Here is a 128,242-nt window from a genome sequence, read left to right as displayed (position 1 = left end):
GGATGAGTATGTCTTGCTAAAGAGGGGAAACATTCACACTTAAAGCAGTGACCTAATTCAGTATACACTCGCTTCATGCCAGACTGTACGGACATTCCTCATTTTAGCATGTTCTACTTTAGACATGTCCTTTTCGTTCAGCATGCCCTAGATGGTCATAGTTTAGCTGCTTATGAAATTCCAGCTGTTTTTCATAGTTATTTTATTGTTCGTAATTTCACCCAGATGCTCCAGATATTCACTGTCTTAAACCCTCTCCACACACATACAATGAAAACATAACGTCCAATATCATCCCTCGATTATTCCATCTTACTCTGAAGAAGAGTGACACTGAAAACAGAATTGCTCATGAATGTTAGAGAAACATTGCATGCACAGTTATTTTCTCACTTGCTGAAACCAACACAAAGCAAGTTGGCCATCTTTGCTGTCATGGACAATCTTTGCTGTCATGGACAATCTTTGCTGTCATGGACAATCTTTGCATAAACCCTGGAGTGAGAAACCTCAAACCATACCTTAAGTACACAAAAACACATCATCTCTACTTAGTGTGCTGAGGTATAGCTTCAGAAAAGATAAATACATTTGTTCAGGGTTTTATTACACAATTCTAGTCAAATGAGTATCAAAGTCAGACTTTTCTGCTGTTGGGAAGGTTAACAGAAAGGAAAAAGCAAAGAGAAAAAATATCCAAGGGTAGAGTTAGAAGCCATAGTTCTCACTTTCCACCAAAAACTAATCTTTAGTCTAGTACCTCACCCTCACTGGACTGACTGTAGATAACACGTTTTTATCACAATTCCACCATCTGCTTTGCTTTTAGCTACAGCTCTCCCTCCCAAGCATGCACGCACTCACTCATGTGCTGCTGGACGGGACAGAAGTTGAAAACCACTATCAATTTATGGAAATAATACCTACATCGAAGAAAACCAGCAGGAAACTGAAACTAATCACAAAATATTTTTAGACCTTACTAGTTTAATAACAAATCCTGAAAAATTTGCAAGTTGTGCTTATACACATCATAACCACAGCCCAGGGTAAATCAATCACATCAGGCACAAGCAGCAACTTCCTTTCAGCTTTTTGAAAGTTTAGAGCATAATACACTGTTCCAATTCATCACCACATGCAAGTTTAGTTTGTAAGCACAGAACTGCAGCTTTGCTACTCACATTATCTGACACTAAAGTGAGTTTTTCTTCCAGCTACCTCTTAAGATTTTCAAAGTTTCCTCGTGTCCTCCTCTGTAGGTTTCCAGCATTCCCATCACATGACATACTACCTTGGCATACTGACATGGACAAACCTGTATAGGGCAAAACACGTAAGAGTACACATCACCACTCCTCAAACAGGAAAGAGCAGTTTCTACAAAAAGTTATTTTTCCAGACGTTGCAGATCTAAATCAGAAGTCCAAGAGTTCTAAAAAAAAAAAAAAAAGAACAAACCCAACCCAAGGCATCTGCCTTGGGAGATTAGGTGACAGAATCAGCTCTTCATGAGATCTAACTCAACTCCACAAAATCTGTGATCCTTAATTCATATAAACTTATCAGCTCAAGCTGATTGATAAATATGAAAAACAGTTGCATTCCGCTCGTGTCCATCTGTCACGCAGCAGACTCCAAGCAGTATCAGATACACAGTCCTCTGTGTTACTGCAACCAGCCTCACCTGGCTGCTCAGCAATTAACAGCCCAGGAAAATGCTGAGCTATCAGTTTAGCACTGCTCCTGTTCACTCACAGGTTTGGTTTTTTTCGTCTCCCTCTGCTTTCTTTGTTATAAACTCCCACTGGTAAACACTGCCAAAGCCGGAGTCGCACAGGCAGGGGCAGAGGGACAACCACAACTGCACACTGATCACCAAGCATCTTCCCTCAGTTTTAAAGACACAGGAAAAAAAAAACCCCACCATACAGTCAACACAAGAACTACTGCATACATTATATGCTTTCTACAACTACCTGAAAGAAGGTTGTAGCGAGGTGGAGGTCAGTCTCTTCTCCCAAGTAAGAAGCGATAGGACAAGAGGAAACAGCCTCAAATTGCACCAAGGAGTTTTAGACTGGATATTGGGAAAAATTTCAGCACTGAAAGGGTTGTCAAGCAATGGAACAGGCTGCCCAGGGAATTGGTGGAGTCACCGTCCCTGGAGGTATTTAAAAGACAGGTAGACATGGTGCTGAGGGGACATGGTTTAGTGGTGGACTTGGCATTGTTAGGTTAATGGTTGGACTCAATGATCTTAAAGGTCTTTTCCAACTTAAATGATTCTATGATTATGAACAGCCTGTTATGAATTATCAAGTGCTCGAGCATATCTGCAATAGGTAACTTCACATATTTGTTTAGTTCCTAAATGGGAACAAAAGAAACTCATGCCTTTGGCACAAGGATCACAGTAGCACTCGTAGTACATAAGGGACTAGTAGTTCAGGCATGGGAACCTGCAGGAAAATGCTACTTCAGTGACGGGTGACAACAAACACAGAATTTATTACTCAAAAAATAATATTCCCTATGCAAATGGATTATTTTAGAAAAGCAACTTCACGGTTTTGCCAGCAGAAATGCTGTGCTCCAAAATAAAATTAAGACTACCCCTCCGCAAGTTTCCAATGTCATGTTAGAGACTCCAGTATACGGGGAAGGTATATACGATTTCTTATCTCCCTTGTTTCATGCAACAGATCAACTCACCCTCAACATTGGAGAGAGGCTTTACTGGTAAGGAAGTTCTGCCTTTTTCCAGGCTCTGATCCTGTTTACTAATTGCATCTTTTCTGGAGATGCAACTGAAGCACCACGCTTTACGCTAACCTTCCTTAAGAAGAAAAGATAGAAAAGAGTAGGGTTTCATTTTAACAGTGGAGTTCAATCATGGTAAGATTGAGTCTACCTACATTCAGCCTATGAAGGTCAATCAAGCAGGTCTTGCTCTTTAAGCCTTCCCAAACCCTCTCTTGGAATTTCAGCCTCAGTTTCAACAAGTTCACTGGCACGTGTTTCTGCAACAGCAACGCAGACCACCGGGGCACTGCGAAGGACCTGTCCCGCCCTTGCACTGCATACGCTTTCCCCAGCCTGCCTACACGACCAAAAGATAAATCAGCGTGCCAGGCCGACAGAACAGGAAGTAGTATGGGGTTTGTCATCTCCGTTCTCAGTGCTACAGCCAACATAGCAGAGGAAGCCGGCAGAAGGTGATACCCAACAGCCTAGAAGCAGTGATGCTTTTGCCACAACAGTCCCTGGAAAAAGCAATCACGCTGTCACCCCCAAAGGAATGAAACGTTAACCATACTGAAATGGCTTAAATGCAATCTGTACATGATCTACTGTGAAATGACAAGGAAAAAAAATGGCCTTTTGCTGAAGTGGTTTTATCTCCCTTAAGTTAGAGAAGCAAGCAAATTATTGTCTGTCCTGACATTTGTTGTTCCTACACAAAACCAAATCCACTACATAGTTAAGTGGACAAATGAAAGAATGACGTTATTCACAATATTTACTTTATACCTAATCCAAAATAAGCAAACAGCTTATGAATAGGAGCCCTGCTTTGGCTTCAGTAAAGCCAGGGCAAGCCCATTTGCCTGGAAACTGCTGAATTGAAATTGGAACTTGAAACCCAACCAGCTACAACTTAACTACACTGGTCAGTATTATCCTATTTCAGATAAGGCCAGGAAATAAAAGACAACTCATAGTCACTTTACTGCTTTTATGAAGAGACATCTGCTTGGCAAGAAAGACGCTAGGTAAAATGTCCTAGGTAAGGGTAGCTGAAGGAGCTTTGTTTACTTGCTTGTTTTGAAACTATTATTATTGAATAGCTATCCTGAAAGACACTACCTTCAGTTTCCACAAGATAAATAACTGCTATTTTACACAACTTTTCCTATAGTTCACACTATTTAGCTTGCTGTAGGCACTAACCCCCTTTTTAAATTTGGCAAAAACACCAAAAACTCCAAACTAAGAGAAACAAGTCATCTTCCCCTTATAAGGGAATTAAAAGGAACAGCAATATTTTATGACTACATTTATTTTGCCTACCCTATAGGTTGGTAAAGTTCAACCTAGCAATGGGAGCAAAAGCACAAATAGCTACCTTAGTACAGTTATCAGGGAAGCACTTTCTATTGGTATTCCTAATGCCTCATAAACAGTAAGTCATTTTTTACATGAGCACTAGGCAAGAATCTGACCTACTGTTATCGCGTGCTTTGCAATAGCCTTATTAACAACATACTGTCCACGAGGGACAGCATAAATTTTACAGGCAACTGTCACATGGCAGCAAGGAGGGTCCCTGGTCCATGCCACACCACCGGAGCAACCTTCCCCAGCGGATGGCAGTGTGAGCGGCGGGCTCACAGCAGGCTGGCAGAACCCCAAAACACAGCACCTAACACTGCATGCTCCAGCCAGGGCAGAAGTACAGCTGTGTTACTGGGGAGCACAGCTTAAGCAAAACTAAATCACAGTTCTTAGGGCAAATTTGGCTTATCTTCAAAGATGCATAGTAGTCTCTGTTAAGAGTACATAGAGCGAAAACTTTATCTTCCTTTCAGTATGATAGAGCAGCAGCTGCAGCAAGAAGCAGAAATAAAACTTGGGCTGCCCAGGAGCCTTCAGACAGGTAATGCCATAACAAGGGGATTTTGCACAGGAAAACAGTCTGTTTCAGAAGGACAGAAAAGCCAGTTACACTTAAAGTGCATCATCTTTCAGCTTGTGGAAAGGTAAAATACTCTTTAGACACCTGAAGTGTCTAAACATCTTAAAAAGTCCCAGCTAAATATTTTCCCTAGATGAACATGCTCCAGCAAATGCAACAGAGCAGTGAAAGGTAAGTAGTGATCCTCACGCAGGTGCACAGCATTCGCACAGCAAACCTGCATTTTCACTGCTGTCATTTTCTATTCATTAAAAAACCCAAACATGGAAAACGACTGAAATTGTCCATTATGGGAATGGTAGCAGGCAAAAACAAAGAGCTGAGAATGATGTGGCTTTCTTGGGATTGCTTCACCTAAGTGCTACATCTAACTACGTTCTCAGAATCAAGTCGTCTTCTGCCTTCTCGGTTCTCTCTAATTATCATCTAGTTCTCTACACATGGAGATCAAGACAGCATAGTTACTGTACCCTGAGCATAGTGAAAAAATATATATGCCTATATACGTAAAATCTTGTGCTGTTTTTAAAGGATAGTTGTCATCCAAATTCATTTGCAGAACTAGTGGAAGATTTCCCGCTGTGGGAGGTAAGGAGAGAGGTCATGCATCCAGCTTCCTTACACTTGTGAAGCAAATCTGGAAATGGTGCAGAGCAAACCAGAGTCCCTTTGAGGCTCTCAAAGGTACCTAACAGGTGGTTATCACATACAGACTTCTTATTTTACCCTATAAAAAGAAGAGATGGGAAAGCACAGTTCTTAGCCAGGATGTTCTTTCTAATGGTTTTAAAAAAGAGTTAGAGACTTAATTCTGTGGAGGAGTTATTTTTTGGGTTTGGGTTTTGTTTTTTTTTTTTTTTTTTTTTTTTTTTTTCATTTTCTGTAATTTTCCATGGTAAGAGCTATACTGTTTCAAGGAGGTAAAAGTCCAGGTTCTGATGAAGCTGTAGCAGTTGAAGTGAAAATAGCGAGGAGTTAAATTCTTGAGTGCACCTGACTTTCTTAAAAAGACTTTCAGAATTTTATTAATATCTGCCTTAAAAGCAGAAATGCATAAAGGCAATTGATTTAAGTTTCATAAAAAAGTTTCACCGGACAACTGTGCACCAAGTACTACCACAGCAATGTTTTCATTATAGTTATGATTTATTGCCAAATTTTGTGGGGGGCACCCTGGATCAAGCAATATTTCCATAGAAATCTCTTCATTGCAAGTTTGAAGTGCAATAAAACTCCCAAAGTGACCACTGGAAGACATTTCTGTCCATTTTGTCCAACTGGTAGTTTGGCTTGAGAGTTTTAAAATATCTAAAATCAGTTTAAAATACAACTCAATACAGAAATCCTGAGCAAAACACTGCCTTGGAAAAATCAATCACCTTAAAGTTTTTCTCAAATAAACTGAACCAGCTAGCTTAAGTTCACATGTGGAATTCAAAACTGGGCTCACTTTGCTATTCCTCAGTCCGTGAATCTAAGATGGAAGGAGGAACAGAACCTACAAATATTTCTAGAATGGCTAAAAATCAGCGTAGTACTTTAGGTTCTGCTTTCAGCACAACAAATCAGCCATGAATGTCACCAGAAGTGAAAGCTGGATGCCAAACGATTGAGAAACATCTGGTGCATTCCAGAAGCACAGCTAGATGCACTTATGTCATCTGTAATTTTTCAATTTGACATTATAACTAAGCATTAACTTACTCTTAAAGGACTAGCAATACCAGGCTGCACTGAAAGCAGAGAATCTAGCGGCTTGTCAGAACTATCTATCTTGATATTTGTTTTTTTGGGTTTGTGGTTTTTTTGGTTTTGTGGGTTTTTTTTCTTTGTTTGTTTGTTTTTTAAAGTTGCCTTGGATTGAAAAAGATACCAAACACTCAACCCTTTGCACTACCCTGCTCCATCTCTCTGTTTTGTTTTTCAAGTCCCTGAAGTCAGTCTTTGGACGGCCTGGGCCATCTTTACACCTCTTCTATTCAGGAAGAGACGATCATGATTTGGAGGGGACCGAAGCCAGGAGTTTCTGTAAACCTCTATTGAGTTTTTGTAGGTTTCTTGTGCCATTCTTCCGTTGTGCTCATATTGCACAATTTTACTTTTTTTTTTTTTCCTAGTTTTGCTTCACAGCAGGGACATACAGGTTGTTACCACAGACGCTTGTTGCAAACTATTTAGAAGTGCCACGTTTGACATACGGTCCTACTGGCAGCAACTTCTATTATGCTATTTGAACACTGGTTTGGTTTTGTTACCTTCTCTTGTCCCTTCAGACAGTCAACTTAAATCCCCCAAAACATTTCCACTTCTCCATCTAGCTAGGTAAAATTCTAACAGAAGCTCAGGACCTTACACAACTAAGGAGCAACTGCCAAGGCTTAAATGCAAAAAATTCAGTCACTGTATTATGTCTGAAATTGGAAAAAAAACCAAACCAAACCAAACAATTTAAAGAAAACATGCTTAGTAGCACTTAATAGCAGAATCTAATACAGCATTTTAGATGTTAAAACTCAGTTCTATTCCAAACACTGGGAGCGCTGGGGCAGAGTTTGCCCTGCACATCTTACTGGAGCACCTCTTCAACAGTGCTGGGAGAGGCAGGCACGGCAGGCACACCAGCCTCTGTCCAGCCGGCACCAACCACAACCCGCACGCATCCTCCTACCTTGCAAATTGTACATTTCTTCAGAAGACTTCGATCCATATCAGAAGCTCCCAGATCACAGGAAAGAGGGACTAAACTACTATCACTCAGCAGTCTTAATTTCCACTCTGCCAGAGCACCAGGAAGACATGCAAGCCATCTGCTGCCCCGGGGCTGTGAGCAGTATCAACAGCACTGACAAGTGTCTTATAATTTTTGACACCACTGCTTGGGGAAACTCTTAAGAGACAGCAGAAGTGCTACCACAAGTCATCTGAAAGCTATCACCCAAAATGCTCTTCCAGGACAGATTTTATTTCATAGAAACTGATGACTTAGCCCTCCATATAACTCCAGAGACTCTCAACTGTGCTCAAGACTAGCAGTTTGTATTTTCAGAGTGTGCTTCAACACGCATGCCCGTTTACCTCATTTCCTCCGCTTTAATGCATTTCCACTGCTTTAATGCAGCAGTGTTACCAACGAACTTCAGTTGCTGCTTCTGCATCGCTGCTCAAGCCCTGCCCTGGCAGCAGCAACACAAACTCAACCCAGAAGAATTGTTTAAGTATTACTTCTACTGCTTCTGCAGAGAAGATACACACGTGCAAACACCAGATGCAGACTGGAGTAGCAGAAAGCCTGCCTGGTTAGCTACCTTGCTACAATTAACTATTACATGTGAAATGTCATAGGATATACCCACAACACCTGCAAACACAATCGTTTGCGGCACCTCTGCAGCGTAGCGCTCTCACAGCTTTGTGCAATACACACCTGCAAACCAGAAACTGTCCTTCCATGTCTTTCTCTTGCAACTGGCATCTGAAGAATTATTTGGGCCCTTTTTCCTTACAAGATTAGCTGGGACTAGTCACGCTGATTTCCAAATCCTAATACATTAATACAAAACTAGCCTAGCTTTGCATACAACTTTTTGGAGAACGCCGGTGTCCTACAATTTTGATCTTTTATGAAAGCACTGATCTACTGTCTTGACAAAAAGCATGATTAACAGTGCAGACATATTAACCTCCTTCTGTGGTTGCTGTTCATTTGTCAAAGTTAAATACGACAAGCACATATCTATGTAGGGTTAAAAAAAAAAAAACAACTATGCTGTTTAGCAATTTTACATGGAAATATTTAATACATGCAAGTATTCCATTTCTAAGTCTACCTTTAACTCCTAGCTATTCTGCATTGTATTGCTTTACATTTGAACATACAAGAAATAGTCTTGATTTACATTCAGCCCAATGAGAGGACTGTTGTCTGTGACAGACACTAAGTACATGGCAGGACCCATCTCCAGAGGATTCATTAAGCATGAAAAAATTTTACTTCTGTTCTATAACAGAAATATCAGTTTCCTTTAACAGAAATTCCCTGCAGTACACTAGAGAAGAGTAAAATTAGTTCCCTTAGTTTTTGGGAGAACAAGTGCTAGATGTGTCTGCCCGCCCAACCCTCTCGCAGCGCCAGTCCAGCCATCCCTCTGCTGCCAAGACAGCTGCACTACTTCAGTTCTGCACATTTTTTCTTTGGTCGCCTGTTGCACACTTGCACTCAGACTCCCATGGGTAAATGTTCCTACCCCTCCACCTATTGAAGTAATGTATTAGTTGACGACTTAGGTCGTTTCTGGCCATAGTAGGGAAGCTGGTGGGAACACTCGGTTCTGACATCAGAAGGACATATATGTTGGCTGTCAAGGTGCTGATCCGGGCTCTCCGGACAGTTGCCCTAAGTGACATCCCTACCAGAAAGCCCAGTACCATAACAGAGAAGGATCCTCTTCCAGAAGCTGCTTCACCTGTGAAACACCACCGCTGAGTATGGGGGATGAAGAAAGGTCAAGAAAAACAATGTGACAGACCTGCCCTTTATCACCCACCCACTCCACCAGTGAAAGACTTGTTTAATACGAAGGAGGAAGAAGGTGAAAGAAAAACACAGGCAGACCTGCCCTTTCTGTCACCCACCAACACAGCTGCCAACAACAAGATCCTCAAATGCACCTATTGAGAAGACATGCCCATCCACCACTGCGGGGGGTGGGGGGGGTGGGATGCATATGGGGTCCACACCAAGAACACCCCAGGACCACCGTGGGGGCAAAAGGAGGCGATTAGACCTGAGAGGAGCATGGTGCTGGAAGGCACATGTACTGCAGGCAGACACTAATGAGTAAACAGGCTAATCACTACAGTTATTTTTGATTACAGTTGGAGATGATTACGAATGGCAGGAAATGGTTAGATTGAAAAAAAACTATGTGCAAGATTTCCTCACATGATAGCTTCCTCGCCTCCAGTCACATTTGGATGCTCTGAATTTCGCTTTCAAACACTGATTCTTCATTCATGCTCTGTCCAACGCTCACATTTGCACTCCCAGCACCTGCAGTGGCTTGCCAGCCACAAACCAAATGCTCTTTAAAAAAAAAGGTAAGGTAAAGCAGAGATCATTCCAAGATATTCTTCCCACCATACTCCACTCCAAAATAACTGTGGAGCAAGCACTTCCTGCCAGCCTTACCATACTCAGAAGAGAAGCAGCATGGACAGCCTTGTGCCAGCATAGAAAGACTACAAGCTTCTCACACATATTCTAGTGTCCCATATTTTCACATGCAGCAAAATCTTCCAGGATTAGGAAAAAAGCTCATTTTCCTTTCCCCTTGAACCTCTGATCTTTAGTAACTACACAGAGCTACTTACTCTTACTTTAAAAAAAAAATTTTCTCAGCTAGCAGTGACCATCAGAACCACCAATTTAGATGAGACACACAACAAGGTGTAAGATAACCAAGAACTATTACGCTGTCTAACCCGCCAGTCAACATTTTTAGGCATATGCAAGATACCTGCAGCCTAACTATAAAAATTTTTAAACAGGTTCAGATGAAAGCAGCAGCTAGATGCACCTCAGAAAGGCCTCTGACAGTATCCTGTCCCACTCTTCTTGCACCAGAAGACGCTCATCACAAGGAGGGCTGCAACTTGAAGTACTGTTCCTGCCTTCAGAAATGTTTTCTCCCCCTCCCCCCCAAAAGACCTTCATAAAAAAGAGATGAAGAGTATTAACGTCACTGTACATTTTCAGATTTTTCTAATAAACAGTAATATTAATGGCAGTGCTGGGCTTTTCTACTCATCATTCAAAATGAAACTGTTCTGGCATACAGTGAGGAGTGCCCTTCTGCAAATTCTTCTTACAAGCTGTGACTATAAGTCAGAAGTAAAACTATATTCCCATTCCCTCACAAAAGCATTACATTTCTGAACATCTTACGAGTTACAATTTCATTTTCCCATTTCCAGCACTAAGCTTGCAAGAACATAATTAGCTGCAAGGACAAAGCAGTGGGTTTTTTTTGTTTTGTTTTGGTTTTTTTTGTTGTTGTTTTTTTTTTTTATAAAAGTTATTATGCTCCTGAAACACTTTCTTTCCATCATGCCTTTTGAGAACTCTTTTTAAAAAAAAAAAAAAAAAAAAAGCAGCCTTGTGCTTGAAATCCCTCTGTTTGGTATTTTATTTTTCCTGAAGCAAGGCTATTACGGTCTCTTCCCATACTTTTATTCTGACGGGCTGGTCCTCCAAGAGGGCAGAAGACAGATGAGCTAACTGAAAGCCAAGGACATTATCAGTTCCAGTGCCACCCAAATCCTTATCCAAAGCCTGAGTTTCATCCCACCTCCATAATCCTGCTTCAGCATTATTTAAAGAGAAAATACTGCAAGTCATGAAGCTTGCTTCATAACGACAGACTGTTTCAGAGCTAAGAAAAATATTGTGCAATTTGTTTTCTGCAGTAAAAAAACCTGGCCTCGTATTTCACATACCGTCCCTCCCCCCCAAGTTTAGGTTTATCTCCTTAGAAGTTCAGGCCATTTTGGTGATCCCTTTTACAAAAGGGTCCACAGAACACTTCTGGCAAGACCGAAAGTAGCAGATTGTGGTGCAGGGGTAGAAATTGTTGTGCCAGATATGCTTGTGGGTTTTCTTGGCAACAGACCACAGCTTCTTTATTTAACTATGCCCTCAGATGATGTTTCACACTGACTTAGGAAGACCCATATCCCGAGGCTGGAACTTAAAAGCAAAGAATTTAAATTCGAGAATAACTTGGTGCAACTCCAACCTTGATGTAGCAGCCTTAATGATAGGTTTGGAGTTTTCTGTTTCTTTTTGTTTGTTTGTTTTCTTCCCCCTTTAAGCCTGAGGAAGACACTGAAACAAAGTCATGGGACCAAGAAGGGAAAGAACTATTCATGATCAACTGATCTTAATCACACTGAAGTTTTCATGGGTTTCCTTCAGGAACAGACAAGCTAAACAATTTCTATCTGTGCCGTACAGTCCTGTACTTCAAAATCATTGTTCTTCCTTCCATTCTCAGCTTACCCATGGTTTAGGATAGTGGTGCTGTAGCAACACTCAGTGTGGGTCTCCTGATCCTTACGATAAGGACTTACTGGCAAGAGTCTCCCATAAAAGCCTCAGGGTATAATTGAGGCCCACAACTAACACCCCGTCCGCAAAATGCATCTACCTCTACTGACAGCTACTGGGAATACTTCCAAGCTGCTGTCTTTGACAGTGTTTGGGGACTCACTATCTAGCTAATAAATAAAGGAAAGCCAGAAGTTTCCTTCAAACACACTGAAGCAGGATAGAAACTTTCAGCTCGTGCATGCTGGAAAGAAGAAACTGCCTTACTTGCAGGCCCTAGCATTCACAAGGGAAAAAAAAAAAAAAAAAAAAAAAAAAAAAGAGTTTTTACAATTTTTACTGTATGACCTTAGCTTGTGGGATATTCTCTCTGTGTTAAAATAACCTCACTCTTTTTTTTGCAGCTCTTCCAAGTTACGCATCAGAGCAATAAAAGACACTTAGTCCTTAACCATCATCTACAAACTCAGCAGAAGAGATCAGTGTCTCCATTTCCGCCTGATAGAGGGACACCAAGAGAAATAAACACAAACAAACAAACTACAAAACCACAGAATAAAGTAAATGTTAATTAAGTAGATCTGCACTGAAGACATGTAGCATCAAGTTTAAGTTTTTGTATACTCTGATTTAAAAGCTGCCTCGCAAATTGCAATCCCCCTGTTTCTGCTTTAGTATCCCTCCTATAAATGAGTTAGTTTCAGAATTGATGAGTTCGTTTCCAGAACTGATAACAACGACACGATTTTATTTTTGGTGTTCGATATCAAATAGTTCCCACTTTCCCAGTTCGCAAGAGCACAGAATTTGCTGAGCAAGACCCCGGCCGACAAAAAGCGGGAGGTGTAAAAACCGTAGTTAAACGAGCCTAAACATCCCACTAAAAGTAATTAAGTGCTCTCTTAGCACCATTTCCCCTATTTGTGAGGGGGGGAAGGAGGGGAGTTGGTGGAAGGAATTGGGGTTACCAGCGCTAAGGAATCGCGGTCCGTAGTGGGGATGCCGTGCCCGTGCCCCGACCGCCCGCAGGCGGGGCGGATGCCTCCCGCCGGCAGAGCCGGCCTCGCCGCGGGCGCCCGCGGCTCCCGACCCGCACGTTCACGGCTACTGAACACAATGGAAACGCAACCGCGAGCAGGAAGAGAGATGAATTTTATTGTTCGAGATAGCGCCAAGATAAAAACCGAATTCGGTCTGTCAGGCCCCCGCCACGAGGACGATTAGGGGCAGCCCAGATTAGCGATCCCATCTGCTTATCCCCCCGCCACCCCCGGGCGCACGCCCCCGCCGCGGGCCACCCTCGGGCCCCGCCGCACTCTGCCAGCGCGGCCCGACCCGCCGCCGGCCGGCAGACCGGGATCGACCCGCCGCGATGATGCCGCTCCCCGGCCGGGCGGCTCCCGGGGCGCTGCTCGGCACCTTCCCCCGGCGGCAGGGAGGCGGCCGCGGGCCCGGCGAGCAGGTGAGGGAGCGAGGAGGGCGGGTGAGGAGCGGAGCGGAGCGGACCGGGGAGAGGGGGCGGGAGGGCCGGAGGGGCGCGGGGCGGCCGTACTCACCGGGCGGGCCCCGCCGCGGAGCCGCGGCCCCACTTCCTGTGCGCTCGGAAACGAGCGGGCGGGCCGCCGCCGCCGCCGCCGCCCTTAAAGGGGACGGCGCCGGCCGCCCCCGACCGCCTCCGGGGCGGGATCGCCGCCTTCCCTCCCCACACGTGTCTGCTCCCCCCGGGCTGCCCGCTGAGGGGGAGCGTAGGGGGAGCGGATGAGCGGCCGTTAACGGCGACAGGGCGGGGCCCCGCGGCCTCCCGCCCCGCACCCCGTCCTCGCGCCACACGTCCTGAGGCGATGAGGCGCGCTGGGCTGTGGCGCGGCCTGGAAAGGCGAGAGGGAGGCGGTGGAGAGCTGGTGTTGGGGGCGTGAGAGATACACAGGTGATGAACAGCACCCAGGTCTGCCGGGGCGCGCTCCTCTGGGCAGGCTCGTTCGCGGCTGCGGCGCCCTGGGCCACAGGGAGTGGGCCCGGGGGCCGGCTCATCGCTAGAGGAGTGGGGGAGGTGGGTGGCACCGGGCCCCAGGCCCGCAGGCCGGCGCGGCCTGGCTCGCACGGGGCCTCTCCGCCGGCGCTGGCCGCGGCGTGCCCGGCCCCCGCGGGTGGGAGCTGCCGCGGTGCCGAGGGCCGTGCTCGTTCTGGGCGGCTTTGGGGTTTGCGCCGTCCGCCCTGTGCAAGAGTGCAGGCCGGACAGGTGACTGGTACCCTACGGCACGGCGTGGTTGCGCTCCTCGTGTGCGGGGTCCTGCACCTGAGTCAGGGCAACTGCCGGTACCGATACAGGCTGGGGGTGAAAGGATTGAGGGCAGCCCTGCCGGGAAGGACGTGGAGGCACTGGTGGATGAACAGCTGGACATGAGCCGGCAATGTGTGCTCGCAGCCCAGAAAGCCAACCGCGTCCTGGGATGCATCAGAATTCTGGCCAGCAGGGCGAGGGAGGGGATTCTGCCCCTCTGCTCTGGTGAGACCCCACCTGGAGTACTGCGTCCAGCTCTGGAGCCCTCAGCACAGGAAGGACATGAACCTGTTGGAGCGGGTCCAGAGGAGGGCCACGAAGCTGATCAGAGGGCTGGAGCACTTCTCCTATGAGGAGAGGCTGAAAGAGTTGGGGTTGTTCAGCCTGGAGAAGAGAAGGCTCCGGGGAGATCATATTGTGGCCTCCCAGTACTTAAAGAGTGTTTATAAGAAAGATGGGGACAGACTTTTTAGCAGGGCGTGCTGTGATAGGACATGCGGTAATGGTTTTAAACTAAAAGAGGGTAGATTCAGCCTAGTTATGATGAGGGTGGTGAAACATTGGCACAGGTTGTCCAGAGTGGCGGTAGATGCCCTATCCCTGGAAACATCCAAGGTCAGGTTGGACGGGGCTTGGAGTAACCTGATCTAGTTGAAGATGTCGATGCTCATTGCAGGGGGGTGGGACTAGATGACCTGCAAAGTTCCCTTCCCACCCAAACTATTCTATGAGTCTATGATTCTCTGGGTACAACCACGGCACTATGTTAAGTACAGACGGCAGATGCTGCTGTGCCAGCCGTGGAGATCAATGGCTAGCAGAGGTCCAGCAGCAGTGCTGATTTTTTGAATGTTGACAAAACCATAGAATTGTGATGTAGCCTTTATGCTGGAGACACAGGGTCTAAACCAAGCAGAATTTAGTGATAATTATGTTCTACTTGCCATTTACAGTTCTTTATTTCCAGAGGAACATTTCATTGTATTAGTTTTTATTTTATTTTTCTGCAGGGCTTGACTTGAAAGGAAGCCAGGTGTAGGATCTCCTGCACTTTTTAGCCATCTGCATGAAGGGGGCCTTTAACAGCTTAAAAGGGTAAGGCCAAGAACAGTTCAGGAAGTGGGTGGGGTATTAGTGTTCTTTCATAACTATACATCAAATGTTTCTGGCCCCGCTCATCAAAAATGGAGTCATAAGCACTCAAAAGCAAGTAAAGGCTTATTGTGTAAAGACCTGTGCCCCGCACTTGACATCACTCTGCTGGTTTGCCTGTGTCTGCTCACCTGCCTGAAAGGTAGGCACTAAGTGCTTTCCAGAGCAGAACCCCCAGTGGTTTTGGCAGCAGAGGCTGTCTCCTCTGTCACATTATTGCTCTTTCGAGGTCTGCACCCCGTTTAGCACAGAGCAGCCCTTTGTCTGCAGGCAGACGGAAATCCATTCATTCATAACTACACCACACAGCCTGGGAGGGGGCTGGGTGTCCAAGGCCCTGGTCTATTCAGTCTAGATTTCAAGCCCTCAGAGAACAAAGGTCTTTCCAGGGAATACCTTAAAAGAGCAGTAATTTTAAATAGACAAGGTTTTTCCATATGGACTGGGAATCCCTTTGCTACTCTGCTGTCAGGCTCCACTTAGCTGCTCTGGCCTGTTAACAGAAAAAGCACACTTGGCTGGTGTGACCAGTCGTCCATGTGGGCACTTTCCTATCCTTTGAAGCTTCTCATGAGACTGGATCATAAGAGCTAGGTATCCATCAAAAATATATTTGAAGCGGCTTATGGAGAAGAGTATTATGGGAAGGTTTTAGATTTTCACGTATGCACTCCTGAAACTAGGTAAATGTGGGTTCATTCTTTTTTTTAAACTGTATGTAAATATACTGCTATTTTAAACCTGACCTCATGTGAAGTTTCAGTGTCACGTATTACAGATGACTGTTGAGTACCCCTCAGCTCCTGCTTGCCTTCTGTGTTGTGGTAAATGAGTAGGAGGTTACTAGACACCCGTGTTATTTTACTGATACTGGAGACTGCAGTGTTCTGCAGGCATAATATTATTTGGAAGTACAAAGAAGATAACAGAATGGAAATAACTGAAATTACTGATTTCATTAACGAAGGCTATAATGTAGATCTCAAACAAACTGACAACCCTGCATCACCCACTGGTTGGTCTACGGAGAGCATCCAGTCTCTGAGTATTGTCTTTCAGGCTTCCCAGATACCACTTTTCTGCACAAGAGCTTGTTGCCACTATGTGGAGAGATCTCTGCAGTGCCTTATGGGACATGATTGTACACAGCATACTTTTTCTTCTTCTTTGAGTGCCAATTTCCTCTATTTACAAGAGTTCCTTCACTTCCAGAAAGATTATTTGATTTTTTTTCAGACTGGGAGAAGAATAGGTTTCTTAAACAATTTGGGTATTCATAGTCATCTCTGCACAAGAGGTCTACCAAGACAGGAAAAATGATGTTTTTGCAGTGATGTTGTGTATAACTTCCTGACTGTCAGAACGAGCTATTCCCAGATTAGACGTTCCTTTGTAACTCAGACTTATATTTATGCTGACAGATGTTGTAGCTGCTATTTGCTGTTAGTCTTACAGGCTTACAGAGGAATTCCTGGGTTGTTAGTGAATAAGGCAAGCAATAAAACATTTAGCAAATGTCTGTGTTTAAGACAATTCGTTTCAGCCTGGGGATTCTCCTCGGAGAGGTATTTGCAGATCTCATAGCATCCAAAAGCAATAAGCATATATATATAGGTGACAGTTTTGAATTTTATTAAAATATTATGATAGGATGATGACATAGAGACAGACTTTAAAAATGCTAAACTTCAGTAAATGCAGTTCTTAAATTGGTACAGCTAGGGGAAAGGAAGTGGCTGGCAATAGCTGATTCGAAAAAGAAGAGTTTTCCAGAACAGCATTAGCTCCAGCCTCTAGTGGTTTTGGGTTTTCTTCTTTTCTTTTTTCTTGCCTTTTTTTTTTTTTTTTTCCCTAAGCATATGTGTGGGCTGGAGGAGAAGAAACAATAGAAAAAAGAGAGAAGAGCTGATCTGAGAACATGAAGCTAAATTGAAGGAGTAATGTAAATGAGACCAAAGCAGAAAAGAAAAAAAAGCAATCCTTCAACAGTGGGTATTTTTGTTCTCTTATCCTCTCGAGCTGAAATGAAATGTGTATGTGGAATAAGAAAAATGGTCTGTTATTTTGCCTGAAAATTCAGAGCTTTAATTGCCAGACAATAGTCATTAGTTTGCCTTGACACTGACACAGGGCTTTTTGTCAAATACCACAGCTCAGCCTTACTGATGGCACAATTCCAACACGGTCCCATGTGAAGCTGCTTTCTTTATCCTTGTTTTAATTGTTGCAAGTTATTTATAACAGATACTGAACAATGCAACCAAAAGTGTAAAGAATTTTTAATAGCCTGAAATAAACCATCCTAGAGTATTTTAATCATCTTGATTTATATTTTCTTCCCTTAAAATCCTCATTTTGAACTTCTATTCTAAATTATATTCCATAACGCTTTGTCAGTGGTCCTGTCCAAATGCATCTTGTTGTTATGGGCTGTGAAATAATGGGTCATAGAAGCGGTGGTACGCTACAGTAGAATTAACTTACATGTGGCTTGGGAAATGCTAACCTTGACCTCAGCCTCTGTGTGTGATGCTGGAGCGTGAGCATCAGCCAGGTCACCGAAAGACTAACCTAGGGCTCGCTTTGTGTGTACCTCCTAAAGCACAAAGGACACCATTACTGTCTTATTGTTATCGTGGAGCATCTATGATGAGTATTAAAGGTGCTTGGACGGTCTGGATATTTTGCTTCACTGCTTTAGAGGCTGAAACAATCTCTTGATTTATGATAGGTTTAGGAGAAACCGCGTATATAAACTTACTTTGTACCTACACACTAGAGCAACTCTACTGTGCAGTGATCTTCCTATATTTATTGTTGCTGCTTCCTTTATTTCGCATTGTAGAGACATTTTGATTTTGGCAATGCTTAGGCCTTTGGCCTCTGCATCTTTTGAATGTTGAAGGACTGCATTTATTTATTTAGCGGTTTGGTATCAAATAAATACTAATTCTTTGGTATTATAAAATACTAAGTTTTGGACCCAGTAGCATATAATTTATAAAATGTTTGGAAAATGAACAGCTATAGATCGTTTTTTCCTGCTGTTTTGAGATCACAGTTGCTAAATTACTTCCTTTCAGAAATTCCTGTTAGAAAACAGTCTGTACAGACTGTATCAATCACAGTATCAGCCGATTTTAGATTTATATAAAGTCTTTTCGTATATTAAAGCAGACTCAGTAATTTTTATACTCATTCATGAAAGTAGAAGACATTCCTTATTGGAAAAGATAATCAATACAATCACAGCTGTAAGTGAATGAAATAAGATTTAATTTTATCTACTGTCTGAAAAAGCTTTCTTCTGGTAACAAAATTGTTTATTACAGTCCACTTGTTTTTTCTTTGAATACCGGTAATTTAGCTTAACTTTATCAATGCTATTGGCATCTGGAAAAATGTATGGAAGGATATATCGGAATTGTTGCATTGCAGTCTCTTAAAATAACTTTTCCTTTTTGAAGTCAATATAGAGTTGCTGTTAGCAACAAGTGTTTGCTGAGCTCTTTGATGGTAGCAAATGGATCCCAGAAACATTACTGCACAAGAAGTACGGGCGTCGCTTTGGCTTGTGCCGCTGAGGAATGGGAAGGCAGATGGGGAGTTGCAGGGAGCTGCGCTGAGTGCTTGGGTTCTGCTGCCTGCTCCAGCTGAGAGCAGCAGGCAATATTCTGCAGCAGTAGCTGATCATTTTTCCTGGCCACATGGCCTTATTTTTTCTGGCAGGCACAATGGGTTGTTTGCCCAGGGCTCCACCACTCACTTGCAGCTGTACCAGGGTATCACACCAGACTAACCAGTAACAACACGTATGGAAAGTAATCCACGTATATACTGCTGGAATTCTATATTTGTTTATTTCTGACTATTTCAAGACACCTTTACTGTATAGCTTCTGTCTAATGGCACCAAGAAATGCCTTAGGCATTCTTCTAAAAAGAGAAGACAATTTTGTCACAAATATATTGACTATAAAGCAGCACTGAAACAAAGTCCAAGCAGCCGTATTCTGTACCTGGAATGGAAAACAAATTAGGAGGACTTTGACTAGAGTACTCAATAATATGCAAAATATACCAAAAATTACACATTACTCTTTTTTTCCCTTCTCCAGTATTGCAGAACAGTAACCTGTTAAAACTATAAAGTAATAAAATCAATCCTATTAAATTACTTTTTAAACTGTAGATTCTGCTGTCTAGGATGCAGAAAGAGAAACAAGTCAGATCATTCCTTACATGAGATTTAAGCCAGACAATCTTTACTGAGCGCTTCTTGTCTGAGAAGGTAACAGTATAAATTGTCAAGGTCTTTTGGTTGGTTAACTGTTTGGGTTCCTTTTTGTGCTTGAAAACCTCATGCACCAAAACTCAAGTTATTTGGATAAATATCTACATTATATACAATATAGAGGGAAATATTTGGGCTTCTATAATCTGAGATGCTTCATGTTTTAAACAAAATACTTGGTTTATCAGTATTTAATATGCCTTAGTGCATAATCTGTTGTACCCAGGGGCCTGTCCAGCAGTCCAAAAACCACCACCATGACACAAAACAAAGACAAAGCTAGGGAGAGGTACCATATAGAGATGATGAGCAAACAGTTAATACAAAACTGTTGTTCATTTCTTTGTACAACAGACAGGGCCAGAGACAAAGAAGCTTCTTAGGTGTTCATTGTCTGTACCATATTGGCCTATTTTTGACAATATCTGTCTACTCTACTCCAGTTTTGAGGTTTCTTTGCTACTGTTAGCTACAGGCTTGTCTGTAATGGCCCAAAAAAGTCTCCCTTCCTTCAAGTCCCAACTCCAGTCAGTTAGTTTATAAAAATGTTTGTTTCTCTTGTTTCTGGTATCACTTTGTTGCAAGTACATCATTAAAATGTTTTAAAGTGCAGCATTTTCCATATTTGTAAACTATTCCTCCCATAAAATCACATGGAAATAATAATAAAATCACATTACAAGTTTGATTTTATTAGTAGTACTTTACTGTCAAGGACTGAAAAACTCTCATGGCGTTGAAACAGTGTAAGACAGGGCTAAAGGAAGGTAGGATGTGCACTGTTCACTTGTCAAGAGGGAACAATCCTGTCTACCGTAGAATACCAACAGACAACCAGAAAAAAATATCATGCCTCAGCTGAGCAGTTGAAAATACTGTGTTTAGATTTCCATGGAAATTGGCATCTGTTCCTGTGGTGTGTAAAAACAGTGGCTGATTTTGAGAAAAGTGTTAAAGCATGCTGTTGAGACTTCGCTATTATCATTATAAAACCAATTAGTAAAGATTAAATGATCTGCAAAGTTGGGATCAAGCGTCACTGCACTACCTATCTAATGGTCATACAAGCTCCATTTATAATTTTTGACTTGTAACAATTGCTTTATCTTTATCTTTGTTAAAAAAAGCTTTGCTAATAAGAATCTTGCAATGGCTCACATCTGTCTGGAAAATGGAGCTCCAAATCAAATTAATTCAAAGCAAGTTTTTACATTAGAAATGCAATCATAGGACAGCTGAATAGCAAGATGCTTTGAAATTCACTTGAATTTGTTCCCACTTCTCCTCAAGAGCAAGGAAAATTTGTTCCTGCTTCTCATTCCCAGCTCCTGTTTTTAGAACTAGAATGACAAAGACCTGATTTGGCAGCCCATGCCCCATTTAAATTAAGAAATATGAAGTTCAGAAGTATTTATTAGATGGAATTGAATGGTTATAAATGACATTTTAATTATCTTTTTAATTTAAATTTTAAGAATGTCAGTTACCAGTTCTTTGACTGTGCTAGACAAGCAACGATTCGTACTATTGTAAAAAATCAAATCATATCTATGACAGGATAAGCACAGAGGTAGAGAGTTTTTAAAATTGACTGTTTCTGCAACTCAGGCATCTTAGAAACTGTGCGCAGGCCGTGTTAAAGTTACTGACATACACTCAAAACATGAGGAAGTTCATTATGAATGCAGACAAATGCAAATTATAAAATTTGGCCACATGTAGTAGGTGAAAAAAATAACCTGTGAATGTTAATAGGCTGCTGATAGTTTTGTATATGTTTGTGTGGGGTGAATGGCTAAAACTTTGATCTCAGTCACATACCTTCTGCTGGATAGCTGCGACGGGTACAGGCTGGCTGGTAGGTTTGGTAAGACCCAGGCTAAACACAAGCAGCATGTCATGAGTACTCCAGTTAATGAGACGTGAGGCAGAACCGGCAATTAGGACGGCGCTCGCTTGTGCTTCTGCACATAGGCTATTTACGTGGGGAAAACATGGGTTTTGGAAGAACGAGGTGATGCCAAAAAGAAGGGTATCCCTTGCCTGAGATGGGTAACTGCCAGCAGCAGCCCGGCATGAACTGGCACAACTTTCTGCCCCAGCTTCCCAGGCCAGCAGCAACCTCCCCGCTGCGGTGGGAGGTCAGGACACAGGGAAGCTTAGCGCTGGGGACAGGGAGCCACCAAGGGACTGCGCAGAAAACAAGCGGGTTAAAAACTCTAATCTCCATTTTTAACTTAACTCCAGTATCCAGATTAACTAGGGACTCTTGTTTACCTGTGACAGATGAGGAGGTGCTGCTTAATTGCTGAAAGGGATGCGATATTTTTGTGTGTTTTCTGTTGTAATGTGAATTATAGGTTCAATAAGCAGGGTGCAGCACTGTATCTTCTCCCTCTGCTCCCCTGAGCTAGGTTCCAATCTTGGATGGCAAGGTCTTTACCATGTTTTTGATGTCTTTTATAGTGATAGCTATTATATGCTATTCATATTACTGCATTTCAAGGTCTAATACTATGAATAGTGTTCTATTATGTGTTGCCTGATAAATATATGATTATTTATAATAGTTACCATTTCAAATTATAATCTCTAGTTTAATGCTTAGCTTTTCAAAACTTTCAATTGACATTTTGTAACATTAGTAAACCATAATGGAGACTCAGTTAAGCAAGTCAAAATGATTCCATAAACGTTATTTCTGTTTGGTTAAAAAGTTGTCTCTGATGACAACTTGTTGCAATCTAATTTGATTGCTTAATTTGTCTTTGTGCATGTAAAAATGGTGATAAATGTCTTGCAGTATAAATTAAAATATTCTCAGGAGTGTTTTTACGAAAACCCACATCATCTGTTTCTGCTCAGTATTTAACAAATTGTCACAGTTCATTTTAACAAGTGATCCTAGAAGAGCAACATTGGGTGAGATTTGCAACTGTAACATTTTAAAATAAAAATCATTATAATCAGCATAAACTTAACACCTATTTGCTCTGTCTGGACCAGGCCACTGTTCAGGAAACTTCTCTGCACAGGAAACCCAGTGAGCATTTGAATGATTTCCTCACGCAAGGCTAAAATCTCTCTCAATCATTTATGCCCTGTAGCAGAAAGAATAATTTTTGTCTTCTGCTGTCAAATCAATCACTGACAGTCCTGACCAGACAAAAACTACCTTGGAGAACACTGAACTCTGCTTGCTTCTTGCTGGCTGATTCTTGAAGCTGCATACAAATTTAAAAAACAAACAAACAAACAAAAAAAACCAAAAAACACACAACAGACTATAACTCTGGTATTTATCTCCCGGATATTTCCATGGGCTTTTTCCACATCTCAGTCTTTACAATGCTCTTCCAAACTTTTCAGTCACCTTAAAAAGATAAACCCACTACCAATTTCCTCAAGGAAGATGAGCAGCCCTTTTGAGCAGCCTCCTCGTCTGTCATATCAGCCACTGCTTACTTGGGATTCCATCCTTCCGACATTTTCCTCCCCAACAGAGGTAAGGTTCTAATGAAGTTACTCCAAATCTTCCTCATTCTTTTAGAATTTTTGTGAAATACTCTTGAATAAATGGATACTATTCTTGTTATTGGCAGCAATTTGGTAAACAAGGACAATCAGTGTATCATACCAGTTTACTGATTTGCATTGGGCTATAGCTTGCTTCTTCAAACAATCTGAAAGAAGAGGAAGTGGAATTGTTATTTTTTCCCAAAAATAACTTCAGAATTTCCCTAAATGTAGGCAAGGAATATTCTTAGCAAACCAAGTGCTTATAAATACAGATTCATTTGATTTAGTTTTATCAAAAAATTTAAAATACTTCCATCCTTAAGCATAGTAAATTGAGACAGGAAATTGCATTGGCAGGGAGCTAAGAAAATGGCACATGTGGCAAATGAAAATCAGTGCTCACATCAAACTCTTTCAACTACAATTACGTCAGGAGCGAAAGCCCTGAACAGGTGAAAAATTCTAGAAGGGCTTTAACAACTACTTATGTGACCTGCAGAATGCAGAAAAATCAGACTAGACACTGCAATGTTTGATTGATATCCAGATCTAGGCTGAGTTTCTACAGGAATTAAAATTTAATTTTGATAGTCCGAAGTTTCTTGAGTTGTTCTAAATGAGAAGTCTACCAGCATAAGGCAGAAACTTAGGGAAACGCATATGTGCTCCAACCAAACTTGCTTCGTTTGCCATCTGAACACGGACCGGATCTGTGTCACATCTCTCAAGTCCCTAAAGATGCAGAAGGGTGATTTTGGCATTTCTAAACTTTCCTTTTGTTGCTGGAAATTTGTTGAAATTAAAAATCCAAATGTTTTTGGCTAGTGATAATTGCATGTTTAGAGAGAATCGTATAAGCATATTGGTTAACAGTGAGAACCCAGCCAAGAAGCACCAAGGGGTTTTAACAGCTACAGCTTTCTGTGGGAGGAGATGTGTTAGCTACAACCCACAGGTTGATCACAGGTTATTTCTAACCTAAATGATTCTGTGATTCTACGTAAGAATAACTTTCTCTTTTCATAACAACCTCAGAGCTCTGGGCATATGCAATCACAAACCATGCTATATTTATTAGGTACCAACCCTCTCTAAACGTCAGAGGGTGCAGGTACATTAACTTCTCCGTTCAGATCAGGACTATACTTTTAAAGTGAACCTCTGTTCTTTAAATTCAGATTGCTTTTTTGACGTTGCAGGGTTTATGAACATGAGCTTGAGACTACATCTGTGTTTCTCGGTGAGCCTCCCTGCGAGCCCTCACATGATACCTTTTCTGTGGCCTGTGCCTGGCAGTCAAGATGTTTGTCCTCTGCCGATTCTGTCCGCTCAGTACCTTGTCCATTCAGAAGCTTCAAGAGTGAGAACATCGGGAACCCCATCCTGCAGAATATAAATAGGAGAAGGGGCCCCATCTCCTCACCATCTCAAATCCTTATGTCCCTACAGACTTCATATGGAAAAAGTCTCCTGTGAGCAAATCTCTGTTCCTGCCCAGATCAGATCAAATGGGGAGTAAGGGAAGAGCGGGGTGATAGCAGAGACGAGAGAGACCACACATCTGCTCTTTGCAGTTACCTGTTGACTCCTCGTCCAACAGATGTAGTGCTAGTGTGATATGGAATAACTCCACAACCACTTTTGGCACTACTGTTGTGAAAGATTAAAATCTTATGTCCCTGCAGTATTCAATAATAAATTATTTTGCAAACATAATTCTAAAACTAAGGCCCTAGATAAGTTGGCTTACATTCTTTTCTGTCCACCACTTAGAGGAGATTATGAAATACATAAAAACCTAGTTGTGCTACAATGGCCATGCTTTCTGGAAGGGACCTCTATTTCTCTTTTGGGACATGCCAACACATCTCTGAAGTTAAGAAATAATCGTAATACCTGGTTCTGTTCATAACAATCTCTTGCAGAGAGTGTGAGTAAATGAAGCTTTTTCCCCACAAGTCTCTTAACTTTATGCTTTTATCTATATGTCATCTTGTACATACAAGAGGAATTTTACACAAAATGATGGGCTAACCTAACTTCCATAGGGACTTCTGCTGATACTGGGCTGATTGGACCTACCCCTTAGCTACAGACCAGGCAGGAACAGTGACTGCTTTTACCTTCGTACCCTGCTCACATTTTAAAACACTGTATGTGCAGACATATTCAGTAGTTCTGATCATGCAACTACTGGTTCTTTCCACTTCATCAATATTGTGATACAATAAGCAATCTTTTTATGTTGATATTTTGAGTGAAGATTTGCCTGTTGGCTATGCTTTCTCTCCATTAAAACCAGCAGAGGTTTATCAGGGGTGTAATGAGAGGTGACCTAGGTCAAAGCTGAGTGCTTTGTGGAAACCCAATCCATTTTGATATTTGAGTGCCAATAAAAAAAACCCAAAACAACAGAAACACCTACCGTAAACATCACTATTTATTCAAAATATGCACATTACTTGCTATCACTGTAATGGGTTTGAGCCACTACAAACTTCTGTGCTTAGCTGATTAAATGGAAAGCTTTTCTCATGGCAAGGTAAAAATGCACCTAAACCCAGTTATCTTATATGTTAGTACGAATTTGCTTTCATCAGCAAGGATAGAATCAAACTCTCGGTCTGATAGCTAATTACATTGTCATTGATTTCAAAAGTTACTTTTTTTTTTTTTTAACTACCTTGAACACACTTTTCTTTCACTCTCTTTCCTAATAGAGAAACATGGAAAGTTATTTCTTGACACATGAAGTACAACTACAGTGCTTTTGAAGTATTCATACCGTTGGCCTGTAATCCATATGAAACAGCTTCCAGAAAAGATGAATTTGGCTTTTTATGAAATGTATCTTATTAGCCCAAAGTAAGGAGCTAATTATTTCAGATGAGCTTAAGGGGAGGTGTACGTGTCTGTACTCAGGTAGGCACAACCTTTTTTCTTAATTTCAGAACGTTATCAGCAAAATGAACTTCCATAGCAGCTCAAAGAAATACATTTTTAGCAAGAAATTTGTTGTGTTGAGATACCTGGTTTTAAAAAAGATTGCATGATAAAACCAAAAAACACATCATGAAAAAAGCGCAACTATTCATCATCTCAAACTGCATTAAGAGCATATATCTCTGTCATAACTGGAAGACACAAGTTGCTGACCCAAAGAATTAGAGCTGAGAAATAAATATGAAATGCAGTTTACATGAGCAACTAATCTTTAGCGAAGAACTTGATAAATATTGAAAAATACTTAATTCACTGTCTCTTCTAGATATACATTAGAGATATATTTGTGCTTACTTGTCTTCTAGTGTCTAGTACCTGCTTCTAAATAATACTGCTTCTAGACAGACAAGTTACAATACTGTGCTAGGGATAAGCAGACCTGGGCTATTGCTACTTTGACCATATTTTGATAATATCTTTTGTACTTTTGCTAGCAGACTATTGGGATATTTGATTTTAGACCAGCAAATGTTTATTAAACATTTATTCACAAATGATCCCGCTAACTTCAGAGGGGCTACTTAAACGATATGAAGTTAGATGCAGTGGACCTGAACAGCTTAGGTTTTCTTATTAAGATTCTACATACTTTTGTACATCTTTAGGGAATCACAGAGTTGTTTTTCAGAAAGATAGCTTAGGCTAAACAAGTCAAACTGTTCATCTCACTATGGGCAATCTGCACCTTGTTTATGGGGAACGTTGCCTGGTGCTACTAAACGTCATCTCTGGTATTTTGTTATAAATTTACCATTGTAGCTGCAGTGAGAGACACAGCTTTTAGTTGGGCTGAGTTTTGAAACAAAGCACTTCAAAATTATATGTAATTTTTTTTGAACTTTCAAAAGTTACAGTAGAAAGATCTTTTTTAGATATAGTTTGAGGCTTGTATTATTCATATAAGATTGATTACAAAACATCAAGGAATAGAAACTTGCTTTTACTGTAAGTTTTGCAGAATTACTTAGGTCCAGTTGTGTGTAACATAGAGATTCATGCACATTTTGCATGACAAATTGTAGATAAACCCACATTATTTAAATATTATGTACCTCGTATTCATGGGACAAGATTTTTTCAAAGTTCTATTATATGAAACAGGCTAACGTCTGCAGATTAAAATCTGCAACCTCACAGTAGATTTGCTGAGCATTGTACCTCTGGAAAAGTTTGTAGAAATGAGTATTACAGTAACTTCCTTGTGCTGCTGTAATGACTGGAAGAATATACGAGATTCACCCTCTCCCCCACCTGTCACAACTCAAAGCCCAGACCAGCTAAACCATGTCATCTCTGCGGATATTTAGAAAAGGCTAGTAGAAATTTTTAGAAAGTTATTCCCTCCAACCTGTACATTTAGGTGAGTCATTTGTTCCCTTCGAATTCACTTTCCTCAGGGCAGTCAAGTGCGTAAGTAGTCCTGGCACCGATGGAAATAATCATCTGCAGTATCACTTTTTTCCCACATGGGAAGTACGTTTATTCTCTTTTGGGGCACTGAAACAAGGCTGTCACCATTCTGGGGAATTGGCAACACAGAACAAACAGGAAATACTTCATGGGAAATATTTACAAAAATAGCGTACGCAGAAGACATAAGAAGGGAGTCAGAATTAGCTGGATTAGGAAATGCTTGTTAAGAATTTTTCATTAAGCTGCACTTAATGCAGGCAATTGTGGATGGCAACTATAATTATGAACTGTGTCCAGTCTCATAGGTTAACAATAACTATTAGTGAGTTTTTTCACAGGAATTAATGGCTGAAACTACACTGACTCATACTGGCAGTCTAAAATACACAATATTTTCTGCATCCACTGGTTATTTCAGCATCGCTTACTATCTCACTCACCTACTGTACAGCAATGTTGTCGCATGGCTTTTCAGGTTAGAAACTGGGTACTTCACATGTCCCAGTTGAATATTGTAGCTGAAGATAGCCAATAAAGAGAAATTCCTAATTTAAGGAAGAATTAAAAAAATAAACAAAGTCTTGATGCCTTGATTGCTCATGGCAAATAAAGAATTCCCATTTACAGACATAAATATGGGGAAATGCAAAAAGTTATATATGTATCTCAATAGAAAAAAAAAAGCGCCCAAATAATGGGCTTAATTATCAGTGCCATTTATTTTAAAAGTATGCATTTTGACAGTTGTGTCGTGACAGTGAAGATCACTATTATATCACAACTGAACCCCTTCTGTATACATAGCTGCATCTGTTTACTGCCCATAAGCATTAGACAACACAGCAAATGTTTGTACCAAGAAAAAGTCGCTCTCTTGAGTGCTTGTCTAAAACCAGGACAGGATCAAGTATGATATCCAACAGTGAAGGTGCTTAAAATCCAACACAGGACTCGTAAAATGAAAATCTGTGTTCAGGTTTTGGCAGTCTGACTCTCTTGTTTCTGAAATCACAGACTTTAATGGAAACAAAGTCGATACACAAAACAACATCTGAAAACAGCTAAACTGGATTGTAAGTGACAGGAGCAAGCTTTGGTAGAATTGGATTATTTAGAATAACCGTCACAACGCTAACAATGAATCACTCGGGATTTATGTCCCAACATTTGTAGCAAACAAAAAGTTATCTTTAACCATATTAGATAATAAATAAAGACAAAAGTAGTGCTGATCATTTACTTTTCCACATAGAACACGACCCACAGCCTGATCGTTCTCCCAAATATCAGGTCAGTGTTGTAAGCACAACATTTTTATATTTCACCTTAACAAATTCCGATGACATTTGCCTTGTATAGTTTCATTAACAGTAGAGTTTTAGACCAATTTTGCTGTGCAAGTGGTGTTTACTCATGTCTTTCAAGGTAATAGGTTTACTTGGAGTTATGTCATGGCAGTGTCCTGTGCATGGCAGTGTTTTCAATTTGGAGCTGAGAGGAAGGACTCCAACCCACTGAACGTGACTGCAAACAAAGTCTCTTGAATTCAGTCTAAAAATCCTGTACCGTCTATTTTGAACTCATAAGAGGAATTATGGTTGTACAAGATTGTATGTTTTAAACATTAGTAAGATGTAGGTGATGGAAAGTAAATTGTGTCAGATGAACACTCTTGATTGCCATACAGCTTATCTTGTATCAAATTTATCTCCATTGTGCTAAAGGTAAGAGAAGTTAAGACTAATAAAACAAACTCTCTTCTCATTAAGACAAGACAATACATTTTACAAGACTTCAAATGTTGAATCTCAAGTCCTCTATTGAGTTACTTAATGTTTGCTTCCAAACCAAGATACAGGCTTCGTTAGTGCCAACATCATTGTAACACTTCTCATTTGATAGTGAGCTCAGTAATTTGGGAGCCTGTCTCCCCCCTCCCTTCCGTATATTGTTTGTGCTTCCTGCTTAGATCAAGTGGCCGTACGCTCACAGCCACTATAAAAGTAGCAGTTCAAGTACATTTTCCCCATCCGAGAAAGCTGTAACACAGGATGGTTAGTCTGAAAAACAGCGAGAATGAAGCGTGAGGCCATTTGCAGTAAGAAGTTGCCAAATGGAACCACATTCAAAATGGCAATCTAGAAAGACGTACTGGAACTACAACTCTTATCCAGCTTGATATGTTTTTCTGAAAGGGGAAATTACCAATCATAGTCTACAGCATGAATAACACACTTTAGAAACTACCAATGAAAGGGTTTGCCAATTTAAAAGTTAGTTGTTGATTGTACAAAGAACGGGCCAATGGACTTTCCATTCTTTGCATCTTTGTTCCCCTCAGGAATCCATTACCTTTCACAAAGAAAATTTTAGCTATCAAACTTGTCCATAAATTTTGCCGCTGAGTGTGAAACCATCCAGTTAGCATAAACACTATCATTTGCATATCTTGAAAACACAGAGTTAGTGCCATCGAATCTTGTGAGTGGAACGGGGCTCTCCTCAGGCCAGTTCGGGTATGACATGCCTAAAAATGAAAACAGATAATTTTTTCTGCACTGAAGAACCATAACTTCATGTGCAGACAGTAAGGCCCTTGGCAAAACTCCCTTCAGTATTTTAAGCCAGTCCACTGGATTTTGTCCCAAATCAATTCATATAAATGATGTTTCAAAATCCCTGAAGCACAAATTCAGATGTAGGCAAAAACCCTGAAAAAATAAAGTGCTTGCTCGATAAAAAACTGTGCGCGTGCACGCACACGTGCATAATAAAAAACTAATAATTTTTCTTCTGATGAGCCTCCAACTTTCCATAATTTTATTTTTTAACAATCATGTGGCAATATATTGCTTTGCAAGAGGAAGTTCTTGCTGTACAGGAAGTGCTCCAAGAATTAATAGACCTATTTGGGACAGGATCCAAAGTCCATTCCAATGACTGAGAGTATTTCCATTTACTTAAACGGGCGCCTTTCCTTTGGCTTCAGCGAGGTTTTGGGCACACTCTCACACCCTCACCAGGGTTCCCTGCTTAATTTTAGGAAATCCCAGGAGCACAACTGAGTGAAGTCCAACAAAGTCCTGAGCACTCTTGTCTCGATTCAGCATTTAAACGTGTATTTCAAGCATTTGCATTGAGTCCAGTAACTGCTGGTCAGTTTAGGCACAAGTGATCACCAAAACAGAAGCAGAGTGCTTAGCACCATGTTGATCCAGCTGTACAGGCAGAGAACCATACTGGAGTTGAGATTTTCAAAAACAGAAATCTGATTTTGTTACTTATTAAGCGTTCAGCATCTGCCATCAACCTCAGTGCCAACTTTGTCTGTTACTGCATTCTTTTAACAATCTGGCCACTAAGTGCCCCAAAGTGAACATGAGTTGGGGGAACCTATTAAAGAAAATTATAGCTAGGGTATAGATAAAAAAATAGACCCAAAGCCATGTATTAATGGCAACTTTTAAGCTAAAAGATCCAACTTTTCAAAAGTCGTACTGCTTGAAGAATGAAAAAAATATCTGTGATGTTAGTAAATATCTAAAAACATGGAGAATATTTAATCAGGAGACAAAATGTAGGAGTTTTGGCAAGAACCATTTTTACTGTCCATCTCACCATCACAATATGAAAGCATATGTTCTTTTTAAAAACACTTGCTACATCATTCAATCAAGGTTTAGTACTGACATTTTCATAATAAATCAAAGGACGTGAAAACAGCTGAGTATTTTCAAAATGCCCATTGTTAATTAAATTTTCAAAGGACTTTACATGTTGATTTAGTCTGTATATAACACTTATATACAGTATTTCTACCCTCTGTATATAATACTCTGGTTTCATTCTATGATACACTAAATAGATATTTCAGCTTATGGATCCAGAATGCATTAACAGCAGCTGAAATTTAGAAATCCATCTTGATAAATGAAGTGTTGCAGATGGAGCCTATCACTGAGCTATGACAAAAACCAGTATTTTAAAAAAAAAAAAAAGTCTATTGCTTAAATTAGAGGTGCAGAATCTAACATACTTTAAATGTTTCTAGCCTCCCCCAACAGTATAGTTGAATTAGACACTCATTAGCATTTTATATTTCCCCTGAGAATACTTCCCTGATCTTTTTTTCTTTTACTGTGTGATATTTAGTCATTTTACTTATTTTCACATCCTTTAAAAACGTTTATTTCAAACACAGCTGCAAAATGACTAAAGGATGATCCTGATGCAAACTTTGACATTTACCAAAAGAAAAAAACAAACAAAGAAAAAAACCCAAAAGAAGCTTCCAAGCAAATTTTGATTGGCTTCATTCAGACAAGAAACACTGTAATGGGGTTACAGAGTCTGAGAACAGTGCAGAAGAAAAATCATTTTTTTTGTGTTGCTAGAATCTAGTAAATGCATGTGAAATTCTACCATAGAGTTTGTTTTCAATCCATGTGGAAGGGAGGGTTCGAGGGAGGGGAGCATTATTACAGTCCACGAGTGGTGTCTCCTCTTCTGAGAGCCCATCATCATAAAGTAAGGAATCGGAAGGTGTGGAAGCTGCAAGGTCTAGGTAGTCCTAAGAAGCAAACGAGGAAAGAGCTGTGTTAACATATGTGGCAGTGTTGCTGTTTAGGTGTAAAAGCTAAGCGTGCATCTGGTTCCTTGAAAACAAGTAACTACAGACCCCACTGCATTTGTCTTTCGACAGCACCTCCGGCACCTGAGTAGGCTCTCCCTTTCTGCAGCCATAGCATCTTTGGAAGTATTGGATTTGCCAGAGCACTAGACATGCTAGAGACCTCGTAATACTTCCCTTAATTCTGTACCTCAGTACAGTAACTGAGAAGTTAAAGGGCTGTGCTCACTGATTTGTTTGACCTTCCATTTCTGTTATGCCCGATACATATGTATGCCTGAAATATATATAGATACATATGCATGCTTAAAGGAGAAGGTACTCAGATCTTCTCATCATTTTACAAAAACTATTACATAATCATGTATAAAATTAGCTATGTAAATATTGCCAAATAAAGCTTTTGCTGCTTTTGTTCTAAAACTAAATATTTAGGTCAACCATAAGAATTCATAGGGTTGGGGTTTTTGCTGAATTGCTTTGATGCAAAAAAACCCAAATATGAAGCATTTTCAACTAATCTAAAATATACTTTTTACTTTAAAAATGGCTTTTCCTTTGGGAATTTACTGAAATTAAAGAGGTAAAGTTACCCAATTTTATAAACTGAAAAAATCTTCAGAATTTTTCATTCAGAAAGGCAGGAAGAAAAATGACTAATTTCTCGAGCTTTATTTTGGATTTACTTTGGTTTTAATTATGATGAAAATGTCAGAAAACCTCCCGGCCTCTGTACTACAACTCTATCACCTGCATACTGATTCTCAGCAGCTCTAAGTTTAGTGGTTGACAAGTCAGAGTGATTTAATGTACAGCACAGACATTTCGCTTTGCCATTTATAATTTAGAACTTTTTTTTACTTTCGCGTTCTGAACAAAATTCTTCCCATTTGTTTATTAGTCCTCTTTGCACCCAATGCAAATGCCATCACATTCTCAAACATGATAATGGTCGCTGTATTCCCTCTGTTTTTTATTTGTAACTGCCCCCCTTCCCTTAACTAGTAGATTAAAAAAAAAAAAAAAGTGTTTATGTGCAAATAGGTATGTATACATTTTATAAATATATGCAACTTGGACTTATTTTTAGACCATTCATTCAAAGAAAGTCTATATAGAATTATATACAGGCTGCCCAGGGAGGTTGTGGAGTCCCCTTCTCTGGAGATTTTCAAGACCCGCCTGGATGCGGTCCTGAGTAATGTGCTCTGGGCAATCCTGCTTTAGCAGGGGAGTTGGACTAGATGATCTCTAGAGGTCCCTTCCAACTCCGAAAATTCTGTGATTCTGTGATATAATAGTTTTAAAGTAACTCAGAATGTTGGAATTGTACAGCTTTTGTATCTCTGCTGCTATCATCATATAACTAGATCAGATGCAAAAAAATACTGCATTCTTCTAGTTCTGAGCTTCCTAGGGTTATTTATTTAGGAGTGCAATAACTTTTCACAGTATTTTTTTTTAATTTCTTTTTTTCTATTTAAGGAAGCTAGACAGATTAAGCATAACTTATCTGCATTTAGGGTTGAAGTCACCAAAGACACTACATGAAGTAGTATTGCTTTCAAAAAGCTGGATGCATTTGGAAGAATTCAAAATTTGATTAAAAGTAAATTACTTATCTTAAAAAAAAAAATCATTATTTTTGTATATTCAAACTCAGATGATCACAAAAAGTTTCAAAAACTCATGCTTTCCCCACACTTACCCTACTCTTCACCATCATCTTCTCTAGTTCCTTGCTGATCTCAGCAAATGTTGGTCTTTTATCGGGTTCTTGCTTCCAACAGCGCAACATCAGGTTGTACCTGTGACCCGCCACAAGGTGAAAAAATAAATAAATAGTTAGAAGTGGGTTATGCTTCTGCTCAAATAATTTATAGCACTGAAGGTGAACTGTGGCATGAAGGCCATTCACAAGTACATCAATCTCTGTTGTGTGTTCTGTTCAACATTGCCTTGAATCAACTACTTGACATTCACAAGAATGGGCTTTGATTTTCATGAATCTTTATGAGTTTAAAAGATGATGCATTTGGCTGTCCTTGAAGGACTTTAGTCTTAGATTTCTTTCATGATTTTCACTTTCTCAAAGGACCACCTCATGTATAGGCAGCATGCCAGTTTTCTAATTGATTTTGTTTGCATATGACTGTGAAGAAATTTGTATGTCATTACTGATGTGCATCTCCCAACCTGAAAAGTTCTGTTGTTATATCAGAAAGTAGAATTTTGTCCTTCATTTGTTTTAATTCTGAAAAGTTTCTGTAAACTTTTCTTCAAAGTGAAGCCTAACCTAAGACTACTTGCACAAACTAACATTCTTCTGATTACTTCTATTATTGCTCTTTGATTATATCTATTCTTATTCTGTCTTTAACTGTCTTCTATAGCACACAGCGTGGAAACGAAAAGGAGCGGAATTAAAGCTTTACAGTTGAGTGACTATCAGAAAGACATTGGCCAAATCGTGGATGTGTAACTCTCCAACCTGTGCCGTTCATGTTAGTTTGCCAGCTCAAGTGTTTTCAGGATTAAGTGATCTAGTCACAAAAGTGCTCTAATTATGGAAATAGTTGGCTACAAGAACTACAGCAAGCTATTGAAAAGCACTGCTTTTTGCCCTCACCTACAATCTCTCTCTCTTACTTGAGTGGAGAATGCAATTTAAGAAAAATGGTCCTTAAAGCAGGCTCTCAAAGGCTGTCAGAAAAAATTCTGAGTAAAACAGAAAAAATCTAAACCAGTCAGAAAACCATGATGTGGCTTGAATAAGAAAAGCAACTTGGACATGGTCAGCTTGTCTAACCTAATAATTATGAATGATATAACATATGTTTGAGGAATGAAGCCTCTTTCCTGTTGGAATGAAACAAACAAAAAAAACCATTAAACATTAAGTCTTTGCTAGAGGGTATTTGCCGGTGACTCTTGTAAACTTCTACCCTACTCTAAATTCAGAAACCCTTAATGATTTTTCTCTGTACGTGGTATTTAAAAAAAATAAAATTATATTATTTATACTGTATTTTCTCAGCCCAGATATGGCCAAAGCGTCCTTCATGTTGAAAATCAGTCAAAAGAGACGTCATAGTGATTATAGCCTAGTAACTACCTAAAAATAGCTGACCATGACTAGATTTGCATGCTGAACATAAAATCATGCCTCGTTTCCAAATGCCATAGAAGAACAATGGAGAGAAGATATTTCACATTGAGAGTGTTTTAATAAATCAGCCAATAAAATATGAACTGTCTGCAAATAGAAAAAATTGCCATGGGCCTATCAAGTCACAGAAAATTTGTGTTTTCTGGGGTATAGATTTCTGGGTCAAGGTATCCTTTCTCCTATGTAATGCCAGGACAACTAATAGACAATGACTGTGGATGAAACATCCATCTAATTTGTAGAGAACTGAAACATTTTCTTGAATATTTCAGCTACCACTGTGTTTTATGAAATTCTCCTTCTTCCCCCACCCTCACAAGTTTTGAATATTCAAACTGTTAATTGTTTGGCAAGTGTGTTATTCAATATCCTACAAATATTTTGGATGTAGCTGCAAGCATTCTATTGGAAATTCTTTTCCTGCAATTTACTGTTCACTAATTTCATTACATTTTTCTAGGCATTACATATTTTGATTATACCTCTGAAATATACAGGGTAATATTTATGTGATATTTATTTAAGCTTTTGTTTTAAAATGTATTTATTCAAGAGATGTTTTTTGAATCTAATGAGATCAAGAGCTACTTACATTTCTTCACTGCAGTTTTCTGGTCTCTCCATTCTATAGCCTGTTTTTAGGAGGTTAAAGAGTCTTTCAGGAGCAATACCTGGGTAGGGATTGCCTCCCAAAGTTACAATCTCCCATAGCAGAACTCCAAATGACCACCTGAAAAAGAAAATGAGCTTTCATTTAGAGTGATAGGTTTCAAGAGCTTAGCGGGTCTTTCACCCAACGAATCTCTTTCTAGTGTGTTTTGAGAACCCAACCAAATTCAAGACATTGCTGAGCCAGAGGGGCTGTACAGGTGCATATAGAACCATCCTTGTTCCCAAATACCATTCATTAAAAAGATTAGCAACCAAGACAGTAGAGGTCAGGGATAAGTCTCTTTTATCCATTGACAAAAGCTAACTGTATCCTGGGAAGGCCCAACTTCTCCGGAAAGCAGAAAGTCCTTCCCATGGTGGGCCAGCCCACAGGCTTGTTCCTCTTCTGTACAGTGCTCCTGGAGGTGCCTCTCTTTTTCCTTTGGCTACAGAGGGAGTCTAACCTCCCTAATTAGCCCTTATAGTACTATTCAGAGAGAATTGTCTGAATTTACACAGGCTGGCTCAACCAGTTACCAAGGGACTGGTTTGCTGTCTTGACTATGAGGTTGTGTTCCTTTATATGAACAATGTGTTTATTTTGATCATAAGAACACCTTTGATTTCAGCTTGTCTGTTAGGCTATTTCAGCAATTCAGGACTTAATTTTCATCTTAGAGTTGATGAAAGAAGAGGAAAGAATTTACTCTGGAAATGCCAAATGCCTAAAACAATTTAACATAGAACGGAAGGCAGAAGAAACTGTTTTCTGAAATGAACAGAAGAAACGGTAACTTTTTTAACCTATTTTCTTGACGACCTCAAACAAAAAGACCTTGCTCAATGGGTTGGAAATATTTAGATGGATTAAATTAGTCCATTTTTGGAGCACAGGTCAGGGGGAAGAGAGGCAAAAGTGTTTTTCTTTCCTTAGTGGAAGGCTTTTTTGAGACACAAAGAAGCTACAAATTACTCTGAATCTGCTCAACTGACAGAACTGCCAAAATTTGGATGTTCAAAATGAAGGAAAGCAGCCAACACTGTTTCACTCAAAGGGAATACTCAATGGGATGCATCTGGAAGAAAAATTACATACAATTTATGATAAATGTTAGCTTTTGTGTTCTCATCATTAAGCAATTTCAGTGAAAACTCCACTTCTAAGAAGATTTTAGGAAGTATTACACATCTAACACCAAACCAAAACAGCAGTGTCTAATTCCCTTTGAAAATTCCATCTCAAAATGTTAGCCACAAACCTCACCTCCTGTCTGACTACATTCTACCTGTGCTTCTCGCATTTTAAAGAACAGCAGCAACACCAAAAATCCAGCAATAAAACTTCCAAAATGGGCAGAGACGCCAAAGTGAGTCTCACGCAGTCTTAAGTGATATGGTGCCATTTTGCTGTCTGATGCCATTCATTGAATTAATTTTTAATCACTCTGCATATTCTTGAAAGCTAATGAATATTTATAGCATTTTCATATACTTTATTAATGTACCTCCTCATACCCTTTCTGAAGCCAATTATGCTCTGCCATCAGGTTATAATTCTGTCCATGATTAATTCAAATAAACTTTGTAGCATGGCGAGTTTTATTTTTAAAGTCCACCTCTTCTGCTTAAGAGGAATTTTACAGAATACGGAAGGAGGGATCAGATAATTTCTTAATTAAAGTTATTTATGTAAATGGGCGTATTAGAATAGAATGCTGTACAATGCTGCAATGCTTTCGAATCATTCTACAAATTAAGGACTATGGGAGGAGAAATGGGAGATGAAAAATTTCTCATTGTGCTATATTTATTGCTGAATAAAAATGCGAACAGAAAAAGCCAGGAAAGAAAAATACGTGAAGAGGAAGACAGTAGGCTAGCTTTCCACTGATGTCATTGACCTCTGAAGCAAACAGGGATTTTGTAAATGCTGGCAAGTGGTACTGCTATTAAGCGCTGCTAACCACAAACTATATAGAAAGGCTTTAGAAGGAAGAGGCTGGAAAATAGAAACACAGAGTATCAGGAAAAAAAGAGCACATTGAAAGGGTTGTTGAGTATGCTAATATTATGGTCACCTAAAATATCATTGTATCACCACAAATGACAAAGAATATTCCTAAAATAATATTTTCAGTGAGTGTAATTATCTAAAATAACAATAAATGCTGCAGAAAAGTACTTCATTTATCAGCTTGCTGCTGTTGGAATGGGATTTGCAGAACCTAGTCCTGGAAAGGTTTGCTTTGCAACTTGCTATGTGTCTCAGTACTGTTCTGTAGGGACTTGGCTACATTAGGAGCTGCTATATAACACTCTCAGATTACTACATGTATAATGACATGAATAGTGAAGGTGACCTCACCAGTGAGTCAAAGGCACCGTGTAAGTGTGGCAGATATTGAGACCTTTTATGGCATTGTACTGCAGCAGACCTACAAAGCACAATGCCGTGCTGTTAAGAATACCTGATGCATGTCCAAGAAAGCTGGTAAATCAGCGTGGCTTTACACGGAGATACTAATCCAGATCTGGGAAGCAGTAAAGCTACACAACACCAGCGTGCTGTCCAGTGCTCTGAGCTAGCTTGCTTGATGCCAGCTGGGCAATCTCTGCATGGCATGGCATCGCATGTACAAGAGAGGGGCTCCTGGGCTTGACAGCAGCCCATCAGGAAAACAAACAGGGAGGAATGGTGTTGGATCCAGAAGATCAATCAACAGTCAAATAAGAGGCAGTTACATGACAACACAATCTGTTCTGGCCCCAAACCATAGTGGCAAATCTGTTTTGCAGAAAATGAAGAAATTAAAAATATGCTAAGAAGTTTTTAAAAGAATTTTAACAATTCTCTGGGAAAAGTCATTGTAGAGAAGGAGGTCAGCACAATGGATACTCTGAGGAGGATAAAAAGAGACACAGAAAAACTTGTAAGCAGACCTAAGTAAAAGTGATGTTCTCCTGAGAATTACCCCCATCTTTTTTCTTGTCTAACTCCAAGTGCAACAAAGTAAATGAAAATATTTTGGAAATTCATTTTGTAAGGAATTTCCAAGGCAAGCAAAATATTTTATTTCACTAAAACTGCTCTGACCTGCAGAGAGAAGAGTAAAAAGTGAACGTAAATAATTTTAGAAGTGCAAATCAAAAGGTTCCTATTTGCACATACTGCTATTGCCAAAGTGAAATGTCATTGAGATTGGTATGTTTTACTCCATTTGAGTTTAATGAAAACATTACTTTAGTCAGAGCCTCTTTCAAGGACACCTTTAAAAGTATCAAAATGCTGCCTAGCAGAAAATCAGGCATAAATACTGCTGCTTTTGCAGTCCCTTAGAGGTTTTTCTCCCAAATAAATAGTACGTAGTTTTACAGTGTCTGCCTGGTGATGAGTCACAAGCATCATTCATCCCAGAGAGAAAGAAATGAAAGTATCTGATCCTGAGTTAAATGTATGCAAACACTCCTCTGCCTGGCTTTTTGCCTATCGGATACGAAAACAGCTTAGCTGTGGTAGCTTTGCCACCTAATCATCACAGGTGGGGAAAGAGCATATCTGCCTTCAAGATCTCTGTTTCCCTAATCACGCAAATGAACTTGCATCTTGGCACTGGAACGGGACTATTCCCCTGAGGTCTGAGCTGGCTGTCGTTAAAATTAATTGGAGTTTTGTCATTGATTTCAATAGGAGTGAAGGCCAGGCGTTAAATTCTTCTTCCCTTCATCCCACCCATCCCTCATCTGCCAGCAAGCGTTACAGACAAGTGATGAGCAGGAACTGGGAAGTTTGGGTACGACCATTATCTTTAGCAAAGACCAATAATTTGTGTCTATATATTCAAAAGCAACCATGTCAGAAGAACAGATCCAACCCTTGTTGATTTCAACAGGAATTACGTACCTAAATACTTCTGATAGCATTTTCTCCAGATTTAATTCAATAGCAAAAATCTTACGTATCGTTGCCAGCTGATGGCGTCATCCAGGCTGTGTTCTTCATGTCTCTTTGTAAGAGTAACAGCTTTGGCTACTGCATACCTTGTTGTGCTTCCTCTCTCATCTCCTTAAACAAGTACATAAACCATAAAGAATGCAAGAAGTTACACTTACACATCACTTTGTGTTGTATAGATATGATCAAATAGGGACTCTATGGCCATCCACTTAACAGGTATCCGACCCTAGGAGGAAAACAACACAATGCAATTAATGGTCAGAAAATTGTTTCCAAGTGGAGAACCAAGGTATTTCTCTTCAAAACCGTAACAGATACTCTATCCACACTCTAATATTTTACAAGGGACTGAATGACAAGCATTGTCATTTCATAAGAAAAACACAGAGCACTTGTAAGAGTTTTTAAAATCCCTGATTCATTTCATTCCACACACTTCCATAATCTACTTCCGTACAATAAAGTGTTGTGTTTTTTTTCCAGATGGTCACTAGTTTAAGTCAGATAAACTCTACTCTCCTCTTAAAGAGCTTCACCTAAAGAATTAGATTCTTCAAACATGAATATCTGTCTGCTAACAGGATCCACCCCACTGCTTTTGGGAAACATGCAAATGCAAAAATTATGGGGAATGATGATTAAAGAGGAAGAGCTATCCATTTATATTGGGGATGATGCATAAACAGAAGCACCTAGATGTTAAGATACCTTTGGTTTCAGAACTGTACTTGGATAGTCATATTCGGTTACTAAATTGAATCTGCAAGCTGCTACTTTCCACTGGCAGAAATTCACTGATACAATCCGAGAAATCTGCCCCAGATATTCGTGAAAATCTTGCTTTGCTAAATTTCCAAGATGTTTCATAACTTTCACAGTATCACTAGCATTCATATGCCTTACTGCTTGTTCTCATGAAATTCATATATATATGCAATAACTTTTTAGTAGGATTTGAAACTTATCCTTCTCTTCATTCCTCTCAATTTTTTTTCTTTTCCTTGTTTGCCTATGCAAGCAGACAGATGCTTGTTAGGCTCTGAAGAATACTACAGCGATGAGTGTCTCAGAAGAGAAAATATCCATTCAGCACATCTCCATCCCGCCAAATAAAATGAAACTGCCTTTATGCAAATGCATCATTCTTAAAATGCAGAGCAACTGGTATAGATCAATGTAAAACACATACATCAGAAGATAGCTAAATGAACGTGGCAAAGCCCTTTTACATATGATCATGTCTTCCAAAAGGTTTTTTTCTTTGCAACTTATTTTGACTTACGAAACATTCACACAAACTGTCCTGAAAAAACAAGGGAAAGCTAAACTGAAAATGCACAGTATTTAAGGAAATATTTTCATACAAATCTAAAATTTTCACACGCAAAAACTTCTGTTGGCAACTCTTCCACATTAAGTCATAGAGGGAACTGAACCAACACTACTCATCTTAGAAAGAATCAATAGAAAATAGTGTCAGTGAATGCCACAGTCTGGCCTGGGATTGACTTGTTAAAGTTCCACTGATGTCAGTGACAGGTGGAGGCAAACAGGCAGAAAGCAGGATTTGGCTTGCTGTATCTGACAGTATTTTTTTACAAGAGTAAGTAAATGACAAGCCTTAACTTATCTTCTTAGTCTCAAAGTTATTATGCTCAAGCGTTTCTTTTCGGTGGAGTAGTGATGTGACTCAACAACTCATCTTTCCATCAAGTTTCCTTTGCACAGTCCCACAGGTGAAACGTTACTGTATGCTGAATCCTGCCATGAGCACTGCTAGCAGACAGAACTCCATGTGGGCACCTGACAATAATTTACTGTGGCAGGCCAAATAGAATTGCTTTAAATAACCTCTGGCAGGTAGTATTACCTCCTAATCTACCTTGACCTGTGATGTACCATTTTGATTAAGATTTGGTATCTTTCATACGTTTGGAAGTACTTGTAGGACAGCTTTGCTTCAAGTCTTCTACATAGATGTGCTAATTCCTGAAATTAGGATCTTTATAGAAATTGGCTGCATTTTTTCCAACTCCTTGGGATTTTTTTGTTTATATTTTTAATTATAAATAAGAAAAGAGACAGAAAAATTATGGAGTTTTTTTCTTTGTGTTTTCAAGCAGTGTGATGAAGAACTGGATAAATGAGGGTGCCCACCTCCTTTAAAAATGGGCTGCACTCTACCTGTAAAAAGGTTAATAACTAAAAACTCCTGCAATGAACAAAGGTGTCATTCTTCTGTATTTACGTTAACAAAACACATGCTATTTTTAAGCATCCTGTGTGAACTCTCCAGCCTTAAGAAAAAATAAATAATTTATTACAGACTATTTGGCACATTGCTTTTAAAAAACAGCAGATCTCATCATACGCTTTACATATCGTCTTGCAACTTTTCACAGGATCATGGACCTGCTGAGGTGGGCAGGGACCTCACCCCTCTGCTCAGAACAGGGTCAGCCATGGCAGGTTTCTTGAGACCATTTCCAGCCAGGTTTTGAATATCTCCAGAGACGGAGATTCTCTGGGCAGTCTGTTCCAGTGTTCGATCACTGGTACGGTAAAGAAGTTTTCTTTTCTTCAAATGGAATTTCTCATATTTAAAATAGCACCCAGTTGCCTCTTGTCCTGTCACTGGGCCACACTAAGAAGAGCCTGGATCTGTTGGCTTTATTCCCTCCCATCAGGTATTTATACACATCAGTAAAATCCCCCTGAGCCCTCTTTTCTCCAGACTAAACAGACCCAGCTCTATCAGCCTCTCTTTGCATGTCAAATGCTCCAAGGCCTTAATCATCATAGCGACCCTTCTTCTACTTTTATTAACTTTTACATATTAGAAATAAATAGGTTTTGTTGGCGAGTTAACAAAAAGAGGTGGAGGAGGTAATGGTGACTTAAATATGATACTTTTTTACACATCTATGTATTACTGTCCCACTGATTAAGCTCGTAATTTTGCTTTACCTTCATTTCTTGAAAATAGAGAATTGTACTAAGTTAATAAAAAAATAGCTATTCTCTTTTTCTTGTGTGCCCAAGTCCTGCAGTATAAATTCACTCTCTCGATTATGTAATAATTCCCAGTACTGTTTTTAACATGCACCGTACCTTACTCCTCTTGACATATGAATCTTCTTCGTATACATCACGGGAGAGGCCAAAATCAGAAATCTTCATTTTGCGCCCTTCTGCCACCAATACATTTCTGGCTGCTAAATCACGATGGACAAGCTTTTGGAAGAAACCAATAATAGTGTTTATGCTTCTTGTAGAGGAACCAACTGCTGACGTATCCGTCTATCACAAGGACATGCTCACATCACTATTACACTGCCCTACCTTCATTTCTGCCAGGTACTGCATTCCGCGTGATATCTGCCATGCAAATGAGATCAGATCTCCCATTGTTAAGGCTCTCTCATCAGGGTTATCCAAATAGCTTGAATTTCTGTTGCCATCACTACCCACGTAGCTGGGTCCTACTTTTCGACTTTCTCTGAGAAAACTGCGCAAGGAGCCGTATTTAGCATATTCCACAATTAAATACAGCGGGCCTGAAATAAACAAACACCCTGATAAGTAAACGATTAATAGATAATAACCACTTTATTTTATTTTTTCAAGGAAGTCTGTTCTAATCAACACATTGTTTTGAACAGTCAGAGGCTCCAAACACCTCTGGCCTTTACGTAAAAGGCACTGAATCAGCCGTGGAATCATGGAGTATTTTTAGCTTACATCCTCTATGCAAAATAAGTGAGTTTCAGCCTAAATCAAAGCAGAATTCAGGCTCTTGTTATATTCCCTCACCTAGATAATTTGAGACTAAAAAAAAGACAACCATCTTACATACCAGATCTGTGAAACAGGACAACTTAGAGAAACTTTAAAAAAAAATTAAAATCAAAACACTTTTCTGGAGTGTGTGATACTGAGCTCACAAATCATCTGCTAATTCCAGTGTTGCATTTAAGGTGCCTTTTCAGAGCACTTAGAAACATTCTGACATTTCAATCCATTAGTTTCTCCTCCCCATTACCCACATGAATAATATCCACTCAGTGCTTTAATGCTAAATACATTTGTCTGCTGTATCAAAGTCCTCCCACCCCATACAGCAATGAATTAACTTGATATTTATTAAAAGCCTGTGACTCAGAAACAATTCACTTCCTTTGGGATGAAAAAAATACATTGTACTGAAAAGAAAAAAAAAGTCCCCCCCCCAGCTGGTTCATTACCTTACTAAAACTCAGAGATGACTCAGTCCTGAATTATATTCTGTCTACAACTAAAAGTGCCACTTGCCACAGAACTGGGTGGGCAAAGGCGGCAGGCCCAAGGCTACAACATGCATATGGTGATTTTAGGCTGCATAATTACAGATGCAAAAAGAAGAGGATGTTGCGATGCAACTTAACACAAACAGAAATTCTTCAGATCAATTCCTATGCACAACAATGAAAATTCGCTTCATTGGCAGTTTATAATGCACGTGTCTGAAAATTTCCCCCCTTGAAATATAGCTTTTCATGAGTGTGGCTTTTAGCAAATATTTCACAAGAGGGAGAGAATAGCTTTGTGACAGAGGAGAAGAGCTGAGTATCAATCTAACTATCCAACTCCATTTTAACAAAAGGATCTGTAGTTGTCTTTTTTGGTTTGTCTGTTTGGGCTTTTTTTCCCCCCAAAGGGAGATCTTAGTCCCTGGCTCAAGCCTCAAAGCATTGTTTTAGTATGAATAATAACAACAATAATGAAAGCCCCATTAAACTTTAAACATAACCCATACTTGAAGAGATTTACTAAGCATCGACATAATATAAAAATATTTATTGATGGAAGAGAACTGGCAGTAGATTTGTTAAATATAAATAGCTTCATAATCAAAATGTGTGTTGAAGAAAACCACAGGAAGAATGCTTAGTTACACTGAATTATGATTTCCCCTCGCCTTCAAACATTGCTTTTCTTATAGGTCCCTTGCTTTTTAGCTAGCGGCAAATTTAAAAAGTGCTCAGCAATTATTAAGCAGTGGTCCAAACCCATCAATGAACCGCTCTTTATTTCCTTGCTTGACATTTTCATTTCAATAACGAGTTTCTAATATTTACCATCTTGACTGCAGGCTCCATAAAGTTTGATGACATGAGGATGGTTCACCTGTTTCAAAAGGTTAAACTCTGAAAGTAGATCTCGCAGCTCACTCTGGGAAGCATTTTCTGCAGAAAGTGTCCAAACACACAGTTGTGGTTAGGAAAGCATTACTCAAGAGTTCTCTACGTATGTCTGAAGTATAACATCAGCCGTTTCTCCTGGAATTAGCAAGAGGCTGGAAAACTCCATAATTCCCCACAGGACATTTCCTCACTCCACATTCATAAAAGAACCAAGTGAACGGGACTGCTGCTGTTGTGGCTTGGTAACCTGCTATAATCATCACTCTGCCCTGATACAGATGACTACAGAAAGAGCGGGTCAGCCAAGAACCAGGACCAGAGTCTGTCATGTCTTGAAGATGCCATGAAATTATTACAGACCTTTTCTAGTGTTCTAAAGCAACTTTTTAGGGTGAATCATTGCAATCAAAGCTTCAGAAACGTATGAAACCAAGATTTGACGTTGCTCAAACAAAAAAGACTTGCTCAGTTAACTCCCATGATATAGCCCTCCTCCTCCTCAACACGTTTTCTGACAGAATAAAAATCTACTACTCTACTGCCTTACACTTGTAGCGCACATCCAGGTTTAGACTTCAGAAGCTAAATGTACAGTTCAGACTGACTTTACAGGGAGACATATATGCAGACTTCACTGACGTCAGCCTCTAGAGGCTTTCTTAAGCTTTCAAGCATTTTGTTTTTGCAGAATTCTTCTAACAAACTTCCTCTTTGAACGCACTGAGGCTTGAAGGAGATCTTTAGTCATAAAGATACCACAGGTCAGAGATAACCCTTTTTCTACCTCATGCTTTATCTCTCTGACACACGGAACCTCCCTGGATAGTTCCTACAGAGTGTTATTACTGGGCAGTTGACAAGTATGTGGTCACTTTTATTTAAGGCTAATAAAAAACAAGCTCAGCTTCTGATCTTTGGTACTGTATTGTATGTTTTTCCATAAAGGCTGTAAGCCCCAAAGGATTTATTTACATATCCATTTAAAATACATGTGCTAATAGTTTGCCCTGGTCATGGTAATTTTTTATTCTGTTCTACTATATGTTTGTATCTGCCATATATTATCTTATAGTCTGAACCTCCACTCAGATTTCAGTCTTCTACCCCAGTGAGTGCAAAATCGGATGGTCTCTCACTACTGATAGGGATATGCATTTATGTAAACCAAAAATGAATAACATCACCTTAATGCCTCTGAGAGTCTTATTTTTCTAGCTCTGGAATTGAGTAGCATGTGCAAGAACAGAACAAAGTTCCCCATGCCTGTTTGTCTGCTGGAAAAACAAACTTTGATCGTGCACAAATGGAGACAATTAGCTCTGAAGCTTTATGGCCTTTTTTTTTTTTTACAAATTGTGAATAATGTCTATTTACGTATTGGTTGGTGTTTTCCCCTTTAATTTTACTGTAATGACGGCATTCATATCATGCAAGAGGTCAGATTTAATTAATACGAGAAAAGCAGTAATAATGGGCTGAAAAAAATTATCCCTCTGTTCCTTTAAACTTCCATCCATAGCTCCAAGACTATTTTGGCTCAGCTAATTACTTACTGTTCCTTGTTCCCTCCCCAGTAACACCAAATTGAAAAGTAGGGAGAGTCCTACCCTGGTTGTTCTTAGCCACAGATTGTGCCCACCTACACAGCTCAGGCAGGAGATACGGTTTATGCAATAAGCTGGAGGCTTTCTCCATTAACATACTGGTATACATACTGTGCCCTTTTAAAGATCAGGCTGTGTAGAGTCCCTAATATTTGGACAAATTACCCCCTTTGCATCTGTTACAGGGAAAGAATGGGTGAAGTTGGCCTGACAGCAAAATAACTGTCCTTTATAATTTCTGACAGCGTTATAAAGACCACTGTGGATTAATGCAATGTTTCTTATACATGAGTTGTCATGTGTTAACAGTAAAGTTAAACCGATAACAACAGATAAATATTTGCAGAATGACAAATGTTCTCCACAGTCAAGTTGGAAAATGGAATTTCAGGTGACTATCTGCAATGTAATTTACATTACAAAGGGACTCATTAGAACCTGAAGTATTACTGTAAATGTCAGATCAATTTATTAAAATAAGGTGCTTAAAATAAAGGGTTACTCCTTCGCATGATCAATTCTGTCAATTCTTTCCTTCATAATAGCTAGGGAAAGCTGAATGTTAAATTATCTGCAAGTAAAAGCAACATTTTTACCACTGTGTCTTGGAATCTTAACACTTAACTTGCATGCTGTTGATGAAAATGTGCTAGAAAATCAGTGACACTAAGTGCACAAATAAATACGTACTGATTACTAGGACTATTCTATTGATAATGATATACTGGCCGTTACTTGAACATTACAAGTAATGGTTAACCAGTCTTCACTTCTGAAAAGACTTAGTTCCTAGATTTCCTCTGTATCACCTATTCTGCACTGAATCTCTTGCAACGCAGGCATGCACTTCGTAATGCATTTATTTCTTTGGTAAAACAATGGCATATGCAGCATCTTTGCTCTCAAGCAGCAGATGGAGATGATGTGTTGATTATTTATTTTTTTTAAAAAAAACAACCTTGCATATAACGGAAGTGGTAATTAGTAGTATAACTTTTCCCTATAATTACATGTTTTTACTTATAAGCAGCAGTGAACGGTTGAGGTCACTCAGCTAAAGCCAGCAGCCCAGCTAAAGCCTTTCTGAAGGTTGTTTGCCCTCTGTCTCAAATATTTGTACGTGCTTGGTATGTGGGGACTACATGCACGTATGAATTAGTACACAAGACAGTAGAGAAGAACACGATTTTCATATCTATTTCATCTTTCAGGCTATGGGGAATAAATGGCCTTCTGAAGGGACTGGTTTGAGCATTTCCACTGACCTCCTTCACTATCATTGCGTGTCTAGTGAAGTCTTTAGTGGAAATCAGCCTCAGACATTAGATATGTAAAACCTATACTCATATACATAACTGTAAAGGTGGCAAAAGCCATGCATTACACCACCTTCCACCTGAAATGTACAGTAATACTGGAGACTTTCTACTTCAGAGACCAAGCAAAACCATTAATTTTTTTCATGTTTTTCTTTCAGTACAGTTTCGTTTTCTAGATGGGAAAGAAGCAGGTATATTTGGGGCTAAAAACTACTGAAAAGAGATGGGGACAAGAGCTCAAGGTCTCACATCATCATCTCAACATTATCTAGGCACACTTTTTTTTTCCTCCAGCTTTAAAGTCTTAGGGAAAGCTGAAGACACCAGGAGACAGCACTGGGCTAGTCAAGCCAGTTTGGCAGAGCTCCTAGTAATTGAAAAGCAGATCAGAAAGTATACAAGTAGATGGAATTCTCAATCAGAAAAGTAACTTAACTCTATTATGTCTCTTGACACAATTATAACATGTTTTATTTAAAAAGCTTTGTCAAAGAAAACTGGGTAGAGAGGGGAAAAAGTCAGTTTTAACAAGCCCTTGCAATATTTCGCTAAACAAAATTAAATACATTTGCTATGGTACAATGGCTGTGACAATAGTTGGTTTTAGCTGACCTTTCACTTTCACACTAGCCCCTCTTAAAATCCATTCAGAAGTTAAAACAAATAATTTTCAAATAATTTCAGACCCAGATGTGAATGTACCTTTTAGCATTTTCACTGCCACAGTGGTATAGCCAGCTCTTCCCTTCAGTCGGAATGCTGTTGCCTTAACGACCTTTCCAAATTCTCCTTCTCCAAGAGTCTTGCCCAGAACCAAGTTCTTCCGAGGGAATTCCCACTTTGGATCTTCCTGCAGGAGAGAAAAGGAACCCTATAAGATGAAGCAAGAACGGGAGTGGCTAGCTGCACCCGAAGCATTAATGTTCGGTAGGAGAACATTCTTCAGGAATACGTACACTTGTTTGTACAATGTTTGCTTGCTTGCTTGGTGTACAGTGTTTGCTCAATCTTTTTATCAATATGAGTGTATTCCTATAAAAGCTTCTGAATTTCTAGGTATTTTGAAAGCGTTTTTCCATTACCTTGGAATCACCTAATTCAAACCAGGCTGTATATGTAGTCTAAGGATAATGGATATTTACAGCTCTGGGAAATTGGATACAAACGAAACATGAAATGATATAGGATTCATTATGAATATGTGACCTTGGACTTCACAGAGAAATAAATCAGTTTTCCTCATGGAATAAGACCTTCCCTGAAGAGTTCATCAGAGACAACAAACCTCCTCTTATGAAATTAGTGTTATTAAGCCTTATGGTTGCAAAATGATGACAGATGTACAAACCAGACAAGAAATTAAAGCACATGGAGCACAAGGTCCGTGAAGACCTCAATATCCAACATCCAAATAGATTTGATGTTGCCACATATGTCATATAAAAGCGGCAGTGTTTCTCTACTGTGTCAGTCCATGAAAACGCAGCAGCTGGCAGGCATCCTGGATAGTATGCGATTCAACACAGAAAAAATTATAGGTATGATAGCGTGACTGGGAAAAACATCCTTAAAATGTGGGTAAAACTCAGACTCCAACTGACACCTACAGTCTGTTTTGTTTTAAACTTACCCTTATCGTAATACTATGGCTTATCACAGAAACTACAAACCTACTGATTATTAGTATTTAATTGGACAAAGTAAAACCACGCTACTGTCAAATGTAGAGTTACATTTAGAAAAAAACATTGGCTCCAATTAGGCCTAAGATGCTACATTATATTAAAACATAAAAAAATAGAAGAATTTATCCAATTACTCCTTAAGTATCTTCAGTTCCCTGCCTTTACGTGATTTCTGGTTTAGTTATTTGTGTTAGATATTTCTATGAATAGATTGCATTTCTGTAACATTTTCTGCACGCAAACCCAACATTCTCTAGGAACAAGACAGACATAGAAAAAGAGCATGCAAAATTACGACAGGCTTACTGGTATTTTAAAGGTGTCTACAGACACCTGGTTCTCCATGGAATCTAAAGAAGGCCGGCGGACGTTAGTGGAAGAATAACTGATGGGGTAGGACTGGGCTGGGCGCCGGAATGTCATTTCTGCAGAGGCAATAGGTGGCTTTGGAGAATTCTTGTGGTAACGATGGATGAAATAGGAAGAAAGCAGCACGGAGATGATGAAGGACAGCAGCACTGCCCCTGCTATCACAGTCTTGCACACCTCATCACATAGTTGCTCTGTGAACCAAGAAGAGCTTCTTAGAGCTTTGCTTTTTGTCTCCTACTTCCAATTTGGCAGTGCACGACACACACAGGTGTCACAGAAACAGAACTCAAAATCATATGAAAAACCTAATAGCTAATTCTCAATGAAATTTGAGAATTTGCAAATATGCCCACTGCACCTACCAATTCTTTTTTTTTTATTTTGGACACCAGCACCTAATTTTTTTGCCTAACTGCCTGTGTAACTGTAAGGATAGGTAGCTTGACCCCACATTCCTTATCTTTAGACATAGGCTAACTGTGACACTCTTTGAGACCCAGCCTAACATATATTGATCTTCTGATACCACTTATGTCTCTGGAGACACATGACTGAATTTTGTTTGTAGACAACAGTTTATGTAAGAGCCGTTCAAGCCATCAAATAAAATCATCTTCAAGTGTGAATTTAATTCATTATGTCAATTGTCAGTCATTAAAGATACTTCCCTTCAACTTTTTAGATTATAAGGAGACTTAGAATATTTCTGGCTTTGTGTTTAACAAAATATTTTCTGAAAACGTTGCCTAATGCTGCAACTGCTTCTGAAGCGATAAGCATTTTTACCTCCCCATTTACTACTTCCCCTTTTGCAGAAGCACTTTTAGCATCTTTCTTTGGAAACAAAGTTTCTTTAAGCCTATGTGCCCCTAGAGAGCATTCCCAGAGAGCTGCTTCTGGAAGAAATTGAGAGATCCAAAATACAGTCCTTGCACCGTTGTTCATCCGAAAATCCTGACTTCAGATATATAGTTAACTTAGCTACATCTGCAACCTGTAGCCCAGAAATAAGTGGAAACAGCACAATATCTTTCTAGAATTTTTTAAAAAAAGGCAAACGCAAGCAGCTTTACGCTTCCTCTTTTTCTTCTTATGCCTACAGAAAATTTACTCAAAAGAGTAAATTGAGATATATTCCAAACAATTCAGTTTTAAAATGCAAAATATTTCATGTTATATTTATTATTAGCAATATAAAAAAAAAAAAAAAAAACAAAAAACAAAAACCCAAACAGTTTTTAATCCTCAATCTTTTTCAAACTGTGTAGAGCTTTTCTGTTTAAGCAAAGGTTAATGAAGAAAGCAATCCGTTCCTCCTCCTAAGACAATAGGTGCCGGCTGTCTCTGACATTCTGAAACTGAGATTTTCAGAAATGATTAGGAGGCTGACTTACTTGAAAGTAATAGAAGTTGTTATTGTAATTCTCCTAGCTGTCTTTGCAAATATCAGGTGAGTCTCACTGAAATGCAAATGCTGCTGGAAATCAAAGGAAGACCAACCTGTTTGTCATGTAGTAATGGATAAAAAAAGAACCTTTAGCCAAGGATGGAAATAACCCTGGAGCCCCTCTGGAGATTTTCAGGCTCCATAAGTAGAAAGTCAAGGTGCCAGTTCTTAGATTAATTTTATGTTAGCAGTCTCTAACCAAAGGTACAGCTTATTAACATGCCCACAAGTTTAGATCACGGTATATATACAGACAGTAGATATAAACAGAGGAAAAGATTAATGTAAGAACAGCAGATAACGTTTAGGCTTACCCTTGATATCATCTTTCTCACAATAGCAGTTCTGTCTTGGGAAGCAGTAACAAATTCCATGTCCTGACTTAATTCCAAGATTTCCAGTGCCTTTCCCATGACCACCAATAATGTTTCCACCTAATCAAATACAGACACAAGCTAAGATTCTCACATATAGTTAAAGGGAAAGTAAAAAAAATAAGGCTCCATGTTTTCCATGGGTTTATCCTAGTATGCATCTGAAATTTGACAGGGCAGCACAGTGCCGTGATAAAGACAGGGATTCCTGAGAATTTGGACAGAGTCTAAACTCTGAAATTTCTGAGATTATGAAATGAGAGGACCTTGGACTGCTTGAACATTAGCCCTTGTTAGCAGTTATTTCCATTATGGAAGACTCTGGATTAAAATTTATCTATAATAAAAATATATTCTCTTTGCATTGCATAGTTGGGATACTTCTCTAGTTTCATGTACCCCTTAAAACCTTATATAGAATCCCATTATTTAATGCCAAACATCTACCTCAAATGATCATCTCATGGCTGTCCTGACTCAGTTTCCTCAGAAAGCATTATAGTTCTGTATCAGCGAGGTCATCTTACATTTTCAAATTCTACCTAAAATACCTTCTATAGTCTACTTACTTTAGTTTCTTTCCACCATTGTCTCATTTTTTTTTACGCGTGAGATGATGTACAGTCCAGCGGTATAGACCAGCTGTCTATAGACTTGAGTTCTGTTCCTCGTTCTAATGCCAATTTCCTCTTGCCTTGGAAAAGCCAACATACTGGTCTAGAGATCATTTGTTCCATTGTCATACGGAGATAACAATACTTAATCACATCTTTTAAATGCCATGGCATAGTCTAGTGAAAGCACTAAGAGTGAGTGCCAAGTGTAAGTGATAAAAAAATGAATCATTATTTAAAAATGCATTGTTTAATATTAGGAAAAAAGTGCAGCAACTCATAGAACTACTCTTGATTTCAAGGAGGAGCTCTTCATGCAGAGCAATTGCAACTCTATTTTCAAGTAAATAACTTTTTCCCTGCATATATTATAAAAATGACCATTAGTTGTGACATTTTTCATCTATAAACTGCCTTTAATCCCAAACAGCATTGTATAGACAGAAACCCATCAAGTTCTGCATGTTTAGCTGCCTTTCAGAAAAATCACCTAAACCATAAAGGGATTCAAAACATGAAAAAGTTTTTCTCAATATAGTCTTCTTTTTATTTCGACTAATTTTCCTCCGTCCCATCGAAGTCAATAGTAGAGTAAATGACCCTTTCTTTTTCATTTCCCTGGATATGTAACGTGAATTGAGGAAGAGGGTATTTTTTGGCCATAGAAAGGCAAACATCCTTTTTTAGAAGTGAAATGGGGCCTTGAGTATTTAAACAAAGCCGACAGATTTTGACCGTCTTTCTAGAGAGGCCACACCTAAATTATATACAGCTCAGCTGGTGCATTTTGGAAGAGACTGTGCTGAGTCATTGCTCTCTGAGCTGACACTTGCTGTTTGAAGAAGCATGGGTGCTCCCAAAAATTCTTCATCAGCCAGCCAACTAATTGGCTGATTGACCAGCCAAATCTTGATTGACCAGCCAACTTTCTCTATTGTGAAGAGGTGATGAAAAAGTTTCCCTTAGCCTCAGAAAAATCGATATCTGCCTTTGTTTGAGGACCTGGTAGAAGGGGGAAGCAGGGGATGAGCAGGTCCTATCTAACCAGTTCTTGAGCGAGGGATTTGAAGTCAAAGCGTATTTATGCAGCAGGGAAGGTTTTTACACAGCAAGGAGTACATTTCCACTGCACGTGTGTACACTGGAAACATGTAGTGTTCCAGAGACACAAAAATATATTTTTCACCAATGCATTGCTGGCAGGGAAATTCCAAGAATCATCAATATTGCTTTGAATTGTGGGGTGATTCACATGCTCACGTTTTAAATCATCAGCCATTTCCATTGCCCTGTGCTAGGAAAGAGCTTTCCCTGCTTCAAGATCATTTGGAAAAAGGAAAAACCGTGGCCCTATCCCACATACCACATATAAACTCCAGAAATCTAGAAAGTAAAAACACTGGTTGTTGGATAAACCAAAGACAACGTCCAACTACCACTGAAAACAAAGACATGCAAAGCAAGGTAGAAGCCTAAGCACTTTTTTTTTTTTTTTTTTGTTATCAGAAAGCCAAATGGTTAGCCAGATTCACACACTACAACCAGCTCTGAAGCAGTTGCTTACTACAAGAAAATCTCTTGCTTAGAATGCAGTTCGGTTGCCTCTATTTGGATAGGCACAGCCACAACACCGGTTGTTCAGCTGAGTGCCCCTGAATGTAATATTCATAGTGTTAGCGTGAGAAAGCAATTTTGGCACTCAAGTACATAGTCATAATAATGATAGATGAATTATAAAAATAAGTATTTTAGCAACTGTCTGTACTTAAAGAATATCCTTAATCTCAACGCATCTCAGGCTTTTTATTTATTGCTTGCCATTCCCAAAGAAACGTCCCTGCCAGTAAAAGCTGGTATAATGGTATTCCTGCACCTCTGAGTTCCCAAAACACACTCATTTCTTTGCCTGTAAATACACTGGTTTTGGGCATGAGCCCAGGTTCTAAATTGCATCAAACCATGTATAAAATTATCCAACTCAGGCATTAAAAAGGCATACATAACATCTTGAAAGCTTGTCTTACTTGCCTGCTTCTATTATCTAATAAGACAGTATTTCTTTCAGGCTTCTGTTCAGCAAAACATCTGATGCTACATATGTTGCACATTACATGTTTTAGCATTGCAGCCTCTGGCACAAATATTTCCACTTTTAGAATGACAACTGATTGCGGTTATTACCAGTAAAGAATTCTTTTCAGATGATCAGAGAAGTTACTTGCATTCACTTCAAGCATCTCTGCTATTTTAAGGATTGTTTTTATGCCCTCGAATTAAATAACTATCTCTGATAAAATTAATTTACAATACACAATGACATTCTCGTATGCAAGAAATACAAAGATGCCTCTTGATTCATTCATTTCACAGAAGAATGTAAATCCCAGCCTGTAAGAAAACGCTAGGTCCTCTAAGACTCCATTTTAAAATGTAAACTTGGAGCATACAATGTCAGAGCCAGAAGAACTATTCAAGAAACATTTAAGTCTTTATTCCTGAATTAGATACTGACAGATAAAAAGATCCACTTAAAAATTATCACCTCAATTGCTCAAGTGCAATACACTGGTTTTCTAAGCTTTATATCTTCAGGGTGATTGTGAACTTGCAGGTATAGAAGTAGAACGTAGAAAGAGGTGTTCAAGAAAAAAAAAACACAAATGCATTTCAATTCTTCCTTCATAAATGCTGTTCATATGAATCTCTGCCTGTATCTTCAAATAGATAAGGCATTGGATCGTTTTGACGGTCACCTGCCAAAAAAGGCCAGGCGCATTTCCCCAAATGATCCTCTGTAGGCATGTTTATTTTAAATTGGAGTTCGAGTAGGCATGGTTTCTATCATATTATGATAAAGTTTGGAAACAGGGCATTAACTTGCCCAAAAACTATACCTGTTTCAGGAAATACCTCCACTGAAAAACACTACCTGTGAGTTAACAGGGGGAGCAGCAGAATGAGAATTACTGAGAAAACTTTATCTTTCTGTCACTGTCAGCCAATAGGTGTTGGCTGACTGGCTTAAAAAAGAACAAGATTAGTCCTCATAACCTTAACTCTCCTGTATGATTCAAATGCAGGTATGGCCATGCAGAGATGCTAAATATGGTGAGTTTGTAAAGGTATTTGGGATCAAGAAAGTGGAACTTGAACAGCAATCAGCAGTGAAACAGAGAAGCCCATCCTAAAACCTTTCCGTACTTGTGCAGTCCTGGGGACACACAGCCAGATCTTTGCTCTCAATCACATCACAGGTGCCATCTGGACAAGTCTTGATACTCGGAGTGCACGTGGAATAGTTTGTGGTGATCCCTGTTAACACAGAAACAGACAGCTGCCCAAATACCACAAGGCTTTGAAGGAAAGCTTATTGCATCTTAGTGCACACTGACACACCACAGCACAGGTTACTTTTCTTTTTAAAATAAACATCCATAAATATAAATACCATCGGCTAAAGTAACAGGCAAGAGAACAGCAAAAAGCAATATATATTTTTCACTCTGTTTTCTGCTTTTGATAGCCCTTTGGGCACGTCACTTGCAGTGACAGCGAGTATTACTTGAAAAAGAGCTAGCTGACCATTTTGAGACTGAAGAGTGGCTTTCACAACTAAAGATGTCCCTACACAACTTCACACATACTTGAATACAAAGGTTACAAGTAGTCAAATAGAATTTGTGATACTCGTGCAGTTTGAAGGCGTAAAGCATCAGCACAGAAGCGTTGTTCTCAAGGAGTCAAGAGTAGTGTCACCAGTCAGATCTGTGCTACAGACCACGAAAACGGAGACAACAGAGACACAGCTTCTGGGCTCACTAAGTGTCTGCTGAGGCATACCTGCTCAGGGGCTCATTGGTATGTTCCAAACGCAATTCGCGGTCGCAGAGATGATCTTGCAAGCCATAAGTCACCCATTCCACTTACACTGCTGCAAACCCAATTCACTACCTGGTATTTTACGTATTGCGTTCAACATCACGAGGGACAAAAAGCAAGAATGACCTTTCCAATTTAACCTCATTTTCCTTCCTAGCACGTGTTTCCTTTGGGTACTATGATGAATTTTAGTCCCAGCTTCTGAGTAGTTTACTACACCATATTGTCCAGCCAGAACAAACCAGTTTATATCTATGGAAGTCAAATGCACAATTATGACTAAACAGAAGTTTGATTTCACACAACAGAAACGTACCTTTTCCACTCCCCTGTCTCCACTGGCATCTTCCTGTTAGCACTCCCAGGCCACCACACTCTTCACATTCAGCACGGTGCTTACTCACAGCACAAGAGTCAGGGCAGTCCTCCTCTTTTTTTAAAACTGTTGGGAAGAGTGTTTGCTGTCAGTGCAGGACAGGAGAGATGAATACACATGCAAGTCAGCTCAAATCAGAGGGAAAACTCCATTCTTAGGAGTAAATAGGAAAGAAAGAAAGATGAAGAAAGGAGAGAAGGACTGAACGCTGACTGACCCAACAACTATCAGTAAACTAAGACAATTAAAGAAAAGTCCAGGTGTTTCTCTTGTGAAATAAAAGGCAAACATGATGGCATGGTTATCTTTGCTTGATAGCACACTCTCAACGCCTAGAACTGTAGAAATATGCTAATGTACTGATAAGAGGAAAACGCGGACCATAAGTACTCATAGCTTCATACAAAACTTTTAATTCGGGGAAAGCACTTAGTACTTGGGCTAATGCAGTAGTAGCCCAAAGAGCAACACCTAGGAATGTGTGATTTCAGACAACACAAGGCTCCTGCAAAAAGGAAAGTCCACTGCAGTCTTTTGTTTCTTCTTCAACAACCTGTTCTCTCTTTACATAGGAGCTGTCAGACAATAGAAGGGAGCAGAGGCGATTGTCAGGTAGAATCATAAGGTTCTGCACAAAGTGCAATATGGTTTGGAGGAAAAAGATTATTTACATTTCCAGTGCAATTCTCCTCTGCTGTGGCTGTTGTAGAATAGTTCTAATATTCTGCCCTCATGAACTTTTCAATAAATTGAAGTCATTGCAATTGCTACAGGAATGTTAAGCCAAAAAATTTTTAAAAAGGAAAAACTGGAGTGGGAAGTGGGAAGAAAGATGACTGACTAAATATACTTAGGCCAGAGATTTGTGGTTTCATATATATACGCATACCTATTTTTTTCTTCTATAGGATTATGTGAAATACAAAACAAAGGTCACACAGACACACAAAAAAGATTCCGCTAAACCAAACGTCATCATGAACATTAGCAATTGCATATAATATACCATCTTCCTGTGCATTAGTTCTTCAAACAAATATCTGGTACAGGCAGGTCTGATTCAGAACTCAATATGCAAACTTTGCAATCTGCATCTCAGACTCAGACTCGTTCTTTGTTAATGCCATCAGTTTATAGATACCCTATTAATGCATCACCTAATACTTATAACTCTTGTAAACAGTTCTAATTAACTTGAGTACTTACCAGTTCCTTCCAACACAATAGTGAGGAGGGTTTTGGTATGTTTCCTGCTCTGTTTGTCTGTAGCTTGAATAGTGTATTGTATTTCCTTGCATTCGGGTCTGCGTAGCGCAGATGAATCATTCACATAAAGGCTTCCCCATTTGCCTTCTCGGCCTTGAAGTATGCTGACAGGATAGCAGCTTACGTTGAGGGACAGCAACTTGTAGGTGATGTTCACACCACGGAATTTCATACAGTTTTCGATGCAGATTTTTCCTATCTAGGCTCAAACACCAACAAAGGAATCACAGACAACAGAAACAAAACTATACATCAAAAATATTTTGTGCTTCCCAAAAAACCTGAATGAAAACCGAGCATCTTACACCTTGCAGAGTTCAGCATTTCTCTTGGGTTTACAGATTTGATATTTTACTACCAATGCAGTACTTGAATGCTTCAAATGTGATTTATTCTCAGTAAAATGAGAGGGAAAGCATTACCAGTGCCTTCAGACTAACAGTGGAAATGGAAAAAGCCTTGACGCAGAGACTCAGCAATATTTGGTGCCTATGCTGATGGTCAGCAGTGTTCAGTTAGAGCAAGACCCTGTGATTTCAGAGAGTCCGAGTTCAGTCCCTGCTCTGTCCCAGCCCGATCAGTGAGAAAAACTTTGGGTTTGCTTGAGAAAGGAAACAGCTCAGTGTGAACAAAGCTGAGACTATTTTCAAATGAGACAGGAATAGAAATTGCTAATACATAATTTTCATAGTATTACAGTCAAAATGTTTCTGGCCACCAGAGTTCTCTGAACGCCTTAAAAGGAATAAGAACCTCATTGTTTCCCATTTGCAGTTTTTAAACATTTTTTATCTAAAAATTAAAATATGTTGGTTTGCCAAATTTGAACTTTTGTCTGCCAGAATATCTATGCTACAGCACTCCTCACTCTGAAACAGTTTATCTAAGAAGCATGGGAATGTAAAGCCCCGTCTCCTGCCTAGCTCCTATAGGAACTGGTCCAAAGCTCACTTTGGTTTTTCCATTTACAAGAGTGGGATTCGGATCAGGTCCAGAGGCATTGGCTTTCCTTGCAGGGAAAACCACAATGGGAAGGGTGGGGTGTTATTTAAGGGAACTTGGTGACGGACTCTTTTCAAATGGTGCAGTTAAGCTGATGTGTTTTCAAGTAACACCACTGCTGGTAAAAGCATATGTGTACATCTTGGGTTTAGCATTCTTATTAAAGAATGTTAAAAAAAAAAAAGTTTTTGTATTAAGACCTCTTCCTATGAACCTGGACTATTTAAAGTCATAGAGGAAGCTTTTGCAGTCCTAGAAGCATACTTTGTTATAGGATACTCCCACTTCATCTAACTTACACCCATTCACATCACTGACTGGTCACTGGGCACCATTTGCTGGGGGTTTTTTTTGGTGGCAGGATAACATACAAAGACTATTAAAGCAATCAGAAGTTAGGCCGTTTCTTCCACGCTGTCTCCTATCCAGAGCATGATGGGACTGGCTGGAAAAAAAAAAGAAGTAAAGACTTCAACTGTTCATAAACTGTCTAGACGCAAAGTCTAGACAGGTCCCTTCCAGAACCACGTCATCTTAGCTTTGGTGCTGCCTTGTAACTGGCAGTGTTTTGCAACTGCTTAGATGGTGTTTCTTTGAGGCAGTAGGAGAACATAATGACGTTCCACGGCATGAACCTTTATATAGACTAAATTGTCCTTTCTGCCTACTCTGTCATAACTGCTTTTTCCAGGCACCCTTTTGATCAACAGAAACTTCCTGCAAAGGGGATGGAGAAGACCCCATAAATCTGGGGTCTCTCACGAGCAGATTATCCTTAGAGTAGCACATGGGCCCATTTTCCTTTCTCTGTATAATTTGAGGAGAAGCTAAAGACGCCCCCCACCCAAGAAGTTTCTACAAGAAAGATGGGCTTTCTCTTTTTGCCTGATTCCGCTAGGTAAAGCCCAAGCTTGTAACTTTCCCCTGCACCGCAGGTTCCGGAGTCAGCACAGCTCTCAGATGCTGCAGAGCACAGCCCCAGGGGCAGGAGGCAGAAGTAGCCAGTTCCTCTTTCTCTTGAGGAAGGTGAAAAAGAGCCTGGTAATCAGGATTGACATCAACATACAGGGGAGGAACCTACAAAAGTGCATTTTGCAAGACACACCGTAGTTAACGCAGAAACACCATTATCAGAAATAGGAACGGAAAAATCCATCTTTTGAGCTCCAGAGTTTAATAAAGTCCGGATAATGATAATGACAACGTTCCTCTTCACTGAATTCCAGGGACATTTGGACATATAACCTCTCTTAAATCTCAGCCAATGTTATTCATCATTTGTCTCAGTAAATGTCAATAGAGCTTTAAGTCCTTTGATAAGTTAAATGCCACTGGGCAAGCCTGTACCGTCAAGGCCGTGCTTCTGTTATTCAATTCATTTAGCTGCTCAAATAGACAAATGGCATCAGCCCAGCAGTTAATCATTTCTTCACGCTCTTGTGTTTTCCTTAGGGCAAGAGACAGTTCAGCCTTCATATTGATTTGGCCCAGTACTTTTCCTCACTGCTCTGGCACACCACAGCTAATTACGCAGACGATTTTAATAATGTGAAGTGCTGGGGACTAAGCTGCTTCCATTGACTTGTGCTCCAACCTGAGCCCACTGTAAATTCAAACCCAGCCTCAGAAGTGGATGACAGTAACTGATTGAGACCATCTCTAGAGCCAGGATGAGTTTTGCATTTTGCTGGTCAAGAATCAGAACAAAATGTCTTTGTGAGTTTGTCTTTAGGCAGCACAAAGAGAGATCTCTTCCCACAGACTTGGAGTCCTTGCCAGAAACAGTTTTCCCTGCTGCTACTGCCACCCAGTGAAACTGCAGAGTCATTGGGAAGCGCCACTGTTTCCAGAAACCCTAATATTCCCTTTCACATATTTGACTGTCCTGACAACATGCAAACCCAGCAGCTTTAAAACTTAAGTGTGTTTGTGAGGGTTTGTTTTTTTTTTTTGGTTTTGCATTCTGGAACTAGAAAATTGTATACTCCCAAACTTCAAGCAAATGCGTTCAGACAACCTAGGGTATGCACAGATAAACATGGTTTAACCAAATTTAATTTGGAATTAATTAATTCATAATATTATTGTACACATACACCTATATGTAAAATACATATATGCACACACATAAACAAATTAATTCATACATATTCATACACAACTAACAGTTCAGTTTCTACACTTTTAAAAATTATATTTCCGTTGTGACATGTGCGGTTGGGGCCCATTTCTGGATGCTAAGAGCTAGACTGAGTATCTTACACACCTATGCTGTTATTTCTTTTAGGAGGAACCCCACTGATTTCACCCTGTCTCCAGGCAAGAGTTATTTACACTGCTGAGAATAAGTCTTTCACAATCTGGTGCTACAACCCCCCCCCCCCCCAACCCTAACATCAAAAAGACTGTGATCTGCACAAAAAGCACAGAATATGCTCTGAAGTTTCTAATGGACTGCAATTTTAAAAGTTGCAGCCACAAGGCATCACAAAGTGTCATAAAGAAGTAGGTTTTTGTAGGAAACCCACTGTGTAAGCATACTTGGTATCTTTTTCTTATTTAGGATATTCATTTTTTATTTTATTTAGTGCAGAATACAGGTAAAATGTCCCTTGACTAAGCAGTAGCATTTTTATTGGTCGTGTAAGACCTGTTCCATACTCTGACAAGCTATCAAGCCATAGTGCATTCCATCAGATTAATATATGAACACCCAAAATATCTAACTTCCCTTTTTCTTTCTTTTTACAATTAGCCAGAGGCTCAAAGATTAATAAAACTGAATTCTTCCTTAGAAGTCTTCTAATGCATTGGTTTGGTCTACAATTGGGATGATCATATTTTAGTCTCAAATCCTCTTCTCTGCTACAAGTACAGTGGCAGGTTTATAGCTTTATTTAGTTATGAGGTATACTTTCCAGCAGCTCCCCCAAAATGGCTCATCACTGATGTTTTTAATATTCACTTTCGTAACATTAATTATATTGAACTAGTTCCCTATTAATGTACATTTTCCATAGGAATTACATTGTCATTTTCACCCGATTAATGTCAACCTGTTAGAAAGTGTTTCTGGAAGGCATTATTAATGGCAATGGTGGTGACTAAGCTAAAATGAGGCTTAAATTAGGAAACACATTAATTACTAACTAGCCATTATCTAGAGAAAAGCCATTAACATACTGGAATATGTAGAGCTGGGACTCCAGTAGCTGGGTTAAATTTCTCTTTTTGCCCTTGATGTTTTCCCAGTTATTTATGCCAAAGCCACTCACGGTTGCAAGTCCTTCTGTCTCTATTTCTCTCTACTAATGCTTCCACGTGTAACCCCTCTTCTGTTATTACGTGATGGGAGAGCTCACGTCCAGTCTACCTGCTGTCCACTGCATCCAGCAACAGTCATATCACTGTGAGATTTTTCATTGATTCTACTTAAAACAGCTACCACCAATGCTTTAAAAACGTATCTCGCCCCAGTTACCCATCTGCTAAGCTCTGTCTCTAACAAAGAGTAAAAGGGTAATTAACACAATTCTTACTTGTGCAAAACGTTCAGCGTTTCTGTTCACCGTGAACTGGTAAGTCACGTTTGGAAACTGAATGCTGACAGGGAGGATGGAGACATTAAAATGAAGCATCACCGATCTTTCTGGGCCATGAAATTCTGTGTCATTCACCAAAACATCCAACTGAAAGGAACGATGCTCTGTGACTGAAATACTTTTATTCAGTACCAGTTCTGCAAAAGAAAAGATTAGTCTATTACCAACCCACATCATCTGCAAATATGTCTTTTGATACTGCAATACCAACAAAATGATATCAAAATTATACATAACGAAGTTAATCCTAACAGCAGAAGGTGAGCTAAATATGAAAATATGCTCCTATGGAGTTATGGTCTGTGCCGTTCCAGATGTTTGGAGAGGTCCTCTTCCCTTCTACCTGCCATGCTGAGAATCCTACAAACAGAACCTGTTGCATATCAATATACACAACATCACCCTGTATACTCCCTTACATCAGAGATACACAAACTCTATGCTTTCAGTACACGTTTAAAAATTGGCGTCTACTGAACTTGAAATTTCTCAGCTTTCTTTAGCTCAATATTTACAAAGTACTTGCAAAAGTTCAAGAGCTTATCGGTCAATTACTAACAAGCAACTTCTCCTTTATTTGAAGAAAGAGACCTTACTGTACTCATGTTGAGTTCCCCTCACTTGGCTGCCGTTTGGGCTGAAGTGGATTTCATCAAAGATGTGCTCTACCCGAAATGTTTCACTTATCCAGGGATCGTCGGTAATGATGGTTCCTGTGTATTTCTTTCTGCTGCTTTCAAGGGGATAAATAGGTGTGGTGTCTGCGTCGTATACAGTTAGTGTCGCAAGAACAGTTCCCTAGAAGGAAATAATAAATAGCACTACTGAATGACCTTGAAGCTTTCTTCCCCTGATACATGTTAGGAGATTGAAATATTGGTCAAATAAAACCTTGCAACTTTCACTAAAGCCCACTGTCATTCAAATTCATTTTAAGCTTCAGGTCATGACTATTTCACACCTATTTGGATCTGAGTTAGAAGCTCAAGAGAAGACTGTATGACAATTTCTTTTCCAATGCCATCATTTGATTCTATGTCCAAATACAGTGCTAAACTTTTGAGGTAGGAAATGAGCGCACGTGCACAGCGAAATGAGCGCACGTGCACAGCTCGATTATTTTTTTTCCTTTAAACATAACCCAACCAATGTTATTCTACAATAATACTAAAAAAAGCAGGTAATATGTGCACTTAAAAGACGAGGAAATACATTCAGACAGGTCCAACAGAAGTGGCCTGGGTTGGCTGTCTTCAGCTTAGTCTACTAGATTGCTGTTCTCTACCTGGACACCGAAGCCAAGAGGCCTTTAAAATTTTTATTAGAAATTATTTTATTACAAGTTAGCTTAGTTACTAGAAAACATTGAAAGTTTCCAAATATAATGCTTTTTTCCCACTGCAAAATTACTGTGCAATTCACTATGTTCTGAACATTTTGCGGGCATGTAATTTCAAAGAGATTATTTTACTTTATAAAACAGTTTTATGAGACCTTCACTTTCTACCATCCAAAGCTAAATCAAACTCCCAAATCTCAAAAGAATTGTTTTATGACCAATGTGTTCACAGGTGTCAACACCTGTTCTAGTCGGGAGGTGGCAGCAAACTCCCAAAATCATTCTTTTCCCTTCCAGACACAAACGGGCAAAATATATTCTGAAGGGAAATTTGGCTGCAAAAAAAAAAATGCCGCTGTTGGGAAACAGAAGTCCTCTCACAAAAAAATGAATCATTTAGGCCCCCAAAGAAGTGCCTTGTCTATCCCATTGACTTGTAAAGGGTTGTTGCTCCGTCGGGAAGAGGCGAAGGGCCCACCTGTGTACTTCTCTACTCAAGCAAAGGCTGTACGTGGGCAGGGGGCAGATACCAAAAGGGTTTGGACCTCTTGAAAGATCGCCTTGGGGCGGTACGGGAAAAGTGGGAGGGCGCCATTAAAGCAAGATCCTGGAGCTCTCCCCTTAACAGCCTGAGACTGAAAACTTTAACACCTTTGCAAGTGCAATATTTGTCTGCAGCAGACAACCACTCCTCCTAACTTTCTGTTAACTGGTCCAGCATGCTAATAAATGTTCTGAACGTAGTTCTGATATCTCATATAGCTTTGCGTATAGGGGAAGGGTACGCACACGCCCCTGTTGTAACAACTGTTAATTTTAGTCACCCAGGGGAAGCAACCCCGTAGCAAATACACAGCAGAACTCAGTATGAGGAGATACAGTGATCCTGACCACAGTCCTAGCAATGGTCCATCCAGACCTCACGAACTGCTAACACGTCTTTACACTGTTTAAATCCTGACCCAAACTCTTCTTACTTTGGCATCTGAATAAAATATAACTCAGGGAGAAGAATTCTACAGACTCAGCGTTTTACAATCACAGCTCTGAAAAACATGGTGTGGTCACACGCTTGACACTGAGATCCATTGCCCAGAGCATGGCACCCCCCAGTCATCATGCCCCCACCACTGCGCTCCTACTTCAGGGACAAGATAAAGGAGAACATCACCTCTTTCCTGTTGAACTCCACGACAGCATCTGCAGTATCAGTACCATTGGGAAGGAAGGGAGGAGAGTCATCTTCATCTAACACATTCACCAGGAAGGGCACCTCAACCTGCATTTCCCTGAAGCCCTCTCTCACGGTGCATTTGGCGATCAGCTCATATCTTTCTCTCTCTTCTCGATCTAGGCGTTGCGTCACACTCACGCCGGTGGTGTTCTCGTTGTATCGAAAGGGCATCCCTTCAGCTGGAAAACATAGCCACAGTATAAATAGGGACAATCACTTCCCATAATAGGACTCCGGTAGTTTTCTTCTTTAACACTCTTTTGCAATCCAGTAAATCCATTTGGACATCATGACTGCATGATAAAACGCAGACTTAGAAGTGAAACAGAAGGAAGTCGTAGGGCTACATTAGGTAGGCAGAAAACATGGAATAGATGGTAATATCCTACAGTCTAGAAGCAGCACAATTTAAAGCTCAGGATATTCCCAATCTGCTCTTAGCAGGTGCAAACTTCTAAAACAAATCTTTTTTTCCTTAGGGAGGAGATAGTCCTCACTCCCATCCTCTCTGTATATCTCAAAGGCAAAATCTTCAGCCTTGGTTCACGTTTGCAAAGGAATCGCCTTTATAGAGTCAATCTAGACGATCTACTACAAAAGAGATCTTAACGATGCAGCTGTTTACATCTATTGCTAGTACATGAGTGGCTCAGTTCCAGTTTTACCTGCCAGCAGTTTGTAGGAAATGCTGAGATTCTGACACAGATGATGAACTGAGGGTAACTGGAGCTGATGAAATGTGCCAGGTGGTTTATTCTCCTTGATGTGAAAGGAGAGATCCATTTCTGTGAAGCAAAGCTGCCTTGCTGTCAGGGAACCGCAAGCTGGTGCAGTAGCATTAATCAAGGAGAGGAAAACCGTGGTGCGCGTAGCAGAGTCGCACTCCTTCTCTTGGAAAGGGTGGGATGAAAGAAAGACATACAGCATCACCTTTGATAATGGCATCCAGTTTCCTACAGCTTAAAAAAAAAAAAAACCAAAAAACAAACACCAGAAGAAATATTTTATAGAAGACAAGCCAACGTTTCTTTTATCCGTTTTGTGCTCTAGTCTGTTATTCCACAAGCAACCATATAGTCCTATTATGTAATAAAACAATTCTTGATTACATCATCTGCTGGTTGGAAGACTTTAAATTTTAATCTTAATAACCCCAGTAAGCCAAAACACTATAGGTGTTACCACCAGTTTTGCATTGTAGAACCTCACAGTACAGTATCAGCATTCTGTCTCTAAGACACTGACATAAAACAGGTCACTATCAGTAATCAGCTTTTTGATAGGACTGATTTTTGGAGGCACTAGAACAGAGGAGGGTGACAGCTGGGAAAAAGAGTGCGCAAAATGGCAATAAATATTCAGGACAGACACACAACAACTGCTGTCATTTAAGTCACGGTGTTCTGCTTGTTTATGCCAGTGAGGATATGCCCAAATTGTTTTTACTTAGAGGACAAATTGCTTCATCATTTTGAAATATAAGGAGCTGGTCAAAAGATAACATAGAAGTTAAAATCAACCTGTGGCATCTACTAACACAGCCTCAAGCCTTAATTATTTTGATTACCTTGCTTTGACTACAGGCAGAATGATAGCATCTCGGTAACAGATCTAACTCACTTGAAAAGATGCTCTAGGTCACTTTGATCCACATGAACAAAACAAGACTCTCAAGTTCTGGATAGCTGTTCTTCCTTTGTTCGGTTACAAAGAGCTATCTGATATTCATGAACACCAAGTACCAAAACCGCAGCAAAAATGGGTGAGATATCAAGCGCTCAGCGCTTAAAAAATAAAGCGGTAAGTGTCTGAAGTTGAACATTTAAACATCAAGACACCTAAGTCAAAGGGTAGTGTTGATATATGGCTCTTACAAACTCAAGACAGTTACTACAGACTCTCTCCAACAGCAGAATTTCTGCAACTGATCACAGCAGTATGCCATTAACTCCTCACCCATTTCCTCCTCCACCATCTAATGATACCTAATTTCCTCATAGATCAAAATCACCCAAACCAATTTACTGCTACAGCATAAAAGAAGGGGAAAAAAACGAGATAATTAATTTCTGTAGTTCAATAGTAAGCTTCTCTAACAAAGCCAAATCTCAAGAGAGGGAGAGAGGTACACTTAACCATTTCTCCCAAGAGCTGTTCGGTGTTACGTGCAAATGTACTTTCTGAATCCACACTACCAGAGTTCGAGGACCATTTATGGAAGAGTTTGAACTAATCTAAGTGCATTGGTCTGGGCACCAAGTGCCCAGCATGAACACAGTGGAATCAGCTGAATTTGCGTTAGTAAATGAACGAACTGCAAATCTCAATCTAAAGCTGTGACTTATGCAGTTTTGAAATGCAGAAAAAAATACTCCAAGTAATGCAACTTTCCCACTGTACTGAAGTGCACAATGTGAGCGACTGGATCTGTCCCGGGCCAGTGTTTGCTTTGGCATGTGGTTCCCTGTGTTTGCCATGGTTTTGTTAGGTCTGGTTCCTCTTTTTAAAAGGGCAGATGTGGGTTTTTTGATGCTCATACACTGATGGGTAAGTCTCATGATCTGAATGTACTTTGCTTTAACAACAGACACTTCAGCAAGAAAAGCTAGTCTTCTCATACTTACACAGCATGTTAAAGTCTTCTCTATCCAGACTTTTGCTGAGGTAGAGAAGTCCCGTTTTTTCTCTGATTTGAAACCAATGATTTTCATGGGATCTTGCTCGAGAAATGACGAGATTCTGGCACAGATGAAAGTGGGCCACTTCCCCATGTGAATCCCTCAAGGCATGGATGCGCAGGAGCGGCGTACCTGCTGGCTGATCAATGTAGACATTCTCTGAGTACTCTTTTCTGGGGAAGTAGAGACCAAAGGCAGCTGCAAAGGAAGGTACACAAGAGGAGAGTTGCTCCCAATTAAATTATTTTTGCACTGGCATTTTCTTAACAGATGCATCTCTAAAGAACCAAAGGCTTCATTCTCTAAGGATTAAAGAAGCATTAAAAAATATGTGGGAAAAGGCAGATCCTCATCTGGTGTAAATAAATATAGTTTTACTGCACTCAAGCCAGGGACATAGCCACCAAAAATTTGGCTTGTATAGTTTATGTTCAAGTTACAAAATCATCTGCTTTTTGAAAGCAAAACTGCTTTGCTGTAAAGATGGTCCAGTTGAAGCAGAACGCTTAATGAACCTCTGCTTGCCAAATTTCACTAAGTTCATATCTGGAGCTCTCAGCTGTAACTCCATTATCTAACAGATGATATTCAAAGAATGAAAAACCCTTTGAGGAAAACACACACTGTAAAAGCCTAAACACAGCGTCTGCCGAGAGAAAACACAGGAATGTATCAATGGCTCACGTGCTTTTCCTTAGATTGCATAAAACCTCTCTTACATAGGAGTCCTTTTGTGGCTCCCTCCCTTTCTGAACAGGCCAGCACGATACTTTTGGTAAAGAAACTGAGAGTTGTTTAAGTTAAATTCATATGAAAGTCTTATAAGTATTTTAAATATGACAGACGGGAAAACTGAGAACTGACTTGCCTGAAGTGGGGAGGGAAACCTACATTTATTTTTAATACAATGCCTCTGACTGACCCATTGTTCTCAGCTTTCCGCCCCCCCCCCGCCCTCCCCCCTTGCAGACATTTACATTTAGTAGGGCTGAGCTGCCCCTTGATGCCTGTTTCTTCAGCTGATCTCACCTGACCAGGTCACTTTGCAATGGCCTCTTCCTCTACCCCTTTCCAATGCTTCCCTTCCAATTCTACTGTTTACAAATATGACTACAGTGGAATGCTTGACAAGCAAGAAAGGTACAAAGCGCTGCTCATTGCACTCATGCTCACCGAAATACCAGAACCATCACTCTTGTACTTCACCTGCACTGACAGTCAGCACTTACTCCGCATTGCAGAACTTTGCATCATTTAACCTGATTTGATAAGAAGTAAGGCATATAAAAGGCCCACACATCTGCTGAACAAATGAAAACAATAACAATTTCCATATGTTACTAATACAAGACTATCTTAACTTAAATCAAGCCAGATACAACTGGAAAGAATGGTAATACAGCAGTAAAATGAGGGATATAAAGCCAAAACATCTTCAAAATAGCATTAGGCTATAGCACGTATTTATTTTTTATTATTATTGGATCCATACGCGGTTCTACCGAGTGGAGAGGACCACAAACAAACTGTAAACAAGAGACCTCTAATTTCATTTGGAAATACCACAGAAACCACTGTACCTTGCAATGATTCATGACATCATCAGTATCCCTGCATGCAATTATATCCATGAGATTCACAGAGGCCCATTATTTTTTCTACATGTACTTTGCAATATATGACTAAAGTGGTAAAGTAATACGGTAGGTGAATGCGCTCCAAAGTAATTAATTCAAAGGGAAGCCAACAATAATCTTTTTGAGTTTTAGAAAAGCATTAACTCCTGACATCCTCTGTCTGGAAGAACATTATTACTTCTGATTCTGGTGCTATCACCATCTTTTTTCTGAGTTAGATTCCTGAACGTTCATAATAAATTTCAAATATTTTCCCAGTCTCCCCGTCTGTATTTTTTTGAAGTGCAGGAGAGCCTAGTGAATATGCACTGCTAGAAGTCCTAACAAACAAGTTTGTTAACAAGAGGGATAAGGCGATATCCAAATAGCAAGTCCAGTCCCAGTGTAGGCAAATAGATTTCCTTGAGGTATTTTCTATAAAATCCTGATTCTAGAATTATGAAAACTTCCTCGTGAGAAGTTCAACACTGCAAATTCACTGTTCAAGACTAAAAAATGACTTTTAACCTACTGATGCATACAGATGAGGTTTATACAACATTAGCAATGAGACAGAGGAATGTTTACTCATTTCCTTATTTCTAAGACTGGGGTGAACAGTTCTAATCTGAGCAGCGCTGTGTGCTCAGCATCGCAAACACAGCACGCGGTGCAGGAACTCTGGCACCGTAGCAGAGACATGAAGTCACCTCCAGTAAAAAGCGTATATAGAAAGTAGAGTATACATAAACAGTATGGATGTGCAAAGTGTGAAACTGGAAAAGGGAAAAACGAGGTATTTTGAGATGTAATTATTTATTTCCTCATCTTAAATAAGTGTGTTAATCTTTATATGCTTTGCTCTACGAATCTGGGCCCACACTACACGGCCAGTGTGTACAGAGTCGTGCTTAACACAGCACGTGAATAATTATGATAGACACTTAAATGTCTGAAACTTTGCATGCAACTACAGCTCAGCAGAGGATAGCATCCTGACTGCTCTGCATTTGAAAGAAAGTTAGTATTTAGCTGATGAAGCTACATTCTGTGTAGTTTAGTTTTAGCTTTTAGTGCAGAGCATACTTGTATATTAAGGACAACACGTAAGTATACTTTTAAGTGACAGCAGTGGATCTGACATACTTTCATGTTTTACTTAGAAAACAAGTATTTCAAGTGAAGAGACTTTACAACGCTGTAGAAACTTAGACGGCAAGATTTTTTTTTAAAAATAAAATACAAATTTGATTTACCCATGTAACAAGATTCACCCAATGCTGTTGATCTTGAAATTACTGAGATTTTGTAAAGTGGTTTGTGTCACTCTAACTCCATTTCAAGCACTGAAAGAGATGAGAGGTATGCAACAGACTGCCCAGGTCACAACCACACTCTGCATATAAATCTTTGGAGGCTGATTTTGAAGGAGACCTTTGAAGTAGAAACGTAGCACCCACTTCCCTGAGCTGCGTTCATTCCTTTAAGCCCTAGTAAGTTAAAACCAGATTCAATAAACTTGCCATCTGGCAAGTATGCTGCAGGAGGAAGAGGTTCTAATCCTGGCCACAGTTCCTTGTGTCCTGGAAAAAAAAATAAAAATCAATTTCCAAGGACTTTTGCAAGCTTCCTATGGAAGCCAGATGGAGTTTTTATTGAATCTGCCATTTAAATCAAGAGGAATTGAGATGGTTGTGCTCAAAACTGGTGGTTAAAGTGCTTTTGCTTAGGAATTAAAAGCAGAGAAACATTTCACGTTACAACCTTGAAATACACCACAAGAAGGCTGTGCTGTGTAACACATGAGTAACACAACAGAGAGAGAGAAAGACTAAGTTATTGGAATATTTTGTAATCTCAGAACCTTTTTTCTGAGGATGCTTCAGCTCTCTTCTATTCTACAATCAGCGCAGCAAACACGGCAGCCTCTGATGGATGAGGAATATTATGTGATAATAGCATATCAGTAACATACAGAAGAGAAAAGTGATCACATTTAAGCGGATGTAATGCTACTGACTAATAGCTCCTACAGGAAATAGATACAGTTATGACAGCAGCTTTCCAGTTCAGGGAGAGAAGGCAGATAAAAGAGAGTGAAGAAGTGAGATTATATATACTCTGAGGTCTTCACGATCACCTTTTGAAATAAGGCAATTTTTCATGTGGCTTTTTTCAGTCATGAATGATTAGGTAAATAATGCCTTCTTTTATACAAAATTGTACTAAAAACTTTATATGTTTTTAGTGCTTTTTATGCTTACCACTATAGACTTGAATAGCATCAGCGGAGTACTCTTGATGCAAACTATTAAACACTATAGCAACCATCAATGAGGAGAAATATAATTTAACTTTTTAGCCAGAAAATCAAGTGGTGTCAATTTTTTTTATGAGTAAAGACGACTTCACTGTGAAAGACAGTCTCCCAAACTACGTTTGCAACCATCTTTCAAGGTAAAACTGCAGACTTCAGAAAGTATGTTTTGAAGCAAATTATCCCAGTCACAAGATTTGCTCTGGGAAAGATGCACTTCGATAACTGGGAAACCATCGCAGATCCATGTGGATCACTTGCAGAGCCTCCAAGCACACAGGAGAAGGGGAGAAGAGAGGACAACCAGCACACGGCGGGACCACTGCTCAGGAGCATCCTCTCACCCTGGTCCACAAGGCAAAGGCCCCGGGCACAACATCCTCTTCTAAAGAGAAGACGGTACAGGTTGTAGCAGCCAGAGAACTGCTGGTCAGTGCAATGGAGCAGCTAGCTCGCCCTTGAACCTGGGACTGAGGACCTAAGAGCTAAATCCACAGAAGCAGTGACAGCAGGGCACTGTTCAAACTCAAGGCCCGCCACCTACCCAAACCATCTGCCCCAAGCTAAGCAAGCGGGTGTCTTACGTAGCTCAGAGTGAAAACTCAGGGCTTGAACGACTGCTGCTTGGTTTAAGTTACACCATGTATTTGAACTAAAGACCCGGTCCTGATTTAAAAGACTTGAAATGACTGAAATCTAACATATCTTTTTAATGTTATTTTGTGTTTCATTAATCATGCCATCTGAAAAGCATCTCTCCAGCCTAAATGTTTGCCACCGTCCCAGCTTCTTTTCCCCAGATCATGTTTTAAGTTACACTTTTTTCCACTAGATGAAAACCTTTGCAAGTTTCATGGTGTCTACTGGGTGAACATGCACTTAAAAACACAAGCACTGGGTTGTGTTTTTAAGAAAACATTAAAAAAAAGTCAGCAAAATGGAAATGGAATGAGGGTTGATTTTTCATTCAGCAAGTAATATACACCTATATAACCCACGTCTCACCAAAGTTACTCAGAGCTCCCCAGTATTTTGGAGGACAATACAACAATTTATTGCAATCAAAATCCTTAATCAAGAACTGACATGCATCCCCCCAAAACGAGGTACATTCTTAATGCAATGATAGCACTATCATTGTACCATACAGGACTTAATCATATAAGAGATGAACGTGGGAGTCTGCTGTTAATAATCCCCCATTTGTTGCACAGCATCAGATTTCAACAAGCACTCATCTGGCAAGGTTAGTTTTGTGTTCCCAAAATAATTATCTTTACTTTTGATGAGTAGCCATTATGTTCCATTACTAGTATTAACATACCCAATGTTTGATTCATCAGAGAACAAGAGCAGCGAGGCACTTGTGTATTTTAAATTAAAGGACTTGCCCACTTAATGCCCTCCTAGCCCCTACGTAATTAAGAAATAAACTCACCCTCATAAACCAAAAAGTCAGTAATTTAGAAAAAACACTGTCACGTAATGGAACGGTAGCATGAAAGAGCACAGCTGGAAACAACGCTACAGGGATTGAACACCCTGCAAGGTATTCAAGACAATATCCACCATTTAACACAGGTCGATCCATCCCAGAAGAGTAAAGATGGTTTTACCAGCGTTTAGATGAACGTCTCTTCAGTCAGAAGGTCAATGGTTTAACAGAGAGAACAATCTCCACCTTACACAGTGAATCGCTCCAACCTCTCCTTCGGCTCAGCAGCAGGATTGTAAATGAAGAAATCCTCACTGCACTATCCATCATTGCACTGGGACTCGTTTAAAAGGTAATCACCGAAGAAGAACTATTTCCAATAGACTTGGCTGCACACCACCAGAGAGAACCACTCATGGAACTAATAACCACCAGGGCAAAACATAACCGTGGTTTAAACAAAGCACCCTGGAAAGCTATTTAAATATCTCTGAAAGGGACCCGTCACCAAGGAACGGCTCTGGAGCTCGCTCCTACCTGCAGTTCATGGCCGAGCACAGGCTGACGGTTTCCTTTTTTAAGCTGGGGGAGAGTTTCAGTGTCAAGAAACCACAGGCTGAGGAGGAGCTCATGCCAGGCAGCGCTGTTCACTCACCACCGCTCTCTGAGGTCCTTGGCTGACCACACGGTCACGGTACGACAGCCTGTGCCAGACGGGGACACAGCACCGGTGGTGGAGGGACTCCAGGTCTGCTGTGCTCCTCGCTACGCGCCTGCCCAGCCAGGCAGCAGGGAAAGCCACCCGCCCCGACCATCCCAGGCATACACCTACCGCTCAGGGGACACTAATTCCTTGCACAAATACAGTTATTAAAAATTTCCAGAGAAATCCAGTCAAATTCTGCCATCGGCTCAGTGAGCTTCATCTGCAGCATTAGTGTCTAGGTCTAACTCCCAGCGCATTCGAGAGTCACTAGAACAATGACAAATAGAAGAACCAGCATACACTTAATTAACTAGCAAGCCATTAATGCGGCTCAGCAGCATGACGTTATTTATTTTTAGGCGTGTTATTTTTAAGCTGATCATTACAGAAATTGTAACAGATGTGATATCAACCAGAGAACATAAAGAAACTGTATCGAAGGGAAAATGAAACGAATTCCTTTTCCATAAAGCTGCTCGCGTGAACCCTGGGTTAGCCTGGACTGGGGAAAGATCACTGTACAGTTTCATACCAGAATTTTCTGAAAGCATGCTCAAACTTTATGGAGCTGTATAATTGCTAAGTTTCACCTGTTGTGTACATTTAAATCTAGCACAATTATTAGAGAACAATAGAAAGAATTTCAATAGCAGCAGTATCAGTGAAATACATGTGTTTTACAGAATATGATGCTTCCAGAGGGAACAGGTCCTTACGAAGTGACGGTAAGCAGAAACAATACTTAGCTAGAACATATTCCAGACCTGTTCAACTGGTCTGCTTTAAGTTAATTGCATCTCTTGTGATTTTCCCCACCAGATTCCCACGCTTACGTTGAAAACAACCCTGAATTTTACACTGAAAACATATAAATTGAGTAGATACAAATATTAGATAAAAAGCTCAGTCAACCACATATATTAACCTGCTCGTTAGGCAAATGAGAACGAATTCCACAAGACATTAAGAAGAGTGACCTGTTAAGGCCGAAAGATGGATCAGACAAAAATAAAGTTTGCTTCCTGTATCAGGCGTTTTGACCATGTGTTTTAAAAACATCAAGATCAAAGACAGACCCTAAATTTGTCAAAAATAAAATATTTCAATTGGATTTATAAGAAATGCCAAGGTTTCAATTTCTGTCTCAATTCAAGACTGGAAAATCTGTGCAGCACAGTATCTACCAGAGAATGGGACGATGCTTCTGCTAAAGCTCTGCCTACTAGTTCACTGCTGCCCAGTTCGGACCATTCAGACCAAGGTCAAACCTGTGCCTACACTTTTCTTTTCAGAGCCTGTACTTCCAGGTAGTTTTCAGAAGCTCACGTTTGAACTTCAAGTGCAAAAAAGGCTAGAAGCTTCCTTTCTCTTGCTTTCTAATGGTTTGTTGTGTTTTTTTTTACTTTAGCAAAAAGGCAAGTTTTTGATGTTTCCTTGTTCTAAACACCTGTGTTACTAAAACTTAAACCATTCCTCACAGACATTAACGTGCACGGAAAGCTTCTGCAAGAGATTGCAGGGGGTTCTGAAAATTCTTCAGATCTGGATTCTGTCACTCTTCCTTATTTGTGTGATTAAATACTTCTCCTTTTTTAAAGTATGGCTTAATTGCTTGAGAATAACTGGACATAATTTTGCTCTGTAGGAGCACAGAGCTGAAATGTAAGACAAGGAAACTGACTATGGTATTGCGGTACAAATTACAATAATAAACATTTAATAACATTTATTTACATCTGGGTCAAATTTAGGGTGTTTGTAAGGCAGCATAAAAAAATGAACATAACAATGTTTAATTTTTAAACCACTCCAATTCAGCTCTGTACAACTTAACATGTTCCATCCTACAGTATTCCCAATGACCTCTCTGTATTTTGCTTTGGCAACTAATCCGGAGTTTACAAGCATCAGAGAAACAATCTCACACAGAGAGCCCATGCTAAAAGCTGCAAAGCTGAGGGTTTGTTTGGGCTCGCTTACAGTAGGTGACAGGTAAAAATCTTCACTTGAAACATCTGAAGGTAGAGTCTGTGTGCGTACCTAGTTATGTATGTATCAAGATTAAAATAAGATCCTAAAAAAGAAAATTAGTTGGATTAAGAATTTGTGAAAATACACATGCACACATACACAGAGCTGTATTTTCAACCTTTTCTTTTCTTTAAATAGCTCAGCTACGACAACCATCAGGACTACCCGGAGCTGACTCAGTCTGTTTATATAGAAGCCAAAGGGAACAGTTACACTACGATGTGTGTATAAGGGGCTTTCCATACATCTCAGCTCAAGTCATCTGCAGGATCATAAAGCTCACGGTTGTAAACATAAAAGAAATACCAATCCACAAATCCATAATGTCAAGACATTTCTTATATTACCTGATCCTGAAGTAGCATCTATGTAAGTATCTGACAATTACACAAACAATAAAAGAAAAGGGATTAACGATAGGTTCAAATTGTGTGCCCGTGCATAAACTATGTAGCCTTTTCCAATTTTAATATGGAAGGTTAATTGGAAATATATTAAATAATGAGTTTTCATTTTTGCATGAGAATGCAAATCATGTTTTTGTAAATAAATAGCACCTTATTCAGTGTAAATCTGTCTAAAGCAAAAGGAACACTAACAGAAATTAATTTTAAAATATAGTAGCTCAGTCTTTAGAGATAGACAAAGGTTTCAGCATCAGAGATGAGGAAGCATCTCTACTGAGATTGCTATAAGTACTTCCCTATCACTGGAAACATCTTGTACAATCCTATGTACCATTTTTATTACTTTTTAAAGGTAAATTAGAATAATAATGGTTCATAACATGCCTTCTCTCAATATATTCCGCCCCCCCAGCAGAAGTGGACATGGCCAGAGGCTAATCTAGCACTGCTGAGGACGTACAAATAAGAGATTCAAGTAATCAAAGGTTCCTTTTACATTTTAAACAGTCCTCTCTTCTGCATTACATAGGTTTGTAGAAAGGGGATGAAATTATCAAGAAGAAAGGCAAAACTAAGAGTAAATGTTGCAATATCATCTTTAAAAAACCACCTAGCTCTGCCGTAGACAGGCTCTGCAGCCACTGGGTCACCCTGTTCTACCACTTCGTTTCAGTCATTTTCTTTTGCTTTCACTGGCTTCAATGAACTCAGACAACCCAACACGTTTGAGGTTTGCTCACGCTGCTTGTATTTCTGGCAATGGAATTATTCTGCATTGTATGACAAGAGATGCCCAGACAAGAAGGTGGACTGAGTCTGCTGTTTTATTTCTAATTTTTAAAATAAAGACCTGTTTTTCTATTCACCCTCTGTGTGCACTAGGTGCCTTCCAGAACGCATTTATGTATAACATATATGCAGAAACGGGGATAATGAGAAGCTAGAGACCAGCGATATACGTATCACTGCTTTGTGCTAAAACTGACACACTAGTTGTAAATCTCAAAACCATAAAATCCCCAATTAATAATGTAGCAACATACAAGTGCTCTAAACTCTTGTTATACTTTAATTAGCTTTCACATATATTCACTCCAACAGTGCTGAGCTCACACGCAAGGTAAACATTATAGCAGCAATTTGGAGAACAAGGTACTGACAAGTAAATATATTTATATGTCACAAAAAATAAAAACAAATCACAAGACACTCCTATCTGTGGAAATTATTCAGCATACTTGATAAGATAAAAGGATCCTTAAAGAGCAAGACAAATAACCTTAAATTCATTATCTTAGTCAAAAGGACATCAGTATCACAATGCATTTCCTAAATGAAAATACAGATTCAGACCACTGTGCTGCTTCCTTAGTAAACATAAAATACTAAGTTTTCACAATCCTTAGTCATGAAAATGAATGAAAAACAATTAACTATTGATTTATGCCAAATATTTGTGTATGCACAAACTCCTGCGTTCCATTACTACTTTAGCTCAAGTTTCCCCCATTTCCTTTCCTCCAGCTGCACTTGATTCTGCATCATCAAAATGAACACGAGTCTTCCTGTCAATTAGAAATAGACAGAGTCAGACATCAGGGATCACTTCCTGACAGCTCAGTGCAATTCTGATGCTACTGACCACAAATATCTCCATCTATTTCCATCTTCATAGGGCAAATACACTCAAGTGAAATATATACCAATATTTCTCACAAATAGCTCACCACCACCACCACCATCACTGGATGGCAACAATTAAAAAAAAATGTAACCCTTGACTAAATGGTAACAGTATCGGTTTGGGCTAATTGCACAATGTCTAATTCTTCTTGATCAACAAGAGTGGCCCCTCTACCTGAGTCACGACAAGAAGGGTCTGATTTTCAGAGAAAAGGTGCATGTGGCACCGGCTCAGTATCTGGGGAGTGGACGACTTCACAGCATTTTGATCGATTATTACTTTGGATTCTCCACTGTAGCACTGGAAAACCTATTTTCTATATTTAGAGCAGATGTGTAATAATTAGCCTGCTAGACCGTGCATAGTGACGTAGGAAATAGCTCAGCCTGAACTGTGTTTTCTTCGTATCTAGTATCGCTAGCTTCCCTCGTTGTCTCCAATTCCTGCAGTTCATGAAAGCAAGCGACAGCAGTCTCAGTACTGCCTTACAGTAGGAGGCAATCAACGAAAACTTTTGCTGCTGGAGGTTGAATATTTGCCAGAAAAACGGTAATGACGTGAACATCCACCTCTCACAGGAAAGTGCTCTGTTATTAAGAGCTGCTATTCTCTTTCCAAACACTCAAGGGAGCTATGAGCCTGCAATTCAATTTTCCAATTCGGGAAGTGAAATCTCAGTGTAATTGTGAGCTTATTTATTTATTTATTTAAAGTTTTGTCAGGAATTAACAGAGCATTTTGGTTCAGCTTATTATATTTTAGGTGTAGACTGTTATATTTTAGGTGATCTATGAAATGAAATGCAGAAAATAAAGTAATTTTGTTATTTTTTTAATTTTTCATTTATATTATATCCTTCTAAGAAATATACATATAGGCTTCAAATGAAAATATATGAAAAGACCTAAAATACTGTTATGACACATGTGCATTTGAACCTCTAACTCCTTAAGACAGCCTGGCAGGGAATACATTTTCTTAAGTGCTCTTACAATACAGACCTGCTTTTAAAACTGTTTCATAAAAATCTATATTACACCTGCCATCATTAAAAGGAAAAAAAAAAAAAAAAAAAAGACAAGAACCACCCCCATCCCAGCTGTGAACATCACTGTTTAATACAACCAAAGAACTTTCCCTTTGGGGACTTTTAGTGGCTACTGCAGGGTAGCGAGTCGTTATGCTGTTGTTTGAAAGCATAAATGTTGTCAGCAAAAGGGCAGAAATTGTATTGACAAGGCTTGGAAATGAGCTGACATAACACTACTGATACATGTTTGACACTGATGGCTTTTCTAGACAGCTCTTCTCAACTAGCTTTAAGACAGACATGAACTACATTGTACTCCCGACAAGTTACAGGAATGAATTACAAGAGTCTAAAAGAAACATTAATAAAAGAAGCAGTAAAACCTGGCACAGTAAGGGCCTTTACAGGACTTTAGAAACGCTTTCTTTTCCTTCAAGTGAACTTCTGGGTTATAGCCCAGTCCCTTGCTCCAGGGCATGCCAAACTATCACAGACTGAATTTGCTTAACATATTTCAATGTCTTTTTTACTTTAAAAATGTTTTTACTATAAAGTTAAATCTTTGCCCTGTTTATATCATCCACTGCCAAGAGGAGAGAAGACCATTCCTTTATCTCTCTCACACTGTCACTTTTGATAAAGGATTCAGCAACCAGAAAGCAGCAGCATTCCTGTTGGTAACTTCTGATCACTTACTGTTTTTAATGATTCGTAATTTCTACTACATCAAGGTCTGTACTGACCCCTGGGTTGCACTGATGCACACAGATAGTCCTTGCTGTTGACATTTATTCCCAACTGTGGGACAATCAGAGTAGTCATTCCCATCACACGTTTTTGATCTATCAACAAAGTGTAAGTGACAGTCAAAGAAAGTACTGTTGTCGTTCGGCGACTGGGCAACCTGACCCCAAAAGAATATGGAAGCACAAAGTTTATACATTTGCATCTTTCTCAGATGGTGAAATTGATGCCTTCTCTGATGCTTTCTGCTCTGTTTCCGAGCTGAAAACACCTCCAGTGCCATCTCCAGTCACAAAGTAGTAACCGGGTCGTGTTCCAGCACAGTAGTCTCCATGCACATTTTATCAAGAAATTCTGATTTTTCAACTCCTCTGCAAAGTACTTGCTGCACCATTTCATCCAGAGCTCAAGTTTTACATTTAAGTGTCAGCAAACCAGCTCATTTCCTCTGCTTCCCCTTTCCTTATTGAGGCAGTAATACTCACAGACTAAAGGACTACAATGCATAACGAAAATAGAAGTTCAGATTTCAACTGAATACCAGAAATGTAAATTCAAAACCGTAGGCTTAGTCCCTGTGCTCAGAAAGTCTTACCTGTGCCTTAGACCTCCCCACCCCCAAACACATGGGCACCGTCACACCGAGCAGGCTTTTATGCCACGGCTAAGACTCAAGTGTGTTGACTTGTCCATGAAAGCTGCTCATGAACTAGAGTTTCCCTGAGGCAGGAATAAACAGCTGCCTGGGCTTGATGATTTTTGTTGCAAAAACTTAACAGAGCTTAAACTTAAGGCACACGCTTACTTACTCCCATTTTATCATTATTGATAACTATTACATTTCATGCCAAAAAGAGACCACAACATACAAACCTTTATAACCTTCAGATTTCTTTCTATGCTACAGGTACCAGTAAAATGTTCACAATGAGATGTACTCTTCCTTTCATAAATCTTCTCTGCTGGCAGGGTCAGGACTCAAGACTGAAGCTAAATTTTCTGAAAATTTGTGACATCAGTGTGACAGAAAGAAAAGAAACGGAAAAAAAAAAAAAAACCAACCCCAACCTGCTGGACTAAACTCCTGGGATTCTCATGCTGCACAGGATTAAAAAATACTGGATTAGGAAATTTCAGTTCCGATTTGCAGTTGCAACTAAAAAAAAAAATGGAGAAAGGGAAGAAGAAGGAAAGACTACATGTTCTCTGTAACATCATGAAATGTCCGTAAGAAATGTTATCTCTATATCTTTGCATTCAAAACTTGAGCAGAACTCCAGAGATGATTCTTCTGGTAAAAAAACAAACAAAAAAAAAAAGTGACCTAAAGCATTGTTTGGTAACATGAGCCTTACTGAAAATAAGAAACTCAGTTTTAGTTTTAATGTGGATCCGCACTGACTCTAAACACTGCCACCATGTGTATGACGCAAAATGAATACAGCAATCAACTAAGCCGGGCACCTAGCACATTTCTTGAATAATACTCTCCTAGTTTGGGGCTTCAGTATAAAAAGTCCAGTGTATACATCAAGCTTGACACCTCAGAGATTCACTGATGAGCACTAACGCTATTTCCCAGAGCTTTAAGCAACCATAGGTGTCAGTTTTTACATACGTTTGGTGCGCAGTTCTTTTGCTGATGCACTAATATTTTTCTGAGTTAAGGACACCCAGAAGTACCGGACGGCTGCTCACTTTTCCAATGAGACTTCAGTGTGAGAAAAGTGACAGCAGAGTTGCTTAAAACTATTTTGTGGCTTTCCTGTTTCTCTGCTCTGGAATGAGCATTGAGAAGTTCTGCTGGCGGTCGCTGGGAGTTCCCACACACCGGCTGGCAACGATGAAAGCGGTCGGAAGGAAAATAAATACCTAAGTGTCAGTCCCTTGCATATTTCTCCACTTTTAAAGCAATTACCAATTTAATAAACATTGATTTCAAGGAAAGAGAAGATTCTGGCTTTAGGCTTACATGAATCAGTCCGAAGGCACTGCTGTTTCCAGTGACTATTCCCTAGTTTTTGTATGTTATTAGAAAGGGTCCGACCTCCCATATTTTTCCATGCACTGGAGAAGATTTTGGTCAGCTAGCTAATCAAATCAACTCATGCATTTGGAACACAATATAGAATTAAAAAACACACCCTTGGTTTCTGATACAAAGGAACTGCCAGTGAAGCCTGGCACCCTCATGCCACTCTGCCCACTCCTCTGGAGATACTCCGTGGAGGTGTGGCTCCAAGGACTTCAGAATATCAGTTCCGTTTAATGCTGCAAATGCAGTAGTCCACTGAGAGAGAAACAATTGCAGGAAGCCATTTAGATGAAGGCTATCTGACCTGCTCCAAAGGAGTCCTCCTCACTAATATTTTTAGGGATGGAATCACACATACAACATTTTTATACTACATTTAAAAAAAAAAAAATAAAATGTCAAGAGCAGTGGAATCACTCAGCCTGCAGTCCCGTTTCCTGCAATGCAAACACAATATACCTCCCTTACTAACTGCGTGGCCTTCCATATGCACTTATGTATTTGCATATAAAACTGAGTGCTTCAGAAAGCTGGAGAACAATTAACAGGCATCAGATACTTAGTTACATGGATTATAGTTAGCGTTGAATTGAGGCTGGAAATTTAGGTAACATTATATAAGGGTAATAATATATTGGAGTAGATCTGCTATTTGCCAACATTTCTGACTAATTTTCAAGCCCACCATCTCACCAGTCTTGCTGGAAGAGGAGAACCTTGAAAACCACAGACTGACGACTATGTCTCACTAAAGGATGTGCAGTGGGCTCAAAAGTTTCCTTAAATGCTTCAAGCTTTAAGGATCAGATGTTTTCAATCAGCAGTCTTGGCTCTCAGATTGGAAGTAGTTTGAGAAGAGCTGGGTGGAAGGTACAGGCTAACTGGCTGGGAGATCACACAGTTGGCACTGCTGTTCCCATCCTGTCCAACCTTCCCAAAGGAGCCTGGACACAGAGCACCACAGAGACCACAGGTTAAGCGCACATGTGAGTTCATGCTACCGTGTAAATAACGCTGAGCCTGTGCTAGACCACAGATTCAGATCAACTGACCGTGCAGGCACACCTTATGGAAATACCGATTTTTAATACAGTCACTGGTCTCATCCAAACTTGCTGAGGTCAAGAACCCTATATATTTCCCCAGGTTTGAGACTACAGGCAATACTTCACAAATACTTGCAGACAGGGTAAGACGACAAATTTTAGCGTATCCACAATGATATAAATGGGTGGCAGTATGGGTTACACCTAAGGAGAGAAAGAGGTATGCTCGGGAACTGTTGCATAAAAATGGTTAGTCAATGACAAAACGAAGAATGAGAAAGTGCTACGTTTTAAGAACTTATGCTAAGGAAAATATATTTAAAAGTCTCAGCTCCTACTCCCTAGGTAATGATCTGTGTCGTTTTAAACTTCTTTGTCCAGAATTTAGGTTCAAAATGGTACTTGGACTATTAGCACTATTCTAAGAGTGTAATGTGTTTAATGTGTTTCTCTGTAGCTGTAATTCAGTAATATTTTGTTTTTAAGGTTGGGCAATATTCCCTTTTAAACCAAAATTAATGTAGCACATCGATTGTAATTCTTCAATGATCCTCATCCATTTGAATGAGCGCTACTTTACCAAAAAGCCCAGTGGAGTCAGTCAGTCTACATATCATTAAAACCACTATTCTTTATTGGATGCCATGAGGACTTTGTGAACCTACCCAACTCCAAGCTCTTTGGCTGACCCAATTTTGCTAAATTACCACTTTTTACAAAGATCACATCGCTCTGACTCTCAAAATGGGAATGCCTAGCTGCATATGCTTTATTTTGTATTGTACTTTATACATTCGATTGGTGAACCTCAGAAAGGATCTCGCATGTTGCTGCAGTGATGATCAACAATGTAATTTTAAAATTAGATTTATTCATTACGGGTTTAATTCACTTTTCTCCAAATAAAGGCAGAGTAAATCAATTTATACAGCTGTATGAGCAAAATATAACTCTCTTCTGGAGCAAGAGACAGAGAGTGGAGTTATACAGCAGACCTCCATGGTCATAAGGCCGAGGTCCAAAATAGAGCGGACAACCTCTGTGGCCATATGGCTCGGATCCAGAGTAAGTGATTGCTCACCTGCAGACTGTATCTGGTTCCTCAGCATTACCCTAGTCACGGTAGGTTGGTCAATTTTTGAGACACCCTGTCCATCTCAAGCATCTCCAGTTATTACTGTATTTTCCACTTTTAAAGAAAAATTGAGAAGGCACAAACAGATGGCACTTGTTCAGAAACCGTTGTCTTGTGCTATAGATTTTTCAAAAACAGCGGGTCACAGAATCATGGAATGCTTGAGGTTGGCAGTTACCTCTGGAGATCATCTGGTCCAATGCCCCTACTCAAGCAAGACCGCCTAGAGCCACTTGCCCTATTACTTAATCTCTTTTACACTGAGCCCGAAAGAAAGATAGCCAAAAGACGTTTTGATTCCACAGAGACATTTATAGTACCAATATTCTTTCCTAGATTTTACCTTTGAATCAAGAAAATTGAAAAAGCTATACACAAGTGAAAGATGACCTTCCTGGAAACGTTTCATTTTACAAACTAAGAACCATCTGCCAAAGATGTAGCATCGTGCTAGAAGATTAAAAGTAGCAACTTTTTACTGCAGCTATGGATTTGAAATTTATAAAAGCAAACATATATAAATAAAATCCACACTTAATAAATGTATACGCTAATACAAATAGCACTGCATAGATCTTAATTATAATTGGAAAAAAAATGTAAAGTGCTTCATTAAACTGTAATCATGTTTCCTCTGAAGCAATTTGGATTAAATCTGACTCTTCTTAAGTATGCAGAATACCCTGTTTTCTAAAACAATTAATTTACCCTGGAAAGCTCATAAGTGAAGCTGCTAGCTAATATTCAGCATATCAATCCTTATGGAGTCCAATGTTTAAAATATGGAACCAAAGCAAGGACAAGATTAATACGTCTATTCTGATTTAACCAATTCACATCTCAACACTTAAATTTCATCTTGCTTACCCACAGACCTGACTACGTGCTAGTACCCGCTCATTCATTAGCATGAATACACATCCAGGAAAAATCAAACAAAAGTACTAATACAGAGACACACAACCAGACTTTGAACCCTAATATTTTAGCTGCAATCAAGAACTGTTTAGCACAACTGCCCATATGCTGCTTTCTAGATAGAGTATTCATTTAGCGGGTACAGATTTTATATCTGAATGCATGGCTACATCCCACGGACCTTATAAAATCATAATTAGATTTTCCAATATAAACTTTATAGAAGCCTTGTTTTTCTTATGGTTTCACACCCCTCCTAACCTCCTGCGCAGCTTTATTTCCCAAGTTTTCATTGAATTGTCACAAGATTGGCACCCGCAGCGCTCCAGAGCTCAGGCAAACAGAAAGCCGCCTACTTCCATCTGAACTGGGCTTCCAGTTATCGACAGATAAAAGCGAGTGAAACTGCATTGTTTCCTTAAATAATGCACCACAACAAAGTTTTCAGACCTGGAAACACAGTTCATGTGGCTAAATATAAGCACAAGTGGTTCGTCTGAAGTGAAGGAAGTTACTCAACCACTTTGTGTTGTGGTTGTGCCTCGAGGCTTTGGGACCTTAGTGCCACAGACCTTTGCCGCTATCGGCAACGCCAGCAAAACCAGTTCTCACCCACATCTTTTCCCCTCCCGCACCACCGCCTCAGCTGTGCCAATGCATTGCAGAACTGTGCACGGTAAAGGAGCGAGCTGGGTTTAAATGGACGCTGCCCAGCAGAAGGGCAGCATGGACAACCCAGATCTGTGATGTCCAGCGCAAGCGAGAAAGGCGGTCGCCCACCCTTTCTCTCCTCCCTCTCTCTCAGACAGAGGCTGCCAGCCAAAGCTAGGAAAACTTAACTGTTACTTACAAGCTGCTGCTTACACTCAGTCTGTTACAACAAGCCAAAATATCCTGAAGATGATCACGGTTCAAGGATATCTTCTGGCAGTTTTTCACTTGCCCTCAAAGTGCCACGTGTTTGCTGGGATAGGAAGGGCGAGCGGGCAGGGGCGGCATGCGGAGCGCTAGGAGGCACTGCCAGCTGGGAGCTCGGGCTTTATGGTTTCACTAGATCGAGCTCTCTGGGCCGTACTTCACCGAGGCTGCAACCACGAGACTCCAGTTCATCGGCACAACTGACAGGACTGATGAGATAGCAGCCCCGAGTTATTCGTTTGGGAGATACATGTGACTCGTCCATCTGCATGAAAAACGTATGCTAAGGTCTTTTAATGAGGACTACATGCAATGCATGATAAGAGAACAGATTGCCGTATTACCTCTTCCACGATAATCCAGATTGTCGAGCACAGACGGGGTCAAATGCATGTATTTTTATTTTTATTTTTTGCAACTCCTCTGAAAATTGACAAAAGAAACACAGTAAAACCCCAATGAAAGAGTCGATGATTTTTGTATTTTGACATTACTTTACTCTGCCTTCGGGATGATGAACTTTCTCACACATTTGATTGATGTAACTAGTTTAACCGATTAATCACTTTGCCTCCTAGCAGTTCCTTCCTGCCTATATGCAAGGAAACAGTCAATTAGGACTATAATTAATTCTTCCTCTCATGATGGGGTAAATTTGGAAGGTTGTGACCACATGAATGCAGGCAGCGCAGCTGGTTAATCTGCAACCCTGAGTCTCATGCTCCTAATGAACCAACTACAGCTCTTGTACTTCAAACAACAGACAAAACACCCAAATCCTCTACAGTCTCTTTGGATATCTACAAAATAGAGCATGGAGGAAACACAACGTTTAACTGGGCAGTTGCAATGAAAAACTATGAATGTGCTTTTATGTCAAAGATATATTAAAGGACAACTCAACAGCAACCATCAGAACACAAGACAAAACGTAATACTGGAAACTAGTAAACCACGATTAAAACCACATCCAAGAGCTTGGTGCACACAGCTACAAAAACAGGAGTAAAATTTTTAGCACAAAGATAAGAGTGGAAAACCTTATCTGGACATAATGCCGATTCTCCATCATGACTTTTTTAAAACCTAAACTAGTTGTTCTTCTAAAACAATCTCCACCATGACAATAGACCTCGAAAAGCAGCAATTCATTCAGGGAAACTACAACAACAGGCTGTTCAAAAAGTCAGGCTACATAGATACCACACGCCTTTTGCACCTTCCAGTAGAAGTGTTCAGCAAACATCCTCAGGAGGAATTCAGAGAATATTTCAGTAGGTTGACTGTGCTGTCACAATTGCCAATTATTTACCTGCATTACAGTTCAATAACATCAACTCCAGAAAATACAGAGACATCCTCCTCCAAGGTTATCACGACTTTGAAGATTGTTGGGTTATGTTTGTGAAGCAGTTTTTGAAAACATGTTCTAAGCATCTAAAAATTATTAGGATTGGTCAGATCATGTGAAATATATAATACTTCCAGTGTATTTTCACATTGAGCATAATTTGCTACATAAATCTGGTAAAGGCAAGAGACAGGCAGATTAGCAAACTAGTGGGAATAAGCTTCTGAAATTACAAGTGAGCTAAAAAGATGCCTTAATTAAAAAATTTTGGAATGAGTGAAGAAGTGATATTGAGTTCCATGTACACACATTTGCTCTCAGAGTTACAGATCTGGATCAGACTTCAGACTGAGAGGTTTGGTTTCCTGCCCAGATCAGCTGCAGAGCAATTTCATGAAATTACCGCAATTCAAGAGAGACACATGAAAAATCTTAACCCCTGTTTTGCTTCACCCTTAAAAAAGGCTGAATTTACATACACTTTAATTTGGGTCTGTACTTCAGAACATTCCAAATGGAAATATCATTATTAACTTAGTAACATAGTGGTTCCCTATTGCTCATCACTATTTACATGGAAACAGCAAATGGGTACTTAAAATAATGATAATGGTGGGTTGGTAATTTGATCACAAATTCCAGATGATTTCCAATGTTTAAGGCTTTAACCACAATAAAGTTTGATTTATTATTACATTTTCTCTACTTATTCTCCCATGAATGGAATAAAAACTGTGTCACAAAGGAGCAGCTAAGTAAGACAACAACGACCTTTTATTGCCCTGCATGTGTACAAACATGTGCACCCAGAAAAGCACTGGATGTACTTTTAATTAAAAACCAAAATATTTATTTAAAATCAAATAATATTTTAAATAACCATTCTGAAAAAAATCAAGTTAACTCAATGCCAATTTTATATTTTTTTTTCTCCAAAAAAACAAACAGCTGTCCCAATGAAATTTGCCATTATTCTTTCCAGGAGGAGAGCAGCCATGATTTTTCCAATAACTTTAACAGAATTCATTCCAATTCTGTTTTCCTGGACAATGTACTAGGAAAAAATGGGAAATTGCTTTTCTGAACATTTCTTATGAGGAAAATACCATTAAATCAATCGTTATTGATAGTGAGCAGGCAAGTGCCATATTCAGCATGCTGTTCTAACGCAATGAATTTGGTTTTCACTTCTCTTAAAACTTTTAGATGATTGCAAAGATTATAGTTCCAGTAGGGTATCTTACAAAAGACACTGTTGTACAGTTTGGTGGCCACAAATACAAATCATCAAGTAGCATACCTAAGTAGAAAAATGTCTCTGTGTCTAATCAGTATATACTCCTTCAATCGTAGAACGGTTTAGGTTGGAAGGGACCTTGAAGATCAACTAGTACCAACCTCGCTGCCATAGGCAGGGACACCCCCCACCAGACCAGGCTGCTCCAAGCCCCGTCCAGCCTGGCCTTGAACACCTCCAGGGATGGGGCAGCCACAGCTTCTCTGGGCAACCCGTGCCAGTGCCTCACCACCCTCAGAGCAAAAAATTTCTTCCCAATATCTAATCAAAATCTCCTCTCTTCCAGTTTAAAACTATTCCCCCTTGTCCTATCACTACACGCACTTGGAAAAAGTCCCTCCCTGGCTTTCCTGTGGGCCCCTTTAGGTACTGGAAGGAATATAACTATTCCCCAATTTTTCTACCTGTATTTTCCTATACATTCTTAAAAACATGGGAAGCATACCCCTTTTTTAAGTTTCAGTCTCTGAACTAAATTTGTAATGACTACAAATTTGTCAGTTTCCCATGTAAGGGCAACTACTACAGCTGTTCAGAACTGGGGGAAAAAAATGCCAAAACAAAACAAGACCAAACAGCAGCAAAACTGAAGATAATTTGTTGCTATTGCTTAGATGTTAATGGGGAAAAAAAGAGGGTCAAAGTAAATGAATAGTTTATCAGGATTTTTGTCAAGAAGATATGTGAGGTAGGCTGGGAGACTAGCAACTGAGTCCTGATTTTATCAGCACTTAGAAATAAAGGAAGCCTACCTCCTGTCGGGAAACCATGCGAACAAGAAGCCCGGTGCACTGATCACTGTTCCAAGTCACCGATCTAACACAGAAAGCTTCAATAGCTTAGGAAGCAAAAGCTGGACCGAGCGCTCTAACAACTGGTTGAAAACACACCTGCTTAGAGTGGCCCCCTGGATCATCCCACACTGTTGGTGAGACCATTTCAGTTTTCTTTGGTCGTGTACATTGTCAGGTGGTTGGAAAAAAGGCAAATCTGCGCTTAAATGTTGTTCCTGCCCTGAGAATCCCGTCCACGTATTCAGTACGTTACTTCTGTTCTCAGAGAAGTAACATTCATTGAAAGATGGCTTTAAGGTTACTGAAAAAATGAGGCTTCTGACAAGCATCTGATGGGGTACAGACACTTTGAGGACCAAAATACCCACACAGAATCTCACTGTCCAAGGTCTCCCACTCCACATTTCCTCCTGCCTGAACCCCAACAGCATTAAATGATCAAATACTTTCCCTGTCGACTGGATGAGTACTCCTACGGTTTAACAACATATGAACAATAAGGAAAAAAAAAAAAAAAGCAGTCATGTTTATGCATTGATATTTGTTTGGCAGTGTAAACAAAGATTTTAAATCCCCAGCATATTTCTTCGATCCCTTTTCACAGACCTTATGCTCTTTTCACATAATCTGACTTTGGACAAGAAAAAGCATTTCCAACACTGTTGATAAATATTTACTTGCCCAATCAGAAAAGCACAGGAGAGTTTGAATGTGCAGTTCTACAACAGCTACAAGGTATTCTAAGATGCAAAAAGGCTTCTTCCTTGCAGAAGGCTTTCATAGAATAATGAACACAAATTACGCAGCGTGGTTTTTGTGCGGATTAGTGTTCCCAAGCCCTTAAAAACATAAAAATGAAATAATATCTCCTCGTTACAGAATCCCACCCCATCACTGTAGTACTAAGTGGTTTCAGCATGTTTTAAAGTACTCCCACATCCTCCTTGAGTTGCCAAGAATCTTATCCCCATTTCACACCTTGAGAACTGGGGCACAGAAAGGTTAAGGACCATATCTAAAAGGGTTTTGCTGGGAAAACTATGTCCATCAGGTAAAGTCTCTAACACAAATGTGTCTTCAGTACAGACCTAATTCATCTACAATCTGTGCCTTTAAGGATATCATTTCCTTTGCAAAGAGGAGCTGGAAGGGGGTTATGATCCCAATACAAAGTTCCTCTCTTAAGAGAGCTTTGCATTGACAGTCCTAATACACTGCATACCAGCGGACCCAGGGGACTTAACCAAAACCACACACCCTGCTTTGTCACAGGCACCTCATTTAACTGAGGTCTAATAAATAATAGATTAAAGCCCTGGCCGCAATACCATCTCTTCACTTGCTGTGATTCTTGTAAAATTGTACAAAAAGGATTTTAAAAAAAAATTTTAAAAAAAGTCCCTTTATGAAAGCAGATACACAGATTTAAAAATAACAACAAAAAAGCAAAGCATTAGAGCAGAACTTTGCTCAGATGATATCTGCTAATAGCCAAGGCACGCTCTGCAGTGAGCGCCGCAGGCATCTCCTGAGCAGCTGGAGGAGATGTGAGCACCCTGCTCCCACGCAGCACATGGAAGTAACCCGGGGTCTGCAGGGTGCTGATGGGGCCCCAGAGGCTCCTCCGGTCTAAGTGGCTTGAGACCAGGGCTACAGCAGTGGACACTCAAGGACAAGGACTGCAGGGCATACTGCGCAGCTCCCTATTGCATAAGGAACGTTATCCAATGCTGGCTTAAATTTCATGGATTAAGATAATGCAACAGTGGTGTTACCAAAACAGTTTTGAATTTGGCTCTTGGGTGTCCCCGAGTTCCAAGATTTGACTAATTTTTTTGATGCTTATCCACCAAAACAAGAAGGGTCTGATAGGAAATGATCATCGCAAACATCAGCAGCTGCTATGCATAGATGCTACTGATATGAGACAGCTGGGTACACATTTCTGCGGTCACTTCCTTGATGAATAGAGAGTGCACTGTTGCACATAAAAATGGCATTGTCAGCCTCTCTGAAAACGCTATAGGTTCAATCCTCATTTGAATGACTAAGACTTGTCTTTAAGAAAGACTCCAAAATCTGTCAATCCTTGTCCTACTGGCATTCCACTCCTAGGAAGACCATAGCTTTCACCAGCAACTCTCAAACCCATAAGACATGCATCTGATTGTGCAGAAGGTCCCAACTGACATGTCACTTGAGTGCACAGAGGATAGAGGTTTTAAAAAGGATACCTGCCCAGCTGGCTAGGTCCTTGCTCCAGCAGGAGCCAGAAACACGTGTCACGAGCCCTCTGGGCAAACAGAACTGCTAAGTGCTCTGGGCAGGCAACCCAGGACAGTTGGCAAAAGAACGTATGAGAGAAAGAGGAAATCTTCTCCTCAAAGACTGACAGGGGAAGGGGCAAAACATGGGCAAGCTGAAGCCTGCTCCTAAAATGTCATTATTCAAGAGGAAGTTAATGACTCTTCCCCTCGTCCACAGGATGTGTTCTGCCCCCAGAAGCTATCATTTAAAGAGTCAACTAGTACTAACTAAGCATGCTATTAGCTGTTGATATTTAATAATACAGGAACAGAGGCTACAGCTCTGGCCTTGCCAGGCCTCTTGATTAAGGGCAGCATTGTAACTAACAGTGCCTTTGGCACTTTGACAGTTTCAGGAGGTTAGTGCAAATTTCTGACGGGATTTGCACATCAGTGCTTTACTGAATCACTGGCCAACCATTCCAGGAAAAAAAAAAAAAAAAAAAAAAAAAAAAAAAAAGATAAATCCTGTGGTTTCAGAAATAAATCAGCAAAATTAAGAAATTTTCTCACAAGATATTGCTCCTGACCTTTAGATGTGGTAAAAAGCTGGGCAGCAGCTACAAATCTCAGACAGTTGAATTTCTCCACTGTATTTGCAAAATGAATATTCAGTAATCAATATACTGGTGCCCCAATCAGAAACCACCCAAGAATTACCAAAAACCCACTACCCCGATGGCACAAAGGAGGAAATTGTCAACAACACAGAGAGCTGATGAAGAAAAACTTAGAGACGCTTGTAAATTAAAGCAATCTAGGTCAGTAAATAGAAAAATCTGAGCAAGGACACAGCAATTTCTTTTGGTAGAAACCACATTTACACCCTGTACACACTCCAAATACTTAAATGCCTTATCAACATCTTGGCCCTCAGAAAAGAAATCAAAACAAGCAAACAAAAAACCCCACAACCCTACAAAACCATTTCCACAAAAGCAACAATCCAAGCTACAAACATTTTGGAAGAAGATACCACCTGCATTAACCAACTACAGGCTTTTAAAAGTTGTAAAAATACAAAAGCAGATACACATGGGAATGTATAAGCAGATGCAAAACCAAGACCAAAACCTAGGGAAACAGCTTTCCAAGCTTCCTCCTCGTGAGATGAACTAGACTGTGGAACAGCCCCCATTGCTTGGGACAGGTTGAACCGAGCTGGACAGAACACTGGAAATGCATACTGCAGGGAAATTCTGAAACCAGATGCTTTCAAAGGTCCTTTCCATCTTTAACATTTATTATTCTGCAACTAACGGGCCTAAATTGTTCTACAATTATAGAGTTTCCACATTTTCACTAAAACAAGGATGAGATATTTGTCATTGCAAAGCTGCTTCTAACAGGCAAGGCACAGTGGCTGAAAGAACCAAGATAAAACAGTGAGATGTCAGAGCTCTCCCGCTGAGCGCTTTAGTCTGAGCGCTCAGTTTAGCAACACGAAGATGTTTGTGCTGGCTGCAAGAGGACTTCAAATGGCTTGTCTACAGAAATTACTTTAGAGGAATATTATACATGACATCATCCAACTACATTAAGTCAGTTCAATTACTGCTAATCAACTTAGAATATATCTGTGTAGTTATTTTTAGAGGTTTTACTGAGGTTTATTAGGAGAACATATTCTAGCATTCCCTTTATTAAGATGCCATGATGTTCAGCTATTTTGAAAAAGGACAATTTGATTTTTATGCCTTTTGTGTAACATTTAGATTTTTATCCTTTCTTATGCTCCTCAGGGTTAGTTTCCTTGGAGGACAAATGTCCACTGATTAACAACGAAAACACACTGGTTGCAGCGAATTTAATTAGGGGATAGACTACAGATTGCCAGGTCTAACTATCCAGGAATTTCCTTCACCCTTCTCATTTGAAGCTCAAGGAAAACACTTAAAATCCTGACAGCATCCATTGCAGTAACATTTCTTCTTTTCAGAATTCAAAATAGCGTCTATTGTGCAAAGGACAGTACAGTTCCCAATAAATATACTGGGATAGACAGTTTTACCTTTCGGACGCTGAATGCGACTGGGATGTGGGACCGCTGGTTCGTTTTGCTGAAGAGAAGCTTTAAGTTTTCATTTGTGATGTGCACAGGCAGAGTGCACAGGGTGCCCTGGTCTGGAGCAAGACACAAAACCCCCTCCTCGGGCGCCGCAATGCCTGAGGACGCTCGAGCTCTTTCCCCACAGTCGGCGTGCCATACGCCGCTGTCCGTAACTCGGCTGCGTGGGGGCTCTGTGCACCCCCACCAGCGCGGCGGGGAAGGCGGCTGGGCCCAGAGCCCCGGCAGGACAGACTCAGTGCTATTTGCTACCGTGCAAAAGATATTTAGCAGCACACCGGTATGGCAGACTCTCCTACCGTCCAACCACTACATGGGAAAACTTCTCTTCGAATCTTTTGGGAGCAGGGAAGGGGAAAGCTTTTCCAGCCCCGTCAGTTTTCTCTCTCATACTCTTTAGAGTAAGTATATTTTAAAGTCATCTTCTGCTTACCTATTCCACATGGAACTCGTCTTACCTCTCATGCCATAATAAATCAGGAGTGAATCCATAAAAATAATGTTAAGCTAACATTAGTGGAGTGAGGATAAGTTAAAGCGAAGGCAAGTTTAAAAAAAAAGTCACCCTCCCACTCCCTACTTCCACACTCTTTAGACTAGCTTTTATTACTTGACCAACATTTTTTTAAGGGTCTGTTTTGCTTTCTATACACATGTAATTCCCATTACTGTCAGTGGAAATTATGTATGCACATCAGTAGCAAACCAGACTGCAGGATATTTAGCTCTCTAAGGTATCCATGTCCCTGTTACAGTCATGTTTCAGGAGAAAAGCCAACAAATGTATTTGAAATTCTGCCTTTAAACAAACACCACATTACAACAGGCACAAGTACTGCCTGATTCTTCCAAATGGAAGAAACACCCAAGAGAGAATCCTACTTAAACCAATGAAAGAGTGAATTAACAGCGTTTATCTTTTTCCACCATTCCCACGATGTTGCAGTGTCTCACATGATGAAATTGATAAGAACTATCTCTATAAAAGAAACAAAGACAAGGGTTTCCACTCAGCTGTATGCTGAAATGGTTACAAATTTACAGCAATGCTTGAAAATAGCAAACAAGAAAACTCTAATATTTAGTTACTAGAACTAAGAGTACTTTTCCATTCAGAGATGACGAAGAACTTTTACAATATTGGATCTCTATCACCATAAATTGGAGGAGGAAATAAAGGGTGAAATGGAATAGATTTGGCCGAGAACCAAAATGACAAGGAAACCATTTTTCCTAACTCCTCATTTGACATTTGGTCCTCTGCAGCCTGTCAAGCACTTCTTGACAATCCAGTGCAATGCCCTACTCAGCATCCAGAATCCCATGAGATCATCCAGGTTATTCTTTTCCACACAAAGAATCCTGATATGCAAGAGCTTTGATGATAACCTGTTCATTCAAGTTCTTATTATTTTCCAAAGTATGAGTAAACCTCCCTTCAGATACCTACACTAGTTTTCTAAGGGATTTATATTCACATGGCTCTTAAGTGTTCCTCTACTTCTAAGGCAAAGAGCGAAAAATGCACACTAGCGGCATCACATTCATCATTGTATGCCTCAAAATCAGAGGAAAGCACTTGATTTCCAGTAAGAGCACGTCTCTTCATTCCACTGCTAATCATCTGACACTGCAGTGTTTTCCCTAAACCACACTTAATGTTTTTATTAAGAAATTAAATCTAATCATGAATGCAGGAATATGAACTACAGTGTCTTTGGGCACAGACACTTGTCCTGCCAGGTTACGTACTAGGGGACTGTAAAAGCAATCGTTTTTTCTAAAACTCTGTATTTCCTCAATGAACTTCCTGCTCTCTCTGCGCCAAATGAAATTCTGACAGGGTCTCAAAACCAACACAAAAGGTGAAATTGAACTTAATGAGAGTTTTGCAGCTGAAATCCACCAAGTTGATCCTATCCAAAGTTATTTCACTTCTATCACAAGGTGAAAATTCATAATAGACCTTAAGCTCCCTTTGAACACCTCTGTTTGAAAAAACAGACCCATATTAGCAGTGTATTAGAAGTCCCAAATGCTAGTCTAGACATTACAGCTACAGCCTCCCTCCTTTAATCTTCTCTGACTCGTATATATCTGCACGCACCAGGTTGTGTTCGTCCACATAGTTTTCTTGGTAATTTGAATACCTCAAAGACCCTGGCCTGAAAATTGCTCTATAAATATCCAGCGCATCAGTTTTACTTATAAAAGTGATTAATTGAAGAGTCTGAGCTGTTACTACCTTGAATAGGAAATAAAATGTCACTCAGCAAGCCATAAATCATGAAAGCTGCCAATAAAAAAATGCCTGAACCATACTACAAGTCAAAAGCACGCAAGCATACCATCTGGAAAAAACAAGTACATCCTTGCCACAAAAAAATACGAATTACTTATTTTATTAAACACCTATAAACTTCTCAGACAATAGCCAACTTTGTGCAAAATACCCCTCCCTGATTTATCATGGATAATAAGTTTGCGGATGCAAACAGAGATTTTTTAAAATTTTTTTTTAAGGGGGTGAGTCATAAGGGATTGATCCAAGGCCTCTGAAGGCAGCAGAGCTTGCCATAACGTTTGGACAAAACAAACTCTTTTTGGTGGATGGCTATCTTATTTCCTATTAGTTCGTTTATTTATTTATTTTTTATTTCTAAATCATTTAACATACTGGCATCAAAGAACTGCTTGATTCTCAAATAACATTGACTTTGTAAGGAATAACTGAAAAAATTTAATTCATTTAGTAATATTTACTTGCAATGGAAATACAGCTATCAGAAAGAACGTAGATTTAGATTAGATATTAAGAAGAAATTCTTTCCTCTGAGGGCGGCGAGGCACTGGCATAGGCTGCCCAGAGAAGCTGTGGCTGCCCCATCCCTGGAGGTGTTCAAGGCCAGGCTGGATGGGGCTCTGAGCGACCTGGTCTGGCGGGGGGTGTCCCTGCCCATGGCAGGGGGGTTGGAAGTAGATGATCTTCACGGTCCCTTCCAATGCAAAACATTCTATGATTCTATAACAAGACTAATTTTATCAAGCATATTGTCGATTAGCTTGTAAAGAAATACTGGAAAATAAAAGGAGCCTTGCTGGCGTATTGCATTGTTTTCCATAAGGTGTTTGTTAGACAGTGTATCTATATTGTGATAATGGTTTTCACTGTAAGTCTGTTTAATCAGTGGTTTGTTTTTTTTTTCCTCTATTTTCAATAAATGTCTTTTGTATGTAGTAGCATAGGAAGAAAGACCACTTTAATAAGGGAACTCCTACTCTGCTTTAGAATAACTGCGGAGGGATTGCATTGAATATTTGCTTTCTTTGATGGAGCTTATATAAAGAAATGCATAGCATGTGAAAACGTACATTCACATTTTAACACACCCAAGCTGCCACATTTCTCACTTTTTCACAGTAGAAATGATACACAACAATCATTAACAGAGTTTTTGATACATAGATCTAGCAGTTTTCTAATAAATCAAACAGCCTGATTACAAAGAGATCTCAAGTTGCATTGTTCTCAGGAAATTAAAAATGGTTCACGGTAGATGATACATATCAAGAGTTGTGAGTAATTATAATCATAGCCTAGCAAAAACAATCTACTTTGTAATTTTTTATAGTGTTCGTGACTGTCATACCTAAATGCTGAAGTAAATTACTTCTATACTCAAAGATTAAGAGTGACTGTAACAGAAGAATCTGGTCTTTGCCCCTGTCTTCAAACAGAGCCTCTCAGAACAGGTGGCTCTATTTAAATTTGTCTTGGACGTAGTGTTCTCTAAGTTTTTTTAGGAGTGTAGAATGGTTCGCTCTGGTCTAAAAGTGGGCTTTTCACTACTAAGTTTCCTCACGAGCAAGCAGCCTGATCCTGAATTTTCATGTGCTTGGCTCTAGGTCTTACAAGATGCCTTGCTCTAGAAGAACACAGTAAATCAAGGGGTAATGCTCTTGGTCTAGACCAAGTCCAAACTTCGGAATGTCTTGAACGCCTCCCCCTCCCACCCCCATCCGCAGTAAATAACATCATTTCTCTGAAGCAGCTAATGACAGCAGCAACATCTGGCTGTCAAAACAACTGGCATTTGCTTTTGCACATCAGAAGCAGCCCCAGGTGATGAACAAGGAAGTATGAATGGAACCACCACATAAAGAGAGCTAGATACAGCTTGTTTCTAAAAAAATTACCTCTCTGAAATATCCTTCTATGGCTTGTTATTCCATTAGATTTTCTTGCTCTTTTGCTGCAGCTGTCTTAAAAAGAAAATAAAAAAAAAAAAAAGCAAACACAGGTGTTTATTGAAGGATCAATTCACCTGCTGTTCCACCTGCCCCTGTCGCCTCACTACCTGGTCCAGCCGTACAGCTGGGATGACTCATCTCTGCACAAGTACATTTTTAAATGATGTATTTTCAGGGGTTTGTTTCTGCAAAAGGAGAAGGAAGGACAAAGACCTTTCTTTAATACACCACTTATCTACTTTGCATCTCTCTTTTACCTCTTTTGAGGCAGCAAAAGCACTGTGGTTGAATCCTTCGGGCTTCTGAACGCCAGGCTAATGTGCAATTCACCCCTTCGTAATGAAAGACATCATAATTCAAGGGCATCTGCATCACCCTCCCCCAGATAACAATTTACTGAAGCAGCGAAAGGGAAAGAGCTTTCAAAGTTTGTTGCAAAATTCAGATCTGTGTTTGAATGGAGCTGATGGATTTCCAGAAGCAGAGTAGAGCGATCTGCTTTGAATTAGCCATTATCTTTTACATCCCTCCATGTTTCCTGTCATCACAAAAGAAGATGAGTTACCCTTTAACTTACTGTAGAATAATCTCTGACTACCAGCAAAGGAGTAGTTAATGCTATAGGCAAGGATGATTTAGGAGACAATTTCAAAGCTCAGTTAACTATAAAAACAGAAGTCATATTAAAACAGCCTCACTCATCCTGCATACCGAGTGTGAGGGAAACGGCTTAATACCACAACTGTGGAGAGATGTGACAGTATGACGAGAAACGGTAGTTTCTTTTCCCACCACTTTCTCACTCGACAAACATGTGCAGCTTTGCTGACAGAATAGGTGTTAATCAAACGCTGCTAAAATATAATATATAAAGTATGACATCAATGCCTAGAACTGTCCTGGGCCAGATCTAACGTGCCCGAGTGTACAAAGAGGAAATCCTTACCTTACAGATCAATCAGATTAATCCTTACTTTACAGATTTGTTACTTAAGTAACCTGACAGCTGCAGACAGACCAGACAAACCTTTAGTACTTGGAAGAAAGCTTGATTCTAAATTTATTTTTAAACATACTTTTAAGCTTCCTAGAATGAAAGTGTCCATTGTTTGAGAGTTACTTTACAGTCCTTTTTGTGTGCCTAAAGAACAGCAGCAAATGCCCTCTAGTCATTTGACAGTCAGAAGTTTTTGTTTGCTTTGACTTTTTTCATTGATTGGCTTGTTAATCTTACACCGTTAGATATGTTTTTTCCACAGAAAGCCATCCCCCCTAAAAAAAAAAAACCAAAACAAAACAAAAAAGAGGTGCAGCTGTGTGTTCAAAATTGTGTAATAAAAATTTTGTTATGGAATATTCGTCACCTACATTGGTGTTTTCCAGCATTTATATTGCTATACGTCCCTGAATCCTCATACTCTCTTTTAGGACAATATGCATGTTTATCATCAAGGTTTTAATTGCAAGCACTACTGAAAGAGTTGTTTAATATGGCTTCTTGGATCTTTACTAGGGTTGACAAGCCATCAGTACCATGAAGCCCCCCACAGTTCAAGAACCAGTGTTCAAAATGCAACACATTTTCCCACGGACATTCAGCTGCCAGAGCCACAATAGAGAAACACACTGACATCGAAAGAAAGACCACCAACACTACTGGATTACGTATTGAACTAACCCAGAATTTAAGTACCACCACTCCAGAGAGAGTAAAAGCAAATAAAATTGCATATATTTATCTGTGTACTTGACAAGCTAATTCTTAATTTGGTAATGAAAAACAGACTCCTGCAAATGCAAAGCACCTTAAATGCACCTGATTCTCCTCCAGCATTTTCAAAATGACAACGTTATTTAGCGAGATAAAAATCAGCAAAACAGTCCATGTGGCGTATTTAATTTCTAGTATACTCATTTTATGTTGGTCTGCAACCTCCTGCTTCATATATTATCATACATCTTGTTATTGAAAAACAATCACAGATACTGAAACGAGAGAGTCACTGCAAAATTTGTGTGTCTTACTCCATTGGTAGAACTGCTAGATGGGCTTTGCCAAGGGCTTGAAGACCCTGTTAAATGTTAAATATTCCCCTAACTCTGGCAGTGATCATGACGCCTATCGTTATGTTTCCCACAATCCAAACGGGTAACTTGTTTATCCCGACAGCTCTACTAAAATGATCAGCAACGAGAGTTGCCAATGACCATATTTTAATGACTTTTTAAGACTTCAGTGCTAATGTTTCATTGAGATAAATGGAGCAATTCCTCCTTTTTACAGCTTTTACTCCAAAGTAATTTGCAAAGTCTGGAGGTTGTCACCAAATTTGGTTTTTATTACTTGATCTTGAGAAAAGTTACCATGGCAGAGGGAACGGAAACTAGTTGCAATGTGCTCTCCAGAAGCAAGTATAATATCTTTAAAAGAAAAAAAAAAAAAAACCAACAAAAAACACACCACTATTAATAATAGTGGCAATTTCATTCCTGCCTTAAATTATTTTACAGTCTACAGGTTACCTGAAATATAGGGGAAAACCAATCTTCATTAAGTGATGCTAGAAAAGACTATGACCCCATTAAATGCACTGGTGAACCATTACATGAAAATCTCGCTCATTCTGCTTTCGACAGTACTTTCTGCACTGACAGTTTCCCGATTTCCCCTACACTTTGGTCTGTTTTCCCTTGTTAAGTAGACCCAATGTTAGCAACCGAAAAGAAACACGCATTTTAACGCCCACTTTGCTGGAATTTCCCCAATCAAGTAAGATAGGCACAGAAGCTGGAGTCTAGTACCTGAACTAATTTGTTATGTTTTTTTAATTTTTAATTTCTTCTCTTATCAATAACTTTTTTAAAGCTAATTCTTTCTAAGCAGGGCTACTTTTGGGGGCATTCTACAGTTTCTTCAAGTCAACTCTGTGACAACAACGCTCCTTCCTATCTTTTTAATTAATGAAAAAAGAGTTAAGGCTCGAGGTTTTCATTCTATTGCGAGACTGGTGGTATTCACAAGCTATTCAAAAGACAGATGTGAAAAAAAAAAATCCAAACAAAACATCCCTCCCAGACAAAAATCACATGTCTGAAAAAAAAAATAAAAAAAAATCACAGATGCTGTGACAGCGTCTGCACACTTTATCAGGACGTTTGGAAAGGTAATCACAAAGCCCGGTGCAATTTCATTTTCAATGGCAGTTTCACACATTTGTAGGTTTCTGTCCAAATGCCAGAAAAGGTGACAGGGTAACGATACTGCTTTAAATCAAGACTAACTAGGATTGAATTCAGTCCTTGGAAAGGAGGAATAATAGCCTCTTTCTTCTTCATAGTGATTTCCTGCCTCTATCTTGCATTCAGAATGGGATACAACCTATTGTTATGCCACACTGGCACATACTGAGTAAATGAAAATCTTCTCAGAAAGGGAAACAGGATAACATTATAGGATTGCACCACATTCCCCCACAGTTTTATTTTGTAAAACACTTTATCAGTTCCCTCCAAGAGACCAGTACTGCCTACCAACAGCACTTAAGTAGCTCATGCCCCAAACCCCATTTTAATTTAAGCACATTTGAACTTAAACACTTAATTTGAAAATAACGTGGAATTACAATGAATGCATCATTGCAGTGAAATATACTAACTGTGAAACAGAACAAACAATGAAAAAATACAAGCTGCAGTTCTTCAAATATTAAAATCTAGCGATGTCTTGCATTGATAAAAGGGAAAACTAGAGAAGAATTCTCAGCAGTAGAAGTCAAAGATAGATAAATGGTTCTGGCAATTGCAATTTAAGATTCAGGGTGGAAAATATTGACAGTACAGTCATAGTCCAGGCACTGTTTTTTTCCACGGTCTTTCTATCATTAAATTCTCATTTAATAAGAACTGCCTACCAAACCATAAATCCAGTTTAACTCTTAAGAAAATGGATCCTCAAGTCCCACATCTACTTCAACAAATATTGTCACTCCAATGCTTTTACCTCTCTGTCTGAAGAAAAGAGCACTCCCTCTATCCTTCCGGGTAACCAGGTTAGGCCATACGTATACGAACTGTCTCAAGGCCCTAACTGGAAATGCTCAGTGCCAGTGTAAGGTCCCCAACTCGTTGCCTGGGATTTGAGAATGCTAAGCATAGTATTAGAACTTGATTTTTAAAAAGACAAAGACCACCACGTATCAAATATATCCCTTGGGATATTCTGGAAACCAGAAACTCCAGAAGCTCATCTTGACATCAAAGGCATCTAGCTCCTGTCTATTCAGCTGTTGATGATTAACAATATAAGTATTTTGGTATCAACTCTCAAATTGCATTGACCACAGACTCAAGTTATCACAATCTCTTAAAGCGCCCTGATTGATCAAACAGCAGGCATTAACTTCAGCAGACATACAAAGGCTGCATTTGTCCTATTTCTTACACCCTAAGCACAAAACCGTGAGAAGATGAAGTAAAAAGTTTCCAACAGAGGTCATCTAACTCACCCAAGGTAGGACCGATTATACATAAGCAACATCAATACATTGCTGTCCCACCTGTTCTTAAGATACTCCCAGTGACAGAAATCCCACAGTGGCTCCAGACAACCGATTCCTGTGGTACCCTGTTACCAAAATGCTTCCTGAACCTTACTTGCTATGACATAAGCCCCATGTGTCGTTGCCACCGTTACTCCATTTTCACCATTACATCCATCTTTCTAATACTTCTGCATAAACTAAAAATTTTGAACTCTGTGCTTTCTTAGTTGTCTTTTCTTTGTGAATAAAAATTGCCAATCATTTCTATTTTCCTTCCAAAACAGCATTTCCTAAACTTCTTGTTATTATCCTTTGCATTCCAAGAAGTATGAAGGTCAAAACTGGATACTGTCAGTCACCATCAGGAAATAGGCCACTGGGCAAGATGGACTTTTAGTGTGACTCCGTGTGGTAATTCTTACATCATCATCACTACCAAGGATTAACAGAGGAAGGGGAAAAAAAAAAAAAATCTTTTGTGAAAGGGTTTTTTTAGCAACAGAATATGTTATAAAATAAGTAAAAGTCCTTGTTACCAGACTCCTCATTACTCTGGCACACGTACTACTATATTCAAGCTAAACTGAGTTTGAGATTATCAACCTAAATATTTAAATAATGTGCTTTTCCCTTATCATCTCCTAGAAGTTGTGGTGTTGACAAACAGATTCTGAAAGGCTAAAGCAGATACTGGTATAATTTGTTCTAATTTACTTTCCATTTGTCAGGTACTTAGGATGTCTATGCCAAGATTTCCTGTGCAGAGAAAAAGGACAGAATTTTTTGATGAAGTGAAAAATTCCCACCTAACTGCATGATGCCAGGAGACAAGGCTTTAATAAATTATTGGAAAAATTACAAAAATACAAACAAAACCAGAGTCTGTGGCAGCCAGATTTTTCAAAAAACGGGGAGGGCACAAAAAAAAAAAAAGCAAGAAGTAAAACCTTGGGCTTTCTATTCTGACTTATTTTCTTTAGGCATTTACTGCCCTGAAACTTTTGGTCCAATTTTCATTTCAAATTTTATTTGACTAAAATCTAAGAGAAAGATTTAAATAAAGATCCTTTCTCCAAAAATAACAGGCTTCCTTAAATGCCTCAATATTATAAGAAAAAAGTAATTTTATAAGTGTTTTTCTTATATGGTTTTATGGGTGATCTATCACAATCTCTTAAGATGATCTTGCTTGTTGTTGAATTTACAGAAACTAAGTTTTTAATGTGTGGGTTATTTTCCCTCTTTCTCTCTCTCTTTTTCTAAATTCAAAAGAATTTGGTAAATGTATGTGATAAACTCTCTCACTATCTAAAAAGTCCTTAGCAAAGCAATTTAGGACAACTCTTCCCATCTTCACAAAGGCAAAAGTTTATCAAAGCAATAAAACTGTTTATAACGCTTTCTCATTCCAAGCATGTCAGCAATGCTGAATTGAAATGTGCAATAAAACTTATATTACAGTCATATTGTTTCCCCCTCATTCCTTTAAAACTCATATGTTCAACCCCAAAATTTAAATACTCCTATTGCTTTTTTTTGTTTCATAATTGGGATGACTCATCGTACAGAACTCATCTTCCTCATCCTTTTTATGTCAATGACATCCACAGGCTCAACTAGAGAAACCTCTACCCTGAATTGCTCAGAAAGCAGTAACGGGCAATCACAATTTCTTTATATTTGTTTTGGTATTTCTTTCCAAAGACCCCGTGACTATCAAAAACCAAATGGGGTACCTAGTACATAACTCACAGTTCAAAAGCAGCACAAGTGATCCAAGGTAGCCGAGGACCAGAAAATATTGCCAAACACTTATAGTTCGGGGAACGCCAGGCCTATAGAAAGGTTTAAGGGTAGATCTCACCTGGTGTAACTCAGAGAAGTTAGACTATTAAGAAGGCTACTCGGTAAAACTATCCAGTTAAATAAATAAATATATATACACACAGAGCGCAAGAACTTTGTTCATGCTGTCAGTGAAAAGTATCTCAAATGTGTATCTTAGGCACATTGAGAAAGCAGGATAAAGATATCCCAAATAGCTCTAAACCTGCTAGCCTAGATACTGTAAACTAAGGCAACATGGAGCTCAGTGCAAGGTAACCTCACCTACGCTCCTGACTGATAAAACGCGCCGCTTCCAAACTAGCTCGATCTTTGTATTCTGCAGGTGGCAAAAGAAGTTCAAGATGTTACGCTTACTTGTAATGCGTTATTCTCACAAGAGGAAGACCTGCATTTTGGAGACGTGACAGTTGTCAGTCTACGTACACGCCAGGAAAGGGGAACTTTACAGCAAAGGGTAGCAAAGAGAAATTCGGCACCTGAATGTACTGCCACAGTTTTAACTTTGGGAAATTCTGTGCAACTTTTTACAGGGCTTTGATTCAGCAGTCCCAGTCTAAAATGGGATAAACCTAAGCATATGTCTAAATACTCAAGTACTCCCGAGACGTGAGAAGGCTCCGTTAAAGTGCTTTTTAAAACGACGTTCTTAATACTGGAGGTGTCAAAGCAGCACTTTGCTGTTGTTATTCATAATGAGCATTGGACACTTTCTCCAAAGGTCCTGTCAGAACTTTCCAGTTATCACAGTATCAAAACAGCCTCTATCTAAATCCACTCTCATTCCCCTACTCCCAATTTGAATATTGTTTTTTTTCCTGGAAAGTAAACTTCTCCTTTTCCTAGGAAAATCAAAACTTTAAGCCTTTTCCTGATGAGAGTTTTTGTATCCTCTCCTTTCCCCTCTCTGTTATTTAGATTTAATGAACAGCACCCTTTTGCCTTACAGTCTTAAAGACCACAAAGCAATGGCAATGCAATTTAGAAATATTTTCATATAATTTGCCAGTGTCTGTTTTTATTCTTTGTAAAAGAAAGCCTGATTGCAGCCCTAGAGTACCTGCACATTTCAAACCCTCTCCTACTTTGAGAGGACTGTCATAAATGCACATATTAATCATTCTATACCAGGCATTCCCATCCAAATAGACATAACTATTTAATAAAAAAACATAAACACAAAATCAGCTGTTTAAAGCCATAGATGAATGTTATGGGCTAAATTTCAGTAAGCCATAGCTTTTCTTTGACTTTATGTTCCATTTTATTTGTATTAATGCAAATTCTTCTTCCCCTCCCCTGTTCTGTGCAAAACAGCAGGAACACTGGTGTCAGTACCTTCCTCCCAAACACACAGCAGCAACACAAAGAGCTACTCTCAGCCTGAGAGGTAATTCTTGGGGAACACAGTGGCAGGGCGAGGTGATGATAACCGAGAGAGAATCAAAGCTAGTTCCACCAACACTTTGTAAACCATTCATATTTGTTACACCCTCATTTCTCTTTGCAAAGAAATACTTTTCAGTGTCTACTTTTAGATAATGGGCTATGGAAGGCCACCTTACTAATGAAGGCAAGAAACTGTAGAAGTCAATCAGTGTACAAGTATCCTCTAAAGGCAGTCACAGGGAGCTGCTCTGCAACGTCCTTATTAGGGACCAAATCTGAAAGTCTCAGCTCTTGATGTAGGAACGCTGTTGTAAAGAACTACCTGAATTTATGCATCTACTCTTCACAAAAACAGAGAAACTTCTCTGTGTCTTTAAGGCACTGCAAGATTTAAGTCTCAGTTTTGGAATGGCACTGACAGGACTAATGGATTCTGCTCTAATTCAGTGGCAAAACTAGTCTCTAAGGGGCTCCAGAGATAAGTGAAATTCTGTTCTACTGATGTCAATATGAGTTTTGCCATTTTGCACGTGAAAAGAACAGATAATGGAATTGTACATTTCAGAAATTTTGGTGTCTCTGAATTAGGAGAAAAACCTAGATTTAATTTCATTATCCGAGAGTAAAATTTGCCTCACTTAGAAGAATCCCATAATGGACTCTATAAAAAACACCCATTACAGCAACACAAGCAACTTTGTTATATCAGTTAAATATAATGTTTAATTAGTTTTCTAAATGCATAGACTAAAAAGCCATTAGACAAACATCAGGAATAATATACCCATTTTCTTTTTACAGTCACCTGATTTAGTTAGGCAAATTCCTAAAGTAATTCAGTCAAACAACATTTTTGGCACTGTTATCCCAGTAAAGTTTCCAATTCCCTTTTTTGTCTGTAATCATGGCAATCTTCCCTTAAGCTCTAAAGAGATGATGATGATCATAATTTCGGCAGATTTACGAAGCATTTCTTTTAGGTAAAAACGCGCCTGGTATGTTTATGGTCCCATTTCAAGATCCAGAAATCTGAAACTACTAGCTATTTTTATGAAGTAATCTTTATGAAAATAGTTTTCTGTTCTCCTTATGGGGGGGGGGGGGGGGGGGAGGGGAAGGGGGGAGACAAAACATCTGAAGGATAAGATGGCATTAGATACCTTTGTGGTAGTTTTAAGAACAACTGAGCTCCAAAAGGAGCAAAATCCACCTGGCTATTCACACCTCAGCTCACTTCGTATTTTATTAGCAAAAACTTTCTTAATAATGTTATTCACTAGCAACATATCTACATGACACTTGTCAAAAGACTTATGACGACTTTGCCAAAACATTGTGGAAGTGGCCAATATATGTCACTGATGAAGTACAAGATCCCATTGTAAAAATAAAGCCTCTGAACAGATTTTATTCTACAGCTACGTACAGCTTCTCTGATGCTGCTTTTTCTCGATGCATCATCACTCTAGACATTCCGTAAAGTTTTCAAGTGTATTTTCCCCACTTTGTGTCAGGTCCAGTATACCCCAGTACGGGCTTATGTAATATGCAATCAACACCACACGTGACGTGCAAAGGAGAACATTATTGATGGTGGTATTTTACAGAAAACTAAAAGAGAGTGTGAGACAATGAACAAATCTGTAGCACAGCTGTTAAGCGAACTTGACTCCTGATCTAACCAAACTAATATGCAAACCTCACATCTATCCTTCTCCTACAGTAATTGCTTTATTTATCCTTGCAATGCTTCAGTTGTTTGCTTTCCAAAATGTAACAGAAAGTTTAAAAAAAATCATTAGGAGAATAAACAATTGCAAAGTTTCTTTTGAAGTATTTGGTGAATTTTTAAGCTCTGCCTCTGCCAAACCGAACTAAAGTAGAAAGTAAGAGCTAAGAACAGACTGCACCATGAACATGCCTCAATCCTGAAAGCACATGCTCTTAACATACACCTTTGTCACGTAGGGAATCAGCATCTGTGTTAAAATAAGTTTTGCAATGTTACCAATACAAACGCACGCACCTAATAAGCAATGTCGGGCAAGTTGTTAGGTTTCAAAACCAAGAGACAATTCCAGTCGATCACCAGCTGGCACCACTCTCAGTTCTGCCGGAAAGCTGAAGGATGCCCACACATGAATAAAGCAAGCCCTCTCCTCACTGCAGATGGACTCTAAGTGACCTTTACACAAATGGGCTCTCTAGAAAACACCGGGCTCCTATAGTGTGGATTTTTTCCAACCCATGCCATATTTGTGTTTGCCAGTTTGCATCATGGGGGAGATAGCAGCCCAGGAGGAGCGGGAACTGTGAATTCTTGTTTACTGTTAGCATATCTCCTTTAAATATGTAGCATGCATAAAACAGTACAGTGAGGTAGTGAGGAGAGAGCTACTATTTGGTTTCCCTCAAATCAGTTACCTCAGTTCAAACCCTAAAAAGACTAGAATTAGTACTGCCTCGTTACCAGCCTGAGCAGCGGTGCCAAGAATGCAAGGACAGCAAGAAGCGAACAGATCCTTCCCCTCCTGCCAGGGGCCAAAGTGGGGGAGAGGGGAAGAAACGGAGATTAACAACATGTTTTCTCACTGATTGTGTCTGCTGTTTCAGGAAAAAAATAAAGTTAAATTAAAAGACTATAATATGACGTACAGATGGAAAACAGAACACGGGCATGCTACTGAATGTGCATCTTGTATTCAGGTGCTGAACCACCACTGTCATACAAACTGACTGCTTATGTTAATACGACAAGAAATCTTGTCTGTTAATCAAAGTCTAATGAATGAGTTTCTTAGCATTAAAATGCTGGCTTTTTGTAATCTTCATATTAATTTCCTTTATATGGTCTTTATGATAGTAACAAAACCCCAGAACAAAGCCAAAGACCAAGACTCCCAACAAACTGGCTGGCAGCACTAATCAAGCCAGTACCGCGTATTGCCCCGACACACACCCTGAGAAGACAGGCAGATAAGCAAATACAGGCATCTGAAGAACAGAAGGTATAGCAAAAATAGCAACGGGAAGTAAAGGGAATTAAATCTAACACAAATATGGATCTTATTAGCACAAGTTAAAAAAACCCAACGTGGTACATTAAATTTTGTGAAACGGGAAATGCTGCAGGTTATGAACTTCACCGCAAAAGTTTGTTGGTGGAGGAGCTGGAAGGTGAAGGACCCGGCAACAGGAATAAAGCGAGGAGAGACATTAAGCCTGGAGGGCCACGGCCACAGAGGGCCCAGGCACCTTCCCTGGAAATCAGGAGGAGCACTGGGCTGAGCCCCGCAGTGGGTCCTGTGCGAGGGAAGTCGCACTGTCACGGCTGGGGCAGGTGGGAGCAAGCGAGCAGGGGGAGGGGAAGCGCTGCCACCAGCAGCGGGCTGCGAGGAGCCTGGGGAACCGCCAGCACGTAAGGTGCTGAGAAAAATTACAAAAGAGCAAAAGCATCATAATTAATACTCTTTTTCCTACCCAAAAGAGCTGCCAGGTTTGAAATTTCCTCGTAGCTCTTAGAACCCCTCCAAATAAGACACATAAGATCTAACAAAGGGCCTCTCACTTTTCTCCACAGGTCCCCTTTGCCCTTGAGCTACAGGCAGGGTTATAATCTAAACAAAGTACAATGAAAATCACGTATTGTCTGACCAGATCACCGCCAAAATGACAGGCATGCAAACAAATTTATGTCTGTCTTTAGGCCTGGTCCCTGACTCAAGTCAATGGCCTGTGCTCCACCATTTGATCTGATTAGTACTGTTTTGATCTAAAGATGTTAGCGTACAGGCCATCTTTTTTGGAAGAATCACATAGATGTTCCTTTCCTAGGGAAAAAATCCATTTTCTATCATGAAATACAAATATTACACAAAAATAAAAACTTTGGGGAGAAGAATGTCAATATTTGCACAGTTGGTCTCTAAAGACTGTCCTTGATCTGAATACATGAGTCGAGCCAGGACTCACTGTAAATTGTAACCAGGCAAAATAAAACATTAACGGTAACCCCAGCAGCATAAAAATATAAGAATCGACCCCATACAGTGCTTAAATGAATATCAGTACTAATATATTCATCAGTAGTTTCACATCACAGTCAATAAAATAGACAAAATTTTAAATAGTCTGTATTCAAGAGCACATTTGTTAAAGTTCCATTTCTATTATTTCCTGTAGAAGCACGTTTCCCTTCTGATTTTACAAAACGTGCATAGTGTAATGCTTGCAAAACTTTATTTTATTCACTGAAAATAGATTACCTCTTCAAAAGTATTCCCTTTAATAACAAAAATTCCTCTCCAGAGAAGACAACCCTACCAAGTCTTTCCCACAGGCACTTTTCTACACTTAACTGAACAAGGTCCTTCTCTTGTATCAATGAACTTTCAGAAATGAATCAAAACTCCACTGCCAGAGAGCCACGCAGTGCAGCGTACAAGCAAACACCCTGAAGCCCTACAACTAAAAAGATGCAAAACTTTTGAAAGATACATGCGCATGCTACATAATAAGAATCTGCATTTCTTCTAATTTACATTGATGAAAGAGACAGACGTCTTAATTTGAGAAGAAACACTCCTTTTATTTTCTCTATTTCTAGGCTGCAGCATGTTAATACCAGCGCCTGCAGGAGCTCACGCGTTGCTTACGGTGCAAAAGCAGCAAGGCTCCAGCCTTTCTGCTTCAGAACAAACGCTCCAGTGTGCTTTTTGAAGCCTGCCAATACAAAAGAACCAGATCTAATCCTTTCGACTAACAGCACGCTCACCAGACTGATTAATGCAGCTCACTTGGTAAAACGCAATCTCGTTCCAAATCAGAGAAAACCTAGTTGCGAGCATGCTTTAAGAACTACTGCAGTTTAAAGCTTTCCACCCCCCACCCCCCCGAGTTAGATAAACCAAGGATGCACCAACAGGAGGTGAGTGCACGGGTATCACCACCAAACGTTAACCTTGGGTGGGAGTCCCCTGTGGAGAGGTCTTGCCCAGGTGAAAGACATTCCTTCACAGCACCCAGCAAGAGCACAACATAGTTACCACAGAAGAACCTCCAGCTTTCCCCTAGGATGGAGCCCACTGATGTCTCGTCGCGTTCCTCCCCCTGCCAGGGGAGCGCAGCACCACACACAAGATAGGTCTCTTTCTAAACTGGAACTACATGCATGCAGGGATTTTGCTAATATCTCCAAGACATAACAACTCATCCTACACCTGTTTCAACTCAGCTTTTATTACATAAATAGGAATTAGTGTCACACATCTAAACAACGTGAAACAGCGCTTCTCTAGCAACAGCCACCCATGCAACATTGCTAATATGCCAGACTTCTTGAAATAACTATGAATGCAATTACCCTAAAGTGTGATCCTAAATGCATACAACTTTTCTTCCCCACACTTTTAGTAAAAATTAAGGGGAATCAAGTATTCAGCCTCACCAGTCACAGCCAAGAGCATAAACGAAATTAATATTTGCAATTATAAGTATAAGCAAGTGGTATAAAAAAAAAGTCTACTTGGCAGTCTATCCTACTCAAATAAATTAACTCCTATAATATTCCTCCAAGCTACAGACAGATCCAAGAGTTAACAATTTATGGTCACATTTAATAATAAAAAGTCTTTCAAACTGATTTCCAGCTGCTTAGGTCTGACACTTAAAGAAGGGTTTAGATATCTATTTTGAGTGGGAAGAACACACAGAGACAACTCCCTTTCCCACCCATGACAGAGTGAAATTCACATAAAGTTATACAACTAAAAGTGAAATCGAATGATGGTCCAACTGAAAAGGAAACAATGAAGGAAAAAAAAAAGTCCCAAACAAGAAAGCAGCTGGGGAGCTCCAAGCACCAGTTAGTTCAGTATGTGCAATATTCTGGAGCACCACAGCATGAACAGGAGTAAGTTCATCTGTCCAGCTTAAACAGAAATCACTGAAAATAATTTTCAAGCAAATGCCTATGACTCATTTTGGCTAATGAAAACATACCCCTTATTTCCCCTAATTCTGCCAAATTCTGCCAAAAAAGTTAAAGAAAATGGATTTGCCAAAGATAAAAGCAAAGTAGGCGTGATAGATCAACCATTAGCAATACAAGTATGGCTAATTCTTCCTGACAGTGAAATTACTTGGGATTCAACCCATTCTATATTTTTTTTTTAAATAAGTGTTTAGACGGGGTACATCCTGCATATTTTATTCCCAGACATCATAGGTTTGAGTACCAGTATGTTTTTATGAAGATCAGGCCTTAACAATAACTTACTAGAGGAAAAAGAATAAGGGCAATTTGAAGTATTTTAGCATACTAAAGAAAAAATTAAATAAAATAGAGGGCTTATTATTTCCGCAAGTTACAGAGAGTAGTTTAAGATGGCGTGAACTAATACAGTTAGTTTGAAAAAATAATGAGAAGGAACAAGTTGGACATTTCACAGAGAATCACAAGTACAAAATTAATATTGCACTTTACACTCTGTTATACCAACTAGCAAACTGCTGGGCTGGTTTGCGGTTTGCTTTTTTTTCATAGATGCATTTTTGGTGTGCAAGGTTGTACTGCATTCTGAGGCAAACAACAACTTTGATTTATTCATGTAAACACCAGAAATGCATTGGCAAACAAAGCCATATGGAAGAAAGAGAGATATAATGGATTTTCTGTTTGTTTTAGAAACTTGACATCTGCGGATAGCATCATCTAAGTTACGATCCAATAACTTTTCATATTTTGGTCATTTTCATTTATCAGTCCAAACCCCATTTAATTTGATGATGCAAAAAGCTCTGAGAGGGGAACACAGAGAAGAAATAAGGTTTTAGAAACTTAAAATAGGAATACACTTGAATATTCTTCCTTTTCACTTCATAAATTTAAAGAACAAGGAAACTCACATCTGTTCTAACTTAGCCTTAGGGCTTAAAAAGCAAAGGAAAAGTATTAGGGTTATTTATATCTTGTTTGTATTTTGGGAAAGAATTTGGGAGTCGGACCCGGCTGCCGGTGGCATCCATCACCTAAGCCCCGCAAACTTCCCGCGGGGCCGGGCTCGGCGGTACTTACCCCCGCAGAGGAGGAGAACGCCCGCCGTCCGCCCCACGGAGGGCATCTTCCCCCGCGCCAGGGCTCCTGCGGCCCCGCCTCGGCCGCCGGCGCTCCGGGCAGCACCAGGCGGACTACGGGCCGGTCCCCGCGGGCTCTCAGTCGGGCCGGCCCATGGCCGGGGGCGGCGACGGCGGGCCGCGATGGAACGCACCGAGCAGCGCAGGGACGGGATGCTCCGCACCGGGATGCCCCTCCGCCGGCTCCTTCCGTCCGTCCTCCCGGGTCCCGCCCCGCTGCCACCGGTCGGGAAAAAGCTTCCTTATCCCCTCCGCGGTGTCGGCGCCCCTCGGGCTCTGCGGGGAGAAGGCGAAGTCACAGGCGAAGCCCCGCTGCGCCGCGGCGCGCCCGCCGCCGAGACCACCGCCCGGCTCGGGCCAGCCCCCGGCCCCTCCTCCGCGCCCGGACGAGGCCGCCGGGCCGCGCTGCCCGGGCCGCTCGGGGCCGCCCCGCACTTGCCGCCCCGCCCGGCGGGCAGCCCCCGCCCCGCCCCACCCCGCCCGCGGAGGGGAGCGGAACGGAGCGGAGCGGAGCCGAGCCGGGGGGTTCGCGGAGGCGGCTCCGCCCCGAGCATCCCCGCGGGCAAGGTGCGGGGGGCCCGGAGCCGCCGCGCGGGGCCGCCCCCCTGCGGGGTCCCGGTGCACCGGCGGGAGGAGGAGGCCGCGGCGGGGGGGGGGGGGGGGAGTGGGGTGGAAGACGTGTGAGCCGCGGAAACACACCAGGTGCGAGACAAAGCAGGGACAGGCGCTGCGGCACCAGGATGGATCCAAGTGGCCGCCTCCCCCCGCCCCAAACACATTAAACGTGTTGAATAATTAATCCTTGGGAGCGGAGACAATTTTTGCTTGATGGTAGGAGGATGCTGTAAGAGATGAGCGCTACCTGGCAGGCAACCAAAGTAACCCGGAACGCAAGCATCCCGCTCAGCGGCGAAAGGGCACTTTTAAACCGCAAGCGGGAAGAAAGAAAAGAAAAAGAAAAGAAAAAAAGAAAAAGATGAAAAAAATAATCTAACCAAGCCAAACCCAAAATACGCTGTAACAGTAGGTCGGGCTCGCCGAGAAAAGCGGTCCGAAAAAGCCGCCGCTAACAAACACCGCCCAGAGCCTTCGCTGCGCCTCTGCCGGACCTGCCTCCGCCCGCGCCCCGCCGCTCGGCCCGGCCTTCCCCGCCGGACAGCCCCGGGACGGGACGGGACGGGACCCGCGACGCCCGCCGCCACCGCGCCCGCGCAGGCTCCGCGCTCCCCTGCGCCAGGCAGCCGCCCCCCGCCCGCCCCGGCGCGGGGGGGCACATCGACCCCTCGGCTGAAGGAAAACCCTGCCCCTTTCCCTTCAATTCTCCTCCTAGATCACAACAGACCTCCTGGGGAAATGTCCCCCGCCACCCCTTGATCCCCTCCCGCCTCCCAAAACCGACGTTGCCTCCACACAGCCGTGCTGAGATCTGTACGTCAGGATTCGGACACAGATCAGCAGCTACAGCCCTGATCTTTCCCAGCCTTCACACTTCGAAACGCCCAAGCAAGAGCAGGGAGACACAGTGGAGTGATACTCAGTACAATTTCACGTAGCAAGAACTGCTATAGATTGCTTAAATACGAATCAAATAGGAAATTCTCTCTCTAGTCTAGTAAGGACTCTGATTAAAATACCCAACGCTGTAAGAGGCAAAGTAAAAGGAATTACCCTATTGAACTGATAACTAGCCTATTTTAATTTTTCTGTTAGATCTCCATTGAGCATTCCCATGTTCTTCATCAGGCTTAGGAAAACGATAAGCCAGGTGCAAGCACCTGAAGGGGTAATGGTGAATTTGAGATGAACACTAGTGACCACCATAAATGAATTGCACTTGAAGCTGCCTAACATAGTATGAATTAAACTTTTGAATACTTACTCACATGCAGAAGTGTGGGGGGGGCCTTCACAGATGCCTGATAACAGAGGGAACTGAGAAGCGTATTTGGGATGTCTCCATAAACCAAGGGAAAGGCTGTAGCAAAGAAAGGAACATATAAAACATTAACATTAAATCAATGCTTTGTGGAGAAATGTCTTACGTTAAGCTGAGCTTTATCTTAAATCATATTTAAAAGCTCGCACAGTATACAAATCAATATTGATGCCATCTAAAATACACCACTATCATCTGCACTGATAAATGCCAGTTTCCATCCAGGACAAAGTGACTTCTTGGAAGAATTTCAAGGACTTCCAATCTCTTCTGGCATCTCAGCAACTGAAGCCAAAGCTGTACTCTTCTGCCAACTTCAGGCTCTGCTCCAGCACATTAAAACTGGGTTTAGATGCCATCGTGTTCGTCATACAAGGAGCAGAAGGAAGGTCACCAGAATAATTTTTTCATTTGATTTCCAGGCTTTTAAGTTAAGCAGATTTATACGTTTTTCAGAGGATCATAGCTTATGCACAGCACACATGGGAAAAAATTGCAAACTTGGATGAGAAAGGGACTAAATACTAGCATCTTCGGTGTTCTAGCTACTGTGATCATCACTCTAATGTTAATGTAGTCACCATCCTTCCTGGACCTGTTCTTCTTTATGGTCTCCGGTACCCTGCAAGCCTACAACATGGAAAAGTGATGGTATATTGAGGAAACATAGTTCATTCAGGAAACATAGCCTACCATACGGAAGACAAAAATAAATTAACTGCATGAAACCCTGCAAAAGCCTATCAAAATGGATGCATTTTGATTTTTCACTCAGAATCCAAACTTCAGAGGGAAAAACCCAAAATGCTTCCTGCCCAGCCTTGTTTCCACATCCCTAAAGAGGCCCAACACAGACTGTGAAGCATCTGCCCTTGAGTTACTAGAGGAATACAAGCCTAGAACCACCTCCTCCTTCCAACAGCTAACTTCTGCTGCGATATGCGCAAGATACACGTTCATGTCATTCACTTGATTTGTTTCCCTGAAGGCCTTTTGAAAACTGAATGAAAATCAGTGCTAGTAAGTGGGAAATAAAAAGCTAGGTGTCCTTAACTCTCCAGGCAAGCTCAAGCTTTACTGTCATCTCCCATCACTCTCCCAGCAAAAGTACTTTGGAAAGAAATTGACACTTTCCTGCAGGCTGGTGCAATTGTGAAACTATGGCTCATACTTTTTTTTTTTCTGCTTTGAGTCATTCATTTGGCATAGCAGACTGAGCTATTAAATTATTGTATTTTTTTTTCTTTTATAAAGGCACCCTGAGATGTCTTGATATGATAAATGTTTCCTGAAACGGATGTTAATTGATAACCGTTTCTTGGTTTCGTCAGAAGTCTTAGGTCATGCTTATTTAGCATCAGGGCAGGACACTTGAGGACGGTTCCACCTTTCCATGTTTTCCAAACATTCATGCTGAATATTTCACACTGAAGTATTTTCATAGAAGAAACTCCTCCTAGACCTTGTGTTTGAAATCCAATTCTTAATCAGTTCAGGACTCAAAACATTTTTTTTTTCCCCCATCCTGTGAGGTTAGTTATTGTAGAGTTTCAGAGTCTGAAGTGCTATTGTCGATTAGATTAGGAAAAAGTGATTTTAAAATTATAAAAATTGCTTATTAACACTTAACACTACTTTGCGATCAATCAAGTCTTCCATAGTTACAACTAGGATACCACTGAACAGATAACTCTTCCCAAGGTAGATCTAATAGTAAAAGGACAGATCAAATTCTGATCCTGACAATGAAAGAATTTATCTGCATGGCATACTTAATTCAAGTTGTTATATACGTGTTTTTCTACAATCTATGGGCTTTATTTTCTTTTCCTTCTGTCTGCTTTCTTCCCCACTTATAACACACAGCTAACATTTCAGCTGTGCAATATCTACACAATCTATGTATTTTTTGTCCGCTTGAGATCACTAAAAGGGCTAAGAGCAGTGTGTTTTCCTGGAGTGCTGATCCAAAAGTGCTATGAAATGGTCAGAAGCATCTGCTACTATGAGAAAGAAGCAAACCTATGCTAATGGATGTCTCCATCACAGCACCTAGAAAAGGGAGCCAAGAAGGTATTTCCTTCATGTCAGGAGGAAATAAATAATTCTTGTGGAGAAAGAATACCACCAACTGTGCTGACCACAAGAAGTTTAAGCAAGGGCTCATCATTATCCACTACATAGACCTCACAGCAAAAATGGGATTCTTGAGAAAACAGTGACAAGGGACTGGCATAAATGAAGATGCTGTGCGAGGGAAAGCAGAACAGCAGATCACAAGCCTGGGCTAGACCAGGAAGAACCAAAATCCTTTGGCAACCTGACAAAGCTGTCCCTCCTGTGAGCTGGCTGCCACAGGGACTGCCCTCATCAGACTCCACTGCTGCTTCCTGGCAATAAGATTGTAAGTTCCTCCAACAAAGGGTAGTTTGTGTCACTGTAAATATAATATAGAGCTTTTGCAAATGCATTATTCTGCAACAATGCCTGATTTCTGGCCATCGGATTGTTTCACTGAAAGCATAAACTTAAGTATCAAAACCATCATGAAGTCATAAATCATAGCCATCTGTTTTCTTGAGCAAAACAGACCTCCATATCTGATGCCATCAGAAGTCAGTAATAAAATAGTTCTCAAACTGATGATTTATCTGACATTTTCACCTGCTTGACTTTATTGCTGCAGATTTATGTGAAGCCCAGGTTGATGACGCTAGAACATTTCCATGCAAAGAACAAACTAGTAGTCCCAATACTTGGGAACAACGGGTGTTTTCTTGTTTCATTTCCACTCAGAAGCTCATGTTGTCTTGCACCTGTCCGGTTACTTTAGCCCTCAAAACTAACAGAAAACTATAGCTCAATTTTCCTATCATTGTTCTAAGGATAGTCCTGGGAGTGCCATGAATGCTACCTATTATATCAATTAAAAGACATATGGCGTGTGTGTTCACCGTGATGCATGCTGACACTCAACTGTTGTACTTTCAGTAGCATGAGTTACAAAACTCAGAGCCAAATCCAGATCTCCAGTTTTTTATACTATGGTGGACTAGCAGGATTACAGGACTGTGATTAAAACAGGATGTAAACTTCTTGCTGTGATGATGCGCACTGCTCCATGCGAGAGAGCCCGCAACGTCGCAAGGCTGATGTGCACGTTGCAGGGCATCCAGCAGAGCTGCACCGGCAGCTGCCATTCCATCGCCGCAGGAATATCCCCGGGATAGTATCAGGGACAGCAACAGGGCTGATGACTCACAATTATCTCATTTGCACAGACAATCCTTTTTGCCTGGAACCATACTATAACATAATCCCAACAGTTGTAACCCACAGGCACCTTGGCATTGAAGCTCAACATTTATTCCATTACTCAAGAGGCACCAATTTCCCTGAGGTATTAACAGACATCAGTATGATAAATCTCTCCACATCAGTATGAGCAGTAAAGTTCTTCTGAACTTTGAAGACCGGATTTTTCTAGCTTTTAAACAAACATTTTGAATCTGCCTGGAAACATTATGAACACGCACAAGCACATTCACGCATCCCCCATCAGAATTTGAATGGTAGGGGGTAGATATTTTTCCAGAAGTTACAGTACAACTAGTTAGAGAAATATATTGAAACTGGCAGCTGATAAATTAAAACCAGCTAACAAAATATAAAACATCCTTTGTTGACTCTTCTCCAGGTCCGTTTCCAGTAGATAGTGTACTACTCTGATCATAATGATAAAAAGGTTATTTTCATCCTTGTTTCTTAGAATTTGGTGTCAAATATAATAACCCACCCGAGAGATGGGAAAGCTCAATTCCCTACTTATTCATAAAGAACTTACAGCCCAGGTTATGGCCAAGGCAAGCTTCCTGCTCACTGCCTGGCTAAAGTACCCCCACGGCAACCTGGGGGAGGTAAGTGTGTTAGAGAGTGGTTCTTCTCTTCAACATACGGCCAGATCTACCCGCCATGTTTTACAACTCGCCAAAACCATTTCTAAAGTATGTAGGCGACCCTAAAAAATAGTGACAGCCAAATGAAACTGTGATACTTTCTAAATGCCCAGTAAATGTTTACGAACCTCAGATTTTCTTTTATTTCTTCCATAAATAGTACACTTGGCTGCAGAGAACTTGAAAACTTGACCACAGCATACCCTAGAGGCCTCAAACATGAAGAGCAAATCTAAGGAGCTTCAAATATGATAATTTTAAAAATAAATCATAATGTAGAGAAACTAACTAAAAATATACAACTGCTTGGGGTTCAATATGAAATGTAGTTAAATGGGACTGACAAAACTGTATCTTCCTTGAGCAGTATAAAATTTCAGTTGCTTTAAATTCAACAACTAAGCTCTGAAATCTTTTCAGCTTTACCTTTGCCACATTGCTACTGGGAAGAGGCCTCACTCTCCTTGCACAGACATCTTTGTGTGGGTGAGCTAAGAGACTTTCAAGCCATGCCACTCTCCCTGCAACCCACACTAAGGTTCGGTACATGCCGTAGTGCCACTGGCAACATCCCCTACAATCACAGATGGGGTTCTGCCAGAGTTATCAATCTTCAGTCCTAACAGGATACCATGGTGAGAACCAGGTGGTTGGAAAAGCATGGTAGCTGCTGACTCAGCACCTTACAGAGTTCCTATACAGATCAAACAAAATTCATGACAGAGCTTCTACAGAGCCAGGGCCAAGGGTGTGAGACACAAACTATCAAATCATTCTGTCTCCCACAAAAGAAGCCACTGGCAGAATTGCTAGACCCTGCTACTCCTATGTACGATCTAGTACCAGAAGAAAAAGGTATATATATTTTTTTTTTTTTTAAAAAAAGGTGCATCTTCTTTGTAGCGCAACAGCAGGTATAAAGTTCTCAGTTGCAGGTAACAGCAGGTAAAGTTCTCAGTTGTTGTAAACTTTCATAGGTTCAGAATAGAGCTACAATAATTTATATTACTGGGGGATTTGCCCCAGTACCATAAGGGAAAACAGTGACCTGGTAGCTTTCAGTCTCCTAGATCATCAGGTCAAATTCAGTCAGGGAAGAGCTGACAAAATCATGACCATTATTCAGCTACGAACATAAGGATGAAGGCACACTAAAGTTAATGAAGAGAAGTTCACATTCAATGGAATAACAATTAATTTTGTCACTATAGGAATTAGTATAAAAATATCAGATTCAGGACTTACAAGGGACTTCACCTCTAAGTTAACCTGTATTGGGTTAAATGATCTACATAATCTGATTTACTTCCAGCGCCATATGTTACTGAATTGTGATCATTAGAAACCAGAAAATATGATCCTAGGCTAATTCAAGAGATCTGGATTCATACTAAAATGTATCTTTAAATATATGATATCATGGTCATAAAAGAAAGCACTCAGATAGTCAGGTCACACATCTTCATTCGCGCCATGGTTTATAGAGGCACGTTTGCCCCTGCATTCTATCGATCTAACAGGATGTGTTTTTCTATTACACATGCATACAGTCTCTACATTTAAAGAACATTACATTAAAAATGAAATCAAGAGCTTGCCTGTGAGGAAATGTGAGAAGGGAGATTGCCCCATACATTTTTTATTTGCTCACTAATATGCCTTCTAAGTCTCATTCAGGAACAGCTAGAAGTCAGTGTTATAGGAAGTAGTGCCGGAACTTGTAAATTCCTGAGGTCCAACTCAAAGATTTAACCGCAAAATAACATACCTGTGACGAACAGAGGACTCCGCTTTGTTTTTCCTGTGCATTCAGTAAGGCCCAAGTCCTGTAAATGCAAGAATATACAATGACATATACTCTAACAAATACTCTGCACAAAGGTGAACTTAGATTGAAAAGTTAAGCTTTGTTCCTGTTCTGAGTGCTTAATCCCATACCACTGTCCTTGAATGCAAGCTTTTCCAGTATGTCATTACCCAAAATCTTTTTTAAAATCAAAATTTTAGGATTGTACCACATGGAGCCACACCGAGTGCTGCAAAAGTTACCACAAGAGTTTAAATGGCTGAAAACAACTATTTCAAAGGAAAATAGCAGTCTGTTGGACCAGTTACTGTAGGTAGACATGATATATTTTAAGTATACAAGATGCCAAGCATATTAGTATAACCTTGTGTTCCTTAAAAACAAAACCCGAAACAACACTGCCACCACTACAAAATTAAAACAACAATGCCATGAATCATGTCTGCCCCTTAACTTTGGACTTTGATCGTAATTTCATCTCAAAAAGGAGTAGAACGTTCTCAAAATCATCAGGACCAATAAAAGGAGAAACAGATGCTAAGTCACAGCCAGCCCAGTAGAGATTCACTCTGAGACAAGAGGTCCCTGACCCTCTAACATCTTGCACAGTCCTAAGGCTCTGTAGAGTGGAGAACACATTACAGACAAATGGACCACTCTGGGATTTTAGCAGAAAGTCTTCAGAAAGTGCTGGATGTGCAAGTTCTTTTAGTTAGAGGCTTAACACACAGGCAGATGTGGTTTGATTTTCAAGGACATGGGAAAAATCCAGTTCTGTCTTCCCTTAGGTCCCTGTCCAAAATGCCAAGTCATGACAGGTTTTCAAAGTATGCACTGAAAGAGCATTTCCTACCATTTTGTTTAGAAAAGACACACTTACCTATATACGATATAAGTTGCATTCTGGGGAGAGGAGACAGGGTCTCTGTCTCAGTTACCCATTATCTAGCACAAGGCTCTGCATGTTCTCTAGCACAAGCAGCAACAGCAGGAGATAACTTAAACTACACTCTGCCTGTAAGACACATTATAAAAATATTATAAAATTATACGCATTTTTGTCTTGGTGTTGCAAATCAAATCACCAAGGACAGTTTCATATTTTTCCTTCCTGTTTTCAGACAGAAGAAACTATTTCTGTTTTTGTGAAATTACTCCAACCTTTTAACACAAGCACAGAAATAGTATAAGCCCTTACAAGTTCATTCTACTATTCCTTTGTGTCTTGACTTCCATGAACTTAAAGCGTAGGAACTGAAGCCCAGGGGAGAAAGACAAGAGGAACTTTAAACGCCTAAAGCAGATAACCAAAAGTAGGTTACCATCATATTTTTAATTTATGCATATTACAAGATGAGATGACAGTCATATATATGTCTCCTATTATCAATGGCTAGGCACTTTCTCTTTTAAGTTAGCACAGTCAGTTCAGCTGCTTAAAGTCTATTTCTCTTTGTTTGGGCTGTGGACGATCCTGTATTTTAGCTCAGATAAATTTGCCTTGCTTGGAATTTTTCTGAAGCCACGTATATGAAGGAAACGGTTCCTTGTTTCTACCTCACAACTAAACGGTAACTCAGAGCAATTCAAGACAGCTGTTTCAGTTTTGTTAGCAGGTACAGCAATATTGAACTAAAACTAAGAGCTCGGTGAATACAGCCAATGCCACACAGGTGGTGGTTGATGCAGGGCAATAGTTATGGAGCAGTCACACCACTCATTAATTAGAAGAGAAAATTCTGGAATATTGGCTATTGTCCCTTAGAATCTGACAAAATTAATGAGATAGAATCTGAAATTATCTTTTTTTTTCCCCATTACACTTACTACACTGAAACATTGCTCAGTTAACACCTGGGAGAAACTGGTTTGACTGATGCAGGTAAACAAAAATCAGGTAAATCAGTGCTCTATCAACTCGCAATCAACATTTTTACAGCTCCAATATGTCTAAGCTAAACCAGATCTCTTCAGCCCTCCTATAATACATCTCATGTAAACTAGGCACAGCTGGTCTCTCTACCAATAAATCAACCGTTGAAGTAGTAACAAAATATATACAACTAAGGCACAGACAGGACAAAAGATTGCGATTGAAAGAGAAACCGTGCAGTGAACCTAAGAAGTCAATTTAGAGAGTCTTGACATGTTTCATCAACACATACTGAGGAAGTGCTCCCGTGGGGAAGGTGGTTTTGTCTTAATTTTTTGATGTTGGTTCCTCAGCGAATTCTTTGCGTAAGGCATCTCTGAATGAAAGGAATGTCTGATTTATAAAAAAAGCTGCAATGCCTTTAACTACTGATGATGGAAACTGTAAGAAATAAAATTCTAGAGCAAAGAGTTGTAGGGATGGTGACATACAGGATATTGACTTCTACAGCCAGGGAACGCAGCCCCCTGTCACGCTGGCAGGCTGGCTCTCCTGAAGGTGCCCTAAGTTGTGGTGGGACCACAGAAGCAGCTTGAACTGATAAGGACTTCCTGTATAATACAGTGCGACTCCCTACATAATAGTAACTATTTATATATTAATTTGGAAGGAATATTAATTGCACTCTGCTTCCCACAATCCCAGCTCTATTGGGAAAATACTGTAGAGGTGTTGTACTTGCTTTTTTCAAGGGCTGCTGTATGTCTACATTCAAAAGGTGCTTAATGTCAAACCAAGTTAAACAAAAAATTATATATTGATGGCATGCAAAAAAATTACCTATAGGAAACAAAGCATACATATCTCTCTATGCCACTGGCCAGAAACACAGAAAAGCACTGGCTAAGTGCACCTGAGACTGGCTTGATAGGGTCTTCTAAGAAGCTAAAGGGGAAACTGCCTTTGGTGAACCTACTTTTGTTATTTTGCACTCCTAACACAATAATTCTCAACAAGATTCTGCAGATAAGAGGACATGAAATTAGATATTAAGTATTTTTGCACTGAAGTACAATGTTAGACATTAAGCTGACAGTCCTCTATACCCACCAAGAGGCTAGTAGGAAACAGCGTCAGAATAATTCACAAGAAAGACATTCACAAGAAAGGGCTATAGATTAGAACTCTTTAACCTTGTTAACTGCATTAAGGAAACACTGGTTGTCACCTGCTGACATTTTGTTCAGCAGAAAACTGAAAACAAGAATGCCTGCTCTGTCAGAACTAATTTCCAAGTCACTGGGGACTTGAAGAAGTTTAAATAGAAAATGACAAGAGGCTCCAGCCCAAACCAACTGGAACCACACTATCGGAGCATGAAGATGATAATATTCAGTGCTGATGAGTTTCTGTTTAATTGCTGCTTCTAAGCTATTAAACAAAAAACCCCAAATCACAACCCAGAAATCATCTTAAAGAACCTACTGCCGTCAACATCGTCCATCTTGGATTTCAAGGCTTTAACATCACCTAACAGTGTCCCACAGATCCTGAACTTGTTGGTGTTAGCTTAGGAGTCTTGCTGTAGAACATAAATCAAATTATTTGCTGGATGTTTTCAAAGTTATTTTTCTCCTCTGTGCATTCATTGTGAATCCAATCCAGTCTTTCTAAATACATCCTGAAATGCCGTTATACTTGGGTCAATAACATGTCCATCCCTTTAAACTTCCTGTGATTACCCATGAGATAGAAAGCTCAGAAATAGTTTTCCCTCCAAGAAATTCTTGAAATAAGTCTGAAAAGAAGTTTCTATTGATTATTGCCACAAGAAACCTGCAGTGACTTCATAAAGATGATTCAGACCTTAGCTCGGGCAGGGTGACTTAACGTCGCTACAAAATCCTACGTGAATAGGAATTTGAAAGATCTCCACTATGTCATCACACTAAAAATTTGTCCTCTGAACTTTTCTTTTTTGTACTTCCAGCTTCCTCCGTGAACTTTGAGGTACTCTTTCTGCTTGTCTCCATCTTATTGTACTTCTCTACATGATTCCTCTGTCTGCTATGTGAGTCTTCTGCTGACAACTGTTCAAGTGCTTCCCTGAAGACTGTACACTACAGACACAAGGCCACTAAGGCTAACATGAGGCACAGTGAAGGGACCTGAACTACGGACTACATCACTGCATAATGGAGCAGTGAACGCCATCCAGCAGGACAAGATCAGGCCTTGTCAACGTCCTGTCCAACAGCCACCTTCCTAGCACCAACGTTAAGTAAAACGTCAGGATCGACTTAAGGCTTCTTACCTTAATAGGGACCACCAGGATCAGCTTCCTAATGAAGTTATGGTCCCAGGTCCAAGCTGACTCCTAAACTTTGTTACTGGGCGGCTGCAGGCCAACTGCAAGTCACAGAGCAGTGACAAAGTGGCCCAGAGCCTGCTGACAGAGCCCACAAGTGTGGCCCTGTTGCTCCATGCTCCTCATCAAGCCTGGGAAAGTGGTTTTGCTGCCACCGCTGACCCAGGACGAATTGGAAGCGGCTCACATATGGCTCACATCAGCCTGCAATCTACATAGTCAGCATCTAAAGCTAGGTCCAGGTGTTAGAGCCTGCAGCGTTTGGGATAGGAATCATGATCGTTTAAAGGCAAAGGGAACAGAATCAGGAAATTTCTTTCCCAAACAGGATGTTTCACCTGTTCAAATGTTTATCCCCCAGCACAGCGCAGAGACCTCAGCTCCACAGCTAGGAGCAGAGGGGCTGCATCGGCCGCACTGGGCTTCAGTGAACAAACCCAGCGAGTTTGTCACCAGCCAGTTGAGGCGCAGAGCCCGGCTGAGGCAGCTGCGCTGCATCTCCACTGCGCGAGTGGACATGCTCTGAAATACTGGATCTGGCAGTGACAGTTTTCCCTTTTGCACATCATCTGCTTCGCTGGTCTTGCATAAGGGCCATCTAAAGCTTAGCTGGAAATATTACCCATGCAAAGTAATTACGGTAATACTCTCCATTTGCAAAAAGCAGATCATTCATTAGCTACCCAAAATAGCTGAATGGCTCGCGAAACTATAGCTAACAATAGTAATTTAAACCACCAGGTAGCAAAGAAAAGAGCTACCATGCCTTAGCGAGGGTGGAGTATTTCTAATTTACATAGTTACTGTGGCAAAACCATTACTACTACTTCCTATCTAGATGACAGAAAAAGAGCTCACTACGAGTATTAGAACAACATATTTTCCTTCTGTCGCTACTATGAGGAAAAGCTTATAATTTATCTTTCTGTAGTACAAACACAATATTGTTCATGGAAATAACTCACGTGCTCGTTGATTCTAGTGTTGCATGAACATTAACCACGTGCTCTCTGTTCTCAGAATTATAATTCCCATCTCAAAAGGGATTTGGTGATAAACATATTTACTATTAAAGACCACAAAAGTGGACTGTAATATAAAGTGAATTGCCCAGAGTCAGTAGCATAGCCAGGAACCGAGCTCAGAGTCAGTATCTACAGACTTGTTCAGCGAACCACAGTATTTGGCGGACAGGAGGAGACAAAGGAAAGTTTCATCTGATTGCTGGAAGTTGACAGGGAGCCCCAGGTAAGCTTAGCTGTGTACATTCCTCATTCTCTGTGACTTACAGTCTTCACAAAGCACCCACTACTTGACATGGTTGAAAACCAGTTACCAGGCTGCTTCATCTTGAGTCAGTTTGATATTTTCTTCTTAAACCTCCATCCCTTGAAAATCATAAAGGTATAATTCATTCTGATCCTGCTAGGCCTGTGGAGGAACTGACAATAGTCTTTGGACATCGGTCACATAACTGTGTTAACGTTCTGGGTCACTAGTCTAATCAAATGCATGCCTCAAGTCAGAAACAAGCATGAACATTTTCTCAATCAAGAGAAACAGCCAACATGGTCAGTGACAGACAATGGAACATAAAATAAAAAATTATTCAATGCTAGAATAATATAAGCCACTGAGATGAAGAAAAATAAAACTGCATCCTGGTCCATATGCCAGGAGAAATTGTTTTGCTTGCCTGATTTACTTAGACTCTGTTGTATTCAAAGCTCACGCTTTAAAGCCTAGCATCCAGAAGTGCTACAACCCTACATGTAGCACAGCTCAGTCCATGCCCCCTGGAAGACTTAGTTTACAGCTTACTTTTTAAGTATGCATTTAGATTGCTAACATTAATGGCAGCTTAACTGCTCCATGCAAGAGGGGTTGTTGCTCCTTCAGTATTTCCAGGCAGTCTGCAAACTTGTTTCTGAGATATATATATATATATAAAAAACATATTTGCCACTCCATAGATGCTACACAAGCTATAATGACATACATGTGTGGAGACCCAGGATCGTATGAGCCAAGTCAATGTCATCACTTGTTTACTGTGATGGGTCCTGCTAGCTGCAGCAAAGGCTGCCTCAGATTTATGATGAGCAAATTCACATGCACATAACTACCCACGATAACACAGTTTGCCTATTCAAAGCAGAGAGAATGGATGTATGTGTATATACAACTGTTTGAGTTGAGGTGCTAAGAAAACTGTAAATAAGCGTTAGGTTTACTGTTTAGTAAATATAAGAGTATTTATGGAGGATGATGCAATCAGCATTATTACAGAGAATAGGAGAAGTGTTACAATATTAAACCTATCCCTTTCATCATTACAGAAAGGTTGATTTGTGGCAAATGGCAGTAGATTTAAAAAAAAAATGTGTGAACCCTCACAACTATTTCACAGGGACTCCAAATAATTTTTATCAGACTAACACTGATCAGGAGTGCCTTTAATATCTTTTTTTTCTGACAGATGTCAGTATTCCTTCCCCATCCGCACTCTTTTACTCCTTCGCTCCCTCAGAAATGATAAAAGCCCTCTGCATTTTGATAAGAAAGTATTTAGTTCAAACGAAAAATCACCTCATAATAAAGCAAGTGTTAGCCAGATCAAAAAAAATCAATTAATCAGTGAGGTTTTTTATTAGTCAATCATGTAGCTAATTAAAACCATTGATTGATAACAGACAACACTGCAACAAAGTTATCTTACTCCTAACCCAGCAAAATGATCTGCCTGCTGCACATATAGATAGTATGGGATGACCTGCTTACAGATAAGTCTGCAACTGCTGACCAATCTATTTTTACTTAGTGGTAGTATTTCCCCAACTCAGCAGTTCTGACAGATCACAGCTTTGAGCCCGAGACATTTGTGAACCATCTCTTTGTTAGTCACAAATAGCAAAGTGCACATCGATAAATCACACCCTTTGTCTCTTTCTTTTCCCTCCCCCACACAGTTGCTGCTTTTTCTTGTCAAACCAACCCAGGCTGAACACTCCTGAATCGTCTCTATTAACCTGTAAGAAATTCTAAAGAACAGATCCTATGTAATAGAAAATGACCTCAAATAATTAACATTTTTGAAGTGGTTTTTATCTGAATTTTGTCCAAGCTACATAAATCATCATTCAACTTTCCTCTTCCTGGCAGTGCACTTAGACATAGCAAGCCTTAAAATGATGTCATCACCATCCCATGATCCTTCATTAGGAGTAATTAAAGCAGTAATACGGCTCTTCTCATACACTAGTCATCAAGCAGACTTACTCATATGAAATCTCAGGCATAGTGCACCTGAGGTGAATCAAAAGATCACAGGACTCAATGTTTTCGGTGAACTGCTGGTACTTTTGTGTGAATTTATTGCTGCTGAGAGAGTAGTGCATGTTAACATGCAGGGAAACTAAATTCTGCTATTAATCCGTGAGACAGGCACTGCAGAGGTAAT

General features: G+C 40.0%; 1 protein-coding gene and 1 long non-coding RNA gene across 2 annotated transcripts; one reads left to right on the top strand and one right to left on the bottom strand.

Annotated features, from left to right (window-relative positions):
• Positions 1–15,092: 15,092 nt before the first annotated feature.
• On the top strand, positions 15,093–70,674 carry LOC309674101. Its single transcript, XR_014269362.1, has 3 exons — positions 15,093–15,180; positions 17,094–17,225; positions 70,624–70,674. It is a non-coding gene; the product is annotated as an uncharacterized lncRNA (long non-coding RNA).
• On the bottom strand, positions 29,835–112,829 carry RET (ret proto-oncogene; the record flags this gene model as incomplete). The annotated part of the gene is made up of 20 exons (XM_082486036.1): positions 29,835–29,992; positions 31,888–32,035; positions 33,804–33,903; positions 35,857–35,994; positions 40,026–40,096; positions 42,982–43,104; positions 43,213–43,427; positions 44,988–45,095; positions 48,679–48,826; positions 49,968–50,224; positions 51,795–51,914; positions 55,670–55,780; positions 56,664–56,789; positions 57,930–58,188; positions 62,531–62,730; positions 63,190–63,391; positions 65,104–65,345; positions 65,832–66,125; positions 67,791–68,042; positions 112,784–112,829. 20 exons carry the CDS (start codon positions 112,827–112,829, stop codon positions 29,835–29,837), a joined length of 3,318 nt encoding a protein of 1,105 aa, XP_082342162.1.
• Between the last annotated feature and the right edge of the window lie 15,413 nt (positions 112,830–128,242).

The sequence above is a fragment of the Vanellus vanellus genome, assembly GCF_965231255.1.
Source record: "Vanellus vanellus genome assembly, chromosome: 7".
In the NCBI taxonomy this organism is placed as follows: domain Eukaryota; kingdom Metazoa; phylum Chordata; class Aves; order Charadriiformes; family Charadriidae; genus Vanellus; species Vanellus vanellus.
The sequence above is the reverse complement of the archived record's forward strand: the minus strand, read 5'-3'. Positions and strand labels throughout refer to the sequence as shown.